We start from the raw sequence: 130,807 nt of genomic DNA, 5'->3' as shown, positions 1-130,807 counted from the left end.
TGCGTGCAATGGCAGATGTGCGGGACCGCTGGGAGGGGCTTTTGGTGGCGGTGGGGGTGAGGGCGGGCTGGGGGCGGCCTCACTGGACTGTGTCTGCCTGGTTGTGCCCTGTGGACAGGAGCGGGGAAGGAGGAGGAAGAGGCCAGTCTGGGGGGTGCCCCACGGAGGGGCCTGTGGGCAGCACGGGAAGTTCTCGGCCTGCACCGCCCTCGTGTCCTATGGATGCCACCAGTAAGCCTGACAAACAGACGGCTGTGCTGTGGCCGTGGCGGTGGCGGTGGCCGGGGGCCCGCACTGCTGGGCACGGGTTCTCGGCCCACAGGGAGTTGGGGGAAGGAGGATTCCGAGGAAGAACAGGAGTGAGAGGAAAGTGGGGAAATTGACCTCCCGTTCCACATGAGGGTCCTTCCCTGGTGCTGAGCCCCGGACGGCCAGCTCAATGCACCCCAGACCGGCGTCTCCATGCGCTTCCCAGGAGTGGCAGGGAGCAGCCTGTGCGGCGGGGGTGGGGCGGCAGGAGGGCAGATCTAACCAGCCCCTCGGATGACTGTTAATAGCAATATCCTGTGTGTTTTTATACCGCCCAGAAGGGACCAGATGCTTTCTCTCTTATTCCGTATCACATTGTTCACTCCACGCCTCAGGTGAATAAATGTGCGTCCGTGTCGGCATTCCTCGTGGCCGCGTGGTCCTCCGTCCCGTGGGTCTGCCGCACGCTGTCCACCAGTCCTTTACTCTTCGTGCCTGTAGGGCATTTCCGCCGTGTGCCGGAAACAGAGCGCTGAGAAGGCCTCTCTGTACAAGCACCTTAGCACCCCAGGCACAGAAGACACACGGGCAGCTCAGAACCCTGCCCCTGGGCACAAGAGGCCCCGTCAGAGCCCTGGAAGCCCGGAGCTGATCCCCCATGGTTCCTCCCACATCGGGGACGGGATGGAATTACAGGTTGAGCGCTGGCGTCAGACACTGAGCCAGGCCTCGAAGCCAGGGAAGTACACCTGGGGCCTGGCTGCTGCATTTAGATCGCTTTGCCCCCGAGGGGCACGCCTTTCCTCAGGCTCCCCTCCCTGGAGTGCCATCAGCTTTCGGCCACGCCTCCAGGGGAGAGCCTCAGGTCCTCGAGGCTGTTGGCCACAGCACCAGATCCAGCCGGAAACTAGTTTCTTTAAAGATAAACTTAAGTTATTTGAAAGGCAGCGTTAGAGAGGCAGAGAGAGAGAGGTCTTCCATCCACTGGTTCACTCCCCAAATGGCCACAATGGCTGGGGGCTGGGCCAGGCTGAAGCCAGGAGCCAGGAGCTTCTTCTGGGTGCAGGGGCCCCAGCACCTGGGCCATCCTCCACTGCTTCCCCAGGCGCGTTAGCAGGGAGCCAGATGGGAAGTGGAGCAGCTGGGGCTCCTATTGGAGGCTGGCTACGCCCAGCGCCGGCCAGCCGAGACTAGTTTGAAGTGCAGAGTCCCGGAGTCCACCTTGACCGAGCTGGGGCTCAGGCCGTGAGCTCTGGATCGACTGGAGTTCCCCCAGTGTCTTCCACCTCTGCAAGATCCGTCAGGTGACTGCAGGCGATGGAGCCCCTCACATGCAAGTCCCCTCTGAAGCCGCAGAGTGGTCTTCGGCCAGGCTTTGGGAACAGATCTCGGCCCTCCCGTGTCCTGAGTTCAGCGTTACCTAAGAGCATCCAAAACGCCTTGAAGACTCAGGACATCAACAAACAGGTGCGAGCATCCAAGGGGCCAACCTCCCATGGGCACAGCGACCCCGGGCACTGGCTCCTGAGGAGCTGGGAGAGGCTGTGGGATTGAGCCCCAAGGAGGGCCAGGTGGGTGTGGGGGGCTGGGGGCAGACTGCACAGGAGCAGACGCAAGCCAGGGTGGACCTGGCCGGGAGGGGCTGAAACGGACAGAAGAGGAAGGGGGACTCACGGCCTGGGCAAAGCTGAGTAAGGAAAGCAAAAGGCAGTGGAGCAGGGCCGTCAAGCTGCTGGCACCTGCCAGGGCCAATCAGGTTCGCTGTTAAACTGCAGGAATCTGCCGGGGCCAATCAGGTTCACTGTTAAACTGCTGGCACCTGCCGGGGCCAATCAGGTTCATTGTTAAACTGCAGGCACCTGCCGGGGCCAATCAGGTTCGCTGTTAAACTGCAGGAATCTGCCGGGGCCAATCAGGTTCGTGTTAAACTGCTGGCACCTGCCGGGGCCAATCACCGTCACTTGTGGCGACCACACCTCACCTGCACACAGCACCTGGGCAGGATCGGCTGTCACCCTCTGGCCTCTTCCTGGCTACAATTCACAGAGGCCTGGTGCCAGCTTCCCTCCCCTAGCAACCGGGCAGCCCTGGGCGCCTCAGCTGCCCTCTGCCTCTCGCCCTTCTCCACCCACCTGGGCATAGTCCTCAAGAGTACAGGGTTGGGCCCTGTGACCAAAGCTCACAGCCGCTCGCTCCCTCTCCCCCACGCAGAGTGTGGGCTGAGTTGTTCAGGAAGTGACCTCGGGACTAAGATTCATGCAGACCCACCCCGCACTCTGGCAACAGCCCAAGGGCAGGTGCCAGGGCTTGTCCCATGGGGCTTAGGGCGGTGGCAGGACCCAGGCAAGCTGCCTGACCCTGAGGCCAGCAGAGGGCAGGGCCCGGCTGCCAGAGAGCTGCCCTGGCTGTGGACAGACCCAGCCCAGGGCCGCCTGGCCCCGTTCTGGATGTTTCCTGTGGGACTCCTGGGCTGCGCTCCCTCCCTGCCTGCATACTGCAGCCTTGTAGGAGCCTGGCTCAGGGCACTGGGGAGACCCGGGGCAAGGTCAGCGTGTCCCCCGCCCCCACACCCCCACGGGGCGGCTGTGCCCTTGCTCCTGGCTGGCCAGTTGGGAAAGCAGCAGAGAATGCCTGTGCTTGGGCCCCTGCTGCCCGAGTGGATGTGGGAGACCGGGATGGAGTTCCTGGCTCCTGGCCTTTGTGGCTGGAGAGAATCAGCACGTGGAAGACTCTCTTCCTCTGTCCCTGTAGCTCTGCCTTTGAAATAAATAAATACATCTTAAAAAGGGTGGTGGGTGCCCAACCGTGTGGAAACACCTAATGCCACTGAACTACAGACTGAAAACTTCTTTTTTAAAGATTTATTTATTTGAACTCTGCAGAGTTGGAGAGGGAGAGACCAAGGTCTTCCATTCCCTGGTTCCTTCCCCAGATGGCCACCACAGCCAGAGCTGGGCCCTCCGAGACCAGGGCCAGAGGGCAGGAGCTTCCTGGTCTCCCACATGGGTGCAGGGGCACGAGCACTTGGGCCATCTTCCACTGCTTTTCCAGGCACATTAGCAGGGAGCTGGATCAGAAGTGGCGCAGCCAGGACTTGAACTGGTGCCCACATGGGATGCCGGCATTGCAGGCAGCAGCTTTACCCTCTATGCCAACACTGGCCCTTAAAACCCACTAAAATGTTAAATGTACATGTTTACCATGGACACACCCCTACAACAGTACTGCTATAATGGGTTTGTATTTTGGTGCAGTTATATCCACCGTGGGTGTCTCTGACCCCACAGGTGTGTTTCACAGGATAAATGCCAACTTCTCCCTCTGCCGGTCCTTCCATCCCACAGGTGTGGCTCCCAGGGTCCCTCCTGATCAGTCAGCACGCTAACATTCCCGTTCTCCCTGCACACTTTGCTTGCTGGTCTGGGAGATGACGCAGGGATTCTTTAACCTCCAAGCAGCACCTAGGACGAGGCAGTGCCGGGTCTCATTCCCACCTCCAAGCCCACCCCCCCCACCCCCCCGGAATTGTACTAACACTGATCTTGCCTTCTCCTTCTCAGGCCACCCTCCTCCCCACCCACCCTCAGCACTCCCTTCCCTGGGCCCCGCCCCTGAGATAAGCTGCCTGCTGCCTGGGGAACTGGCAGTAGAGATAACAGCTGAGGAGGCACCTTGGGCAGTTCTGCTTCTCCTGACTCCCCGGCAGTGAGGGAGGTCTGCCCTGGATTTGCCCACCCTGCCTCTGCCTGCTTAGCGCGTGCAGGACCCCGAACACCAGGCCCTCCAACACCCAGGGCAGCCTCACTCCCCCTGGGCACATGGGTTTCAGGGGAACATTGAAACCTCCCTTAGACTGTGAGGTTCCCAAGCCCCCGGTCCACCCCTCCGGGGCATCTCCCAAGCCACAGCGCATATCAGTCGAAGAGACTGAGACTTTCTGGAGTGAGAGAATGTTCTGGACTTGGTGGCAATGGCTGTACAACATCCTTTTCAAAAAGATTTATTTATTTATTTATCGGAAAGAGCATCAGAGAAGGGAAGAGACAGAGATGGAGGGACCTTCCATCTGCTGGTTCACTCTCCCAATGGCTACAACAGCCAGAGCTGGGCCAGGTTGAAGCCAAGAGCCAAAAGCTCCATCCAAGTCTCCCATATGAGTGGCAGAGGCTCAGGTGCTTGGGCCACCACCCTCTGCCTTCCCGGGTGCAGTAGCAGGCAGCTGGCCTGGAAGCAGAGCAGCCAGGACTGGAACCGGCACTCCGGTGTGGGCTGCTGGTGTTACAGCAGAGGCTTATCCTTCTGTGTCACAACAGGCCCACACACCCGTGTGACCGCACTGAAAACCATCTGCTCGCCCACGTTCCGAGGGTGAGCTTTACAGATGGTGATTCTGTCTCAGAAATAAAACGGGGCCGGCGCTGTGGTGCAGCAGGTAAAGCCACCGCCTACAGTGCTGGCATCCCATATGGACGCCAGTTCAAGTCCCAGCTGCTCCACTTCTGATCCAGCTCTCTGTTATGGCCTGGGAAAGCAGACCCCTGCACCTGCATAGGAGACCTGAAGAAGCTCCTGGCTTTGGATCAGCGTGGCTTCGGGTCGGCGCAGCTCCAGCCATTGCTGCCAATTGGGGAGTGAACCAGTGGATGGAAAACCTCTTTCTCTCTCTCTCTGCCTCTCCTCTCTGTGTGTAACCCTGACTTCAAATAAATAAATAAATCTTTAAAAAAAAAGAAACATGAGCAGCCAGAGGGGACCAGACAAGAGCCAGAGCTTGGTGTATTGGATGAGCAGGGCCTGCAGCTGCCCACAAGTGTGGGAGCAAACCAGCCGTGGGAAACACATGCAGCACCCACAGCCCAACACCCGGAGAGACACAGCCCCGTCCCAGTGTTTGAGGCCTGTGGGGTGGGTGACGACCTCGGCTGCAAACCTCATTAGGAGTGGGCATTGCGGTACAACAGGTTGGGCTGCTGCTTGTGACCCCTACATCCCATATCAGACAGCGATTCAGTCCCGGCTGCTCCACTTCCCATCCAGCTCCTTGCTGGTGCGCACACTGGAAAGCAGCAGATGTTGGCTCAAGTGCTTGGGCCCCTGCACCCACGTGGGAGAGCGAGATGGAGGTCCTGGCTCCCAGCTGCAGCCTGACCAGCCCCAGCTGTTGTAGTACTAGGGAGTGAACCAGTGGATAGAAGAACTCTCTTGGGGTTGGCATTGTGGCTCAGCAGGTTAAACTGCCACCCTTGACGCTGGCATCCCATATGAGCACTAGTTCAAGTCCCGGCTGCTCCGTTTCTGGCCCAGTTCCCTGCCAATGTGCCTGGGAAAGCTGCGGAAGTTGCCCCGAGTCCTTGGGCCCCTGCCACCCGGAACCCAAGCACTTCGGCCAGCACCGCAGCGCCCTAGGATCTGCGTTAGCCGGAAGCTGGAGTCAGCAGCCCGAGTCAGAGCAGAACTGGAACTTGAACCAGGCGCTTGCCAACCAGTGGTGCAGCTGTTAGGCCAAGCTCCCGCCCCCTTCACCTTTGGCTGATGACCCGCACATAATGTGTACATGCCCAGGAGTCCACGGGCGAGAACCTCCAACAAGCCTGGCTGGACTGGGGGCTCACCCAGGGAGTTAGCAAAAGGAAGAGGGCTGGCTTCAAGGGGTGATTAGCTGGGGACAAGTGACTGGGAAGACAGGGGCGTCGCCTTAGCGAAGTTTGTGCAAACTCATCTGTGCCAGCCTTCTGCCTGCAGCGATAAGAGCGGCTCGCTCTCTGGCGTGGGGGACACGGGCACTTTCTCCAGGGCAATTCTCGCTCTGCTTCTCGTGGGATAAGCAGGCGGCAGAAAACACTTCCTGCCTTTCTGGACCCACAGATGCCTTCAGCTCAAAATAACCCCCGTGCCGAGGGTGGCACATCCTGGTTCTCCACGGCTTAAGCTGTGTGCGTATGCGCACACGCACACACGCACACACGCACACACGGATGTCATATTTCCCCCGCATGTCATGGGCCAAGCCTGGCAGGTTGACACCTCACTGGCAAACCTGGGCCTCGCCTGGGGGTGGGGCAGGTTGATTTCAGCCACTACCCCAAGTAGGCCATGGGCAGTGAGGGGTGGCTGAGGGTGAGGCACCCTCACCCTGCCCTGCCTCCCTGTTCCTACAGAACTTGGGACACAACTCTACAGCCATAAAACAGGAGACCCCGGCCCACTCCTGAAGCACCTGTGGCCATACCCACAAAGGGTGACCTCAAAGCCGTGTCCAGGGCCAGACCCCAGGGCCTTAGGCAGGTGTGGAAGACTGGGAGGGTTGGAGGGCGGGAAGAGGGAGGAGACCAAGAGGTAGCTATGGCCTGCAGCTCCCAGGTCGCTCACAGCTGAGCTGCCCTCAGAGTCAGCGCAGGCCTGGGCTTGTCTTAGGGGCTATTTATAGCTCCTGCGCCTCTGTGGTTGGCAGCTGCCTGCAGTGCCGGCAGCCAGGTCCCTGCACACCATGACTCAATGCAACTCAGTCTCACATGGCATTTACACAGAACAGGCCCTCAGCCGGTGCCTTACCCACAGCCAATGCTCGCTAAAGGCACTTGTATGTTTCTTAAACATTTTATTGTGTGCAGACACACATGACAGAAATGTACCATCCTGACCAGGTTTAGGTGTCCAATTCCATAGGGTCAGGATGTGCACCCAGTCAGCCACCCACGGGGCTGTGCACCCAGTCAGCCACCCACGGGGCTGTGCGCCCAGTCAGCCACAGGGCTGTGCGCCCAGTCAGCCACCCACGGGGCTGTGCGCCCAGCCAGTCACCCACGGGGCTGTGCGCCCAGTCACCCACAGGACTGTGCATCCAGTCACCCATGGGGCTGTGTGCCCAGTCAGCCACCCACGGGGCTGTGCACCGAGTCCCCATGGCTCCTTTCCTCCCGCCAAATAGAAGCACAGTCCCCATTAAACAGTAGCTCCCCATGTTCCAACCCCCAACACCTGGCAACAGCTTTTCCACTTTCTTTATGAATCTGACTACTCTAGGTAACTCATACCATGGAAAGGCAGAGTTACTGAGAGGAAGAGGCAGAGAGAGAGAGAGGTCTTCCATTTGCTGGTTCACTACCCAGATGGCACAATAGCCAGAGCTGGGCCAGGCTGAAGCCAGGAGCCAGGAGCTTTCTCTGGGTCTCCCACTTGGGTGCAGGGGCCCAAGGACTTGGGCCATCTTCCACTGCTTTTCTGGGCCATAGCAGAGAGCTGGATCAGAAGTGGAACAGCTGGGACTTGAACCAGTGCCCATATGGGATGCTGGTGCTGCAGGCAGCAGCTTTACCTGCTACACCACAGCGCCAGCCCCAACCATGTCTGCTCTTAAAAAAAAAATTGATTTGCAGCTAGCACTGTGGCTTAGTGGTAAAGCCACCACCTGCAGCACCAGCATCCCATATGGGTGTCTGGCTGCTCCACTTCCGATCCAGCTCCTGCTAATGCACCTGGGAAAGCAGTGGAGGATGGCCCAAGTGCTTGTGCTCCTGCACCCCAAAACTCGCTGCTGTTGTCTGCAGATGATGTGAGCACAATAGTTTTTAAAAAATTACCATTGATTTGAAAGACAGTGTTAGAGAAGGAGAAACAGAGAGAGGTCTTCCACCTGCTGGTTCACTCCCCAAATGGCTGCAAAGGCCAGAGCTGGCCAGGCCAAAGCCAGGAGCCAGGAGCCTCCTTTGAGTCTCCCACATGAGTGGCAGGAGCCCAAGGACTTGGGCCATCTTCCTGTGCTTTCCATCTTCCACTGCTTTCCCAGGCACATTAGCAGGGAGCTGGGTTGGAAGTGAAGCAGCTGGGACTCGAACTGGTGCCCATATGGGATGCCAGCATCATAGACGGTGACTTTACCGGCTGTGCCACAGTCTGGCCCAGTCTGCTCGAGTCTGAGTGACTCCAGTTGTTAGCATAACATCTACAGGGCTCGTCTCTGTGGGAGCCTGGTCAGCATTTCCTTCCGTTTCCCAGCTGAATGAGATCCCGCCGTGTGGAAGGCGCACCGTGGATGTAACCCTTCTTCCTCCGTGGGCACCGGGGTAGTTCCACACCTTGGGTGTTGTGAATAGCACTGCTGTGGGCGTGGTGCACAGATGTCTCTTTGAGACCTTGCTTTCAAGGGGAAATCATTTCCATAAAGAAGTTTTTTAAAAGATTATTTTATTTATTTGGAAGCAGAGTTAGAGAGAGATATCTTCCATCTCTCTTTAAAAAAAAAAAATGCTCTTAAAAAATTGATTTGCAGCTCGTGTTGTGGCTTCGTGGGTAAAACCACCACCTGCAGCACCAGCATCCCATATGGGTGCCCGGCTGCTCCACTTCCAATCCAACACCCTGCTAATGCACCTGGAAAGGCAGTGGAGGACGGCCCAATGGCCGCAATGGCCAGGGCTGGCCAGGCCACAGGAAGGGGCCAGGAGCCAGGAGAACTCTCCGGGTGTGTTTTGGGGCACAGCGAGGACCCATCCTTCCTCCTCCCCCTGTCTTGGATTGAACTGTGTCCTCCCCAAGTCCTCAGGGTGAGGTCCTGGCTCTCTGGAGCTCAGAGAGATCGGGCCTTTCAAAAGAGGCAGTGAAGTCAGGAGCCCTGTGGGCGGGCCCCAGTGCAACGTGGCCGGCATCTTATAAGAAGGGAATCTGGCCACACACACGTCAGAGTGCGTGAGGACGGAGCGACCAGGCGGTCTTTTGCCGTAGAGGAGAGGACCTCCCCGGAAACCAGCCCTGGGCTGGGCTCAGCCGCCACTTGCAGCCCCGCACCCTGGATCCAGGGCCTCCGATGGAGTCTCACCTCCGCTTCTGATCTACCTCCCCGCTAACGCACACCCTGGCAGGCAGCAGATGGTGGCTCAAATACCGGAGTCCCGGCTACCCACAGTGAGACTCCAGCCGCGTTCCTGGCTTTGACCTGGCCCAGTCCTGGTTGTTGTGGTCATCTGGGGAGTCAACCAATGGATGGAACATTCCCTGTCTCTGTCACTGTGCCTTTCAAATAAGTAATCCCAGTGAAAGAAAGCCGGCCTGCTGACCCCGGGAGCTCCGCTCTGCAGCTTCCACCACAGCGGGGGCGAGGAGCTCATTCTCTTGCTTCCTCCCCCAGTTTGCCGGCCAGCCAGACTCACACACTGCCCTTGGCCTGTTCTTTGAGTTTACAAAGAACACCCGGGGCTGGACTCCTGTTGAGATTGGTTTGTTTCAAAGACAAGTTCATTAACAAAGTATCACATCTGCGTCTCCTGCCTCCTCCTACACACCTTGCTCTGCTTTCCACAGGGGTCCTGACACTTTTCTATCTTAGCCCCACCCTTTCCCAAGAAGCCCTTCCCCCAGCCTGAGCCCACCTTCCAGCTCACCCCTCCCTGCAATGATCCCACCTCAAACCCAGCTTTCTGGGCCATGTCTGCCCCCAAGGATTTCCTAAGCAGTGCTGGGGCTTTTTTTTTTTTTTTTTTTAGATTTATTTATTTGCGTGGTAGAGTTACAGACAGTGAGAGGGAGAGACAGAGAGAAAGGTCTTCCATCCACTGGTTCACTCCCCAAATGACTGCAACAGCTGGAGCTGCACCAATCTGAAGCCAGGAGCCAGGAGCTTCTTCCAGGTCTCCCACTTGGCTGGAAGGGCCCGAGCGCCTGGGCCATCTTCCACTGCTTTCCCAGGCCACAGCAGAGAGCTGGATTGGAAGAGGAGCAGCTGGGACTAGAAGCTGGTATCCATATGGGATGCTGCCGCCGCAGGTGGAGACTTAACCCACTGTGCCACAGTATGGCAGGGGAGTGGGGGAAGGATCTTCCATCCACTGGTTCACTCCCCAAATGACCACGACAGCCAGGTTTGAGCCACACCAAAACCAGGAGCCAGGAACTCCATCCAGGTTTCCCATGAGGGTGGCAGGGGCCCAAGCACCTGGGCCATTCTCTGCTGCTTTCCCAGGCACATTAGCACCGACTTGAGTCAGTGCTCCAACATGGGGGTCTCACCAGGGCTGTCATGGCACGGCACACAGACTGGGTGGCGTCAAAGACGCAAGCCAGTTTTCTCAGACTCTGGAGACCGGAGGTCGGAGATCAGTGGTCGCCGAGCTGGCTTCTTCTGAGGCCTCTCTGCTCAGCTGGTAGATGGCTGTGGTCGGCACACAACTCTCTCGCTGTGTGCGTACGCATTTTCTTCTTAGAAGGACCTCAGTCGTGCGGGGTTAGGGCCCACCCATAGGACCCTATTTTGACTTAATTCCCTCTTTAAAAACATCATCTCCAGGGCAGACACTGTGGCACAGCTGACTGGACCCCCGATGGGGCAGCCTGTATCCATGCCTAAGGCTGAGTGCTGTTCCACTTCGGATGCAGCTCCCTGCTGATGTGCTTGGAGGCAGGAGACGATGGCTCAAGTGCTTTGGTCCCTGCCTTCTACCTGGGAGACTGGGGTGGAGTTTCTGTCTCCTAGTATCAGCCAGGTCCAGCCCCAGCTGTTGCAGCAGCTGGAGGGTGAACCAACAAATAGGAGATTTTTCTCTCTGTCGCACCTTCTTTCTCTTTCACACTATCTTTCAAGTAAGCTAATTAATTTACAAAAAATCCACAAACGAAATGACCATGGGGCAGGCGCTGTGGTGCAGTGGGTTAAGATGCCATTGCTGCACCCCAGCCTGCGCTGTGGCACAGTGGGATAAAGCTTCAGTCTGTGGCTGCTGGCGTCCCATATGACCACCGGCTGGAGTCCCAGCTGCTCCACTTCCTATCCAGCTCCCTGCTAGTGCGCCTGGGAAAGCCCTGTGCCAAGCACCATTCCAGAATCAGGAGGGGAAAGGAGAAATGGCAGGAGGTAAGCCCCAGTCTAAGTACACCCTGGGCACTCACACCTCTCGGCCTGTCAGGTCCCTATCTCATTACACTTCGCCAGCTTGCTTATAGCCTATCTCCACCTCACATGTGAGATTCTTTCCTCACCGAGGGTGGGGGTACTAATGCTGCCAGCCTGCCCGGTCTCTGCCAGGGCTCTGGCCACAGCACCGACAGCAGGTCCTGGGGCCATCAGGCATGGCCCTGCCTCAGGGCTCCCACACCTGCTGCTTTCTGGGCTGTCTGAGCGCGCTGTTCACTTGGGCCTCTGTTCAATACCATCTTAGAAAGGCCTTTCTCCACCACCTTAGACTGGATGAATGACTTCACTGACCTCTTTAGCCCTGAGCCTGTGGCCCATTTAGTCATATATATATATATATATATATATGATTATTTATTTATTTATTTATTGCCTTTATTTGGAAGAGAGAGAGCGGTCTCCCATCCCCTGGTTCACCCCCCAGAGGCCCTCAACAGCTGGGGTTCAGGGCTGGGCCAGGCGGCGGGGGGAAGCTGGGAACTCGGTCCAGGTCCCCGCCGTGGGAGGCAGGGACCCTTACTTGATCCCACAGGAGCAGGGAGCTGGAATCCCAAGCAGAGCCCGCAGATACGAGATGCAGGCTTCCCAAGTGACGTCTTTGCCGGTATCTTCAACGCCTGCTCTGGCTTTTTCTTTTTAAAGCAACCCTGCCTTTTCCCCAAATAAGGCTGGGGAATTCTGAAATTGACTCTCAGCACCCACTTCTTGGTTTCCATGGAGATCAGGCTGCCAGCTCCCGCCTCTCTTTCCTGGAAAGTGTGGTTTATCTGTGGCAGAGGAGCGCTGGAGCAGGTTTGTGCTGCGAGCTGACGCACACACTGACACACAGGCGTTTCAGGCTCCCTCTCACGTGGCGGAGCAGCACACGCAAAGCGCATGCAGTTTGTGAGGAGTTAGACGGGATCAGAGGCAGTGAGGTCCCAGCTGGAATGAGAAAGGGGGAGAAGCCCATTAAGAGTAGACCACAGGCTTGCTTCTCCCTGCAAGCTGTCTTTAGAAAGACAAAGTGCTGATCCCACCCCTCTGAGGTTCTTGTTTTACCATGAGAATAGCAAGACAAAGTGACCAATCCCACCCTTGGGATGGGTTTTTTGTTTTATTGGAGCAGGTGACAGGATTGCAATTCTGGCCCCGTTCTGGATTTTGGCCCCATCCTCTTATTGATTGTTAGTTATTCCCCTCCCCCAGTGGTGCATCGATGACCCTGCACTGGTAAGTTTCCGGGGTTCTCTTCCCTTGGAACACCCCCTCCCGGCTGCTGCCGCCGGAGGCTTCTCAAGTAAATCTTGCTTTACTCAGTAACCTGTGGAAATTCTACAAGACTAGAGCCGAGATCGCCTACATCATTCCCTGTAACCGGTTCATCTGTAAAATTTTTTAAAAAGTTTTTATTTGTTTGAAAGGCAGAGTTACAAAGGGAGAGGAGAGAGAGGGAGAGACAGACGTAAACGTTACATTCACTGGTTCACTTCCCCAAAGGCCACATCAGGGCTGGATCCAGCAAAGCCAGGAGCCTGGAACTCCACCAAGGTCTCCACGTGGTTGGCAGGGGCCCCAGTACTTGAGCCAGCATTGCTGCTTTCCCAGGTGCATTAGCAGGGAGCAGGATCAGAAGTGGAGCAGCCAGAACTGGATCCAGGCACTCATAAGGCTTAACCCACTGCAGCACAAGACTGGCCCCTCATTTGTAGCTTTTACACCACACACAGACACACGTTATTGGAAGTGGCTGATCAGTGTGTTAGGGCTGATGGGAGAGTCCTGTCTTCCCACAAGAAAGACATGGGAGAGAGTAGCGGTGATGAGAATTTACCTGCTAGGCCAGGCAGGTACTCAGGCTGGAGTGGTTCTGCAGATGGGTATAGAACACACACACACACCCTGCCTCAGTTTCTCTTCCCCCTTCCCATTCTGGGACTTTGCTGGATGGAGGGCTTCCTGGGTGTGAATTCCTGAAATTCCTCCCAGAACTTCATCAGCACAGCCATTCCCCCCCACACCCCCTGAGGTGCTGGGGCAGATCCCCCTAAGCTGCCTCTGGGAAGGGGTGGGACCCACCTAACAACATTCAAGACTTTGGATGTGCAAATGTTGGTCTGTTTTTACAAGGCTGGCTTCCACCCTGTTCTCCGAAAGCTGAAAGCTGAGGCTGAAGTGGATACAGGTGTGTGTGTGTGTTTTTTTTTTCTTCTTCTAACATTTATACACCAGCGCCGCAGCTCACTAGTCTAATCCTCCGCCTGTGGCACCAGTACTCCGGTTGAGGCGCCGGTTCTGTCCTGGTTGCTCCTCTTCCAGTCCAGCTCTCTGCTGTGGCCCGGGAAGGCAGTGGAGACAGAGAGAGAAGTCTTTCAGCCATTGGTTCACTCCCCAGAAGCCTGCTACAGCCAGGGCCGGGTCAGGCCAAAGCCAGGAGCCAGGAGCTTCTTCTGGGTTTCCTTCGCAAGTGTAGGGGCCCAATCACTTGGGCCATTCTCCACCGCTTTCCCAAATGTATTAGCAGGGAGTTGGATTGGAAATGGAGCAGCCGGGATTTGAACCAGCGCCCACATGGAAAACCCACTGCACCACAGTTTGTGAACCACAATGTCTTGGTATTACAAAGGACCTCTGTTGGCTCCTCTCTAAAATCTAATTCACCTTTTTCCGGTCCCTAGGTAGCCCCAGCTCATTTTCATGCTTCAGGAGACTGATGCGGGAGTTGATGCCCCACATTCTGTAGCTGGGCCCCAAGTGTAAGACGGCAGCTTCGGCATTCTGTGGTCCCTCCCTGAGCGAGGGCTGCTTGGTCAGCAAAAACCCTGTGCAAGGGAAGTTCTACCTCAAAAGCTTCTCTTACTTTTTTTCTTTAAAACCAAAATTCCCAGCACTTTTGGGGGAGGAGTGGGTTGCCTGGAGCCAGGGTTAGGCCCCCACAAATCAAGCTTCATCCTCAAAAAGTTTTCCTTAATGTTAATGAATTTATTTTTAAGACACAGAGAGAGTGCCGGGGTGAGCGCCCATCACGCCCCAAAAGCCTCAATCCCCATCTTCCACTGCTGGCAGAAGATCCCCCTAGGCTGCCCCCGAGAGAGGGCTGGGACTCACCCAAGGTTCTCCAAGCAGGGCAAGACTTTGATGTGCAAATGCTGGTTTACTTCCTAGGTTTGCTTCTGCTTTTTTTTTTTCATTCAGCCACACAAAAAGTTCCCATTATAAAAAGATTTATTTATTTGAAAGTCAGAGTTAGAGAGAGAAACAGAGAGGTCTTCCATCCTCTGCTTCATGCCAGGAGCCAGGAGCCGGGAGGCTCTTCCTGGTCTCCCACGTGGGTGGCAGAGCCATTAGCATGGGGCTGGAGCAGTGGAGTTGAACTGCATTGGCATTGCAGGTGGTGGTTTTACCTACTATGCCACAATGCTAGCTGCCCAATTCCCATTTTCTTTGACCTCCTAATGTCTACCTTACTAACATAAAGAGAACATTCCCAAACAGCTAACAATTTAATATATGAAAAGCATATTTATATACTTAAAAATATTTGTTTATTTGAAAAGCAGAGTTACGGAGAAAGGGAGAAATCAAGACAGAGAGACTTTTCCATCCATTAGTTTACTCTCCAAACGCCCCCAAAGGGGACAATCCAGGAGTTCTCCAGGTGGGTCTCCCACGTGGGTGCAGGGGCCCAAGTGTGAGGAGTCAGACGGGCTGATCGGCAGTCAGGTTGGTCCCAGTGGAAATGAAGGGTGCAAAATGCTTTCTTCCCCCAAAAGTTATCTTTAGCAAGGTCAGAAGCGCCGGCCCACTCCTTGGGAGCTACCATTCTTATCCAGAGAATAGCAAGGGAGTGGTGACTCCACCCTCCCGAGCTGCCAGCTTAAGGTAAAACAAGTAGTATCCCACCCTATGGCTGGCCAGACAGGCGAAAAGATTACAAATCAGGTCTTTTGATGGGTTTGACCCCGCCTCGTACTGATTGAGTTTTTTTTTTTTTTTTCCCAAAAATTGCGCTTAAAAGCCCAGTACCACCAGCCCCTCGGGATTTTCCTCTCTCGGAGCCTCCAGAGTGGCCGGAGGCCTCTGACTTGCTTTTAAATACGACTTTGTCCCTGTGAGACAGGGAGCCGTGGTCGTGTCCGTTTCTCCTGTAACATTTGCGTGCCCTGACTCGGACAGCAACTCTGGCGATCCCAGCCAGCGTGGGGTCGTCTCGCTGGACGGGTGAGTACGGAGACTGCTCTCGCTTCTGTTTTTCGGAGAGATTCACTCCTCCTTAGCAACTCTCATTTTCTCAAAAACACCAAAAACCCTGAAAGTCAGGTAGGAGCGGTTAGTTCAGGGCTGGCGCTGTGGCTTAGTGGGCTAGGCTTTCGACTGTGGCACCAGCATCCCACATGGGCGCCAGTTCAGGTCCGGGCTGCTCCTGGTGGCGGGACCCCGACATCCAGAACGGTTTTGGGCCGGGAAATGCACTTTTCTGCAGGGAGCCAGTCCCCTGCCCTCTGGAGCCCTCGCGAGCTGTAAAGCCAGAGGCTCCTCTCCTTGCTTCTCAGCTCTGGGAATGTGGGTCCGGCCGACATAGCTTCCTTCCCCGGGGGCCGGCCCGACACAGCTTCCTTCCCCGGGGGTCCGCCCGACTGGGAGGAGGGCTTGGAGTAACTTTGAAGTTCAGGCCAGGGCCACTCTCTGGCCTTTTTCGGCTGTTGGGCCGAAAACTGCCTTTTGTGATTCCTTGCAGTTTAATCTGTCGGTGAGACGGGGCCCAGCGTGGAGCGAGGCTCTGGGCTCCGGGCTCCACACCCTGGTGAGTTTTTCCTTTCACCCCAGACCCTGACAAGCTCACCGTCTCTCTCCTCGGCAGGTCTTCCTCACCCACCCCCGCTTCCTGGCCGCTCCAGCGGGAGCTTTCCAGCTCGAATAAATCCCGCTCGCTCTCTGCCTCGTCCGCACGATAGTTCTTTTGTGTGAGACAAAGAGGCAAGGTCGTCTCTTCGCCCATAACCCTGTTACAGGAGGGTCCCTAAGAATATTTACCAAGTGAAAAAAATGCATGAATTGTCCTTTTGCGGAATTTTTACCCCAGCAAACCAAAAAATGGAGATGTCTTTTTGTTTATTCTCTTATACTGCAAACACTGACTGCGGTTTGGTATGGATGGGAAGCGAAGGCTCGGTAATTATAACAGCAGGGAACTCTTTCATTCATGACTCGTTACTGAGCACCTGCTATATGCCAGGCAGAAACAGAAAGCAGGTGTACCAAGAGGTAAGATAACTTGCTCATAAATAGATTGCCAGGAGAAGTGGCAGATAACCAAGGTAAACAAGGATGAGCTAACGCTTACAGGCCTTGTTCAGCTGAGTGCTACTCTCTTGGGTTTAGAGGTTAAATACTGGGGCAGAGTCACATCCCTGGTAGGAGGAAGAGAAGAGAACGTTTGTTAAGTGTCTACAATGTACCAGGCACCTCACTCAGTCCTCACAGCAACCTGGTAACTTAAAAACAGACGGATTCTCCAGAGATTGGAGCGTTTATTTGGGAATGGGATGGACCACGGGTTATGGGTGAAACAGTGGCAGAGAAAGACTACCTCGGTTCTTTGTCTCACCTCCATGTGGACACGGCAGAGAGAAAAGCAAGATTTAAGTAAGAAACCCGCCGAAGCACAAGGGGGGCTCCCTGAGAGGCTGGTGAAGTGCAGTTTTTAAGCACAATTTTGGGGAAAAAAGAGCAGCAGCTTACAATCAGTAATAAGGCGGGACAACCCATCTGGAGTCTGGGATTTGTAATCTTATCTGTCCATCTTGCTTGCTCAAGATAAGACTAAGCTGCTATTCTCATGGTAAAACTGGAAGCCCCAGAGGAGTGGGACAGGCACTTTTGTCTTGCTAAGGGCAGCTTTTGAGGGAGAAACATGTATTTTGCATCATCTCAGACTCCCTCTTCCTCACTAACACTGGGACCAACCTGTCTTGATTCCTCACGGGGGAACGTTCGCCATGCTAGGTGCACATTCAAGGAGGTTGAGGCAAGGTGGGAGTTAGAGAAACAAAGCTGAGGATTGCGTAGCATCCTTAGCTACGCGACGTGGTGCCGGTCAAGGCTGCCAGGGATTGCCGGTCCGGGCTCCTCTCTCCCAGAGGTGCTTTCAGTGTGGTGGCTCCGTGACAGGGCTTCCTGTGCTACTGTTACGGGTGGGGAGATGGCCTGGGTGTTCTGTGAGGAGTTAATGGGTAACAGGCAGTCAGGGTGTCCCTGGTAGAAATCTGGAATAGCGAGGTGCCTGCTCCCCCCGGAAGGTTATCTTCAGCAGATCAGAGTGTCCCACTTCCTTAGGAATCTCCAAATTTACAAATTGACCACGAGAATAGCAGGGGAGTGGGGATTTCTTCCCCTGCCATTATGGATGATTTTTTATCACTGGAGAATTGTACACCAGGTCTTTGAGTTTATCTCCACCTTGTTGATGGACAGTTTGGTCTCCAAGATTGTACTTAAAAACCGGAGTGCTGTGGGGCCTTTTGGGTTTCTGAGTCTCTTGGAGCCCCCTCCGTGCCGCTCTGGCTGTAGGTCTTTGATCTATGTAAACCTCTGCTGTCCACTGGGAAATTCTTCCGTGAGACAAAGAACCGAGGTGACAACTTCTCCACTTGGTCACGTGGAAGAATTCCCAGCAGACAGGGCAGAGAGAAGACCAAGATTTAAGACAAGCCTCCGCGGGGAGGCCTGGAGGGGCCTCTGAGAGGCACGAGCCGAAGGGGCTGGTGGCCTGGAAGTTCTACAAGTCTCGTGAATTTCCCGTGCAGACTTCGGAACACAGTGCACTGCCCGCCCACGCCCACGCCCCACTCCTGTGCTGTTCTCGTAAGACTGGAGATCCCAAGGAGCGGGGCAGGCACTTTTTTTTTTTTTTTTTTTGACAGGCAGAGTGGACAGTGAGAGAGAGAGACAGAGAGGAAGGTCTTCCTTTGCCGTTGGTTCACCCTCCAATAGTCACTCCGGCCAGCGCACCGCGCTGATCCGAAGCCAGGAGCCAGGTGCTTCTCCTGGTCTCCCATGGGGTGCAGGGCCAAGCACTTGGGCCATCCTCCACTGCACTCCTGGGCCACAGCAGAGAGCTGGCCTGGAAGAGGGGCAAAGGGACAGAATCCGGCGCCCCGACCGGGACTAGAACCCGGGGTGCCGGCGGAGGATTAGCCTGTTAAGCCGCAGCGCCGGCCGGGGCAGGCACGTCTGACCTTGCTAAAGGTAACTGGGGGGAGGCGAGCCTTTGCACCCCCAGTTTCCACGGGGCCAACGTGACAGCCTCTTAGCCCATCCGAGTCCCCACAGGCGTTCATGACGCCCCCCTTCAGGGAGCAGCGGCTCCACGTTGGCTGTCCCCGGCCCAAGGCGCGTGGCGGCCGCTGCCGTCTTCCTCATTGAGCCCCGGCCAGTGTCCGCTCGCCGCGCCCCCGGCCCCGCCGCACCTGGCCGGCCCCGCCCCTCCGCCCGCCCGCCAATCAGCGGCGCGGGGGCGGGCCGCGCACGCGCGCTGCGGCCCGCGGCGAGAGCGGCGAGGGCGCTCGGAGACGCGACGCGGGGCCGGCGGCGGCGGCGGCGGCGCCTCAGCCTCCGTCCCCTCCCGGCGCCTCGCCTCGCCGCCTCGGCCTCCCGCAGCCGGACCGGAACTATGTGATCCCGGAAGTTCCGGGGCCACTGCCGTGTGGGATAAACAGTAATGGCGGAGGCTGCGGCTCCCGGAACAACAGGCACCGCAGCGGGAGCAGGAGCGGCAGCCGCCTCCCCGAGCCCGCTCCTCACGGTCGCCGCCCCGGCCCCGGGGGCGGGAGGAGCGGGCGGCGGCTGGACCAAGCAGGTCACCTGCAGGTGAGGGGGCGTTGCGGGCCCCGCTCGCGGCTGCGTCAACCCCCGGCGGCCGGGCCGCGCGGCCTCGCTGCGGGCCCCCCCTGGCCGGGCCGCTCGGGGCGGTGGGGGCCCCGGCCCCGTTCCTAACGTCTCCCGGCCGCCGCCGCCCCTCCCGGCGTTTGTCGCCCTGCTTTTGTGCGTGTGGGGGCGGAGGCTGGCGTCCCGAGCTTTGTCTGGGGCGGGGGCAGGGCGCCGGGGTCGTCCCCGGGACCCCCGGGGGGTGGTGGGCTGCCATTGTGACCCTGGCCCGGGGGCCCCGCGGCACTGGTCGGGTTTGGGGTTCGGGCGGAGGTGATAGCGAGGTTGGGGGCGAGTGGCTGGCGGTGGCGCATGTGCGCTGGGAGGCTCTGGGGCGGGTGTTTGGGGTGCTCCGCAGGGCCTGCCGGTGGGTAGGCCGATTCCACCGGCCGGAAGAATTTCGGACGCTGCGCAGGAGGCGCTGGCGAGGTGGCGATACCGTTTGGACCCTCTCTGTCTCTCAGCGTGGTAACGGGGGGGATGCCGAGAGCCCGAGAGCCGTCCCAGGTGTCTGTACATCCTGATGGCAGCAGGAGCTGTAGCCCGGGGAGGGAGAGTCGTGAGGTTCCTGTTGGGTCTTTGTTCGGTTCTCTGCAGTGCCGCGTCCCGGGGTGGCCGGTCCGTGACTACGGGAGCTCTCAGCTTTTCGGCCCAGCCTCGGGACGGGCCCTGTGTGGCTGTGACCCCGCACACAGTGCATTGTTACTTTGCTCTCTGCCCTGCAGGTGCTGCTCCTTGCTGGTCCCCTTCCCTAGCTCGCACCACCGTCATGAGGAATCTTAGCCCCGTGGACAGACCCATCGTTCCTCTTTGCTTCCTTTAGGAACTTGGTGGGCCCTGGACCAGTGGGGGTTCTTTGACCGAGACCCAGTGCGTTTGCGGGTGATTTTTACCTAGGGGCACAGCGGGTTCCGAGCAGCCCGTGTGCAGCCTTCCCACCGTAAAGTACTGAATTGATGAGGCCATACCTGAAATGACTTCAATATGAACTTGCAAGGTTCCTCTGATCTCATTAAAAAGTGGAGTCAAATGGGGTGGGCGTGGTGTGGTGGTGGGATGTCTGGAATCAACAGCATCCCGGAGTCCTTGTCACCCTCCTTGGAGACCTGAGTGGAGTTCTTAGCCCTCCCTTTGGCCTGGCCCTGCCCTGGCTGTTGTGGGCATTTGGAGGCTAAAGCAGCAAATGAAAGATAATGTGTCCCTCTTTTGCTGTACCTTTTCAGAAGCAAAAGCAAGACTGGCCCCCCAAAAAATCCCCAAAACTAATAGATTTGCGAAGACAAAGGACGTAATTGAATGTGTAACTTTGAGTAAATCAACCTTGAGCACCAATTATGGGGGAGACAGTCCTAGATGTTAAAGGGATTTATAAGTAAATATTCCCAGCATGTTTGGTAGCCAGAGAGAATTCAAGGTAGTATGTTTGTGTTACATTGTTGGGAAACATCTGTATTTCCTATTGGTTTGTGTTTTCTTAATTTTACTCTGGAAATGTGTTTTATTTTGCAACCTAGGAGGAACCTAAGACTACCTTTCCTAGGGAGCTGTATTATGCTGCCACCACCAGGCTGCTTTCATATTTTTTATTAGGAGGATGCTGTGGCAAACTTGTTTGCTTGAGTGTGTAGGGTTGAAAACTGTTAATATTTAAAGTACAGTTATAATCTGCAAATTGTAAATTTCAGTTTAGGCAATGCTTTATTAGAGCTTTTGTAGTGGCAGAAGAGTTCTGGCACTTGAAGGAATACACAGTCAAGCATTTTTAAAAAAAATTTGAAGTGTTTAACAGCTTAAAAATAAAGAGAATCTTTCTAGGAATTTTTTTTTTTTTTGACAGGCAGAGTGGACAGTGAGAGAGACAGAGAGAAAGGTCTTTTTTGCTGTTGGTTCACCCCCTCCCCCCCCCCCCCCCATGGCCGCTGTGGCTGGCGTACCGTGCTGATCAGGAGCCAGGTGCTTCTCCTGGTCTCCCATGCGGATGCAGGGCCCAAGGACCTGGGCCATCCTCCACTGCACTTCCTGGCCACAGCAGAGAGCTGGACTGGAAGAGGGGCAGCCGGGACAAAATCCGGCGCCCCAACTGGGACTAGAACGTGCCGGCGCCGCAGGCGGAAGATTAGCCTGTTGAGCTGCGGCGCCAGCCAGGAATTCTTTTTTTAAGATTTGTTTTATTTATTTGAAAGAGAGAGGTAGAGACAGAGAGAGAGGTCTTCCATCCGTTGGTTCACTCCCCAGATGGCCGCAACAGCTGGAGCTGCGTCGATATGAAGCCAGGAGCCAGGAGCTTCTTCCAGGTCTCCCACGTGGGTGCAGGGGCCCATCTTCTGCTGCTTTCCCAGGCCACAGCAGAGAGCTGGATTGGAAGAGGAGCAGCCGGGACCAGAACCAGTGCCCATATGGGATGCTGGCGCTTCAGGCCAGGGCGTTAACCCGCTGCGCCACAGTGCTGGCCCCTCTGGGGATCTTTTACAAGTGCTGTGGTGTCTGGTGAAATGTATTTGCATGGGAAATGGAGCCATGTACATTGAGGGGGCCTGAGAAGTGTACAGTTGAGAGAGTTGACTCTGCAGGTGCTGTTTTAAGATTCACTGTCAGCTGGCTATTTCCTCTCACTTGTGTTATGCACAAGTACCCAAGTACCGCGGGAGCACAGCACAGCACAGCAGGAGGAAGGCGTTCTGGTGCAGTGGGCTGGGCACTGTGTTGATGCTGCATCCCGCATCCGAGAGCTGGGTTACGCCCAGTCGCTTCCCACTTCTGGTCCAGCTTCCTGCTCTAATAAGCCTGGGAGGCAGCAGATGGTGGCTCAAGTGCTAGGGCCCTGCCACCCACAGGAGACCCAGGCAGATCTCCTGGCTCCTGGTTGGGTGTGGCCTGACACCAGCTGCTGAGCACGTTCGGGGAATGAACCAGCAGATGGAAGATTCTGTCTCCCCTCTGTCACTCTGCTTCCAAATAAAATAAATCCTCAAAGGTAAACCGTGTTTTTTTTTTTTTTTTTTTTTTTTTTTATTTTTGACAGGCAGAGTGGACAGTGAGAGAGAGAGACAGAGAGAAAGGTCTTCCTTTTGCCGTTGGTTCACCCTCTAATGGCCGCCGCGGTAGCGCGCTGCGGCCGGCGCACCGCGCTGTTCCGATGGCAGGAGCCAGGTGCTTATCCTGGTCTCCCATGGGGTGCAGGGCCCAAACACTTGGGCCATCCTCCACTGCACTCCCTGGCCACAGCAGAGAGCTGGCCTGGAAGAGGGGCAACCGGGACAGGATCGGTGCCCCGACCGGGACTAGAACCCGGTGTGCCGGCGCCACAAGGCGGAGGATTAGCCTGTTGAGCCACGGCGCCGGCTTAAACCGTGTTTTTTTAATCCACCAGGAATATATAATCTTTGAGAAACAGGATACACACACTTACCAAGTTAAACATCAAAGAAATGTCACAGCAGAGGAAGTCATTGAGTCCCACAACAGGTAGAATTTGGCTTGGGGTGAAGGTGCCTGCATCCCCTATCCGACAGAGCACCTGAGTTCAGTAGCTGCTGATGTGGTGACAGCTCAGGGAGGTGAGCGCGAGTTCCTGGCTCTCCACTTCAGCTCGACCAGTGCTGGCCCCTGTGGGCATCTGGGTAGTGAACCAGCGGGTGCAAGCTCACTCTCTGCCGCTCAAATACGACTAAAATGTCGTTTTGATGCCACATTAGTCAATACGCTAGAATTTTAGAAATCCCCAGAGAGTGTTATGCTGCCTTGAGGTTCTGTGGGGTGGCGTGTGCTTCTCCTGCCCTCACAGCCCACTCCTGGGGTTTCTTATTCTGACTGGATGGCCATGTTCAGGTTCCCGGAGGTACGGCAGCCGAGGGGTCTGGGGGCCGTATTTGTCTTTACTGCTGGACAGTGTCTACGTGGGGTCAGAACCTCACACTGGAAGGAACTTTGTACGGCTCAGCCTTTCATCCAAGGCAAGCTCCTTGGGCCGGGACACTGAGCCGAACTGGGGTGGATTTCTTGGTGGTAGCACTTAAAAGACAAAAGTGCTTATTTCTATTGGTATTGTTTTGGGGAGAAATTCTTAGAAATTGGCCGCCATTTGTCTATTGTTGCACGATCATCCTAACCTGAGACCTATACAGATGGCTCAGAAGGAAGCCTTTGGGAAGATTTGCTAACTCTGGGTATACTCAGTGTGTCACTGAAGACACAAGGCAGAGAAACCAGACGACCCTGTGAAAGCGCGGAGTGCGTGCTGGGAGCCACGTGGGGCTGGTATATTCTACTGCAGCGGTGTGCTGGTTCCGTACCTCGGGAGGGTGTAGGACGGCGCGGAAGCTGACTGGTTGCTCAGTGCTTACTACTGAGCCAGATCTTGATGCCGCATCGCACGCATTCATTCCCTTCGGAAAGGTCATTCCTTTGTCTTCTGGCCACTTAGTGTCTTGTGACGTACCTAGGCTCCTGCCCACTTGGTTGGTTGCCTGAGTCTTTCCTTTTTTTTTTTTTTTTTTAAAGATTTACTTATTTATTTGAAAGGCAGAGTTGCAGACAGGCAGAGAAAGAGGTCTTCCATCTGCTGGTTCACTCCTGAAATGTCCATAACAGCTGGAGCTGGGACTGTCAGGAGCCAGGAGCTTCTTCCAGGTCTCTGTGGATGCAGAGGTCTGAGGTCTTGGACCACCTTCCGCTGCTTTCACAGGCAAATTAGCAGGGAGCTGGATCAGAAGTGGAGCAGCTGGGACTCAAACAGGCGCCCATATGGGATGCCGGCACTGCAGGCGGCGGCTTCACCCGCTGCACCACAGGGCCAGCCCCACAGGTAAATCTTTCAGTGCATTGTCAAAAACATGTTCAAGAAGTGGTCTGAGAGGACAGAGAGCTGTGGAAGGAAGTTGTGAAACAGCTGAAGGTGGGGACAGTGAAGACATGCAAGTTGGGTCACACATGCACAGCTAGTGAGTGACAAAGCTGTACTGGAGCAGAACCTTCCGATTTGAACCTTGTGCTTCTCACCGCTGCTCAGCCGTGAGTGATCTCTGCTGATTCAGCCTGATGGCAGTGCTGTGGTAGGTTCTGAACTCCTGGACTTGCGTGGAAGCAGCCCAGACAGGTCTCCAGGAAGGTGGGTGTTGTAAAATTTAAACCTGGCTCCAGTGCTCCCCTGTTGTGGATCCTTCAGTGGTGTTTACTGTGTGCAGTGTCACACCCCACACACCCCCGTGTTTGTTCTTAACTCTTCCTGTCATCACTCCAGGACCTTTGCACATGCTGACCCTCTGCCTGGAATGTTCTTCCCCTTGTTGTAGGTTAGCAGGGGTTTATTTCACCACCCCGTCTCCTGGCAAACATCAGTTTGTGGGGCCGGCACTGTGGCGCAGTAGGTTAAAGCCCTGGCCTGCAGCGCCAGCATCCCATGTGGGCACTGGTTCTGGTCCCAGCTGCTCCTCTTCCCATCCAGCTCTCTGCTATGGCCTGGAAAAGCAGTAGAAGATGGCTCAGGTCCTCAGGCCCCTGCACCCACGTGGGGGACCCAGAAGAAACACCTGCTCCTGGCTTCGGTCTGGCGCAGCTCCGGCCATTGCGGCCATCTGAGGAATGGACCAAAGTTTCCTTTGTAGCCCCCGTTACAGTTGTGGTAGGATGATTTTGGCTGCTGTCCTGCCTCCTGCTAGACACTCGGGCTCTTTGCAATCAGGAACCATGTCTGGTTCACTCCCTGTCGTATCCTTATTGCCTGCTGCACAGTGTTGGATAGTGAGAGCTCATTTTGCTGAATGATGGTTAGGATGACTTGGGTTGTAAAACTGATTGACATCTCTTGAGGTTCTGCCTCCATTTTCCTTTTTTGTAAGATGGGAGTGTAGGCCTTTTTAGCATTGTTTTGTATGGGATTAACTCAATCCATAATTTCTCACAGATATTTTTATATGAAAATATGCAAAAGGTAGAGCACTTCCCTGTGGTTTGAGCCAGCAAGAACAAACCTGTCATGCTGCACTGTCCTAGACCAGCTGGGCTGTGTTGGCTCCTTGTCACTTATCATTTGGATTATAAAGAACAGTTTTCCTCCATGCTGGATGTCAGAAGTAGTGTAGGTGCTGCAAATGTGTGAAAGAAGGGTCACGCTCTGGCTGTTCGGCCGTAAAGGGGGTTGAATATTTGGAGAAAACAAGGATTGAGATCAGCAACTATGGGATGGTGATTAGTGGAAGACTTTGACATAATTGAGCACCCTAGAACCTAAGTGCAACAAACGAATGAATAGAGCGCGTGGCAAACCAGGGTTTAAGTACAAATCTAAAGTTTCTGCTCTCTGGGTAGATATTTCATCGAGTCTTAAAATTGTGTCTCTCCGTACCCCTGATCCCTGATCTCACACTGACAGCCCAAACCACCCTGACCATTAAGTGGGTGGGCATCTTTGTGGAATGTGGGAGGTGTGGCTTCAGCTGAATAACCTGTCTGGGCTGTGGACACATTCCCGGATACTTTGAAGCAGGACTACAGTGTGACCATCCATCACAATGTAGTTATTTTTTTTTTTTTAAGAATGATTTATTTATTTGAAAGAGTTACACAGAGAGAGAAGGAGAGAAGGAGAGGCAGAGAGAGAGGTCTTCCATCCACTGGTTCACTCCCCAGTTGGCCACAACTGGCCAGAGCTGCACTGATCCGAAGCCAGGAGGCAGGAACTTCCGGGTCTTCCCATGCGAGTGCAGGGGCCCAAGCACTTGGGCCATCTTCTCCTGCTTTCCCAGGCCATAGCAGAGAGCTGGATTGGAAGTGGAGCAGCCGGGTCTTGAACTGGTGCCCATGTGGGATGCCAGCACTGCAGGCAGCGGCTTTACTCATTACGCCACAGCGTCAGCCCCCACAATGTAGTTATTGACTTGTTTAATTTTTTTTTTTTTTAACAGCCTTTTAATCCCTTCATTTATGCAGTCAAGAATTATCTGGTACAAGTTTAACACACATTTTATTCTTTCCCAAGCCAAACTATCTAACTTTATTAAACACTTTTCTTAATGTGGAGCTCAGACGGTTCCGAAGGGTGCAGGAAGTAGCACTGCAGTTGGCTCCGATCTGGGTGAGGGTAAGTTCAGCTGAGGAAAGGTGAAGTGGGCTCGCCATACTGAGGATGTGGCTTTGTGCTGTGTTTTGTTTCTTGTCAGACTGCCACCCTAGGGAACTTATAAATGTTCCCATCACATGGTTACATTTTTTTCATGTCATCTGCTGTTGCATAGAGGGTTCTTTTGGAGAGCATCTCCAGATAGAACCTTTCACATTTCAGATGCTTCAAGAGCCCTTAGCTAACTTTCCTCAGGTTTCTGGAGTGTTCCATTTGTGGGCAAGTGGAACATGTGACCCGCTGCTCTTTGTACATCCCCAGACAGCTGCCACATTTCCACCTCATTGCTTTGCCACCAAGACCTCGTCATTCCCTGAGTCCACATGGTTACATGGAGACATGCAGGTTGTTGGGCCCAGGTTGGTCTCAGGATTTGCCTTTCTGTCCGATTCCCCCAGTGGTGTTGATGGTGGGAGCCCACTGACGGTATTCCCATGCTTGGTTTCTGGAAACTGCCCGTTGCATACACACACAACCTTTAAGGCAGCTGGCAAGAGTGATTCCCTTTTTCTTTTACTTTGGCAGCTGGTTTTCCTTGTGGTTTTCCAGGAATTAAAATGATTTCTAAAAAACAAGAAGGCACCTTCTTCCTAGGACTGTTCAATGAGGACCGAGCTCAGTGTTGAACCGAAGGGCATGCCAGTCCATGGGCTGCTCACCTGCAGTCCCCGTGCGTCGTTTGCTGGAGAACACAGTCTGCTTCTACCTAATTTGTGTTCATTTCATGTTTGAATCCTGGGGATTGTGTTTGCTCTAAGTCCAGTTTTGTGGTCCTTTGTCTCGCAGGTATTTTCTGCATGGGGTTTGTAAGGAAGGAGATAACTGTCGCTACTCACATGACCTCTCTGACAGTCCGTATGGTGTAGTGTGCAAGTATTTTCAGCGAGGGTACTGTGTTTACGGAGACCGCTGCAGGTAAGAATTTCCTTATTTCATTTTTTTCAGGGGTGGAGGTTGGGAGAAAAAACCTTTGGAAAAAAATGTGCATTAGAAATGTTGATATGCTGGTAGAAACCTCTTGGAGGGAGCATATTACATTGTTGAAAAAATGAGTTTGTAGGCCCAGCACCTGCGCAGCAGGTAAAGCCACTGCCTGCTGTGCCTGTGTCCCATATGGGCCTGGGCTCAAGTCCCAGTTGCTCCACTTCTGATCCAGCTCCCTGCCTAGGAAGGCAGCAGAGGATAACCCAATTTCTTGGATCCCTGCACCCTCATGAGAAACCCAGAAGGAAGCTCTTAGCTCCTGCTTCAGATAGGCCTAGCTCTGGCCATTGAGGCCATTTGGGGAGTGAGCCAGCGATGGAGAACCTCTGTTTCTTTTTATAACTCTGCCTTTTAAATAAAAAAATTAAGAAACCCCAAATCTTTAAAAGAAAGAGCTTGTAATATAGTCCTGAATGTAATTGATACCCAAAGAGCAACTTTTTTAAACTGAGGCCTAGAACGAGGTTGAACTATGTTTGATTAGAGCATTGGCTTCGAGGCCAAGGGTTAGGTACATCTGACCAAACCGGACAACTGTGAATTAGAGCGAGCTGGACCTTAGACGTTTGGATTACTAGTTAAGAGGGTTGTCAGTCTGTCTAAACTGGGCTCAGGGAACCAATTGTAAGGTTCAGGGCAGCTTCAGGCATCCCTCTGTGTACCTCAGAACGGTAGAGCCAAGAGGGGTTAGTTACTAGGTAATCTCTGTCATGATTGAATTTGTGCCAGGTAGTGTCTAGAAATGAATAGAACCGCTCTATCTTACCAGTTATCTGTTGGTGTCAATAAATTGCTCCCAGATTTAGGAGGCTAAGCCAAGGAGCACTGATTATCTCAGTTTCTGGGAGTCTTGGGTCTGAGTGGCTTGGCCGGGTGGCTGAGGGCCCACGGGGGCTGAAGGGTCACTTTAGGCTGTTTCACTCTGGCTGTCCGGAGACCTTAGTTACTTGCACAGTCAAACATCCTGTGAGGGTGCTTTAGCTTTACCCGGAGCCAGCAACTCCAGCAAGGAGGCGAGGAGAAGCCATAATGCCTTTTGTGACCTAGTCACGGAAGTCACTGTCACTTCTGCTGAAGTCCAGACTAAGCCCAGCCTACATTCAGGAGGAGAGAGGCTAACTGGGCTCCACCTTTTAGAGGGAGACGTGTCAAAGGATACTTTAAACCTCCGCACTGGGTCAGACTTTGGCAGTGTCCTAACCAATTTTAGTGAAATTGTTGTAACTCTTGAGTTGAAAAGAATATGAAACTATTGATTGGTGCGATGTTAATGATAAGTCATTCTAAGTATGTTTGAAAATTTAGTAAGGATAGAGAGGAAAACCTTTCATGTAAGCTCGGAAATGGGCCCCGATACCTGAGTTTAGTAGCATTTTGTTCCTTGCTAATTCTTTGCAGTATTACTGTAAAGGGAAAAAAGTGACACTTAAAACAAAAAAAGACCAGCTATAGGGGCCAGTATAGGCTCAGCTCAGTACGTTAAGCCACCGCCTGCGGTTCCATACGAGCACCTATTTAAGTCCCAGCTGCTCTACTTCTATCTGGGGCCAGCTTCCTACTGATGTGCCTTGGAAAGCAACAGAAGATGGCCGAAGTGTTTGGGCCCTGCCACCCAATGAGGGAGACCCAGGTGGAGTTCTGTGCTCCATGCTTCAGCCTGGCTCTTGGTTGGTGGGCCATTTGGGGAGTGAATCAGTGGATAGAAGAAGATACCTCTCTCTCTGTCTCTGTATCTCCTCTTCACTAACTGTGCCTTTCAAATCAATTAGTATATAACGTTTTTAAAAATACTAGACATGTCTTCTGTAGTCAACAGTAAAGGGAGAAAAAGCTGTCAGAACTCCATCCCACATTGACTACCCTGGGTTCCAGTGGGTGATCTCCTACTTTGAGCTGATATGATAAAGTGATTAGGGAGAACTGTCCGTCTGACTACCTGAAAGCCTGAGAATTGTTTAGGACTGGGAGATAATAGGCGATTATTAAAGAGCTTGATTATAGACGAGCTAAATTAAATATTCTATTTCTTTTGAAAGGCAGAGTTACAGAGGTAGACAGACAAATGAATGGAGAGATCCATCCTCTGGTTCACTCCCCAAATTGTTTCAATAGTTGGAGCTGGGACAGGCTGAAGCCAGGAGCCAGGATCTCTCACGTGGGTGCAGGGGCCCAAGCGCTTGAGCCACCCTCCACTGCTTTCCCAGGCACATTACCAGGGAGTTGGATGAGAACCTGAGCAGCCGGGACTCTAGCCAGTACCCATGGGATGCCAGCACTGCAGGTGACGGTTACAGTGCCAGCCCCAGGAGGAATCTTTCGGAGGGGCTTGCTCCAGGACTGCTTGTTTTGGCCTAGCAAGTAAATGGCATCCTCTGTCAGGGGCTGAGTCCTGGCTCTGCTCCCAGTTCTAGCTTCCTGCTGATGTGCACCCTAGGAGTAGTCGGGTCCCTGCCACCCACATGGGAGACCTGGAGTAAGTTCCTAGCCCAGGAATTTGGAGATTAAACCAGCTGATGAGAGCCCTCTTTATATATCTAAAAAAAAAAACAAAACACACACACACATCCATAGACTTAGGGCTTAAGCCTACTTCTCTTATTTTGTAAGGATCCTTTTATGCAACTTGTCCAATGTCCAAGGAATAATTTAACAGCTCATAGAGGGAGGAGATAGTTAATAATGAAAGGTGACATCATAGTTGCACTGTTGAGAAGTGTTACTGCATCAGTATTTGGTCATGGTGGTGCTGTTATCTTGTGAGACCAGCCCTTTGCCCCACCTCCAGGAGTTCTGGCCAGGAGAACTCCCAGTCTTTGTTTCTGGACACCTCAGGGTAAGGGGTGATATTGCCATGGTTGACTTGTTTGCTTTGGAGATTTGACCATAGATCTACAGAAGGACTCCATAAATAAAAATGATTAAAGGCAAGTATTGGCCCATTGAAGTAATGGCGCTAGTGCGTTGTGAGCAAGCCAGAGGGAAATCTTTTTTCTTCTTCTTCTTTTTTTAAGATTTTATTTATTTGAAAAGCAGAGTTACAGAGAGGCAGAGGCAGAGATTTTCCATCTGCTGGTTCACTCCCCAGTGGCCGCGATGGGAGCTGGGCTGATCTGAAGCCAGGAGCTTCTTCCAAGTCTCCCATGCAGGTCATCTTCTTCTGCCTTCCCAGGCCACAGCAGAGAGCTGAATAGGAAGTGGAGCAGCCGGGTCTCGAACCGGCACCATGTGGTTTTACCTGCTATGCCGCATTGTTGGCCTCATCTTCTGTTTCTTAGATAGCAGTTTATACTATCAAGGTTTTGTTTTTTTTTTTAGCTTTATTTATTTATTTGAAAGGTAGTGTGACAGAGACAGATCTTCCATTTGCCGATTCACCTTTCAAATTTCTGCATCAGCTAGATCTGGGCCAGGCTGAAGCCAGGAGCCAGGAACTCAGTCCAGATCTCCCTTGTGGTGGGGATCCTAGCACCTCACCTACTGCATCCAGGGTGCCGATTATCAGGAAGCTACAGCTGGGAGCAGAGGCAGGGATTCAAATCAAGGCATTCCAAGCAGCCACTACTGTACCAAATGCCTGCCCTTGTTATTTTATTTGAAAGGCAGTTAGAGAGAGATCCTCAATCCGCTGGCTCTCTCCCCAAATGACCTCAACAGCCAGGGCTGGGTCAGGCTGAAGCCAGAGCCAGGAGATTCTCCAGGTCTCCCACATGGGTGCAGGGGCCCCGAGAGTTGGGACATTCTCCGCTGCTTTCCCAGATCATCAGCAGGGTGCTGAATCAGAAGTGAAGCAGCTGGTCTCAGATTAGCGCCCTTATAGGTTGCTAGCACTGCAGGGAGGGCTTAGCATGTTGTACCACAGCACTGACTCATATATACATAAATATATTTAATATTTATTCGACAGGTAGGATTAGAGAGAGATTGTCCCTCTGCTGGTTTACTCCCCACAATGACTGCAATAGCTGGAGCCTGGAGCTCCATCCAGGTCTCCCACATGGGTGCAGGGGCCCAGGCACTTGGGCCATCTTCTGCTGCCTTCCCAGGTGCATTCGTAGGGTGCTGGATTGGAAGTGGAGCAGCTGGGACTCTCAAGGCATTAATAGGGGTTGCTGGTGTCACTGGCTTGCCCTGTTTTGCCACAATGCCAGCCCCTGGTAGATGTTGGTTCCTTGATTTTACTGTAGAGCCAAAATGGACTCCTTCAAAACTTTGTAGTATTTTCAGTTTAATAATTAGAGAACCTGGGACATTCGAGTCCTGTCTGGTAAGTAATGTTTTGAATCATTAACCCTGGAGTCGTTAAGTGGATAGGCAAAGGAAAAGAGGAAGGGCACTAAAATGGGTCTGGTCTATGGGTTAGACACCTTATGAATCCTATCATCGAAACTGCGTTAAGGTGGCGCTGGCACTTTTAGATCAAGTCTGTCTTCATTCTGAAGCCCAGGTTTTCCTAATTTAAAGGCTGTGAAAATAGCATTTTCTGGACTTCTTGTTCAAGCCAGGGCTGGGCTATCTGAAAAGTGAGGCTCTGGGGAGATTTCCTGGTCCTTGCAGCTCTAACTTTTAGGGTGGTGTCACGCAGCAGAACTTTATGTAATGGAAATACTCTCTCTTGTCTTAAGGTCAAGGTTAAATACAGGTCTTGGGCATCTGGTGTAGTGATGAGGCTGCCTTTTCCCGGGACACATGCGCCTCATATCCTGTGCCTGAGTTTGTGCACCTGTGGCTTCCTGCTGGCGCAGACCCTGGAAGGCAGAGGGGATGACCCAAGTGACTGGGTGCCTGGGAGGGACCTGGGCGGTGGTTCTGGCCCTGGGCTTTGGTCCAACCAGGTTTGGGGAGTGAACAAGGAGATGGGAGCTCTCTGGCTGTCTATCCCTTTTTTTTTTTTTTTTAAGATTTATTTATTTGAAAGAGTTACACAGAGAGAGGAGAGGCAGAGAAAGAGAGGTCTTCCATTCGCTGGTTCACTCCCAAATTGGCCGCAACGGCTGAAGCTGTGCCGATACGGAGCCGGGAACTTCTTCCAGGTCTCCCATGTAGGTGCAGGGGCCCAAGGACTTGGGCCATCTTCTGCTTTTCCAGGCCATAGCAGAGAGCTGGATTGGAAGTGGAGCAGCTGGGACTCAAACCGGCACCCATATAGGATGCCAGCACTTCAGGCCAGGGTGTTAACCTGCTGCCCCACAGTGCTGGTCCCTGGCTCTCTGTCTTTATATAATTACACATCTGTGGCTAAGAGAACCGAATTTTAAATTTTAACTAAGTATAAAATAGCCAGGTGTGGCCAGTTGTTGTAATATCGGGCAGAGTAGCTTTAGAGTCACACTAAGGGAACTTCAATCCACATCTCTCTCAACATTTATTTATTTGAGAGGCAGAGAGAGAGTCTTCCATCTGCTGATTCACTCCCCTAATGGCCACACAGCTGGAACTGGACCAGATCTGGAGCCTTGGAGCCTCTTCCAGGTCTCCCATACAGGCACAGTTGCTTTCCTAGGCCCTAATGGTGAGCTGGATCGGAAGTGGAGCAGCTGGGGCTCAAACTAGCGCCCATATGGGGTGCAGACACTGCAGGGAACGGCTTTACCGGCTGTGTCACAGCGCCTGCCGGCCCCCACGTCTTCTCTTGCAAGGTTGCGCTCTTCGGTTCTGTGATGACAGGAACAGCACGTTCCTGGTAGTTCCTTCCCCTTCGGCTCTCCTGATTTCACTGTGCAAAGCAGAATTGCCTTGGTTTTGTGGCTGATAGCATGACCTTTGGAATCTTACTGCAGGGTCAGGTAGGTTGTTTGTGTAAGAGAAGGAAAAGGGACATTTAAGACTTACAGTAACACTAAATAAGGCCAGCTCAGTGTTTGCAGCAAGCTAAAGGCAGACTTCATCACCTTTACTGCTTTTCGATAAAACACACCTGGATCAGAAGACCCGTGAGCTGCTTCCTTGTGAGAGCAGCTAGGTGTGCACTGGTGCCACCAGGAAAGCTCAGCGACGGCGACCACGTGCATGCGTTATCTATCGCGCCTGAGCGAAACAGCGTGACAGGCTGGGAGCTGTGAGTTTTCTCAGGCAGCAGGTTCCTTCTGGAAGGAAGTAGAAGGCCTTTCTGTATTTGGAGATGGGGTTAACGATTTACGGAGGGAAAGGAGGGAGACAGCGTACAGGGCAAAGACTTGGGAAGGGAAGTTAATTTGAGAATGGATAAAGAAAATACATAGTGTATATTTTGTAGGTACTGCTTCTGACATTTAGTATTGGCAGCATGTTAATTCACATGTCGGTAAGATGTTCCACACATCTGACATTTTTAAATAAAGAATTAAGTTCTCATGAAAGGAGCCAGAGAGGCAGACAGACAGACATCCCATCCACTGGGTCACTCCCCCAGTTTCCCAAGAGCTTAGGAAGCTGGAGTGGGGCCACGGGCTGTGGGCTTCTCGAGTGGTGGCCTGGGCAGCGCCAGCCCCTCCCGTTTATTGAGTCTGAGGCCCAGTCTTGGTGGGTAACAGTCTGGCTGCACAGCCATTCTTGCAGTGCTACTTCAGGAGCTGCCGGGTGCCCGGGACTCCTGGTTGGAGTGGAATTTGAAGAGCAATGCACTTCGAGCAGGGGTGCTGGCTACGGGCTGTTTTGTCAGTGAACATTTATTGTAACCTGGGTGTGTACATGCCTTTAAGCCAGTGGTGGAGTTGTCGCTGTGACATTTTTGTATTTAATTCTGATCCCTAGTTCAAGGCCGTGCTACTCAGGTGTAGTCTCTGGATGCAGTACTATGAGCATCTCATGGGGTCCTGCAGATAGGCAGGGTCATGGGCTGCACTCTGCATTGGCAGGTTTCGATGTGTAAACTGCCAGGGACTGTCCCCACAGTGACTGCCTCCTCCTGTTTCCAAGGTACGAGCACAGCAAGCCACTGAAGCAGGAAGACACTACTGCTGCAGACCTAACTGCAGACCCCTCCCTCGCTGCTTCCTCCAGCCTCCCCTCAGCCGGACCACTTGCTGACATGAGTGCAGGCGAAGCGGAGTCGCGTGCACACCTGGCAGCACTAGGAGCGGGTTCAGAGGACTGGGCCAACGCCATCGAGTTTGTCCCTGGGCAGCCCTACTGTGGCCGTAGTAAGTATGCTGAAGAAGAAAGTAAATTTCAGTTGCACAAGAAGTACATAAAGAAGCTAATTTTGGAAAAATCAGCATTAGAAAATTCATTTCTTTCAAGAGTGAGGAAATCAGTTCGCTGGGCTGTTTGAGTTGGGTTGAAGCTCTCTGTGTTTTCTCTGCAGTTGGGTTCTCGGTTCCCTTGTAGTTGGTATCGTTATCCTTATCCATCTGGGCCTCCTCGCCTCTTGCACATTGCAGCTTCGTCTTCCTGCACTGAAGCACCCCCGCAGGGCTCAGGGACCCCGGCCGAACCCGAGAAAGAGCAGAGCACCGTGGAAACCAAGAAGCAGCTCTGCCCCTACGCCGCGGTGGGCGAGTGCCGCTACGGGGAGAACTGTGTGTATCTCCACGGGGATTCCTGTGACATGTGTGGGCTGCAGGTGCTGCACCCGGTGGACACCGCACAGCGCTCTCAGCACATAAAAGTAAGTGCCTGGTCAGTCCAGAAGTAAGCGCTTCCTGGGTTTGCGGAGTGCCAGGCTGTTAACTGCCGCTCTAGTTTCAGGTTAGCAGCCTCCCCTCCCCCAGGCTCCAGGCAGAACCTGATCTGTGTGGACCGGGACGCGGCAGGCCTTTTGGGACTGACTGTGGTTTTGCATACTGTTTGCAGTCCAAGCTTCTCCGTGGGCACGCCTCTTTTTCCATTTCTGTTTGGCTGTGCGGATGAGAGTGCTGTGAGCGTTTCTGCAGCCGGGAGCTGGATTGCAGGCGTGTGTGGGTGCTGTGCTCCCGGCAGGAGCTACCTTTCAGGTCCTAACTGCACTGCACCAGGGCGTCACTGAGCCCGTGCAGGGTCTTCTGACTTGAATCATCTCCACCTGCTGAGTGAGGCATCGAGAAGGCACGGGGTGAGCACCCGCTCACAGCTAGTTGTGGGTGGAGGCAGACGGGGTGAGCACCCCCTCACCACAGCTAGTTGTGGGTGGAGGCAGACGGGGTGAGCACCCCCTCACACAGCTAGTTGTGGGTGGAGGCAGACAGGGTGAGCACCCCCTCACCACAGCTAGTTGTGGGTGGAGGCAGACAGGGTGAGCACCCCCTCACACAGCTAGTTGTGGATGGAGGCAGACGGGGTGAGTCCCTGTAACTCAGCTGTGATGGCAATAGCAGTGCCTGCCTCCAGCCTTGGTAGCAGGTGGTGATGTGGGCTCTGGGTGGCTTCTGCTGCCCTTTTGAATTTTTGCTTTTCTTTTCTTTCTTTCTTTTTTTTTTTTATTTTTTTAAATTTTTTGACAGGCAGAGTGGACAGTGAGAGAGAGAAAGGTCTTCCTTTTGCCGTTGGTTCACCCCCTCCAATGGCCGCTGCGGCCGGTGCACTGCGCCAATCCGAAGCCAGGAGCCAGGTGCTTCTCCTGGTCTCCCTTGTGGGTGCAGGGCCCAAGCACCTGGGCCATCCTCCACTGCACTCCCGGGCCATAGCAGAGAGCTGGCCTGGAAGAGGGGCAACCGGGACAGAATCCGGCGCCCCAACCGGGACTAGAACCTGGGTGCCAGCGCAGCAGGCGGAGGATTAGCCTATTGAGCCGTGGCGCCGGCCCATTTTTGCTTTTCCATACTACTGTTTCTTGCAGAGTAAAGAAGTGTGATAGCCACACGAATACTTGTACGTGAGTGTCCTTGTGGGTGTTCCTTAGAAAAGTCCCCAGTGCCAGCAGCTCTGATGTAGGCCATCTGATGAGTAGGTACAGAGAATGGCATTCACATGACGAGTCCTAGCAATAAGGAAACAAAATACTGATGCTCCATTCCGACAGCACGCTGTAAACAGAGCTGTGTATTTCTGGCAAGTTGGGTTGCCCAAGTCTGGGGTTTCTGAGGTGACGAGAATATTCTGATAGTGACGTTGGTGATGCACACTCTGAAAACTGACCGTATGTTTTAAATGGGTGAGTTGTGTGGTATGCGGATTGTCTCAGTAAAGCTGTCATTGGACACAGCCGTGTAATTGTCACTGATGACGTGGGAGTCTGCACCTGGACTTGCTGGCAGGTCGTAACCCCAAGTACCTTCTCTGGCATGAAAAGCTGTCTACTGCGGGTGTAGCAGGGGTTGTGGGCTTGGGGAAGAGAAGGTTCTGAAGCCGCGTCCTCGTGGCTTGACTTTGCTCTTGTAAAGCCCCGTGACGTCCTGCACCCGGCTTCGGCTGTGAGCAAGGCTCACTGTGCGTCCGACCGTGCAGCGGCAATGCCAGTGCTGACGCCGCTCTGGTCTCTCTGCTCCCTGCAGTCCTGCATCGAGGCCCATGAGAAGGACATGGAGCTGTCGTTCGCGGTGCAGCGCAGCAAGGACATGGTGTGTGGCATCTGCATGGAGGTGGTCTACGAGAAAGCCAACCCCAGTGAGCGCCGCTTTGGGATCCTCTCCAGCTGCAGCCACACCTACTGTCTCAAGTGCATTCGCAAGTGGAGGAGTGCTAAGCAGTTTGAGAGCAAGATCGTAAAGTGAGACTCCTCCCCGTCTTTCTGTTGTGGGGAGAACCTAGAATCCGCCAGCTGCACCCAGACCGCGGCTCAGGGCACGCATTTATCTGGAGACTGGGGCAGTGAAGGGATTGGGATTTCTTCTTTGTATTTCAGCCAGCTTCTAGCTTAGGTGGTCTTTGTTAATCTGAATGAGGAAGCCCTGTGTATAGTCAGTAGACTTCGTGCTTCTCCTGAGGAGATTGTGTCTAGTGGATTAGCCAGCGTAGGCTCAGTGACACCTGGCTCTGAATGTATGCTTCTTGACGTTTTACATCTCCACTTTGCTATTCCATCCATTAAGCTAGCCGACACTCCTCCATCCTTTAAAGATTGTTCTCATAACTGAACAAAAACGACATAATCCAAACAGAGCAAAGTTACAAGAAATAAATTTATTTAAACGAAAGAAAAAGGAGTCTGTGTGAAATGTCTTTCTGTTTTTTACTGGCTAGCCGTGGAGTTGCATTTATAAAGGAGTTGTGCCAGTGTGGGGACCCCCTGCAGGGAGCCCAGTGCCTCTCAGGCCACACCAGGGTGTGGGCCCCTGAGGGGGTTTGCACTGCAGCCTGTTCATTGTTTCCCAGGTCCTGCCCAGAATGCCGGATCACATCTAACTTTGTCATTCCAAGTGAGTACTGGGTGGAGGAGAAAGAAGAGAAGCAGAAACTCATTCAGAAATACAAGGAGGCCATGAGGTATGAGCGCCCCAGCCGAGAGCTGGGCGGCGCCCGGCTCACGTTGGAAGGGCCAGTGCTGCGTTCCGTACTCCTACCTCCTTCTTGCCCTTGCTTTCCCTTCCCGGTATGGTTTGTTTTGTTACCCCGACAAGACCCAGTGTGCACCTTGGTGTGGCGCGTGCCGAGGGACCGTGTATGCCGATAGCTGAAGCCCCGGGAGTGGGGTGCTGCCTCACCCTCAGCCCGTGCCAGCGTTGTTCTCTGTTAATTCTCCTGTGTTGGCTTTCTAGAAGAGTTTGCCTCTGCTGGATCTGTGGTGCTAGCGCTGGTAACGGCCTCGACTGGGAACCGAGCGCCTGTCTCTAGTCAGCGTTTCGTGCATTAGCGCACACAGCTGTGGGGAGGGCTGTGAGCAGGCCTACGGTTCTAGCCCTAGGTGTTTAAAGAAACCCCGGATGATAGTCACATGCAGACCTGAAATCCACCGTGAATAAGGGTTGCGATATTTTCCTTTCCAGCAACAAGGCGTGCAGGTATTTTGATGAAGGACGTGGGAGCTGCCCATTTGGAGGGAACTGTTTTTACAAGCATGCGTACCCTGATGGCCGTAGAGAGGAGCCACAGAGGCAGAAAGTGGGAACATCAAGCAGATACCGGGTAACTGTCACTGTTTTTCTAAAGGAGGGGAAATACCACGCTGAGTCCCGCACGTGTTGGGGTCGGGGAAGGAGAAGATGGACGCTCAGGTCTGGGAGTGAGACCAGAGCACTAAAGGAGGAGACGGACCCCAGAGAACCGGGAGGGATAGGAGCAGAGGCAAGCGGTGCGGAAGCTCTAGCCTAAACCCGAGGGGAGGAGTTGGTAAAGTGGAAACCCCAAGTGAAGTCTGATGCGCCGTGCCCTCTGGTGTGCTGGACGTGTTTGCCTTTAACAGCACAGTAGAAGACTGGACAGTGCCATCCCTATCACGGCCTTGTTTCTTACAGGCCCAACGAAGGAACCACTTCTGGGAGCTCATTGAGGAAAGAGAGCACAGCAGCCCCTTTGACAGCGACGAGGAGGTGGTCACCTTTGAGCTGGGCGAGATGTTGCTCATGCTTCTGGCCGCAGGCGGGGACGACGAGCTGACAGACTCTGAAGACGAGTGGGACTTGTTTCATGACGAGCTGGAGGATTTTTACGACTTGGATCTATAGCCGCTCTGTGTGGCGTGGGGACTGTGCCCGAGCTGGTGTGGCAGTGCGTGTTGCTCTCCTAGGCAGGCCTCTCAACTCCAGGTGCTGTCGTGATCATTCTTACCCAGGGCCTGTCTTCCTCCACCCCTTACCTTTCCCCAAGGAGTGTGTTGTTTTCTCTGTTTCAAAAAGTTACAAAAATAAATCTTAAAGTTAGTTTTTTTTTTTTTTTTTGGTAACATGAATTTAACTATCAAACAGATAGCGTAGGTTTATTGCGTCATCTGTTCTCAACAGATTGTGTTTATGGACTTTCCACACTCTTTGAGGACTCCCAGGTTCAAACAAAAGCACTGGCTCTTCTTTGGGGGTCCCAGAATGGGGGTGACGGGTGAAGGGACCTGAGCTGGCGAGTCGCCTTGTGGAGGCGCAGGAGGCGGACCGGGTCCTGGTGACATCTGCACATCTGTTTCTATCTGTTCCTTTCCCCTCGTCTCCACCACGTGCACTTGGTCTGTGGTTCGGTCTCCTGTTGAGTTGCACACAAGTAATACTACTGAGAACCAGGACCAAGCGCAAGGGTGCTGGAGGCGTTTGTGATTCCACTGTTCAGCATGGTAGGAAGGTTGTGGAAGAACCGCATCTGAGAGTGGGAGTGACTCCAGGGGCTGATAGACTTGGGGAGGGAGGGAGTGTGTGTGTGTGTGTGTGTGCGTGCGAGTGAGTGTGAGAGAAGCTTCATCCCTGCATAGTCAGTATTCTTAGCCTTAGTGGGCGACCTTGGTGTAGTGGTTTCAGGTAGATCCTGCAGGACGCAGCATTCTGTGGTAGTGGTAATTAATAGCAGTGCTAGCTCTGTCTGTCCACGTACATAGAAATGGGGTTAGCCATAGAGATGAGACTACCTGGGAATCCTGTGTGTTAACACACTGGGTCTTGGAAACACAGTGGTATTTAATGTTTAATGACCTAGCCTTTCCAGTCCAGGCACTTTTTGGAAAAATCTTTGTCCTCATTTGAGGAGTTTTGTTGTTGGGTTTTGTGTTTGTTTTTGTGGGTCTTTGCCTCATTCCACCCCTGAGCTTTGCAAGTAGACAGATGTGATTCAGCTCTGTGTTCTGAGGTGTTTCTTGTAGTGGAGTAATAGGTTTGCAGTCAGAAGTCCTACTTTTCCACTGGGGCGGGGTGGGTGGTCATCCACGAGACAAACTGAAGTTCATTTGCTAGAAGAATTCCCCTGCGGGCAGTTTTACCTTTGCCTTTTGTTGCTCTGTCTCCTGCCGTGTCCATCCACTGCTTTGATTCCTTGGATCCCACCCGTTCTTTCACTTTAAGAAAAAAACAGTAATTGTTGCAGAGGTCTCTGTATTTTGCAGCTGCCCTTTTGTAAGAAGCACTTTTCCCAAATAAAACAATAAAAAAAGAGTTGGCTTTCTTCTTGCGTACTGGGCTCTTACTGACGAAGGATAATGTTTCTTTGTGGACTCTTTGATCCGGCCGCTCACGTGGTCCGGTTTGGGGGGGTATAGTTCACTGAGAAGGCAACCAACCTGCTGAGGAAAGTTTGGAAGGGGACTCTTGATTGTGGGATCCTCAAAGCCATCACAGAATTTGCAAGAGGCTCAGGCTGCCACCACCCTTTTCACAGCTTTTCCCAGGATCAGGTGTGAGTCACATACTTGGTTTTGATGGTTTTTTTCTTCATAATTGTTTTGTAAATGAAACGGGAACCCTCTGCCACTCCCATGGTGACCTTTTTGTGGCACTTTGCTTCCCGCATTTATTTCCTGAAGTTCCCACGTCCAGAAATGGTATGTCGATATGCTTAGTATGGTCTTGATGGCCATCGTAGAGCCACTCAGTGGTCTGTAAGCTTCTAGAAGGGTCTGCTGGAGGCAGTGCTGGGGAGCTCCGCAGGGGTGGGGTGGGGGGCAGGAAGGCTGGGGGGTGGGGCACAGGCCAGTTGGAAGTAGAAGTAGATGAGTGTGATGGGAGAGGGGGTGGGCGAGGCCAGGCGCTGGAGCGGAGCGGCTCCTTTGGTAACTTAAGGCAGCAGAAGCTTGTGGAGCCGGCCTGTTGCCAAGTTCCGGCCTCAGGTGTGGCTATTTTATCTGTTGCAGGACAGGTTGGGGTACAGACTTGGATAGGCGACTCCCATTTGTGCAGGACAGCAGTTGCAGCCTCTTTCCTGCCACTGTGCACAGTAAGTGGTCGCGTCGCTGAGTGTGGACACACTTTAGTTCTTACTAAAGCAGCTTAGATGAACGGTGACGTGCGTGCTGCCAGGCGTCGGGCCGTGTTCACGGCAGTGTTTGGCTGTCATCATCGGTGCTGTTGTGCTGTCTGCTGTATCGTTTCCTGTTAGACGGGGTGGAGAAAGGGGGCTGTTGTTCCGTCAGATGTGGCCCTGGGAGAACACAGCTGGCCGTGATGGGCGTGGAGCTGCAGGGAGAACTAGGATGGGGGCGGAAAGCCTCGGGGATGTCAGACCCTTCTGTTGCCACAATGTAAAAGGCCTGGTCTGCCTGAACTGAACTGTCACGTTCGGAGAAAAATTGAAGATGTGCAACACTTAAAAAAAAATCAGTTAATTGAATCATTTTCGGATGCCCAAATTAAAAATATAAAGAGATCAACTGAATAATGATGAACACTCCTAACTAACCTTCAAGCACTTGGAGACGACGCCCAAGGGCATGTGTTTAAATAGCCCCCACTGCTCACCAGCACTAAACACCTGGTTTACTACACCAGGTCTTACCACAGAGGACCTGGACAAATACAAGTGGTTCTGGTCCAAGCCTGGTGCTTTAAAAAAATAAAAAAGCCTGTTCCCCTCTGCTGTGGCTTCCGGGTTTGCACCTGCTCCACCCTTCGCCCGACGGTGAGCAGGATCTGAAGTGTCAGCCTTCCCTAAAGAAGAGCTTCTTGGCTTCTGCTTAGGCAGACATGGGTGCACCGCTCTTGCCATGTGTTGCGGTGGAGTTGGTGGACAAGGTGTCCGATGAAATGCCCACAGGTGTGGAGTCCCTGCGGTGTGTGGGCGCTGTGCCGGCCCTGGGGGGTGCTGCAGGTGTGCTGGGTGGCAGAAACTCGCCACTGCCAAGACCTCTCCTGTGTAGCTGACCGTGATTGCTTGCCACACGCCTTCTCTGCCCCTCTTCAGGTTCCCAGAGCTGGTGGGAGCCAAGGGTCAAATCGGCAGAGCAACAACATTGGGGGGACCCCCACCCCCAAATTAGATCTTAGCTGCACAAGAAGTAAATCAAGACGGGAAGTTTTCTGTTTTGCTTTCAGTGTAGGCCCAGCGTGGAATATCCTCAGCTAACTTTTTCATGAAATTAAAGATATTTATGATTAATCTTGATCATTATAATCTGATTCAGGGCAGGTCTGGCCTAGTTTCTATGGTCAAAGAAAGCTAATTTAAAAAAAGATTTTGGGTTTTTTAAATTTGGTTAAAAAACGGAGTGACTGAGGGAGACGGGTCTCCTTCCACTGGTTCACTGCCCGTATGGCTGCAATGGCTGGAGGGTGGGGGGCCAGGCGGAAGCCAGGAGCCTGGAACTTGATCCAGAGTGATGGGGCCCAAGCACTGGGGTCGCCTTCTGCTGCTTCCACACGTGCTTTAGCAGGGAGCTGGATCAGAAGTGGGGCAGCCGGGACTTGAACCAGGCCTCCAGTATCCCACGTGGTGCTTTAACCCACTGCACCACAACGCTGGCTCCCACAAGCTCATGTGGGCTGAGATCTGATGGGACCAAAGGCCCTCTCTGAGGCCAGCAAGGCGCAGATACCACAGCTGCCCTGGGCACCGCCGTCCGCGATGCTTTATTCCTGTTAGAAACGCACATTCGTGCAAGCCAGGAACATTCGAGCGGTGTCTTGGGTTGGCCAAATGCGTCTGACGTTCTCACAGACTCTTAGTACTTAAGCAGACTGGGACACACCCAGCTGCTGGTGACCTGCGGCCTCTGGCCTGAGGCTTCTCAGAATGTCAAGTGCAGGTGACCAGCTGGCTGCCAGGCCATGGATCTTGTTAGTGTGGATGCCGAGCCGCGGGGATGGGTGGAGGCTCGTGCGGCCAAGGCCAGCGTGAGGTTGCTGCCAGTGTCCCTGCACCACGGGGCGTTTGCACTGTGGCTCTTTGGTCGCTTGGTTGGTGGTTTTGTAAATTTCCTTTTAAAACCTGGTTTCCTAGGCCAAAATCTGTAAGAGCAAATCCCACAGGGCAAACACATGTAACTTGAGGTTTGATTCAAGTTTTGAAATTTCCAACTAAAATGAGTATATGGAAGTACAAACTTTTTTTTCCCCCTAAAGATTTATTTATTTATTTATTTGAAAGAGAGAGAGAGAGTGAGCTTTGATCTGGTTCACTCCCCAGATGGCCACAACATCTGGAGCTGGGCTGATCCGAAGCCAGGAGCCAGGAGCTTCCTCCGGGTCTCCCACACAGCTGCAGGGGCCCAAGCACTTAGGCCATTTTTCCCTGCTTTCCCAGGCAGATCAGCAGGGAGCTGGATCGAAGTGGAACAGTCGGGACTCGAACTGGTTGCCAGATGGGATGCTGGTGCTGCAGGTGGCAGCTTCACGCACTACACCCCAGCGCCAGCCCCGGAAGTGCAGCCTGCTAAGGAGTAAGGGGATACATCAAGGATAATAGAAGAAGCACAGTCGTGTTAGCTTGATAGTGTCGGGCAAGTTAGTGGCAGTTATCCATCAGGCATGCAACTTGGAAGTCCAGTCCTTCTCTAAACTAGAGTCTTGAAAAATTGTAGTATTAAAAACTATTCCAATACCCGTACTTGTTAGCATGGGTATGGTGCAAGTTGTTGGATGTGAGGGGACACATGGAATTTCAAAAGTATTCAATGAGGACCCCGTGGCTGGCCCATAGGGTTTAATACCAGCATCAAACAGCTCATCCTGAGGTGTGTATATACACACTCAACCTATTGTTCCCCTTCTATTTTTTTTTTTTTTTAAAGATTTACTTATTTATTTGAAAGGCTGCATGGCTGGAGCTGTGCCAATCTGAAGCCAGGAACCAGCCAGGAGTTTCTTCTGGGTCTCCCATGTGGGTGCAGGGGCCCAAGGACTTGAGCCATCTTCTGCTTTCGCAGGCCATAGCAGAGAGCTCTGCATGAAGTTCCAGATAGTTAGGAAGTGGAGCAGACAGGACTGGAACTGCCGCCCATACGGGATGCCAGGACTTCAGTCGGCAGCTTTACCCGCTATGCCACAGCACCAGCCCCTCCCTCTCTATTTTAAAAAGTTTCTGACTTACAGAAAGTTTGCAAGAATAATATATTAGGGCACCAGCACTGTGGCACAGCCCATTAAAGCCCCTGCCTGCCGCGCCTGCATCCCCTATGGGGCACTACTTCGAGTCCTGGCTGCTCCACTTCCCATCCAGCTCCCTGCTAATGTGCCTGGGAAAGCAACGGAAGATGGTCCGAATCTCTGGGCCCCAGTACCCACTTGGGGTACCGGGAGGAAGCTCCTGGCTTCAGATCAGCTCAGCTTCAGCTGTTGTGGCCATCTGGGGAGTGAACCAGCAGATGGAAGAGCTCTCTCTCTCTGTATCTCTCTCTCTTTTGTAACTCTGTCTTTCAAATAAATAAAAATAAATATTTAAAAAATATATACACTTCTGGAAGCGTCATTTGTCTCATTTTACTACATTTTGCTCTTTGATTTGTATCTTGTCTCCTCCTCATCTATTTGAGAGTAGTGACGGACATGACAGTTTATGCCCACATATTTCAGGTGAAACATCTTCTCCTATGTAGCCACGATGCAGCTATCGGAATTTAACATTGACAAGTTGGTATTCATCTAGAGATCTAAAGTACAGCAACATGAGGTAGCAGAATTGTGCATGTTTGAGTTTTATGCTAAAAGAGTAGATTTTAGCTGCTTTTGCCATAAAAACAATATGAGTAGCATGGGGTGGGCACTGTGGTGCAGTGGGTTAAGCTACACAAGGACCCGGGCCTCTGCTGCCCACATGTGAGTCTCGGGATGCTGGCGTGCCACATGGCGGCTTAACCCGCCGTGCCACAGGGATGGCCCCATCCTGGAGGCAGTTTGTCCATTTTAACCATTTCTAAGGAGACACTGCAGTTGTTAATGGAGGGGGGTGGGACAGAGGTTCTTGTCTTCACACAAGAGAGAATTCAGGCACGGACAGAGTAGCGGTCAGCAAGGTTAACGGAGTAGGGCCTCCGTCAGAACGGATGGGCACCTCTCCAGTCGGAATCAGAGAGGCCATTCCGACTGGGGTAAGCAAGGCCGCGGTTTCCTGGAGACAAGGCAGGTGGGCATCTCGGGAGAGACTCGGCACGCAGTCTGTGTTCACACTGGGGCCTATGGGGGAATGGGGTCCAGGTCTTCCTGCCACTTCCCCTTCCTCTCCTCCTGGACAAAGGGTTTGCTGGGTGTGGAATAGGAGAGGTTTTATTGCCCAGTGTTATCAGACTGGGTAGCCCCCTGGCTCAGCAGAGAGGGTTCGTGTAAAATTCTGGGCAGCTTCCTAGGTGTGCTTCCAAAGTGTTACAAGCCGTGGGGCTTCACTTTCCTGAGGACCCTATCACAGGGCACAGGCTGGTTTCTAACCTTCCTAACACGGTGCTGGGCCACCGTCACCATGGTACGGTTCTTAACTGGTGGAATTACAGAGAGATCTTCGACTGCTGTGCCCTTCCCAAATGGCTACAGTAGCTAGGGCTGGGCTAGCATCCTGGGACTCCTTCCAGGTCTCCCACTTGGGTAGCCCAAGTGTTTGGGCCATCTTCCACTGCTTTCTCAGGTGCATTAGCAGGGACCGGATGGGAAGTGGAGCAGCCAGGACTCGAACTGGTGCCCATATGGAATGCTGGAGTCACAGGCAGCAGCCTTACCTGCTATGCCAGAACGTGGGCCCCATATTTAATTTATGTTAAAATCGTGCTTTAATTTAAAAATAATCCATATTTGGAATTAGAAAGAATCATGTCTCGGCAGGCAATTACTACACAAAACCTGGCTGGAAACTGGATGTCTAGTTTCTGTGCTTCAGAAAATAGCGGGTTTGGGATTTCTTCAAATGCTGTACATTTTATTTCTTTATGTATTTGATAGAGTTAGAGAGACAGCTCCCATCCACTCATTCACTCCCCATGTGGCTACAAAGGCTGGGGCTGGGCCGGGCTGGAGCCAGGAGCCAGGAGCTTCATCCGGGTCTCACGTGGGTGCAGGGGCTGAAGCGCTTGAGCATCACCTGCTGCCTCCCATGGTGCACGTTAGCAGGGAGCTTTACTGGAAGTGGATCAGAGCTGAAACGCAGGCACTCTGGTGTGGGACGCGGGTCTCAGCTGGTGTCCTGATCCATGCCCACGCCTGGGACGGAGTTCTGTTTCTTTTTTTGTTTGTTTGTTTTGTTTTTTTGACAGGCAGAGTGGACAGTGAGAGAGAGACAGAGAGAAAGGTCTTCCTTTGCCGTTGGTTCACCCTCCAATGGCCGCCGCGGTAGGCGCGCTGCGGCCGGCGCACCGCGCTGATCCGATGACAGGAGCCAGGTGCTTCTCCTGGTCTCCCATGGGGTGCAGGGCCCAAGCACTTGGGCCATCCTCCACTGCACTCCCTGGCCACAGCAGAGAGCTGGCCTGGAAGAGGGGCAACCGGGACAGGATCGGTGCCCCGACCGGGACTAGAACCCGGTGTGCCGGCGCCGCAAGGCGGAGGATTAGCCTAGTGAGCCGTGGCGCCGGCCCGGAGTTCTGTTTCTAAACTGGGTGATGGGGCCAGCATTGGCGCACAGCAGCTTAAGCCTCCACCTGCAATGGCGGCATCGCAGATGGGTGCCGGTTTGAGACCCTGCTGCTTGACTGCCAGCCCAGCTCCCTGCCAGTGTGCCTGGGAATGCGGTGGGAGATGGCCCATCCATGTGGGAGACCCGGATGGAGTTCCTGGCTCCTGGCTTCGGCATGCCCAGTCCTGGGCCATTGTGGCCATCTGGGGAATGAACCAGCGGATGGAAGACCTCTCTTTCTCTCTGACTCTGCCTTTCAAATAAATATCTTTGAAATGAGTAAATAAACAGGAATCCTAAATAATACCTACTTCAAAAGACACTTGCCAGGATTCACTGAGTTAGTATGAAGTGCGTGTTTGCCAGCGCTGTCACCCTTGCAATGCTGTCACAATTACTACTAGTGCACCGTATAGTAGCAGAGTGGGGACAAGACCCAGGAACAATGCGACAGTAACTGTAAGAATTTTCTCCCACACAAGAGTGCATTTGACACCCGAAGACCAATTAAAGTGAGTTGTTTTATAATTATTTTAGCCTTCCACATTTTGGAACTTAGTTCATGCAGCTCACGTGGGACAGATGATCCAATCTGAGTGGTGTGAGAAAAATGCCAGACTTTACTGAACACAGCTCACCCGGTCAGTCTGTCAGCGGTCGTTTGGGCCCTGGCCAGGAGACATGGAGGCCAGTTCCAGAAACGCCTGCCATCTCGGCGCGGTGGGCCGGCCGTCAGCACGCTCCAGCCCACGGCAGCCGCTGCCATCGGGCGGGGGCTTTGTGGCTCTTCCAAGGACGTGGGAGGCTTTCTGCTGTGGCACCAGAATTTCAGCGGAAGCCCAGGCTGTGTTCAGGTGACCTGGTTCTCACACGTTGGCAGGACAATTTCAATTCCAGATAATCCCCCTCCTCCCAGTACGTAATCCCCAAAACTGTTGAGGTCTTCAGGGTCGTGGTTGCGACTGAGAGGCAGAGAAATAAAGATTGGTGTGAGTCTTCAGTATTCTTTTTTTTTTTTTTTTTTTAAAGATTTATTTATTTGAAAGAGTTACAGAGAGAGAGACACAGAGAGAGGTCTTCCATCCGATGGTTCACTCCCCAGATGGCAGCAATGGCCAGAGCTGCTCCTATCCAAAGCCAGGAGCCAGGAGCTTCTTCCGGGTCTCTCATGCGGGTGTAGGGGCCCAAGCACTTGGGCCATCTTCTACTGCTTTCCCAGGCCATAGCAGAGAGCTGGATCGGAAGTGGAGCAGCCGGGTCTCCAACCGGCGGCGCCCATATGGGATGCTGGCGCTTTAGGCCAGGGCATTAACCCGCTGCATCACAGCGCTGGCCTCTTCAGTATTCTTTTTCTCAAATTTTTGTGTTCCTTATTTTAAGTTGTGTATTTTATTTTTTAAAAATTAAAAATGTATTTGAAAAAGAGAGAGAGGTCTTCTGTTCACCGGTTCATTCTGAAGTTGGCAGCAAGGAGTTCCAGCTGGGTCTCCCACGGGGGTTGGCAGGGGCCCAAACACTTGAGCTGCTGCCTCCCAGGGTGTGTAGCAGCAAGAAGCTGGAGTGAGCAGTGGAGCCAGGACTTGAACCAAGCACTCGGTAGAGATGCGGCGTCTCCAACAGCATCTTCACTGCCTCACCAGTGCCCCCCATGAGATTTTATTTTTTAAAGATTTATTTATTGAGGCCAGCGCCGTGGCTCAACAGGCTAATCCTCCACCTTGCGGCGCCAGTACCCCGGGTTCTAGTCCCGGTTGGGGTGCTGGATTCTGTCCTGGTTGCCCCTCTTCCAGGCCAGCTCTCTGCTATGGCCAGGGAGTGCAGTGGAGGATGGCCCAAGTGCTTGGGCCCTGCACCCCATGGGAGACCAGGATAAGCAACTGGTTCCTGCCTTCGGATCAGCGCGGTGCGCCAGCCGCGGCGGCCATTGGAGGGTGAACCAACGGCAAAAGGAAGACCTTTCTCTCTGTCTCTCTCTCTCACTGTCCACTCTGCCTGTCAAAAAGTAAAAAAAAAAAAAAAAAAAAAAAAAAAAATTATTGAGGCGAGTGTTGTGGTATTTATTTGAAAGGTGGAGTTACAGAGAGAGATCTTCCATCTGCTGGTTCACCCCTAAATGGCTGCCACATGGAAATTCCATCCAGGTCTCCCGCACGCGTGGCGGGGACCCAAGCACTTGGGCCATTCATTCCCAGGCAACTGGATCGGAAGTGGAGCGTCCAGGGCTTGAACCATTGCTCGTATGGATGCTGCTTGACCTGCTGCACCACAGCGCAGGCCGCCTGCCTGTAACTCTTTAAACACAGGCGAGTCGCTCAGGTTGTTGAGAAATCTGAAGTTCTTCGGGCTCGGGTGGGAGAGGGGCCTGCAGGTTTCAACTGTCTGCTCTCAGAGGCCAAAGGCGTTGCTCTCCTGTCCCCTAGGGGGCGACAGGCTTTCCTGCAGGAGCAAATAAGCCCGGATGCTCCCAGCCCCAAGACAGCCAGTGCAGCACCTGACCTTCGGTGTTGTAGTTACGGTTTCATTTGTAGCCCCTACAGATTGCTTTTTGCGTCTTCTCTGTGGAATCACAACCATTTACAATTATCTTAGCCTGTGTTTTCAGATCTTTAATGTCAGAGGATTACCCGACCTGCAGAATTCTGCAGCGGAAGTCTTGGCACCTCGGGAGCGTGCTAACGTGGGCCGTCTGTTTAACCTTCACTCCTTCCTCTGGCTTTCTCCTGTGATGGCCTTGAAGAAGAGGAGGCGCTTACGTTCAGTAGGTGCTCAGATACGAAACGTCGGCGCCTCTGGAGTTGGCTGCCAGGATTTGCCGAGGCGCGTCGGCTCATCAATGCGGAAGAGCGCTGGGACCAGGGCAGCGGCAGCTCGTTCGCCCGGAAGAGACGGGTGCGGACAGATGGCAGCTGTGGCTGCCGGAGCCGGGGGTGACGCGTTGTAAGCCTCTCCACGTCAGCCCGAGACTGCATCTCATTGCAAAGCACGGGATGTCCTTTGTCCTTGTTCTTTTTTTAAAGTATTAACTTGTGTCTTCTCCCTGCGTGCATTCCCCGAGGCATGCTTGGTGCTCAGCAGCACTGCCATCACCATGTGCCCCAGGGCTGGAGCTGCCAGGACCTGTGGCTTGCTCACTGGGTACGGGGGTGGGCCCCTGCAGGCACACCGCCAAGCCTCTGGACTGGTGACACGCTAGGGAGGTTGCTGTCCAAGGTGGAGAGAGTTTGGTGGAGCGAGGCACCCGCGGATGAGGCTGAGGGGACGCACAGCACCGTAGTGCAGATCAGAAGCCAGGGGCTGGCAGCTGGCCTCGAAGCTCTGGCTGCCTGTGTGAGTGAGGAGGAGGCAGAGGTCCCTGCCGGCCAGGGCGGAACCTGCAGGGAATGAGGTCAGCAGCAGGTGTTCGGGTGTTCGGCCTGGCGCTTCAGGTGCCTGTGACGAGGGGCTGGTGTTGGGGCATGGTGCGCTAAGCTGCTGCCTGGGGTGCTGGCATCCCGTGAGTGCTGGCTTGAGTCCCGGTGGCTCCACTTCCCACCTGCTCCCTGGTAATGTGTCCAGGGTTGCAGCAAAGGGTGGCCCAAGTGCTTGGGCCTCTACCACCCACAAGGAAGACCCATGTGGAGTTCGAGGCTTCTGGCTTTGACCTGGCCATTGAGGCCATCTGGGGAGTGAATGGAGGCGTTCTGTCTCTCCCTCTGTTTCCCCCTCTCTCTCTGTAACTCTGCCTTTCAGATAAATAAACCTTTTTAAAAACACGCCTGTGCCCCACACTGGCGTTCCTAGGTCTGATGCCCGGCCCTGGCTCCTGATTCTGGCTTCTCGCCGTGGTGGTCCCTGGGAGGCAGCCCTGATGGCGCTAGTAATTGGGTTCCTGGTTTCACAGGAGACCCAAGATTGCATTCCTGGCTCCTGGCTCCCCCTCCAGCTCTCAAGGGCATTTTGGGAGTGAACCAGTGGATTGGAGCTGTCTCTCTCTCTCTCTCTCTCTCTCGCTCTCTCTCTCTCATTTCATCAAATGGAACTGCTGCTTGCCTAGAGGACCTGCTGAGGTGGTTAGTGTCAGGTGCGGGGCTCTGCCATCCCAAAGCCAGTCCTAGAACTGTCTCTTCTGCCCTGTGCCAGTTGACACCCATCCCCTATTACCTGTCTCCAGGACCCAGTGTGAGGGATACCAGGGGAAAGTCCCGCCCCCGGCGGACAGCTGTCCAAGTGGGTGATCTCAGAGGCCCGCCTGACGCCTTTCTCCTCCAGTGCACCGAGTCCTGCGGAATCCCAGCGTCAGTGCTACATGTCTGCAGGTGCTGGTGTTTGGTTCCCATTAAATACAAATGCCCAGGATCAGCCCAGCTCTGCCCATCGTGGCCATCTGGGGAGTGAACCAGCAGGTGGGAGACCTCTCTCTCCCTCTGCTTCTGCCTCTTTGTCACTCTGCCTTTCAAATAAATAAATAAATCTTTAAAATAAAAACAAATAAATAAATGTTTAAAAATCGGCTTGTCCACTGAAAACTATAAACTGTGACTGAAAAATACCTAAAGAAGACATAAATCAATGGAAAGACATCCCATAGCCATGGACTGGAAGATGTAATACTGATAAGATGTCAAGAATACCCAGTGAGCTACAGATTTAATGCAGTCATAATCAAGATTTTTTTTTTTTTTGCAGAAATAGAAAAACCCTACAATTCATTGTTGCTGGAAGACCAGAGAACCCTGACCAGCAAGAGCAATCACGAGGGAGAGCACGAAGCTGATGGACTCACACATATTTACTTCCTATTTTTTAAACATTTATTTATTTACTTGAAAGGGAGAGTTACAGAGAAGCAGAGGCAGAGAGAGAGAGGGAGGGAGGGAGAGGAGAGAGGATCTTCCATCTGCTGGTTCACTTCCCAAATGGCCACAATGGTTGGGGCTGGGCCGGGCCAAAGCCAGGACTCAGGAGCCACTTCTGGGTCTCCCATGTGGGTGCAGTGGTCCAAGCACTTGGGCCATCTTCTGCTGCTTTCCCAGGTGCATTAGCAGGGAGCTGGATTGAAAGTGGAGCAGCTGGGTCTCGAATCAGTGCCCATGTGGGACGCCGGTGTTGCAGGATATGGGGTGTGGGGGGTTGGGGGGTGGGGGAACTTTATCGGCTACGCCACAATGCAGGCTCCCGGCCTGGGATTTTCCATTGCTAGGGGGTGGAGAAGCAGGAAAGCAGCTCGCTGACCCCAGAGGCTGGGGTCCCAGCTGCTTCCCCTAACCACAGAGGGGTGGCCACAAAGGGGAACCTGGCAGGCCGTTCACTTAGGCTGGGGCCTGGTCCTGACCATGTGTCCTGGGATTGGCTGCTCTGTTTTTTTGGGAGCAGAGCTAATTGACAAGCGAGGATTCCCTAAAAGGGACCTTGAATCAGAAAGTGAAAGCGCTCCCCTGCAGGTGCTGAGCTCGGGATGGACCCTCAAGGCCGGGGTGCCGATTCTGGCTCCGCCGAAGGGCTCCTGAGGCACCAGGACTTGTGTATGGAGCACAGAGAGGAGACTGGAGAGTGGATTCCTCTCTGACCCGCGGGAGGGCTGGGGTGGTGGCGCCTGGTGCCCCCCTGTCGCGGTCTGGGCCTTGAGACGTTCGCCCGAGCAGCAGGGCGGCAGCAGGGGAGAGCAGGGACTGAGCGTCCCCCGTTGCGGGACGGGACACCTGAGAGAGCCGGAGGGCTCACAAGGGGCTCGCCCACCCCCAGGAGGCCTGGTGTGACCGCTGACCGGACAGGGAGCTCAGTGGCTGACTGGTGCCACGCTCCCAGGAGTCCCCGCTGCCAGGTGAGCAACATCCACGCCCGGGGCGGTAGTCTGGGATCACCCCGGCCCCAGGGCCACCTCGGGGGGAGCCCAGTAACGGTCTCACAGTCATTCCTGTGGCAACCATTTAATTCAAATGGGTGATGTTCCAGAAGGCATCTGCAGGAGCCTGCCACATCCCAGCCCAGCCAGGACCAAGGGGCATCCAAGTCACCTCCCTCACAGGGTCCCTGGTATTTGCGTCAGCAGGCTTTGCTCCCGCCGCTGAAGCCCTGAGGGGGGGACATGGGGCAGCAATGGTGACGGCACTGGGGTTTCTCACTGCCAGCTTCCCCAGCCCTCCTGCCCAAGCTTCGTCAACTGCTCCAGACGTCCCCCAGCGTGCCTCCTCTGCAAGGGAGAAGCAGAATCCAGCCGAGAGCAGTGGAGGAGCTGGGAGACAGAGCAGGGAGAGGGGAGGCCAGCCCCACCCTCCCACCCCCTGCCCGGCGCCCAGGTTCCAGCAGTGTCCGCTTTGGTTAGACTTGGCGCCTGTGGCCTGGGCTGGCAGTTCAGGCAAAAGTGCTGCTCATCCGGGAAGGAGCAATCAGGAGATGAGGGAGGCTCTGGGCTCCGTGCCAGAGACGGCCTGGGCACGTGTTCAGCAGGTGCAGTGGGTCTTTTCACTGGGCCCCTGTGCTGCCACGAGAACCGGGCTGGAGTCCAGGGGCAGGCCGTTCAGGGCGCTCTCCCCATACAGGTGCAGGCTGTTGCGGGCGATCAGCTCCTTGGCCATCAGCACGAAGACTTCGTCTATGTTCCTGGACTCCTTGGCAGACGTCTCCAGTACGGCGAGGAGGCCGTGTTTCTCGGCCAGCGTGCAGGCCTCCTCAAACAGCACGTGCCGCTCTTCCCACTGGTCCGACTTGTTTCCTGCAGGGGACAGACAAGCACGCGCCACTGAGCACCTGCGCTTGTTCTCCTCAAAATCAATTTGAAGAGAACCTTTCTCGTTCAGCTATCAGCACGCACGCAGGCACTCGCAAAGGGTAACTGAGGGCGGAAATGCCAAGACCGATGCTCGGGGTGGAGTCTCTGCGGCCCGTCCTGCAGGAACCTGAAGAACAGCTAGGACTAGGCCAGAGGACAGTGTGGTACCGGGGACACGTGGAGCCCTGTCACTCACGCCGTGCCTCTCGGTGTCTTCCCTCCTCGTCCTGGCAGCCTAGCTCTTTCCAAACCGCACAGTGCTGGGTGCTGTGAGCTGAGCCTGGGGCTCCCCGAGGGGGATGAGATCTCCTATCTGCTGGTTCACTCCCCAAGTGGCCACAAGGGGTGGAGCTGGGCCGATCTGAAGCCAGGAGCCAGGAGCTTCTTCCAGGTCTCCCATGCTCGTGCAGGGACCCAAGTACTTGGGCCATCTTCCACTGCTTTCCCAGGCCACAGCTGGATCAGAAATGGAGTGGCCAGGTCTCGAACCGGTGCCGATATGGGATGCCGGCACTGCAGGCAACAGCTTTTACCCACTATGCCACAGCACTGGTCCCTTCTTTTAGATTTTAAAAAGTATTGACCAGGGCTGGCGCTGTGGCATAGTGGGTTAATGCCCTGGCCTGAAGTACCGGCATCCCATATAGGCGCCGGTTCTAGTCCTGGCTGCTCCTCTTCCAACCCAGCTCTCTGCTATGGCCTGGGAAAGCAGTGGAAGATGGCCCAAGTCCTTGGGCCCCTGCACCTGCGTGGGAGACCAGGAAGAAACTCCTGGCTGCTGGCTCCTGGCTTCGGATCGGCGCAGCTCCAGTTGTTGCGGCCATCTGGGGAGTGAACCATCAGATGGAAGACCTCTCTCTTTCTCTGCCTCTTCCTCTCCTCTGTGTAGCTCTGACTTTCAAATAAATAAATCTTTTTTTAAAAAAAGTATTGACCTTCATTTTCTTTGAAGGAGAGAGAGATCGACCCTCCATCTGATGATTCACTCCCCAGATGGCCACAATAGCCAGCGCTGGTCCAGGCTGAAGCCAGGAGCCTGGAACTCAGTCTGGGTGTCCCAAGTTCTTGAGCCGTCACTGCTGCCTCGCAGGGTTCTCATTAGCACCAAGCTGGAGCCAGAGGCAGAGCCAGGACACTGACCCAGGCAGTGTGTCCACCAGTGTCTTAACCGCGGCTCGAATGCAGGAGCTTCCTCGTCAGCTGTGCTGCCTGGGTTTGAGTCCTGCCTCAGCTCCGGGTCCAGCTGCCTGCTCATGCGCCTCCGGAGGCAGCAGGTGATGGCTGAAGCAGCTGGGTTCCTGCCACCCCTGGGAGGGACCCACACTGAGCTCCAGGCTCCTGGCTTCTCTCTAGCCCATCCCGGGCTGTTGCAGGCAACTGGGGAATGAACCAGCAGGTGGAAGTTTGGAAGAGCTCTCCTCATATGTCTCTATTTCTGTCTCTTTTCCTTTCAAATAATAAATAAACAAAGAAATGCTAACTGGAACCTAAAATTAAGTGTGGTGCAGCAGCTTAAGGTGCACTTGGGAGCCCTGCGCTGGAGTGCCTGGGATTGAGTCCTGCTTCTGCTTCTGACGCAGCTCCCTGCTAATGAACCTGGGAGGCAGCAGGTGATGGCCCGGGTACTTGGGTTCCTGCCACTCACATGGGAAAACCCAGCTGGAGTTCCTGGCTCCTGCTTGGTTCTAGCACTGGTTCTTGTGGGTGTCTGCGGGGGGAGGTGAATCAGTGGATAAAAATCCCTCTCTGTTTCTTTAAATAAAACTTTAAAAAGCCCATCACTAACACAACGGAGGCATACCTTGCAGTGTGTTCATGCAAAGGAACATTGCACAAATCCTGTAAAAGAATAAGGGTGGGTGTTGTGGCACTGCTTGGGGCACCTGCACCCCACAGCGAGTGTCTGGGTCTGAGCCCTGCCTCTGCTTCCAATCCAGCTTCCTGTTACTGTGCCTGGAAGGCAGCAGATGATGGCTTTAGTACTGGGGGACTTGGATGGAGTTCCTGGTTCTGGGATTTGGCCCAGCCCAGCACTGGCTACTGCAGGCATTTGGGAGAATGACCCTCCAGGTGGAAGCTGGCTCGCTCGCTTTCTCTCTCTCTCTCTCTCTCTCTCTCTCTCTCTCACTGTGCATGTCACTCTGCCTTGAAAATGAATTTTTAAAAAGGAAAGAATTATAGTTACTGCAACAATATGAAAAAAACACCAAAACTTAACACTGAGGGAAAGCAGCTTAGACAGAAGACATTTTCTGATTCCATTTATAGGAAGTTCAACAGCAACAGCAAAACAGACCTGGGGATGGGGGTTAGGAGGTGAAATGGTCAGGAAACCATAAAGGTCATGCTGTGCTGGCCTGCAGGGGAGGGAGGCTGGGGAGGGGGCTGGCGCCAACACTGTTCTCATTCCCGACCCAGGCTTAGGTGTTTCTCCTTAGGATGCATCACCACGCACGTTTCTATGTAAAAATAGAAGAGTGAAAAGTACTTCCCCAGTTGCCGTCAGCAGCCTGCTCAGAGACGAAGCTGGGCTTGGGTCATAATCATTCCCTAAGAAGTTTAAGTCCAAGAGTGTTTTCAGCGGGCATTACCACGCTGGACCCCTGGAAACTGTAATCGCTAAGGGGTCTTTGTAGATGTGACTGAGCTAAGGATCCCGACGTGCGGAGATTGTCCTGGATTAGCTGGGTGGGTGCCACACACAGTCTCACGCCTCCTTCCAAGAGGGAGGAGGAGGGAGTGTCACCCCCCACCCCCAGGAGGCAGACACTGCATGGTGCAGCCACAGCAGCAATAAGGGGTGAGGGGCAGATGCCCAGAGCCTGCGGGGGAGACAGGGCCCCACGGGAGTCCGGGCGCGGCCTGCTGGTACTGAGCTCAGGGCCCCACGGGAGTCCGGGCGCGGCCTGCTGGTACTGAGCTCAGGGCCCCACGGGAGTCCGGGCGCGGCCTGCTGGTACTGAGCTCAGGGCCCCACGGGAGTCTGGGCGCGGCCTGCTGGTACTGTGTCCGTCCGTCCGTCCAGGCCGCAGCCTTTGGAACCGTGAGAGCACATTCCTGGGTCCTAAGTCCCCTGGCTTGTGACAGCAGCCTCGGGACGTGCGTACCTTCACCAGGACTCTGCAAGTTCACAGCCAGTGAGGCCAAAGCTCAGGGCCAAGCTCAGCTTCCAGAAGGGAGGTAGGAGGACTCCTTGGTGGAGGAGAAGCGTGCAGGGAGCAGGCACCTGCGGAGCCAGCACTCGGACCTGTTGTCTGCGTCCCTCGCTGACCGCACATTCCCACTTTTATGACCTGCTCCTGGTGCCTGTCCCGTCTGCCACACCCGGATGGGCGGTGCTGACCGTCCATTGCTCCGCCCCTCACCAGCCGGTGCCCGCACCCGGCAGCATGAGCCCGGCACTTGGAGGAAGGGAAAGAAACAGAAGGTCTGCTCAGTGCCCTTTGCTGGCTCCCACATCCGGACACGCAGAAGGCTGTGTTACCAGTTCTCGTTACAACACTGAGGATCAGCTGAGTGGCACAGGCAGAGCTGTACGATACCTTCTGGCAATCCCAACTCCATAAAACTCCGAGATCCCTGAGTTCTCTGGTCGTTCATTTGACAGGAAAATCTGTCCTGAACTGACCGTTTAAAGTTTTTAATTCAGGGGCCAGTGCTGTGGTGTAGTAGGCTAAGCCTCTGCCTGTGGCACCGGCATCCTAATTGGGCGCCGGTTCAAGTCCTGGCTATTCCACTTCCGATCCAGCTCTCTGCTATGGTCTGGGAAAGCAGTGGAGGATAGCCCAAGTCCTTGGGTCCCTGCACCTGTGTGGGAGACCTGGAAGAAGCTCCTGGCCCCTGGCTTTGGATCAGCACAGCTCTGGCTGTTGGGTCATTTGGGGAGTGAGTGAATCAGTGGATGGAAGATCTCTTTCTCTTTCTCTAACTCTGCCTTTCAAACAAATAAATCTTTTTTTTAAAGATTTATCTTATTTATTTGAAAGACAGAGAGGTAGAGACAGAGGAAGAGAGAGGGGGAGAGGTCTTCATCTGCTGGTTCACTCCCAAATGGCCACAATGGCTGAAGCTGAGCTGGTCCAAAGCCCGGAGTCAGGAGCTTCTTCCGGGTCTCCCAGGTGGATACAGGGGCCCAAGGACTTGAGCCATCTTCCACTGCTTTCCCAGGCCATTAGCAGGGAGCTGGAACAGAAGTGGAGCATCCGGGACTCGAACCAGTGCCTTATGGAATGCTGGTGCTGCAGGCCAGGGCTTTAACCCCCTGCTCCACAGCGCTGCCCACAAATAAATTTTTTTTTTTTTTTGAAGCTATTTGGTGGCTAATGCAGTGGCATAGTGGTGAAGCCGCTGCCTATAGTGCTGGCATCCCATATGGGCGCTGGTTCGAGTCCTGGCTGCTCCACTTGTGATCCAGCTCTCTGCTGTGGCTTGGGAAAGCAGTGGAAGATGGCCCAAGTCCTTGGGCCCCTGCACCCACGTGAGAGACCCAGAAGAAGCTCCTGGCTTCAGATTGCTGCGGCTCCAGCCCTTGTGGCCAACTGGGGAGTGAACCAGCAGATGGAAGACCTTTCTGTCTCTTTCTGCCTCTGCCTCTCTGTAGCTCTGCCTTTCAAATCAATGGTAGATCTTGAGAAGAAAAACAAAAGCTATTTGGCTATAGAGTGTTGGCTCCAACCCTGCTGTATCTTCACAGAATGCATCTTTCTGAAATCTGACAAATGCTGAACACTGAATATTTGGCCCCGGGGGTGCTGTTGCGAGACCACAGACCTATAATATAAAGCGAATTGAAGTGGAAGGTTCAGTTGAAATCCTCAGGGGATGAACATTGGATGCCAAAGAGAGTTAGGAGACAGAACTCCCAGCACAAGCTACAAAAGGGAGTTGGCTCCTAAACCCCTCACCCTGATGCAGGGTGTGAGTTAGGAGGTCAGAACAGAACAGGTGAGGGAAGGATAAGCCAGCCCTCCCAGGAAGACCCTGCCAGCAGTGACCAGGAGCCTGTGGGGGCCACAGTGGACCACCAAGGACTTTGCACAGGAGCTGGGCTTCCTGCCGATGGCCGGACAACAGCAGCACCACGCAAGGCTCTCTGAGCTCTGTGCCGACTGGAGTCAGCCGTGTAGTGAGGGCGTGGTGCTGCAGGTGCACGCCTGAGACAGGAAGAGCCACGCGTGTGAAGAGCGGTGGAGGCAGCACCGGGAAACGGGACCGCAGGAACAGGACTTTAACCTTCCTGGATTCCGGGCAGCAGGCCCCCACGCAGAGAGCACGGCTGTGACGGCCCCCAGGACCCACGCGCCTCGAACGGGAAGACGGGGAGCGGCTCCAGATCGCCTCCGAGCCGAGCGAAAGCTGCAGCCCAAGGAGCCCTGGAAATCCCGCCCCATCTGTTTCCCCAGAGTAGTTCAGGCGGCGCTGGCAGGGGAGAGGCTCTGGGGAGGAGCCACCTCCTGTGTCCCCTGGGGACACATGTGACCTGGATGGGAGGGGAGAGCCACTTCCAACTGCTTCATTCCTGTCTGTGAGCCTCCTCTGCCGGTCTCCTTCTGACCCCAGAGGCCCCGGGCTGCCCCTGCCTGTGCACTCTGGGCCCCGCTGTGTACCACTGCAGAGTGTGCTCGGCTTTCAAGGCAGCATCACGTCCACTTTACTGAGTTCTGTTTTTTTAATTCTACATATTTATTTGAAAGGCAGAGAGACAGACAGAGAGGGAGAGATCTTCCAGGCACTGGTTTACTCCCCAAATCACAATGGCCAGGCTGAGGCCGGGAGCCTGAACTCCATCCAGGTCTCCCACCTGGGTGCGGGACCCTCTTCCGCTAGCAGGGAGGTGATTTGGAAGGGGAGCAGCCGGGATGCCGGCTTCACAAGCAGTGGTTTACTCCCCTGCGTCAGCCCCTCCCCAAGGGCTTTACTGGTGTCGGTAGTCATTCAGGGGTGTAACCAGGCACCGCCCTCTGAATGGCTCCCTGGGGACTTGGGGCCACCTGACGGGTCACCACAGACTCCAGCCATGCTCTCTGCGGTCTACACACGTGGTTGGCTGGGGCGTTCTTCACCCAGCCATGTGAGTGCATCCTCTCTCCCCCACTGAGGACTTCTACTTGAAATCCGTACTGACATTGATGTCACCCCATTGTCACCCTCAGGTGGGCCCAGTGGGAATTTCTGGGCAAGGTGCTTTCTGGGGTCTCATCCAGCATCCACTGCCATCCAAGATTCTGCATCCACTGCCTTGGAAAATGCAAGCCAAGCTGGGCACCGGCAGAGGTGACCTGTGACTGGCCCTCTACCACATTTCCCACATTTCCCTCTGATGCTCCAAACTCTTGTCTGTTTCCCCATCGTTTCCTCCAAGTCCCCCCACCTTAGCCTTAACAATGGGGCTACTTGGAGCTCAGCCCTGATGCAGTGTCTCGAATGCAGGTGCATCAGGTCCTAGTCTCCCAGCCTCCCGCCCTTAGCTTAAGTTTCCTTGCCCTGCGGCTCAATAGGCTAATCCTCTGCCTGAGGTGCCGGCACCCTGGGGTTCTAGTCCCGGTCGGGGTGCCGGATTCTGTCCTGGTCACTCCTCTTCCTGTCCAGCTCTCTGCTATGGCCCGGGAAGGCAGTGGAGGATGGCCCAAGTCCTTGGGCCCTGCACCCGCATGGGAGACCAGGAGAGGCACCTGGCTCCTGGCTTCGGATCAGCGTGGTACGCTGGCCACAGTGCACTGGCCGCAGCAGCCATTGAGGGGTGAACCAACGGAAAAGGAAAACCTTTCTCTGTCTCTCTCACTGTCCACTCTGTCTATCCAAAAAAAAAAAAAAAAAAAAAGAAAGAAAAGAAAAGAAAATCAGCTTCTTTCTAAAATCAATTCACCGAATGGAGGGAGTAGTGCGGCTGGCCCTACAAGGTCATTCATCCCTATAGATAATCTCTTGATGTTTAGCCTTTTTTTTTCCTTTTTAATTTAAGATTAATTCAACAGGTAGGGAGATGGAGAGGAGAGAGAGTGGAGGTGGGGCGAGACCTCTCAGCCACAGATGCACTCCCCAAATGGGCTCAATGACCAGGGCTGGGCCAGGCTGAAGCCAGGAGCCTGGAGCTCCAGCTGGGGCTCCCACCTGGGCTGTCCTCTGCTGCCTTCCCAGGCACAGTAGTCCGTACAGACGGGTGCTCTGATGTGGGACGCTGGATTGCAGGAGGCAGCGTGGCTCACTGTGCCACAGCACTGGCGCCTAGTGCTATCTTGAGGAGTTTGTTTTCTCAGAACCCCAGTCCCTGAGCAAGAAGTATCTATCACCTGATGAATTGCAATCAACTCTGCCATCGTAAAAATTTCCAAATGAACCCGATTGCTGACCAATCAGAGTAGGGCCACGGGCACAGCAGACCAACCAGGGACCTGCACAGGAGCTGAACACACACCTCTCAGCCCCAACTTCTGTCTACAAGAACCGTCACCCCTAACCCCCAGAGGAGCCCGAGAATTAAGCAGTAGCCGCCCAGCTCCTGTCTCTGTGCTTTGCAACAAACCTGATCTCTTGCCCCACCCAATGTCAGCGATTGGCTTCTCGTGCCTCAGGCAAGTGGACTCAGGTTTTGGGAGCGCTACAACATAATTCTCTATATTTTTATAGACAGCCTGCTTAACTATGCTTCCTTAAGACAGCCACTTAACTATGGTAGCACCATGCTGGCCTGACTCCCGCTGCCCTCCATGGGAACTGGCTGGCATTTCTGCAGACCAGCCAACTGCTCCTAAGCCATACAGCTTTCTGGAGGGCTTGGGGGGCAGGCAGATGGGAATCACATTCACGCGGCCTCCTTGCTGGACGGCAGCAAAGCCCTTCTCCTCCCGGGAGACTGGCAGCTCAGAGCGTGGTGAGGAGCCGCCGCAGTGCACCTGCTGCCTGGCCAAGGGAAATGAAATGCTTCGGAAACACCCTACCGATCAGCATGATGACCAGGTTAGCCGCTCCGTACTTTTCTATCTCGTGGATCCAGTGAGGGACCGACTCGAAGGTGGCCCGCCGCGTGAGGTCGTAGGCGATGATGGCCGCGTGCGCGCTGCGGTAGTAGCTCTGCGTGATGGTGCGGAAGCGCTCCTGGCCGGCCGTGTCCCACACCTGCATCTGAGAGGGACGGGGGCACCGCATCAGGAGTCTTAAAGCTATAGTTCTCTGGGACTCCCTTCTAGGTGGTCAGACTCAGGAGGCCTGGGGCGGAGGGCTCCCTGGGTGTGCTTTTAGGTTTGTGACCCGCCACCTAAGGGACACTTCCCTCAGAGACAGGGACCCATTTTTTCCCCTGGAGTCTTGTGTTCTTTTGACCTGTCAGCTCAGTCATCCGTGCACGCCATCTGCGGGGTTCGTCTACTGAGCCTGGAGTGAAAGGCCCGTGGGGCTGCTCCTCACAGTAGCATCTCCCCAGTGAGTGCCCCAGCAGGGGCGCCAGGTGACACATGCTCTCACGCTGCCGAGGCACCGGTATCCTCCTGCTCTCACACTGTCGATTCCCTTTCATTGTGCACTTATTTTATTTGCTCAAGAGGCAGAGAGAGAGAGAGAGAGAGAGAGAGAGAGAGAGAGAGAGAGATTCCGTCGTTTGGTTCACTTCCCAGGTGCCTGCAGGAGGCAGCCACCAGGCACCCTGAAACACCGTGGGTGTTAGGAACCCAGGCTTGTCAGTCGGCACGGCGCCTCCCAGGACCAGGGCTGCGGCTCAAACCCGGGCTCTCTGACGTGGGACCAACAGTTTGCCCCTGAGTATTTTTAGGGGAAAGATGGCAAAGGTACACAAAACGAGAGAGGTCAGAGAAATGAATCCTCATATACCTAGATTCGATACTCGGCAAGACTTCACAACTTCTGGTTCAACCAGCCCATTTGGTTGATTTCTTTGAGGTATTATTTTAAAGCAAATTCCAGACTTCACGTCATTTCATTTGTACTTACATCAACACACATCCCTATGAAAATGGACATTTTCTTAGGTAGCCATAGTGCCACTGTCACTGCTGATGAACTTTTCATGAGCTCGTGGCATCATGTGATAAGCAGACCATGTTTGAAATCTCCCACCTATCCCCAGCATGTCTTTGTACAGTTTGTATTTCATCTGAATTGCAAACTAGATCCACTTACTACATTTTCACCAATATATTTTAATATTTTCTAGCCAAAGAATAAAAGATAGCATTTCACTATTATTTAATTTAAACTTTTAAAATTGAGGGCAAGAACGGGCATTTACAGAAATCTGTGGGCTGGTTCTTAGAAACTTTGTGACATCACAGCTTTTCCAGTGTATAACTGGCCCGCTTTTTGTATTTGTTGATCCCCTGCTGGGTTGTTGATCAGGATCTTGTCACGTTAGGTCAGTGCCGTATTTGCAAATACGGGCGCCCTCCCGTGTCTGTGGGAGCGTGGCTCCAGGACCTTCGTGGAAACCAAAGTCTGGGGCTTTTGCTTACATAAGTGCTCAAGGCCTCATGGAAAGTGGTGCAGTATTTGCGTGGAGTCTATGCATCCTCCCACATTCTTCACATCAGCTCTAGCTCACGTGTAATACCTAACACAGCATAAACACTACCCAGACACACCGACTCTGCTGCTTCAGGAATAATGGCAGGAAAACAAAACCTGCCCATATCCAGGACAGATGCAATTGTCCCCTGAATATCTTCTATTTTTGATAGAAAATAGAGCGGGAACCCGCAGATAGGGCGGGCCAACCAGGCCTATGCGTGGTTTGCCATCCTCTCTGGCTGTATTGTTGGTAGTTATTTTTGACCTTTAGATGTACTTAGTAATGTGTCCCTTTGCGGGTTTGTGTCTCACTGAAAACACTGACTCCCCGGCTCCCCAGTGGTGAGCGTGGGTTTCGGTGCTGGGCACTCCAGCCCGCCCCCGCTGACCTTCACTCTCTTGCCGTCCACCTCAAGGGAGCGCACGGTGAAGTCCACCCCGATGGTGTTCTGCCGCGACTCCGTGTAGACCCCGGATTTGAAGTGCTGCACCACGCACGTCTTCCCCACGTTCGAGTCCCCGATGAGAATGATCTTGAACAAGTAGTCGACGTCCTCCTCAGCCATCCTGGCTGAGCCGGAGAGCAGCATGGCGCTCGCACCTGGAATAGACCTGGAGCGGAAGGGAGTCAGCACCCACCAGGCGCCCGAGGCTGGAGGGCCAGGGCTAACACAGGGGTGGTCTCCAGGGGTGGGGACAGCACTGGAGGGGTTCCCTCAGAACAGGTGGCACTGCCAGCCGCGGGTGGGCCCAGGAGGCAGCCAGCAGTGGGCGGGCAGGGCTGGCCACGGTCCGTACAGTGTCCAGGGGCAGAGGGCCGGTCGGAGGGCGGCCAGGCCCGTGTGCATTCCCCACCCCTTCATCGGCCCCTGTTTTATTTGCTTTTCTAAAGTCACAGAACAGGGCATCGCACACAGGGAAATCCACAGGTGGGAGAGGGGCGAGGTGGGACCCCGGGCTCTGCCGCAGACCAGGGTCCCAGACCACATTCAGACTTTTGGAGCTGGCCCTCCCCCAGCGCCCCCCCCCCGCCCCCCAGGTCCCCAGGGTGTCCACTCAGCCTGCAGGCGGCCGGTCGGGACCGAGCCCCCGCACCCCGCCTTCCGGGTTCACCTGCTGCGGGCCGTCCCGCTCCTCACCTCCGCGGGCGAGCAGGCGGCGACCCTCGCTCTCCCGGTCAGCCCTCGGCGCCCCTTCTTCCTCTGGCCTCGGCGCGGTGGGAACTGTCGCTCGGGCCCGGAGCCGGAGAAAGTGAAAGAGAGGCAGCTCGATCCCTCCCACCTGCCCGGAGCGGAGGCGCCGGGACGCCGCCCCAGGCGAGGCCCGCGGAGACGAGCGCCGACCGAGCCCCTCCGCGCGTGGCCCTCGTGCGCCCGAGCTGTCCGGACGGCAGCCTGGAGGAGGCCGCACCCCCGCATCCTCAGAATGGCTTGGGTCTGTGGCTTCCTCTTTCTGAGCGGCCGAGACAGGTGATCCGAGGAGCGGGCACCACAGTCCTAAAGGAACTTTGAGGTCCTCGGGGGACAAAAGGACGGAAAAAACCTGCCTCCCTCCCGCTCCGGGTCTCGTGAAGACTAACCCCGCTCGAGGATCACCCAGCGTTCCGCGGTCCCTGGTGCTGGCCGTGGGCGCACGGCCGCGGGGACATTCTGCCCCGGGCGCCCGAGCGTGGACCGCCTCTCCGTGTGCATCGGGGGACTGGATTTTCTCCCCGAGGGGGCTGCAGTGTGGACACAGCGAGGCGGCACTGCCGTGGGCAGGCGCAAGGCAGAAACAGAGCGGCTTGCCTGATAGAGTAGTTCAGTGGGTATAGCGCTTTCGCACTGCGGCTGGGCCCTAGGCACCGGTCACAGAACCGGTGTCAGTGGGCGGCAACCAGTGTTTGTAGTCGCAGTGAACATTGTTTTGGAAAAGGTTCGAGTGGGTTGTAAGAGGCGTGTGTGCAGGGGTGACGTAAAAGGGGCTTACCACTTGGGTTGGGGTCCAGAAGTGTGAAACGTAGGACGACTGTCCAAGATTGCTCCTGTGATTCCTTCAGGTTGCATTAAAATGTGGTTTATTGTGCCCCAATTCCATTTACATATCAGCGTTCTAACTCAGCGCTGGCAGATGGAACTAGGAAACAAGGCATTGCCAACAGCTGCTGCTGTGGGCTGTTGCTTCGAGAGCTGCTACAGTCGCGTGCCTTGGAATAGAACGTAGGTCATGTCCCACCGCAAACGGCAGGGTATCAGCCTGTGAGGTGTGATTGTCAGTGAAGCTGCAAGTCCAAATGTTTTCTTTCTTGCAATAGTTACTGTAACAACAACAACAACAACAACAAAAATCAGCTGACTCGGGTCTAGCTCTTGCAGAGCAAAGGGAGGTAGAAATAGATGCTAAAATGTCCAGATGGCTTCGAGAGTCAAGGAGACAGGGTCTGCCTCTCTCCACCCAACCCTTCCCACCCAGGTACAAAGAGCATCCTTGGGCTGTGGGAAGAAGACATTCTCTAGCTGGGGGGTGGTGACACAGGTTATATACTTGCTACACATACACACACACACGTACACACACAGAGAATCACAGATCTATACACACATCCATATGAGTGCACACACACATATTTCACTATATATTCTTGCGATTTTAAGGTATAAAATTCAATGGCGTGAAATACGTTGTTCTCCAGAACTGTTTCGTCTTCCCAAGTAAAGTATTTGCCCGTTAAACAATAGGTCTGCATTTTCCCTCCCCTCAGCCCCTGGAAATTACCACCCTACTTTCCGTCTCTATGAGTTCGGCTGTTGCAAGTACCTCCTATAAGTGGAATCATGCAATATTTGTCCCCTTGTGTCTGGCTCACTTCTCTTAGCATACTGCTCTCCAAGTCCATCCATGTTGTAGCATGTATCCGACTTCCAGTCCCTTTCAAGGCTGGATAATGTCCCGCACCGTATTTTAAAACATAACAGTGACGTGTCCGGCTGATTTATTTTTGCTCACCCTGACATCATGTTTCTCCAGCCACACCCTTGGAGGGCTGCAGACAGCACCGTGCTGTGCTGTGTAGGAGCAAGCGCTCAGCTCACGAAAAACCAAACCTGAATTCTCCCCCTGAGAGTAAGGGAAGACCAGTCTCCTGCCCGCCCCCCTTTCTTTCAAAATTTGCTTTTCAAATGTGTGCGGCCATTTACAAGGGCTGACTAAGCTTCTCCGTGGAGCCACTACCCAGAAACATGCCAGGACCTGGGGGGCAAGTCTTCCTGAAGCGCCCCCGCCTCTCACTTCCTGCGGGAGCCTGACAGTCTTGCTTGGTGGACACCTTGCTCCCCCTGAGAGAAAGGACCTCTCGCGGCAAAGACAGGAGAAGCTTTTTCTCCTTTGGACAAAGCCAGTTCAGGCGGTGGCCCCAATGATCGCGATAAGTTAGGAGGAACCAAGAAGTGCTGTCCAGCCTCCTTCAAGGACACACAGGTGAGGTGGCTTCCACGCGGCTCTGTGAGCAGGGGAGGTTCCTTCCCATCTCGCGATCTCCAGGGTGCTTTTCGTGTGTCCCATGCCAGTCTAACCTTATTCAGTAATTAACCTGTTTCCTTCCTCTGCTACCTGTGTTGAGAGCTTTTCTGCATTAGATTTTTCTAAAACTTGTATTTTCTCAGCGGCTGAGAGCGAGCCGGGAGGGCAGAGCACCATTGTTCAGACACACGTTGTAAGCTCTTTAATTTTGGGTTGGGCCGCCAGGATCTTGCCATTCATTGGCTCATTTGGGTGGGCAGGTCGGGTGGGGTGAAGAACCGTGGATACCAGCAGACCACGAGCCCTGCCGGCACGGGCAGCTGTGTTTAATTAATTTAAACAAAAACCAACCACAGTCAGGTCAGTCGCGCTCTGCAGGTAGCACTTGTAACATTCCATAAAAACAAAGAACGGAACAAAACAGCAACGATGTATATGCACCAGGTCTCTCCAAAGCATATCGCTTCCTCCCCCCCCTCGCTGCGTGTCTCAGCCAACATTCCCGGCTGGTGTCTCCCGTGGCATCGCGCTCACGGGCGCTTGGGCCGCAGGAAGCGCCCCGCCTCCACGGCGCAGCCCGCAGGTGTAGCCGCACCGGCGGACTACAACTCCCAGCATGCGCCGCGCCGGCCGGGTCACGTGGGCGCCCGGAAACCCTGGCCGCCTCGGCGCGGGTGAGGTGGCGGCCTGGGCGGCGGGGCAGCGGAGCGGAGAGAGTGCAGCCGAGCGGACGGGCGGGGCGCGGCGAGTACTGCGGCTCGCGGTGCGCTGGGGGCCGGGGCCTGGCGGGGGCGCGGAGGGCCCGAGGGGCTGCGATGCGCGGCTGGAGGCGGAGGCACCGGTGGGTGTGGCGCCACGAGCGGAGCCGGGCAGCCGCTCGCCCCCTGCCGCCGCCCGGCCCGGGCCTGGCCTCGTCCCGCCGCCGCCCCTGCCGCGGGGGCCCGGGGGCGCGGGAGGAGCGGGGAGGGCGCCGGCCTCTGTGCGCCCCTCCCGCCCGGCCCGGGCCTGGCCTCGTCCCGCAGCCGCCCCTGCCGCGGGGGCCCGGGGGCCCGGGGGGCGCGGGAGGAGCGGGGAGGGCGCCGGCCTCTGCGCGCCCCTCCCGCCCGGCCCGGGCCTGGCCTCGTCCCGCAGCCGCCCCTGCCGCGGGGGCCCGGGGGCCCGGGGGCCCGGGGGCGCGGGAGGAGCGGGGAGGGCGCCGGCCTCTGCGCGCCCCTCTCGCCCGGCCCGGGCCCGGACCCTGGCCGGGCGGGCGGGGGCCCTGGGGGGGTGCCCGGGTCTCCGCGCGGGAGCGGGTTTCGGTGACGCGGGGCCGGGGGTTGCATCGAACGACTCCGCCGTCTTCCCCGCCCTCGCGCTCAGTGGCCCGGGGTGATGACCGTGTGTCCGCGGGGCTCTGTGTCCCCTGGGGCGCAGCCTGGAGCTGCCTCTGCTGGGGCTCCCGGGAGAGCGGCTCCCGCGCTGGGCGCCTTGGTCCGCCGCCGCACTCCGCCTTGGCGCAGGTAGCTGCCAGCCGCTGGTCGAAGGCGGGTCTGGGGCGCCCTGGTGCGCCGGCGGCTCCTCTCCCGCCCGGCAGACGTCCGAGTCACCTCGGGCGTCCCAGCAGGGAGTCGAGGCTGGAGACCCGGCTTCCCACCTGAGCTCTGTTGCCTCTTAGGAGTCTGCCCCGGGCTTTGTCCTCCAAGGACACCATTCTGTTGTTAATGTTCGACTGCCAGCCTCTGCCCGAGAAAAAGACCCCGAAACAGTGCTTTGCTGGAAGTCCGTGCCAGGGTCAAGGGCGTTGTGTGGCCGCGGTGACGGTGACCATCAGCTTCATCGCAGAACCTTTGTCTGGAGGAAGGAGGTTTTTTTAATCTGGATAACTAGTTGTCTTTGGAACAGGCACAGAAAAGCCAGGAAGAAGGGCTTGGGGCACTGAGGAGTGAGCTCTTTACAGATAAGTGGTAGGGGCTGTGGTAAGGAGACAATTTACGGGAGAGCAATGACAAGCAGAGCTGAGTTTGGTATCAAAGGGTGCAGGCAAACGGCTTCAGATTACATAGTGCGGGATAGAAAGATACTGTGTCAGTGCTGAGCGCTGGATGTTGACCACAGAACCGTAAAACCAGACACTCAGCCATCCGGTTAGTACTTTCCCACCAGTCTCGTCATACTTTGAGCATAGGTAGTCTTTTAACTTCGCCAGTGTGAAACCTGTATTTGAGGAGTGAGGCAATTGTCTGTCTAAAGTCCCTCTTGCTGGAGTGTGTGGGAGAAACACCATTACTAATAAGACGGGCTTTCCCTCGACCCTGGATACACACCTGTGAGTTTAAGAAGTACTAGTTCTAATCCCTGTTTAACCCAGCTTGCGATGTTTTCTGGTTCAACCTTATCTTTTACACAGCAGAACACGGGATCTAGAGTCAGGTCTGGGTTTGAATGTACACCCGTATCTTTGAGAGATTACTTCCTAATCTGTGTTTTCTTACCTGTAAACATTGGGAGAACTACATGTGATAAGCACTCTGTTTGGCCATTGGCCAAACTGCTGCTTAAGTCCTTACTGATAGCTCCTAACTTACTGATAGCTGGACTAAGTCCTGAGGCTAGAGCTGGAGCCATAGGACCGAAAAAGCCATTGCTTTCCTGGAGGTTATAGCTGCTCAGTGGACATGTGAACAGCTGAGCCACGAGCTTGTATTGGGAGAAATGCCAGGAAGGAAAGGCAGGCAGAATGAGAAAAGTAGTGACCTAGGGAGAGGTCCATTCAGAGAGAGTGATGGGGCAGGCGGTGACGTTGGAGTGATGAGCCAAGAAAAGGAAGGAGCAAGCCATTTACAGAGAACCAAGAGGCGAGCGTTTCTGGCAGTGGGACAGCCAACACGAAGACCCAGAGTGTGAGAGAGTGCGTTCGTGTGGGGAGGCGGTAGGAGGGTGGAGGAGCCTTGGTGGTGAGGTGGGAGAGGCAGGTGGGCAGGGCAAAGAGGAGGTGTGCTAGTTCTTGCTGTGTGGTCTGGCAGAGGACGACCCGTCTGCCCGGTGGGGGGCAGGGGAAGAGGTGCAGATGGGCTCATGTGGAGGAGTGCACTCTCAGGAACAGGGCGCCTCCAGGTGCTGGTAGGGGTGGACCCCAGCATCTGCTGCTTGAGGAAAAGATGTAGAGCAGGGTGTGCTGTGTGCGCACGTGGAAGTGTGTGTGTAGATGCGGGCTCTGCCTGGGTGTGTGCAGAGGTCCCGACTCTGTGAGCAGGGGACACGCTGATAGAACAGGGGAGCGACAGTTCCCCTTCCACTTTCTTGTGGGTTTTGAATTTTCTGCCTTATGCAAAAAAGAGGGGCTTCCGACAGTTTGTAGAGAGGTGGAATGAAAGGATACTGTGAATTTTCCGTGACTCTTTGAAGCCCTCTTGTATTACCCCTGGAAATTAATAGAAGAATTAAAATAGAACCCAGACTCTCCAACGTGGTCTTCTGCTCAGGTAGCTCCATCTTCTGGAGCCTTCTCCCAGCCTGGCTGTCAGCTCTGCTTGTCCCTAACCCTCCACCCACCATCCTCCCTGCAGGGTTCTAGGTTAGACCAGCTTTGGAGGCCACGGTAAAGGGTTCTTTTGATCTGCCTCTGGGAAGCCCTCAAGAGTTCTGAGCAGAAGTTGGGGTATGTCTGAGCTGTATTCCGGCTGGTGTGGGGAAGGACTTGAGCTGGGTGGAAATTGCCTGCTGCGGGAGGCAGGAGGGAGATACGGGGCTCCCTGTGCGGGTTCAAGTGGACGGATGCAGTAATGGCTGGGGTGCGGAGGCTGCCAGGCAGGAGAAACAAAGGCTGGGGCCCAGTTACCTTGGTGGGCCAGGAGGGATGCTGAGGTGGGGTCACCAGGGAGAGGGCTAGATGGGGAGGGAGGCATGAAGAAATCTGTTTCGGATTCACAGTGTCTTCCCGTGGGCAGCGGGGCCTGGCGTGGAGCCCAGGCTGGAGTCGCCGGCCCCCAGGGCTTGTCCTGAGTGGCGGAGGAGAGGGAAGCTGTGGAAGTTGAACTCGGAAGTGTGAAATTGCCGGGTGGCTTGAGAAAGCCCGGTGATTAGGAAAGTGTGGTAGGCTTGCTGGGCAGTGTTGTATATCCTTTGAGGTCTGTGGTTTTGAATCTGAAAAGTGAAATCATCCTGCTTGTGGGATTTTTTTTCCCCCTCTGGCAAAACTAAGTGCCGGGCAGGGAGGAGGACAGAGGCAAGGAAGCCGAAAAGGCGCTTTGGGGAGGTGAGTGAGGACGAGTGGCGCGCCTGCGAGGTGAAGTGACTGTTGGCCCGGGAGTTCAAAGTGACTGACCGGAAGGAAGGGAGGTAGGTTGTTTGAAGCCCAGCTCTGGGCCTGGTGTCGACAGGAGCAGGTCTGGACTCTGGAGTGGGTTTTGTGGGTGACTGGGAACAGGTGGGTGGCGGAGAGAAGTCAGAATTGAAAGACAGACTGGGGAGTGACCTTATCCGGCCGGTTCCCGGCCTGAGCCCGAGGCGGGGGTGGAGAGGGAGGTGAATGGGGCCACGCTAGTGGAAGCAGGTGCCGAGGAGGTCTTGGCATTTGTGAGGGAGCAGCGGGCGGTAGAGCCCCGTGGCATGAGTTTCAAAGAAGCTGGAGTCTTCCGGGGGAGATGGTTGGACGGCGCTGTGGGGGAGCGAGGAGACGCTGCCTCCTGCGTACTTGAGGCTACCGGTTGTGGGAGGAAAGGTTGCTTCTGCTTGAGAGGCCTCAGCAGGAGATGAGTGTAGGGTACGGCCAGGGATCTGTTAGGCTTGGGTTCATGGACCATTGCTCTGGTTTTCCACTGGGTGGGGTTGGTGGGAAGACTTGGGCAGCTTGGATGTACCGTACAGTTTTCCCATGGGCAGCATTGTCCCCCCAAATTTTATTTATCTATTTTCACAGAGTCAGAGAAAGATCTTTCACTGCTGGCTTACTCCTCAGGTGCACATAACAGCCAGAGCTGGGCCAGGCTGAAGCCGGGAGCCTGGAACCCAACCTGGGGCTCTGATGTGGGTGGCCGAGGACTTGAACTGTCCTCTGCCGCCTCCCAGGAATTGGAAGCAGACCTGGGACATAAATGTAGGTAGCCCGTGTGGGGTAGGTAGTCCGTGTGGGGTGTGAGCATCCAGGTGGCATTTTGTCCCAGGTGCCCCTGTGCTAGGGGCTTTACGTGATACCTCTGTTCCTAGTCACCTCTTGCCTTTCACTGCAGAGGCTCTCCTCAAAGCGTTCCCAGTGCAACACAGGTTTCAAATCTCCCTGTGTTTGGGTCGAGATGGACTCCAAATTCCTCTGTAGAAAATGCTATTTTAGAATTCATAGGTTAGAGAAGTGTTATGTTCCAAATGTATTGTCTAGGGCAGGATGGTTTTCCACTTGGATATATTACAACGTGAAGTCATCTTTATGTCAGTTGCATCAGTGTTATGGGAGAAACCATTTTTAACTATTAGTCTTCAAAAACTGAAAACAGCTTCAGTACAAAATCACACCAAGTTGATGATTGTGAACTTGCTTTGAAAAGTAGAACTGTGTTGGCCGGTGCCACGGCTCACTTGGCTAATCCTCCGCCTGTGCCGCCAGCATTCTGGGTTCTAGTCCCAGTTGTGGCACTGGATTCTGTCCTGGTTGCCCCTCTTCCAGGCCAGCTCTCTGCTGTGGCCCGGGAGTGCAGTGGAGGATGGCCCAAGTGCTTGGGCCCTGCACCCCATGGGAGACCAGGAGAAGCACCTGGCTCCTGGCTTCGGATCAGCACAGCGTGCTGGATGTAGCGGCCATTTTGGGGGGTGAACCAATGGAAAGGAAAACCTCTCTCTCTCACTCACTCACTCTCTCTCACTGTCTGTAACTCTACCTGTCAAAAATAAATAAATAAATAAATAAAAGTAGAACTGTGGTACAGCGGGTTAAAGCCCTAGCCTCAAGTGCCAGCATCCCATATGGGCGCCAGTTCTAGTCCTGGCTGCTCCTTTTCTGATCCAGCTCTCTGCTATGGCCTGGGAAAGCAGTAGAAGATGGCCCAAGTGCTTGGGCCCCTGCACCTGCATGGGAGACTTAGAAGAAGCTCCTGGCTCCTGGCTTTGGACCTGCTCAGCTCCAGCCATTGTGGCCATTTGGGAAGTGAACCAGTGGATGGAAGATATCTCCGTGTGTCTCTACCTCTCTCTGTAATTCTTTGAAGTAATAAATAAATAAATAAATAAAAATAATAAAAAGGATAGTAGAATATGGTTCAGTGGTCCTGGATCTTATTTGATGAAAATGGGATGCCGGCGTCATAGGCAGCAGCTTCACCTACTACACCACAAAGCCAGCTCCTGGGCTAGCTGTTTTCTAAACTGGCATTTCTTTCTTTTTTTTTTTTTTTTTTTGACAGGCAGAGTGGACAGTGAGAGAGAGACAGAGAGAAAGGTCTTCCTTTTGCCGTTGGTTCACCCTCCAATGGCCGCCGCGGTAGCGTGCTGCAGCCGGCGCACTGCGCTGATCCGATGGCAGGAGCCAGGTGCTTATCCTGGTCTCCCATGGGGTGCAGGGCCCAAGGACTTGGGCCATCCTCCACTGGACTCCCTGGCCACAGCAGAGAGCTGGCCTGGAAGAGGGGCAACCGGGACAGGATTGGTGCCCCGACCAGGACTAGAACCCAGTGTGCCGGCGCCGCAAGGCGGAGGATTAGCCTAGTGAGCCGCGGCGCCGGCTAAATTGGCATTTCTAAGCAAGTAAAGCAGTTTTAGCTTTTCTTGAAATTTCTTCTTACTTGATGTTTTCCCTGGACTCTTGCTATCTCCTGCCTCAAAGGGGTGGGCAGTTGGCATAGCAGTTAAGAGGTCATTTGGAGTGTCTACATTCCACATTTATTTATTTATTTGAAAGAGTTACAGAGAGAGAAGGAGAGACAGAGACACAGAGAGAGAGAGAGACAGAGAGAGAGAGACAAAGAGAGAGAGAGATCTTCCATTCGCTGCTTCACTTCCCAAATGTTTGGGGCTGGGCCAGGCTGAAGCCGGGAGCCAGGCGCTTCATCCCGGTCTCCCATGTGGGTGGCTGCTGCTGTCCTCGGCTGCTTTCCCAGGCACATTAGCAGGGAGCTGGATTGGAAGTGGAGCAGCTGGAACTTGAACTGGTGCCCGTATGGGATGCCGGCACTGCAGGTGGCAGCTTAACCTGCTGTGCCATAGCATCAGCCCAGGATTTTCTTTTTAACAAGGATTTTTCTTTTCAAGTAGTTCTTGTGGGAGATTGGAGAGATGTCGGGTAAAGGACACAGAATTTCTCTTCGATAATCAGAATAAGTTCAGTGTGGTGACTAGTTACTAACAATGTGTTACATTTAAAATCATTTAAAAATGTTTGTTTGACAGGCAGACACACGCACACAGACACACTTGCACACATGGAAAGCTCTCCCATCCATGAGTTCATTGCCCAAATGGCTGCAGTGGCGAGGACTGAGCCAGGCAGAAGCCAGGAGCCAGGAACTCAATTCAGGTGTCCCACACGGGTAGCAGGAACCCACTTACCTGAGCCATCGCTGCTGCCTCTCAGGGTGTGCAATAACTGAAAGCTGGAACTGGGAGTGAAGCTGGATTTTATTTTTAAAGACACAGTTATGGGGTTGGCGCTGTGGTATAGTTGGTAAAGCTGCTGCCTATAATACCGGCATCCCATATTGGTGCCGGTTCAAGTCCCAGTGGCTCCATTTCCGAACTAGCTCTCTGCTATGACCTGGGAAAGCAGTAGAAAATGGCCCAAGTCCTTGGGTCCCTGCACCCATGTGGGAGACCCAGAGGAAGCTCCTGGCTTCAGATTGGTACAGTTTTAGCTGTTGCAGCCAATTGGGGAGTGAACATTAAAAAAAAAAAAGTTATGGTGGGGGTGGGGAGTGGGAAGAGGGGAGAGAGAGAAAGAAAGATATCAATGTGTTCCATCCCCTAGTTCACTCCCCAGATGATTACAGCTGCTGTGATTGGGCCAAGCCAGGAGCCAGGAACTCCGTCCTGGTCTCCCATATGGGTGGCAAGGGCCCAAGCATTTGGGTCATCTTTCACTGCCTTCCCAGGCTCATTAGCAAGGGAGCTGGATTGGAAGCAGAACAGCCGAGTCTCGAACCTGTGCTCCAGTATGGGATGTGAGGTGAGTGGGATAGGTGGCAACCTATCCCACTGCACCTCTGCCAGCCCTGTGGAATTGGATATAGAATCTAGGCACTCTGATGTAGACATGGGCGTCCCAACCCGCAGCTTAACTACTGTGCTAAATGCACACCACTGTCTTGCATTTGGAAATGCTGAGAGTAGATTTTAAGTGCTTTCACCATGGAAAATAGTATGTGAGGCCAGCGCCACGGCTCAATAGGCTAATCCTACGCCTGTGGCGCTGGCACACCGGGTTCTAGTCCTGGTCGGGGCGCTGGATTCTGTCCCGGTTGCCCCTCTTCCAGGCCAGCTCTCTGCTGTGGCCCGGGAGTACAGTGGAGGATGGCCCAAGTGGTTGGGCCCTACACCCCATGGGAGACCAGGAGAAGCACCTGGCTCCTGGCTTCGGATCAGCGCGATGCGCCGGCCGCAGCGTGCCAGCCATGGCAGCCATTGGAGGGTGAACCAACGGTAAAGGAAGACCTTTCTCTCTGTCTCTCTCTCTCACTGTCTACTCTGCCTGTCAAAAAAAAAAAAAAAAAAAAGAAAATAGTATGTGATCTAATGCATATGTCAGTTAGCTGTTGAGGCATTCCCCAGTGTTTGTGTTTCCAAATGTGTCCATGTTGGCCCTGAGTCAAGAGCAGCAGTTGGCTGAAGCTGTTGCTTTCAGGCAGGAGCCTGAAGAAATGTTTTCTCTGTGGTCTGTTGACCATTTCAGAACTTTGGAAACGTAATGGGCAATCCATTGGGAAGAAACATCAACATAAAAAAAACTACCAAACTGCATTTTTATGTAAAAAATCTCATAATTAAAAAAGCTAGTTGTGGCTATTAACTATTAATGACTGTGTAATCAGTATTCATTGACTGTGAAGATACTAAATGACAAGTTACTGTGAATTCAGAAACACTGAAATTTGGTTTGATTATAACAACATTTACATACACTTGAAATGTTAGGCATTTGCTCAGTATTTATTCCTTGTAAGATTTATTTTATTTGCAAGGCAGGGATAGAGAGAACTTCCATCCACTGGTTCACTTCCCAAATAGCTGCAGTGGCCAGGGCTGGAACCAGGAACCTGGAAAGAGAATGAAAAAGTACTGTTAAGAGTAGAAGGAGCGGCCGGCACTGTGGTGTAGCAGGTAAAACTGCCGCCTGCAGTGCCGGCATCTCATATGGGCACTGGTTTGAGTCCCGGCTGCTCCACTTCCGATCCAGCTCTGTGCTATGGCTCGGGAGGGCAGGGGAGGATGGCCCAAGTGCTTGGGCCCCTACACCTGCTTGGGAGACCTAGAAGAAGCTCCTGGCTCCTGGCTTCGGATTGGCACAGCTCCGACCATTGCAGCCATCTGGGGAGTGAACCAGCAGATGGAAGACCTCTCTCTCTCTCTCTCTCTCTCTCTCTCTCTCTCTTTCTCTCTCTCTGTCTCTCCTTCTCTCTCTGTGTAACTCTGACTTTCAAATAAATAAATATATATATATATTTTAAAGTAGAAGGAAAATGTTTGACTCAAGGACAAGAAGTGAACAAGATAAGGCGATGAGTCTGTACAACCTTGGGTGAACACAGAGGCTGTTTGGGGAATAGTGGGTGGCCTCTGTTCTTCCAATGTTCTAATCAGATTGTGTGGGAATATGGCCCTGGCCAGGCCAGGTCACAGACAACTTTAAGAACATCTGCCTCTGGCCGTTTGGCAAGCGCTGCTAAGGTTAAGGTCAGGTAAGGGATTACATAAGGAAACGATATGAAAGTAAGAAGAAAAACAAATGAAGGTGAAACTGATTGCTTCCCGAGTGCTACATGCATTGCCCAGGATGCTTTATTCCGGTGTTGCTGTTGTAAGTTTTTAACAGATGGGGGTCTGTAAATAAATCTTATCTTTCTGCTTTCATGGATATGTCGATGTTTATTCATGAATCGAGCCTCTAATACTGAAGTCTGTGCATAGCTCTTGGCCATATCACTATCTGGTCAACACAGAGCCTCATCCGGATCTCCCATGTCAGGGCCCAAGCACTCGGACTGTCCGCTGCTTCTATCCCAGGCATTTTAGCAGAGAGCTGGATTGGAGAGGAGCAGCCAGCACTTGGATCAGTGTTCATTTGGGATGTGGGCATTGCAGGTAGCAGCTTAACCCACTGTGCTTAGCGCTGACCCCGTGTTCAGTGTGTTTGTAGAGTAGGGGAAGAAGTGGTCTTCAGGAAGTAGCATGTGTTTGATAACTCAGAGGTGGCAGACTCCTGGGCTCTCAGGGTCCTGGAGCTCACAGACAACTGGAAATCACTTCTGTGATGTTTGGGATATAGGTGCAAGGTATTACTATTAGTTTAATTCTGTAGGTCCAGATGTCACTGCAGTGTTAGTTTTGAATGGCATTCTGACATCGTCGGCGAATGTTTAAACTGGTTCCCTGGTGTACTCACCTCTGAGCCTTTTCTCCCTGTTCTGGTAGTTCAGGGAAACATGGTTGATCTAGAAATAACCTAGGTGGTCTCAGATGTCTGCTAGTTACTTAAAACTGTCAGCCCTGAATTACGCACCTGTTATTGCCAACCATGTCATCTCATCTCTCATGTCTACTGGAGCATATATTTTTGGAATTATTATTTTGGCTGATAAATGACTTCCTTTGTTGTCCCATTCTCTTTCCTGAAATACGTAGTCCAGTGTTTTGCGCTATGAATGCATTCATTTAGAAAAGGTATAGCTTATAAATAATAGTTGTTCTGTTTGGGTTTCATGTTTAATTTTGGGGAGAGAGAAATTTAGTAGTGATACTAATAGCTCTCGCTTTCATACCTTCCTGGAATTACAGACAGAAAGGTGTATTTTGTGAACGGAATTCTGCAGGCTCACTCTGCTCATAGTTTTGTAAGCGTTTTTCGGGATGATCTTTAAGTGAACATTCACTAATTCGGGATTGATCCTGAGAGATAAGGGCAGTTATCTTAATGTCTCACATGCGTCCTCTCTTTCAGCCCCCAGCTCTCAGAGGAGACAGGCCAGGCCGTTTCTCAGTTCCCGTCTGTGCTTCACGGAGGCTTGAGCAGGACGCGCTGGTAATGCAGCAGCTGCAGTGTCTGTATCACGTTACCCACTGTGACTGTCCCTGTTATCCGGAAGTTGCAAGGACGGCCTTTGTGCTGGGTCCCCCAGCCTTTATGATTGCGGAGCTAAGCTGTGACGGTGAAGACACGTCGTACGCAGTCACTTGGGAGCAGGGCCCGTGCTCTCTGTAGTATCAGGAGCACCTGAGTGTGCTTTCTACCCTGACTACCGTGCTGTCTTTGTCCTGCAAGAATTTACATTTCCCCTCTAGCATGCAGATGAATTTGAGGACTTTTCTAATCATGTTGGTACTTCCCTCGTTGATGATAAAAATAATGGGCCGGCGCCGTGGCTCACTTGGCTAATCCTCTGCCTGTGGCGCCAGCACCCCGGGTTCTAGTCCCGGTTACCCCTCTTCCAGTCCAGCTCTCTGCTGTGGCCTGGGAAGGCAGTGGAGGATGGCCCAAGTGCTTGGGCCCTGCACCTGCATGGGAGACCAGGAGGATCCTTCGGATCGGTGCGGCGCTGGCCATTTTGGGGGTGAACCAACAGAAAGGAAGACCTTTCTCTCTGTCTCTCTCTCTCTCTCACTGTCTAACTCTGCCTGTCAAAAACAAAAAACAAAAAAACAAAAAAAACATGTTGGGGCCGGCGCTGTGGCGTAGTGGGTAAAGGTGCCAGTTCGAGTCCTGGCTGCTCCTCCTCCTACCCTGCTCTCTGCTGATGTGCCTGGGAAAGCAGCAGAGGAGGGCCCAAGTCTTTGGGCCCCTGCACTCAGCTTTCACCCGACTTCTTCTGAGTTGTCTGTTCATTTGCTTTGCACCTTTTCTGTAAGACTTAGTCAAGTTCTTACCAGTTGGTATGAGAATTCTTTTTATTAGCTTTACAGTTTTCTGTTGAGGATTCTTGTTTAGGATTAGCTAATAGCTGTAAAACCTAATTATCAATCCAGTGTTCTGCTGTCAGCTAGCCTGGTTATGTACTGACTGGCCATCTAATTAATTTGGTTTTGGAATAATCTGCCTGTTTTGAATATGTTAATAATTTGTGTCTTTTCAGAAAGAGGAAACTATGTGAATCCTTCACACTCAGGCGTGAGGCTCTGGCGAGGGCTGGTTGGGAGGACCATGGCCTGGCCGGATGTGCTTCGGAGAGGAGCTGTGTTCTCGCGGTTCAGCCACCACCATGTTGCTGTGTTCCTGCTCACCTTCTTCAGGCAAGCTGGTCACTGAAACTCCGCCCTTGTCCTGTTTGCCCTTTCTCCTGAGACACTGTATGACAGATGTCCAGTGCCCTGATTGGAGCAGGCTTGGTAACTCCAACACAGGGCTGTTCCACTCTCCACGGGCTGGGCTGGGCTGGGGCTAGCATTGTGGCGCAGCCGCCTTGGCATCTCATACTGCAGTGCTGGTCTGAGAGCTGGCTGCTCTTCTTCCAGTCAGCGTCCCGCTGATACCCCTGGGCAAGCGGCAGATGGCAGCCGAAGCCCTTGGACCCCTGCTGCCCACACAGAAGACTTGGATAGAATTCCTGGCCCCCGACTTGAGCCTGGCCCAACCCTGGCTGTTGTGGGATTTGGGGAATGAACTAGAGATGGCTGCGCTCTCTCCCTCTGTTTCTGTCACTCTGCGTGGCAAATAAGTAAACCTTAAAAAAAATGTAAAGTGGGCTGGGGTCAGTCACATACCCATTTTCTTGTTCCAGATAAGTTTTGAGTGATATGGACTCAAAATGAAGATGACTGATTATTTTTTCCTTTGCGTAGCAGAGAGTCTGAATTGATCATTCTGCTGACGTGGTACCTTTCCCCCTCTTTTTTTTTTTTTTTTTTGGACAGGCAGAGTGGACAGTAAGAGAGAGAGACAGAGAGAAAGGTCTTCCTTTGCCGTTGGTTCACCCTCCAATGGCTGCCGCGGCTGGCGTGCTGTGGCCGGCGCACCGCACTGATCTGATGGCAGGAGCCAGGTGCTTCTCCTGGTCTCCCATGGGGTGCAGGGCCCAAGCACTTGGGCCATCCTCCACTGCCTTCCCGGGCCACAGCAGAGAGCTGGCCTGGAAGAGGGGCAACCGGGACAGAATCCAGTGCCCCGACCGGGACTAGAACCCGGTGTGCCGGCGCCACAAGGCGGAGGATTAGCCTAGTGAGCCACAGCGCCGGTTCTTTTTTTTTAAGAGGATTCTAAAATTGAGTCAAACGAATGGGCATCTGTCTGCTTCTTCTGAATGCTGTTTTCTTTGCTATTCATCCTGCTGCATTCTCTCTCTTTCTTTGCAGTTATTCGTTGCTCCATGCTTCAAGAAAGACGTTCAGCAATGTCAAAGTCAGCATCTCTAAGCAGTGGACTCCAAGTGCTTTCAACACGTCAGCTGCACTGCCTGTGGAGGTGAGCAGAGCGGAGCCCACACTGCTCGGCACTCTGCCGTGTGCATTCCCAGCCATGTGACCGTGTCGGGGCCTGCCCTGACTCGGCCGCTCACCTGTCCGGCACACCGACTGTTCACCACTTTGAAGTCATGCGGTCCTAGCAAGGCATTGCTTGTTGTCATTAATATGCTCTCTCACCTTTCTCTGTCCAAAACGTGCCTTTCTTTTTGTGTCAGGGTAAAATGCCACATTTTCAATCAAGTTTTTTCTGGCTTGTACTGATTTTTCCTTTCCCTGAACTCTTGCACATAGTGTATTACAGTGTTTAGAGTCTCGATAGTTGAATATTTTCTACATGTCCCATTTATTTGTATATTGCCTAAGAGCTTTGGAGTCAGGGCTGTCTCCTGAGTTCCTCTGTTCATCGTGGACCGCGGGCTGCTCTGACGGCTGGGTGGGACAGAGATACTGACTTTGTACTGCTGTTCTGTTCATCGTGGACCGCGGGCTGCTCTGACGGCTGGGTGGGTCAGAGATACTGACTTTGCACTGCCTGTTCTGTTCATCCTGGACCACGGGCTGCTCTGATGGCCGGGTGGGACAGAGATGTTGACTTTGTACTGCTGTTCTGTCCATCGTGGACCACGGGCTGCTCTGACGGCTGGGTGGGTTAGAGATACTGACTTTGCACTGCCTGTTCTGTTCATCGTGGACCACGGGCTGCTCTGACGGCTGGGTGGGTTAGAGATACTGACTTTGTACTGCTGTTCTGTTCATCGTGGACCGCGGGCTGCTCTGACGGCTGGGTGGGTTAGAGATACTGACTTTGTACTGCTGTTCTGTTCATCGTGGACCACGGGCTGCTCTGACGGCTGGGTGGGTTAGAGATACTGACTTTGCACTGCCTGTTCTGTTCATCGTGGACCACGGGCTGCTCTGACGGCTGGGTGGGTTAGAGATACTGACTTTGCACTGCCTGTTCTGTTCATCGTGGACCACGGGCTGCTCTGACGGCTGGGTGGGACAGATACTGACTTTGTACTGCTGTTCTGTCCATCGTGGACCACGGGCTGCTCTGACGGCTGGGTGGGTCAGAGATACTGACTTTGCACTGCCTGTTCTGTTCATCGTGGACCACGGGCTGCTCTGACGGCTGGGTGGGTTAGAGATACTGACTTTGTACTGCTGTTCTGTTCATCGTGGACCACGGGCTGCTCTGACGGCTGGGTGGGTTAGAGATACTGACTTTGCACTGCCTGTTCTGTTCATCGTGGACCACGGGCTGCTCTGACGGCTGGGTGGGTCAGAGATACTGACTTTGTACTGCTGTTCTGTTCATCGTGGACCACGGGCTGCTCTGACGGCTGGGTGGGTCAGAGATACTGACTTTGTACTGCTGTTCTGTTCATCATGGACCGCGGGCTGCTCTGACGGCTGGGTGGGTCAGAGATACTGACTTTGTACTGCTGTTCTGTTCATCGTGGACCGCGGGCTGCTCTGACGGCTGGGTGGGTCAGATACTGACTTTGTACTGCTGTTCTGTTCATCGTGGACCGCGGGCTGCTCTGACGGCTGGGTGGGTCAGAGATACTGACTTTGCACTGCCTGTTCTGTTCATCGTGGACCGCGGGCTGCTCTGACGGCTGGGTGGGTCAGAGATACTGACTTTGTACTGCTGTTCTGTTCATCGTGGACCGCGGGCTGCTCTGACGGCTGGGTGGGTCAGATACTGACTTTGTACTGCTGTTCTGTTCATCGTGGACCGCGGGCTGCTCTGACGGCTGGGTGGGTCAGAGATACTGACTTTGCACTGCCTGTTCTGTTCATCGTGGACCGCGGGCTGCTCTGACGGCTGGGTGGGTCAGATACTGACTTTGTACTGCTGTTCTGGTCATCGTGGACCGCGGGCTGCTCTGACGGCTGGGTGGGTCAGATACTGACTTTGTACTGCTGTTCTGGTCATCGTGGACCGCGGGCTGCTCTGACGGCTGGGTGGGTCAGATACTGACTTTGCACTGCTGTTCTGTCCATCGTGGACCGCGGGCTGCTCTGACGGCTGGGTGGGTCAGAGATACTGACTCTGCACTGCCTGTTCTCAGTGCGCTCCTCCACCCCACTCAGTCTCCATCGCTTTTCTTGATTTCTGCTCGTGAAGACTTTCAGATATCCTGTTAATGTTCTTCGCTTGTTCTATTTCTTAAAAATTGGGGTGGACATGTGGAAAAGCAGGATACCCACATCCCATGCCGGAGTGCTGGTTCAGATCCTGGCCACACCCCTTCCAGTCCAGCTTCTTGTCAGCGCGTACCCTGGAGAGACAGCAGGCCATAGGTCAGATCCTTGAGTGTCTGCGACCTTGTGGGAGATCCAGGTGGAGTTCCCGGCTCCAGGCTTTGGATCCGGCCCAGCAGAGGCTGTTGTGGACGTTTAGGGAGTGAGCAGCAGGTGGAAGGTCTCTTTCTCTTTCCCTCTGCCTCTTTCGTCCTGCTTTTCAAATGAATCTTAAAAATTATTTCTCCTATTTGAACCAATTCAAAGTTGACAAAGGTTTGAAGGTTAAATGAATAGCCCCCCAGAATGTAAATATTATTCTGGAAATTACTTACTAAAACTTCTTTATATGAAATATGTGGGATGGTTAAGGAGAGAGGTCTCCCATCTGCCAGTTCACTCCCTAAGTTTTGTGCTCACAGGAGCTGAGCCTGGGCCAAGCTGAAGCCAGGAGCTGGCAGTTCTGTCTGAGTCTCCCACTTGGGTGGCAGGAGCCCAACCACTTGAACCAGCACCCTCTGCCCCCAGGATGCACTTCGGCAGAAAGCTGGGTCTTGAGTTCCGGTGCACTCTGGTTGATACAGGGTGCAGGCGCCCCAGTCGGCGTCTTAACTGCTACGCCAAATGCCTGTCCCTTGGTTACTTTTTCTTAAAGACTTATTTTATTTAGTTAAAAGGTAGAATGATAGAGGTGGAGACAGGGAGAAAGAGATCTTCCATCCCCTGGTTCACTCCTCCAGTGATTGCCGCAGCCGGGGCTGAGCCACGCCGGAGCCAGATTGAAGCCAGGAATCCAGAACTCCATCTGGCTTTCCGACGTGGGTGGCGGGGATCCATGTACATGGACCATCTTCTGTTGCTTTCCTAGGCTCAGGAGCAGGGGCTGGAAAGAACTGGAGCTCTGATACGGGATGATGAAACAAGAGGGCTTCAGCTGCCACACCACAGCCCCAGCCCCCTCCGTCACTTCTCCGTGCCTGTCTTACTAAACATTGTTAGGAACTGGGGTTCAAGGAGAAACATTTCTGCCGGCACCACGGCTCACTAGGCTAATTCTCCGCCTTGCAGCGCTGGCACACCGGGTTCTAGTCCCGGTTGGGGCACCGGATTCTGTCCCGGTTGCCCCTCATTCAGGCCAGCTCTCTGCTGTGGCCAGGGAGTGAGTGGAGGATGGCCCAAGTGCTTGGGCCCTGCACCCGCATGGGAGACCAGGAGAAACACCTGGCTCCTGGCTTCCGATCAGCGCGGTGCGCCGGCTGCAGCATGGCGGCCATTGGAGGGTGAACCAACGGCAAAGGAAGACATTTCTCTCTGTCTCTCTCTCTTACTGTCCACTCTGCCTGTAAAAAAAAAAAAAAAAAAAAAAGAAGGAACATTTCTCCATGGACCTCACTGTCGTTTTTCTGGAATTTATGTCACCAGGGTCTCTCCAGGGGAAGGGTATGCAGAGTGGGGGCTAGACCTCAGCCTGGATCTGGATCTGGGAGACTGTTACCCTAGACCTCAGCCTGGGTCTGGATCTGGGTTACTGTTACCCTATTTTGGAGGTGCAGGTGCAGGCTCCCAGGTGAGGTGTGCAGGTGCAGGCTCCCAGGGGAGGTGTGGAGGTGCAGGTGCAGGCTCCCAGATGAGGTGTGGAGGTGCAGGCTCCCAGGGGAGGTGTGCAGGTGCAGGCTCCCAGGTGAGGTGTGGAGGAGCAGGCGCACAGGTGAGGTGTGGAGGTGCAGGCTCCCAGGTGAGGTGTGCAGGTGCAGGCTCCCAGGTGAGGTGTGGAGGTGCAGGCTCCCAGGTGAGGTGTGCAGGTGCAGGCTCCCAGGGGAGGTGTGCAGGTGCAGGCTCCCAGATGAGGTGTGGAGGTGCAGTCGCACAGGTGAGGTGTGGAGGTGCAGGCACACAGGTGAGGTGTGCAGGTGCAGACGCACAGGTGAGGTGTGGAGGTGCAGGCTCCCAGGTGAGGTGTGGAGGTGCAGGCACACAGGTGAGGTGTGGAGGTGCAGGCTCCCAGGTGAGGTGTGGAGGTGCAGGCTCCCAGGTGAGGTGTGGAGGTGCAGGCACACAGGTGAGGTGTGGAGGTGCAGGCTCCCAGGGGAGGTGTGGAGGAGCAGGCGCACAGGTGAGGTGTGGAGGAGCAGGCTCCCAGGTGAGGTGTGCAGGTGCAGGCTCCCAGATGAGGTGTGGAGGTGCAGTCGCACAGGTGAGGTGTGGAGGTGCAGGCACACAGGTGAGGTGTGCAGGTGCAGACGCACAGGTGAGGTGTGCAGGTGCAGGCGCACAGGTGAGGTGTGGAGGTGCAGGTGCAGGCTCCCAGGTGAGGTGTGTAGGTGCAGGCTCCCAGGGGAGGTGTGCAGGTGCAGGCTCCCAGGGGAGGTGTGGAGGTGCAGGCTCCCAGATGAGGTGTGGAGGTGCAGTCGCACAGGTGAGGTGTGGAGGTGCAGGCACACAGGTGAGGTGTGGAGGTGCAGGCTCCCAGGTGAGGTGTGCAGGTGCAGGCACACAGGTGAGGTGTGGAGGTGCAGGCTCCCAGGTGAGGTGTGGAGGAGCAGGCTCCCAGGTGAGGTGTGCAGGTGCAGGCTCCCAGGTGAGGTGTGCAGGTGCAGGCTCCCAGGTGAGGTGTGGAGGAGCAGGCGCACAGGTGAGGTGTGCAGGTGCAGGCTCCCAGTTGAGGTGTGGAGGTGCAGGCTCCCAGGGGAGGTGTGCAGGTGCAGGCTCCCAGGGGAGGTGTGCAGGTGCAGGCTCCCAGGGGAGGTGTGGAGGAGCAGGCGCACAGGGGAGGTGTGGAGGTGCAGGCACACAGGTGAGGTGTGCAGGTGCAGGCTCCCAGGGGAGGTGTGCAGGTGCAGGCTCCCAGGGGAGGTGTGCAGGTGCAGGCTCCCAGGGGAGGTGTGCAGGTGCAGGTGCAGGCTCCCAGGGGAGGTGTGCAGGTGCAGGCTCCCAGGTGAGGTGTGGAGGTGCAGGCTCCCAGGTGAGGTGTGCAGGTGCAGGCTCCCAGGTGAGGTGTGGAGGTGCAGGTGCAGGCTCCCAGGGGAGGTGTGCAGGTGCAGGCTCCCAGGGGAGGTGTGCAGGTGCAGGTGCAGGCTCCCAGGGTGCGCTTTGCTCTCCTGGTAGCAAGTTGTGAGAACACGCTTGGGAGGTCGTATCCAGGGAAGCTGTTCTGTGACTCGGTGTTCCGGTTTACTGAGGCTGGTCACGTGGGCAGAGTTGGCATGCACCGCGGTTACAGGCTCCCCAGTGGAGAGCAGGGCGCAGCCTGAACCACACTGTGTTTATGAACAGCTTCTGCACCGTGAGATACTCAGATCAGGGCACTGAGTCCAGAAGCCAGCCAGGAACCAGCCTTGCAAGCAGGCCCCAGTGATGCGAGCTGTCTCAGCCTGCCGGCTTTAACTCTTTTATGACAGTAGCTCAGCCCTGTGATTAGCACCTTCGGAATGTGCATGGACTTGTCTGCCTAGGGATGTATTTATTTATGGAGCTTGGGTGCTGTTAAGGTGGGTTTCATCATTCTGGCTTTGCAGAACTGCTGAGTGAGAGGTTTGGTGCAGTGGTCCCGTGGACTCGAGCTCTGACCTCCTGTGAGGGGCTGTGCATTTCCTGGTACTCTGCCCCTGGTGCAGAGCCGAGCTGACTTCCCGTTCTTTACCCACTTTGAGTCAGGTGTTCATTCCTTCCCGAGGCCTGCTGCTGGGGAGCGAGTAGTTGGAGGTGTGTGTGCCTCCCACAAAACCTGTGCTGTGGGAACTGAAACTTAACTCTAGCTTACTTTAGAGAACTTCTTATTGTCCAAAGTGGCAGGGATGCATAAAACCGGAAGTATGTGTAAAATTAGTGCAGGGTAGGCATTGTGGTGCAGCAGGTTAAGCGGCCGTCGGGATGCCTGGATCCCGCACCGCCCTGCCAGTTCTGGTCCCAGCTGCTCTGCTTCTGATCCAGCTTCCTGCTAATGCGTCCTGAGAGGAGGTCGTGGATTGTGGTCTAAGTGCTTGGGCCTGTATCACTCCTGCAGGAGACCAGGATGGAGTTCCTGGCTCCTGGCTCCAGCCTGGCTATTGTGGACATTTGAGAAGCAAACCAGCAGATGAAGATCTCTGTGTTGCTCTGCCTTTCAAGTGGATGAAAATAATAAATAAGCATTTAAAAAATAATAAAATTAATCCGAACTAAGAAGATCTTCCTTTTTATACTTGTTATTAAACTTTTAAAATATATTTGTTTATGGCCGGCGCTGCGGCTCCCTAGGCTAATCCTCCGCCTGCGGCGCCGGCACCTCTGATCCTAGTCCCTGTTGGGGCACCGGATTCTGTGCCGGTTGCTCCTCTTCCAGTCCAGCTCTCTGCTGTGGCCCGGGAGTACAGTGGAGGATGGCCCAGGTCCTTGGGCCCTGCACACGCATGGGAGACCGGGAGGAAGCACCTGGCTCCTGGCTTCGGATTGGCGTAGCTTTTCCGTTGGGGTGAACCAATGGAAAAAGGAAGGCCTTTCTCTCTGTCTCTATCTCTCTCACTGTCTAACTCTGCCTGTCAAATATTTGTTTATTTGAAAGACAGAGTGACAGAGAGAGAGTGAGAGACAGATCTTTCACCCACTGGTTCACTCTCCTGATAGCTACAACGACTAGGACTGGGCCAGGCTGAAGCCCCGGGGCCAGGAGCTCCATCCTGTTCTCCCATTTGGATGGCAGGGGCCTGAGCACTTGGGCCATCTTCCGCTGCCTTCCCAGGTGCATTAACAGGGAGCTGGATCAGAAGAGGAGTGGCCAGGACACCAGCTGGTACCCATGTGGGACGCCGGAGCTGCAGGCAGTGGCTTAACCTGCTGAGCCACAGCACCGGCTGCACTTGGAGCCTGTTCTGACCCCAGAGCCTGCTGATCTGAGCTATGTTATCGGAGTGGACTTTGCTCCCCGGGCTTTGCTCTGTTTTCTGATTCTTTCTGTTAGTCCCTACTTGGTCTTCTTAGTGTTCGGTTTTCCACCTGCTAAGTAAGAGTCAAAACTGTTTTAGCTAAGTCCTGGCAGTGACACCAAGCAGCTGTTGGGAATATGTCACTTCTTGGGAAAGCCTCATCTGTGGAGAGTAAATTTAAAAAACCTTAACTTTGAGTCACTGCTCAGAGTGCCTGTCTCTGGCTCACCTTGGCGTATGTGCCCACAGGTGCACACTTCAACGTGGGTCCTGTGAGCTTGGAGAGGGCACAGGTTAAAGGTGTGGTCAGAGGCAGAGGGCTGGACGGGAAGCGGCGCGTGGGCCTCTGCTGCTGTCTCGTCTGGGGCGGCAGCAGTGTGAGGTGGGGTGAGAGCGGCGGGTCGATGCCCCAAGCCACTCGGCGTGAGCCCCAGTACTTCAGGACCACGCCCCTCTGAGGGCCTCAGAATCGGGGGACTTATTTTCTGCTGAAGTTAATTTGTTGCTGGTTGTGATTTTTCTCTTTACTATTCTAAAATCATAATTTGTCCCTCTTGCCATAATCAGGGAGTAGAATGTTTTCGCCCCCCTCCATCCTCCTGTGCCCCTTTGCAGTCACCATTCCTGCTACCCCAGCTCCCTGCAGCCACTGATCCGTGGGAAAGAAAACCCACTTTCTTTTAGGTGGAGATACACACAGTCTCTGGGTACTGGGTTGTGCCCAACAGAAAGATGGCAGTCACAATTTGTTTCCTCTGAATGTGCCTTTTTATATTTACCGCCCATTTTTCACTTAGTCACTAGCATTTGGGTGTTTTGACTTAAAAGCAATAAATTCACTGGTTAATGAGTTTTCTAAATGCACTTGAAGTAAAAACTGGACTTTAGCATCATGGGTCTTTTGGAAGTGCAGCTTTTCACACACTGAGCTGTGTGATCCCGACCACAGAGTTGTCTGTGGTTTCTTACCCACGTCTCCAGTTTGCCCCCTGCAAGGGCGCGGGGCTCTGTGAGGCTGGGTGGAGGCGGTGGGGCGGGGCTCCGTGAGGCTGGGCGGAGGCGGTGGGGCGGGGCTCCATGAGGCTGGGCAGAGGCGGTGGGGCTGGGCGGAGCAGGTTGGGGCGCTGTGCTGGCCAGACTGACCTGCTGTCCCCTGGTGTTGCTGCAGGTCTGGGACAGCAACCGTTTGTTTCCTAGCGCAGAGGAAGCCACGCTTTTCCTCGGGACCCTGGACACGATCTTCCTCTTCTCCTATGCTGTGGTAAGTCGTAGGGGTACTCCCGGGGTTCTCGGGGGGACGTGTGACAGGAAGCGGCTCTAAGGCCGGAAGGGTGTGGGGGATTTTGGATTTGCTGACTGGGAGGGGCAGTGTTCCTGAGGCTGCCGTTCCGTGCTCTTCCCGTTGGTTCCCATCAGCTTTGTTGAGCACCGTCATGTGTCAGTGGGGACTTAACAGGAACAGGACGTCATCCCTGCCTTCGCGGGGTGGGGTGAGGGAGCACAGTGACAGGGTGCCTTCAGGAGACGAATGCCTTACAGAGTGGCTTTCCAGGCGCCGAGGGCTGTGTGACAAGGCGGGGGGGAAGTCCCAGCTGTCACTGTTAGCGGTGCAGCTGGAGGGACCTCTGAGAAGGAGGTATTTGGGTGAAGTGGGTGAGCGAGGTCACAGTGACTGCAGCAGAGCGGCAGGGTGAGGTCAGCAAGGCCCCAGGACTCAGGCCTCAGAGCCTTGGTGCCCCCAGAGCCTTGGCGCCCCCAGAGCCTTGGTGCCCCAGAGCCTTGGCGCCCCCAGAGTCTTGGCGCCCCAGAGCCTTGGCCCCCACAGAGCCTTGGCGCCCCCAGAACCTTGGTGCCCCAGAGCCTTGGTGCCCCCAGAGCCTTGGTGCCCCCAGAACCTTGGTGCCTCAGAGCCTTGGCGCCCCAGAGCCTTGGCCCCCACAGAGCCTTGGTGCCAAAGAGTCTTGGCGCCCCAGAGCCTTGGTGCCCACAGAGCCTTGGCGCCCCCAGAGCCTTGGCGCCCCAGAGCCTTGGTGCCCCCAGAGCCTTGGCCCCCACAGAGCTTTGGTGCCCTCAGAGCCTTGGTGCCCCAGAGCCTTGGCGCCCCCAGAGCCTTGGCGCCCCAGAGCCTTGGCTCCCCAGAGCCTTGGCGCCCCAGAGCCTTGGTGCCCCCAGAGCCTTGGCACCCCAGAGCCTTGGCCCCCACATAGCCTTGGTGCCCCAGAGCCTTGGTGCCCCAGAGCCTTGGCGCCCTCAGAGCCTTGGCACCCCCAGAGCCTTGGCGCCCCCCCGAGCACTGGTGCCCCCGAGCACTGGCGCCCCCCCAGCACTGGCGCCCCCGAGCACTGGCAGCAGGGCAGCCCCAGGACTGGCTCGTGTCTGCACGGCACAGCTGTGCCCCGGGGCAGGGCACAGGACAGAGCAGAAACCCGGAGATGAGCTGCACGCTCTGAAGTGTTTGTTTTAGGTCCTCTTTAAAGACATTTAAAAATGACGTAGCATTGTATTTATGGGGAACGGTGTGCTGTCTTGATCTATGTATACATCATAGAAAGACTGAGTCAAGCCAGGTAACGTGTCTGCTGCCTTGCCAGCTCACCAGTTTTTCTGGTGGGGGTGTTACACAGAGGTGAAGGTGATTGGATCCAGGGTGGCAGTACTGGAGGTGCGGGCAGGTGGCTCTGAGTGGTGTGGGCAGGTGGCTCTGAGTGGTGGGGGCAGGTGGCTTTGAGCGGTGTGGGGAGGTGGCTCTGAGCGGTGGGGGCAGGTGGCTCTGAGCGGTGGGGGGAGGTGGCTCTGAGCGGTGGGGGCAGTGGCTCTGAGCGGTGTGGGCAGGTGGCTCTGAGCGGTGGGGGGCGGTAGCTCTGAGTGGTGTGGGGAGGTGGCTCTGGGCGGTGGGGGCAGGTGGCTCTGAGCGGTGGGGGCAGGTGGCTCTGAGCGGTGTGGGGAGGTGGCTCTGGGCGGTGGGGGGAGGTGGCTCTGGGCGGTGGGGGCAGGTGGCTCTGAGAGGTGGGGGCAGGTGGCTCTGAGCGGTGGGGGGAGGTGGCTCTGAGTGGTGTGGGGAGGTGGCTTTGAGCAGTGGGGGCGGTAGCTCTGAGCGGTGGGGGGAGGTGGCTCTGGGCGGTGGGGGGAGGTAGCTCTGAGCGGTAGTATTTGTTTCCTGTCAGATGTGCAGTAGAAGAGACAGGGCTGCGTGAAGGGCATCCCAGGTGCAGCCGTCACGGCAAAGTGGGAGGCTCTGACACAAGTTTTGAGGAACTCACCTTTGGTTACATTTGAGGGGCCTGTTATGGCCCAAATGAGGAAGAACAGACGCTTGGTTCTTTTTTTTTTTTTTTAGTTAATTTATTTATTTGAGAGGCAGAGTTAATCAAATGGCTGCAACGGCCAAGCTTCCTCCTGGTCTCCCACGTGGGTGCAGGCGCCCAAGCACGTGGGTCATCTTCCACTGCTTTCCCAGGCCATGGCAGGGAGCTGGATCCTAAGAGGAGCAGCTGGGACAGGAAGCAGCGCCCATATGGGATGTTGGTGTCACAGGCTGAGGCTTAGCCTCGTTGGCCGCAGCGCCAGCCACTATTGCCCGTCTTTAAAATGTGTCCACTCTGGGGCTGGGGCTGGGCTTCAAGAGTTGAGCTGCCAGCTGTGACACCGGCATCCCATGTGGGTGCCAGTTTGTGTCTGGGCTGCTCCACCTCAGCTCCCTGCTGACGGCCTGGGAAAAGCAGTGGAAGATGGCCCAAGTGCTTGGGTCACTGCCACCCATGTGGGAGACCTGGACGAAGCTCCTGGCTTCTGGCTTCGGTCTGGCTCCACTTGGGGAGTGAACCAGTGGATAGAAGTTCTCTCTCTGTTTTTCCTTCTCTGCAACTCTGACTTTCAAATAAATAAATAAATCTTTAAAAATAGTGTCTGCTTATTACAAGCATTTTAATTATCGATGTCCAGGCAGTGTGCAATACTGTGTGGAAGTTCCAAAGTAATCTCTGAATATTTATTTATTATTGGACTATCTTCTCTTTGAAGAGGAGACCTGTGGGAACAGTCGGAGCAGATCTTATTTATGTAGCCCTATCTTCTCCATGAGCGTTTCCTGGACAAAATCCTGTGGTGCAGTTTGGAGCACGCCGGTGATGGGGTGCCTCCTTCTCTTTGTTCCTTTCATGGAGATTTTTTTCTCTCTCTCTCTCTTTTTTTTTTTTTTTTGAGTTTCTATATGTTTACTACAGATGCAATTATAATTTTAAAAAAGGTTTTTAGGTATTTGAAATGCAGTGATAGCTCCCATCTGCTGGTTCGCTTCCTAAACGCCAGCAGCAGTGACAGCCAGGCCAGGCTACAGCCGGGAGCGTGGGACTCAGTCTGGGTGTCCGCGTGGGTGGCGGAAGCCCAGCTGCCTGCGCCGTCACCTGCTGCCTCCCATGGTGTGCGTGAGCAGGGACGCTGTTCCTGGGCGTGTAGCCAGGACTGACACCCAGGCACCCAGATACAGGATGTAGCTTTCCCAAGTGGCGTCTCAACCGCGGTGCCAAACGCCCAGCCCTCATAGTTTCTTTTAAAAAAAGACTTATTTATTCGAATGAGTTCTGATAGAGATAGATCTTCCACTGGCTGGTTCACTCCCCAGATGGCTGCAGTGGCTGGGCCTGTGCCAAGCTGAAGCCAGGAGCCAGGAGCTTTGTCGTCTCCCATGCGGGTGCAGGGGCCCAGGCACTTGGGCCATCTTCCACTGCTTTCCCAGGCCGTTAGCAGGGAGCAGGATGGGAAGAGGAGCATCTGGGACTGAATCTGTGCCCTGATGGATGCCGACCTTGCAGGCGGCAGCTCTACCCACTGCACCACAGTGCTGGCCCCGCCTCGGCAGTTTTTTGAAGAGGCAGTGTACACTGAAAAGACCACTCTGCATTCTGTCATGGTTGGCTAGCCGGGTTAGACTCTTTGGCCTTTTTAAATGTTTATTTATTTATTTGAGAGGCAGACTTACAGAGGGAGAGACGGAGAGAGCGGTTCCTTCCATCCTTCGGTTCACTCCCCAATGGCAGCTACACCTAGAGCTGGGCCAGGTTGAAGCCAGGAGCCAGGCGCTTCATCCAAATCTCCCACATGGGCGCAGGGGCCCAAGCACTTGGGCCATCGTCCCCTGCTTTCCCTGGTGCATTAGCAGGGAGCTGGATCGGAGGTGGGGCAGCCGGGACTTGCACCTGTGCTGACGTGGGATGCAGGTTCTGCAGGCCGCAGCAAACCCACTGTGCCCCGATGCTGGGACCTGAGAAGTCTGTTCCCTTTATTATTCATAGCAAAAGACTGTGTGTGTGAGTGACAGCAGGGGGCACCGAGTCTGCTTTAATGCTTAGCTACACCTCTTTGAGGAAGTGAGATGAGGGAGAGACATTTATTGCCACCTGCATTGTCTGGATGTTCTCTATACTGAGACCGTTAATTTGTTAGAACTACTTGGTCCTGTCTGAACTTAGAGTTTACGTGAAGACCTTTATTATTGTCTGTATTTATGGGAGAAACTTAAAGTCTTGCTGTCTCTTTCCTGCCAAGACCTCAGCGTTTTAATTCCTGCCACACTGTGGGAGGAGAGCAAAAGGTAGGACGTTCTGTACCTGTATTCGATCTATTAGTGGCTCTGCCTTTCCTCCGGCCACTTGTGCTGTCATGAAGCCCGGGGTCAGAGTAAACGGGCAGCCCGTGTGCCCTGGAGGCTTCTGTCCCACCTCTTACAAGGTTGGAGCTGAAGCTGCAGGACACAGTTGCACATCCTAACTCCTATGCAAACAGCTGAGAGAAGTCCCTCTGGGAAGCTAAGTGGTGTGTATTCTTTTTTTTTTTTTTTAGAGATTTATTTGAAAGTCAGAGTTACACAGAGAGGAGAGGCAGAGAGAGGTCTTCCATTTGCTGGTTTATTCCTCAGTTGGCTGCAACTGCCGGAGCTGTGCTGATCCGAAGCCTGGAGCCAGGAGCTTCTTCCAGGTCTCCCATGTGGGTGCAGGGGCCCAAGGACTTGGGCCATCTTCTCCTGCTATCCCAGGCTGTAGCAGAGAGCTGGATTGGAAGTAGAGCAGTTGGGACTTGAACAGGCGCCCATGTGGGATGCTGGCACTGCAGGTGGTGGCTTTACCCACTATGCCACTGTGCTGGCCCCGACGTGTTTATTCTTAGAAAGTGATTATATTTGTGGCTGGCAGTATAGCAAAAGGGTCAAGCTGCTGTTTGCAGTGCTGGCATCCCATATGGGCACCGGTTCTAGTCCCAGCTGCTCCACTACTGATCCAGCTCCGTGCTATGGCCTAGGAAAGCAGTAGAAGATGGCCCAGTGCTTGGGCTCCTGGACCATTTGGAGACCTGGAAGAGGCTCCTGGCTTCGGGTTGGCCCAGCTCTGGCTGTTGCAGCCTTTTGGGGAATGAACCTGTGGACGGAAGACTTCTCTTTCTGCCTCTGCCTCTCTGTAACTCTGCCTTTCGAATAAATAAATCTTTTTTTTTTTTTTTTTTTGACAGGCAGAGTGGATAGTGAGAGAGACAGAGAGAAAGGTCTTCCTTTTTGCCGTTGGTTCACCCTCCAATGGCCGCTGCGGCCGGCGCATCGTGCTGATCCGAAGCCAGGAGCCAGGTGCTTCTGGTCTCCCATGCGGGTGCAGGGCCCATGGACTTGGGCCATCCTCCACTGCACTCCCGGGCCATAGCAGAGAGCTGGCCTGGAAGAGGGGCAACTGGGATAGAATCTGATGCCCCAGCCGGGACTAGAACCCGGTGTGCTGGCGCCTCAAGGCGGAGGATTAGCCTGTTAAGCCATGGCGCTGGCTCGAATAAATAAATCTTAAAAAAAAAAAATTCCAACAGCAATTAAATAAAGTGATTATATTTGTGTGCTTGTTTTATTAGTTTTTTCTTCAGTAATAACTGCCATTCCCTTTGACTTTTTTTTTTTTAAAGATTTATTTATTTATTTGAAAGAGTTACAGAGAGGCAGAGGCAGAGAGAAAGAAAGAGAGAGAGAGAGCCCAAGAGAGAAAGGTCTTCGATTCGCTGGTTCACTCCCAAATGGCCACAATGCCTGGAGCTTCTTCTGGGTCTCCCATGTGGGTGCAGGAGCCCAAGAATTTGGGCCATCTTCTGCTGTTTTCTCAGGCCATAGCAGAGAGCTGATAAGAAGTGGCGCAGCTGGACTTGAACCGACGCCCATATGGGATGCTGGCACTGCAGGAGGTGGCTTTACCCTGCTACAACACAGTGACGGCCCCTGACTTTTCTTTCTTTCTTTCTTTCTTTTTTTTTTTTTTAAAGAGATTTATTTATTTGAAAGGCAGAGAGAGGGAGAGACAGAGAGAGAGAGAGAGAGAGAGAACATCCATCCACTGGTTCACTCCTCAAATGGCCACAATGGCCAAGGCTGGGTCAGACCAAAGCCAGGAGCCAGGAGCTTCTTCTGGGTCTCCCACAGCGGTGCAGGGTCCTGAGCACTCGGGCCATCCTCTGCTGCTTTCCCAGTTGCATTAGCTGGGAGCTGGATCGGAAAGTGGAGCAGCTGACTCTTGAACCTGCACCCTTATGGGATGCTGGTGCTGCCGGCAGTGGCTTAACCTGCTGCACCACAGCGCTGACCCAGAGTTATTCTTGTTTGTTTTCTCCCTCGGGGAATCAGGTAAAACCAGAGTTTGCTCTGAATTACGGTGCTGGGTACGGTATAGGATGCAGAAGCTCCTGGTCATTTCCTGAAACAGCTGTGGAACTGCTAGCCTGTCAAGGCACGTGAGATTTAATTCTAAGTCCTCAGCATTTTGTTGGCGTCATTTGCTTAGCAATGCTTGTTACTTTTTCCAGACTGTGATGTTTTTGAGAACTGTAAGTAAAATGTTCTATTTTTAGGGTCTTTTCATCAGTGGCATCGTTGGGGATCGGCTGAACCTGCGATGGGTTCTGTCTTTTGGCATGTGCTCTTCTGCGTTAGTGGTAAGTTGCATTACAAGTGTTATTATTTTGGTTAGGTATTTTATAGTCCAAGTAACCCCCGTACTCTTCTCTGTAGGCTAGAACAGTAATATTGGTACTCAGTGTCCAGTCCCTGGCGTGAGTCTTTTAAAGACGATTCAGGCCCTTTCTTGGGCTCTCAGGCACCAGCAGGATCTGGGAGACAGTCTGCTTAGGCAGCGTCAGGGCTCTTTGCCTGGGCGCAGCCTCCTTGCAGCCAGACCAGCCCTCCCCCTCACCTGCTGCAGTCACACCCGACTGCTTTCCTCGCCCAGCTCACCCTGCTGCTCTCTGCCTTTTGCTTTTGTTCCGCTCTGAGTGGCCCTCTTCAGCCTCTGTGTCCACGTCAGGTCCTGGGCCAGCTGGCACCGCTTCCACAATGCCTGGCTCTGCCAGCCCCTCTCCTGCTCTCCTGGAAGAATCACTGTTGCTCTTCTGTGCTCCCAAGCCGGGGTCCCCTCGCAGCCTGGGGTCCCTTACACGGTCTGCGTTTAGCCTGGCCGTTTCTCTTCCAGTCTGGCCCTCCCTCGGACTGGGTGGCATGTGATTCATGATCGCGGATTTTCTAGATGGTGCAGCCGCGGTTCCACCCACCTTCTGTGAATTCCCTGTGCTTCAGCCTCTGCCTTCGAGAAGGTGGATTGCCATATCACCTTCTCCCAGGCTCGGCGTGGGCCGCTAGGAGCTCCTGGACGTCGGGCTTTTGGAACAGTGCCTAGAACCTTAATTGCTATGTGGGCAAGATCCAGGTCTGTTTCACCTTGATTTGCTTACTGGCTCCTAGCAAGAGGTTGTTTTGATGGACAGAGCACACGGGTTATCAGTGTCTCACTGTCTGCCGTGTGATGCAGGGAGCAGGGCTGCCCTTACCATGTTAGAGAGGGAAGCACTTTGTTCACAGCTGCTTGCTTATTTCTAAGTGTCCATACACTTTTACGTTTTTTTCAAGTATTAAAGAAAGTTGCAGTGTGTGCGTCAGCCCAGCCTTCCAGTGAGCAGTTCTGTGCTGGAGCGAACAAGTGTCGTGGTCGTCGCCTCCCCTCCCCTGCAGCCCTTGGCAGCCGCCACCCAGTTTTTCTGTCTTTAGACTTCCACTTGTAGCTAGAACCACACAGCCATATGTGCTCTTTTGTTTTTTCCAAACCCACGGTAAGTATTTCTGAAATCGACTTCGACTGCACATGAAGGACCAGCCGCTGGTTGGAGGTGCTGAATGGGCGAGCAGGCCACGAGCCGCGTGGGCTCCCCTCACCCGGAGGCAGTGCATGCTGGCTGCAGTCCCGGCAGCTCCACTCACTGGACTCTGACCCAGCTCAGAGCCCGGCACTGCCCTGAGGCCATTCCTGCACAGCCCTCTGGGGATTGCCATTCCCCTCGCATGCACGGGTCAGAGAGAGGTCCAGGCAAGAGAGAGGTGAAATGAAGTACAGTACGAGGCATTGGCTTTTTTTTTTTTTTTAAAGATTTATTTATTTGAAAGGCAGGTACAGAGAGGCGGAGGCAGGGAGAGAGAGAGAGAGAGGTCTTCCATTTGCCAGTTCACTCCCCAGATGGCCGCTCTGGCTGGAGCTGTGCTGATGTGAAGCCAGGAGCCAGGAGCTTCTTCCAGGTCTCCCACATGGGTGCAGGGGCCCAAGCACTTGGGGCATCTTCTACTGCTTTCCCAAGCCACAGCAGAGAGCTGGATCAGAAGTGGAGCAGCGGGGACGCACACTGGTGCCCATATGGGATGCTGGCACTGCCGGCAGCAGCCTCACCCGCTACACCACGGCACCGGCCCCAAAGGTGTTGGCTTGTACAGTTGAAGAGGCAAGCAGGAGGGTGACGGTGCCGTGGCTTCCTGTCACCCGGGCCTCCGCGTCTGGTCAGCCGTGCTGCCTCTGCGCGGGAGCGTTGTCAGTCGCTGCTGGCCCCGGCTGTGTGCTAATTCCTCACTTGGTGTTGCTGTGCAAGTCACCTGTCCCTCTCTCCCCTCTCCCCGAAGGTGTTTGTCTTCGGCACGGTCACCGAGTGGCTGCGTTTCTACAACAGATGGCTGTACTGCGGCCTGTGGATCGTGAACGGCCTGCTGCAGAGCACGGGGTGGCCCTGCGTGGTTGCTGTCATGGGCAACTGGTTTGGGAAAGCTGGGTACGCCACTCCTTCCCCCCCGGACCGTTTACGTGCTTTTCACATTGGATCATTCAGGCTTGTTGCAAAGCCAGCTAATTTTGTGTTCTAGACGGTGCGCGCATCTTCCCTCTGGTTTAGAAGGTCAGAGCGGTTTGGGGAGCGTAGGTTTCGTGTTGGAGCACACAGGGACGGGGCTGACCTCAGGGATGGTGTGGGCCAGCGAGACGCAGTGGCCGTGGGCCGTCCCCAGGTCTGCTCGCAGTGCTGCTGAAGTGCCTCCCCCATCAGAACACACAGGCCCCGTCCCACCCTGCCCGTGGCTCCCTCTGTGTTTGCTCTCGCTCCCAACCCCGCCTCCCCTTTTTTTGAGACCCAGTGACTAAGTTTAACCTTTTTCTATTGGAGATAAGGAAACTGAAGCCAGGAGTTACCTGTGAGACGTAGCCTAGGTCACGTGACAGGGACTCAGATGAACTCAGTGAAATTGAACATTCTCCCCCAAGCCTTCAAGTACTCGTTAGACTATTTATGTTGGACTTTACCTGTGTGGTGTGACTTTAAAAATTACCTTCAGTTTGTGAGGAAGGAGATGAGTTGAGGGAATGAAGACTGCTTTATTGTCTGCATCGCTCGACGCAGGGATTTTACCATTTTTCCTGGGCTAATGGTTTTGTGTTGTCAGATGCATTTTTATCTCCGGGAAGGCTCAACATGCTTTGTGTGTTCTGTTCTTTCATTTAGGGACCAGTGCAGGCAACAGGTACTGTCCGCCCACTGTGGTGTTGGCGCATGCTCTGCCTGTGGCCTCCCCGCTTGCACAGTGCGAGGCACGTGCTTGTCCGTGATCTGTAGCACTGTGAACTCCACTGTAAAGTGTCTGTGGCTCGGCTGGGCATCACTGACGCCTCGGATTCTGTTTCAGCCTGCTGGTGACTTCGGTGGCATTTTAACTCTTGCACCTGGTTTAACAGAATTGCTTTGTAAAAGGCATTTCTATGTGACTTTTTTTTTTAAAGATTTATTTTATTTATTTGAAAGAGTTAGAGAGAGAGGTAGGAACAGAGAGAGAGACAGAGAGGTCTTCCATCCACTGGTTCACTCCCCAGATAGCTGCAGCGGCTGGAGCTGCACTGATCTGAAGCCAGGAGCCAGGAGCTTCTTCCAGGTCTCCCACGTGGGTGCAGGGGCCCAAGCACTTGGGCCATCTTCTACTGCTTTCCCAGGCCATAGCAGAGAGCTGGATTGGAAGAGGAGCAGCCGGGACTAGAACCGGCGCCCATATGGGATGCTGGCGCTTCAGGCTAGGGCTTTAACTAAACCACTGTGCCACAGCGCCAACCTCTCCCTGTGACATTTTAATGTTCTTTTGGAGTAGGTAGTGCTGCCTGCTCATGTACTGTTTTTTAAAATATTGTATTTATTTGAGAGTTAGAGTTATAGACAGCGAGCGGGAAAGACAGAGAGAAAGGTCTTCCATCTGCTGGTTCACTCCCAAATGGCTGCAACAGCCAGAGCTGGACCGACCTGTAAGCCAGGAGCCAGGAGCTTCTTCCTGGTCTCCTACATGGGTGCAGGGACCCAGGCATTTGGGCCTCCTTCCACTGCTTTCCAAGGCCGTTAGCAGAGAGCTGGATTGGAAGAGGAGCAGCATCCCATATGGGATGCCAGTGCCGCAGATGGAGGCTTATCCTACGATGCTGCAGCGCCGCCCTCCATGTACTGTGTTTTTTTTTTTTTTTTAAAGATTGATTGATTTGTTTGAAAGGCAGAGGCCAAGAGAAAGAGGTCTTCCATCCGCTGGTTCACTCCCCAAATGGCTGCAACAGCCAGAGCTGCGCCGATCCAAAGTCAGGAGCTTCTTCTGGGTCTCCCACGTGAGTGTAGGGGCCCGAGGACTTGGGTTGTCTTCTTCTGCTTTCCCAGGCCATAGCAGAGAGCTGGATCGGAAGAGGAGCAGCTGGGACTCAAACCAGCACCCATATGGGATGCCAATGCTGCAGGCCGCGGCTTTACCTGCTGCGCCACAGCGCTGGCACACATGTACTGTTTTTTATTAGAGATTTGTATTAGGGATTTTATTAGAGATTTTTATTTTAAGGTAACATTTTTCTATTCGTGATTTTAAAAGTTATACTCAGGATACTTGTTTACTCTAAGCAAACCAGAAAATAAGAATGAACAAAGGGAAGCAACGTTTAGCCTGTCAAATGCCTGCATCTCATGGAGTGCCGGAGTTCAGTTCCTGGCTCCGGCTTCTGACTTGTGATTCTGGCTTCCTTAGGAGAGGGTTGTCTTGGCTTCAGTCACTGGGTTCCTGGTATCCATGTGGTATGCTTGGATTGAGCTCCTGGTTCCCAGCTTTGGCCTGGCCATCCCTTCCCATGTGGGGATTTGGTGAGTGAACCAGTGAATAGGGGAATATAATTTATGACACAAGTAAGTCTTTGGCAGTAGTGACTGGGCAGTGTGACCACTTATTACTGGACCAATCACAAAGAAAGCCATTGCAATTTAATTTTGAAAGAAAAGCAGTTTTTTTAAAAAAACTTTTTAGTAAACTTTATTGTACAGAACAAAAGAGTTACAGTTTTATAGTTATTTTCACACTCAGAGCATGAGTAAAAACTAGTAACTTATAAAAATATTTAGGACTCTGACAATTAGACAATGTACATTTACGTCTTATCTTCTAAAGATTTATTAGGGAGAGGTTTACCTGAAAAAAGTCCCCCCAGTAAACCCACAGTCTTTGGCTCTGCTGACCATTAAGAAAGTCCACAGAGTCAGCTTTCTGCCAGCCAGGAGATCTGTTTTCTTTGGTCTGCTGTCCTGTGTTCGCCGGCTTCCACAGTGTTTGCTGAAATTAACACCTGCTGAACGTCTTCGCCTTAACCCATGTTGTTCCATTCATTCCAAACACAATCTGCGGTGGGTGGAGTTTTCCACTTCCAGTGTGGTCTCACAGACTTGGGCTAACAGCCCAAAGTCACGTCCAGAAGCAGCCCGTCTGGTCCAGTTCCACCCGTCCCCAGCTGTCAGTGCAGGCCCTCTCTGGAGGAAAGCAGTGTATGACCCGGACCCGGATGGTCCCCGGGATCTCCCACAGCTAACATCACAGTCTCTGCCAGCCACTTCCTTCTGATGGGCCCGCCAGGACCCTCCTCATAGGCTAGCGTGTTTGGCAGTGCTGGGCGTCGTAGAACTGGGGAGGACCTAGACTCAGGTCGTTTGTCTTCCACGTGGGGAACGGAGTGATGTCCCGCGAACTTGGCTCGACGTGGCTGCTACTTCCGTTCACTCATGCTGTTGCTCCTGTACGTCAGGGTTGTGTTTTGTTTTGTTTGTAAATTTTGTTTATTTATTTGGGAAGCAGAAATAGAGCTTCTGTCCACTGGCTCACTCCCCAAATGCCTGTAATGACCAAGGCTGGACCGGGGCCGAAGCCGGGCGTCAGGAGCCAGGAGCGCAGGTCTCCCGTGTGGGCAGCAGGGACTTGCTGCCTCCCGGAGTCTGCGCTCTCAGGCAGCTGGAGTCAGGTGCTGAACCCATGCTCTGCCTAACCAGTCTTCTCACCGCTGGGCTAAGCACCGCCCCTGAGGCATGATTTTAAAGCAGATGCTGACTGTGCGTAGCTTCCGCGTGCATAGCATCCAGAACTTGTTCTTTGAAGAGTGTAGCTCCCTGCAGGCGAGGACACGGAGTGTTACCTTGTGACTTGTGTGTGGTTACACAGCTGGGAGTGGCAGAGCCCAGTGTTGTTTCCTTGTTCCGGTCTCACATTCCTTACGTATCAGTGAGGTTAGAAAAGTGTTGAAAGAGTAGGAATGTGGACTTAGCACAGTGTGTTATTGCATGTATCGAATAGAATAAAACATGAATGTGACCTTTAAAAAGTTAACCTTTGAAAACTGTTTTCCTTTGACAACCCTACTGCTGTTCCCAACGTCAAGCTAGCCATTTCCCTGAGACGACTGTAACAGGTTCTGTCCACTAGACTCCTCCTCTGCCCAGCCATTTAAAAAAAATTTTTTTAAGATTATTTATTTGAGAGGCAGAGTTACAGAGAGAGAGGGAGGGACAGAGAGAGAAGTCTTCCATCGTCTGGTTCACCCCCCCAATGGCCATAACGGCTAGAGCTGGGCCCACCCAAAGCCAGGAGCCAGGAGCTTCTTTCAGATCTCCCACACGCATACGGGGGCCCGAGGACTTGGGGCATCTTCCACTGCTTTCCCAGGGCATAGCAGAAAGCGGATCAGAAGAGGGGCAGCTGGGACTCGAACTGGTGCCCGTGTGGGATGCTGGTGCTGCAGGCGGAGGCTTAACATACCATGCCATAGTGCTGCACCTTACCCATTTTTTTTTAAAAAATGACTTTACTAAGGTACACAATAAGCTGCACACGTTTGAAATGTGCTATTTGGTTAGGCTTGGCTTGTGTACCCCTGAAAAACCACCACCCAGTGAAGGTGATGAACACATCCAACACGCCCAAGAGTTCCTTCGTGCTCCTGGGTGACGGACTCTTCCACTGACTGCTCTCTGTCACTGAATTTGAACTAAAAAATTATTTAGATGGGGCCGGCGCCGTGGCTCAACAGGCTAATCCTCCGCCTTGCGGCGCCGGCACACCGGGTTCTAGTCCCGGTCGGGGCACCGATCCTATCCCGGTTGCCCCTCTTCCAGGCCAGCTCTCTGCTGTGGCCAGGGAGTGCAGTGGAGGATGGCCCAAGTCCTTGGGTCCTGCACCCGCATGGGAGACCAGGATAAGCACCTGGCTCCTGCCATCGGAACAGCGCGGTGCGCCGGCCGCAGCGCGCTACCGCGGCGGCCATTGGAGGGTGAAACAACGGCAAAAGGAAGACCTTTCTCTCTGTCTCTCTCTCACTGTCCACTCTGCCTGTCAAAAAAAAAAAAAAAAATTAGCTACGGCTAAAAAAAAAAAAAAAAAAAAAATTATTTAGATGGAGCCATACAGTGTGTATTCTTTGTCCTTTTTGTTTGTTTGTTTGGAAAAGATCTATTTGACAGGCAGAGTTAGAGAGAGAGAGGTGGAGGGAGAAGGAGGAGAGATCTTCCAGCTGGACCTGCCATGTGGGTGACGGGCCGTCGTCCACTGCTTTCCCAGGCTCATTATTAGCAGGGAGCTGGATTGCAAGTGGAGCAGCTGGACTAGAACGGGTGCTCCTATGGGATGCCGGCGTTACAGGCAGCAGGTTAACCTGCCAGCCACTATGCCAGCCTCTGTCTGCCAGTGTTTTTCAGCATAATTAAAGACTCGCGCACATTGTATGTGTTGCTAGGTCATTCCTTTTGGTGACTGTATGTGTGCCCCAAGCACAGTGTGTTGTCTGTCTGTCCACCTCTTGGCGCACATTTGGGTCGTTCTCAGTTTCTGGCTATCACGAGTGAGGCTGCTGTGAGCATGTGGGCTCCAGTTCTTGTACAGACCTGTGCTTTCACTTCTCCTGGATAAATAGCTAGGAGCAGAGTGGCAGGTCATGTGCTAGGTGTTTACCTTTTTAAGAAACCAGCAGTTTCTTCCGAAGTGGTTGCACCATTTCACATTCCTCGCAGCGGTGTGTAAGAGTCCTGGTTGCTCTGCATCCTTGCTGACACTGGAATCAGAAGCCGAGCCGAGACCCACGCCCAGCACGATGTGTGATAGGGGTGTGTGTGTCCCAAGGGGCGTCTTAGTCTGTGCCAGAATCGCTGCGTCGTGTGTGTGTGTGTGTGTGTGTCTAGTGATCTGTTTATTTACTTGAAAGTCAAGGTTACAGTGATAGAGGGAAGGACAGACAGAGATCTTCATCTGCTGACTCACTCCCCAGGTGGCTGCAATGGCCAGGGCTGAGCCAGACCGAAGCCAGGAGCTTCATCCAGCTCCCCCATGTGGGTGCAGGGGCCCAAACACTTGGACCATCCTCTTCTGCTTTCCCAGGCCATTAGCAGGGAGCTGGATCAGAAGTAGAGCAGCCAGGACTCCAACTGTTATCCATATGGGATGCTGGTTTCACAGTCTAACCTGTGCCACAACACCTGCCCCTTTTGTGATCATTTTTTTTTAATCATAAGATTTTTTTTAGTGTATGTAAAGTATCTTGAAATCTTGCTGCCTTTTAAAAAAATATTTATTTTGCCTGCGCCGTGGCTTAACAGGCTAATCCTCCGCCTTGCGGCGCCGGTACACTGGGTTCTAGTCCTGGTTGGGGCGCCGGATTCTATCCTGGTTACCCCTCTTCCAGGCCAGCTCTCTGCTATGGCCTGGGAGTGCAGTGGAGGATGGCCCAAGTCCTTGGGCCCTGCACCCGCATGGGAGACCAGGAGAAGCACCTGGCTCCTGCCTTCGGATCAGCGCGGTGCGCCGGCCACAGTGGCCATTGGAGGGTGAACCAACGGCAAAAGGAAGACCTTTCTCTCTGTCTCTCTCTCACTATCCACTCTGCCTGTCCAAAAAAAAAAATAAAAAACAGTTTTATTTTGAGATGATTGTAGACTCTTGCTCTTAAGCATTCTGTCATTTGTTTTTGTTTAGTTTTAATGTTTGTTTTCACCTGTGTGTGTGTGTGTGTGTGTGTGAGAGAGAGAGAGAGCTTCCGTCTGCCGTTCACGCTCAGATGCCCACAGCAGCCAGGGACGGGAACCCCAGCTGGTCTCCCACAAGCACGTGGGCGTCTTCTGTCTTTCCAGGCACATTAGCAGAAGCAGGGTCAGAAGCAGAGTAGCTGGGACTCAGATGTGATCCGGGTATTCTAAACTGTAGTTTAACTGTGCCACAGTGCCTCTCCTGTTTTCTTATCACTGAGTTCTGAGAGTTCCTTAGATAGCAGAGACGAGTCTGATCACATAGATGACGTGCAGATATTTTCTCCAAGTTTTTGGCTTATCTTTAAGTTTTCTTAACTGTCTGTTGATGAACTCTTAAGTTGAACTTTAAGAAAATCTTAGACCTGATGTTGTGTCTTTTTGATGTATTTAGAAAAACTTTAAAATAGAATGTTGATTCTTTTTAACGTGAACCTTCACTGTTTTAGCCGTGTTCTGTTTTTGAACTGTGCGGAACCTTCCTTCTGATTTGTCTTCTCTTGTCTTCCACCTCTCTCCACCTTAGACGAGGGGTTGTTTTTGGTCTCTGGAGTGCCTGTGCGTCAGTGGGCAATATTTTGGGAGCATGCCTCGCTTCTTCTGTTCTGCAGTATGGTTATGAGGTAGGTATTTTTTTCCCCAGCTTTTCTGTGTGTGTGTTAACTAAATAAAACTGTGGCTATTTAAAACCAGCTGTAGTTCTGTCTCGGTAGGACAAATCTTGTCTTAAAAGTGAACAAACTCATGATAAATTCAAACGCATAAGAAATCATTCGTAGCTGAAGACTTTCTTTTTTAAAGATTTATTATTTATTTGAAAGAGTTACACACAGAGAGAAGGAAGAGACAGAGAGAGAGAAAGAGGGAGAGAGGTCTTCCATCCGCTGGTTCAGTCCCCAATTGGCTGTGACAGATGGAGCTGTGCTGATCTGAAGCCAGGAGCCAGGAGTTCTTCCGGGTCTTCCATGTGGGTGCAGCGGCCCAAGGACTTGGGCCATATTCTGCTGCTTTTCCAGGCCATAGCAGAGAGCTGGATCAGAAGTGGAGCAGCCGGGAATCAAACTGGTGCCCATATGGGATGCCGGCACTGCAGGTGGCAGCTTTACCTGCTGTGCCACAGCGCCGACCCCGCCAAGCACTGTTAAGAGAGCCTGAAGACATATAACAGTTGAGAAAAAATATTGGCAACTCATGTTACAGATAAAGGGTTAATAATATGACGGGCACCTGCAAATTGCTAAGAAAGAGACCAACAACACACACAAAGGAAAGTGAAGAATTTGAGTGCTTCATGGAAAGGAGCTAGATGGCTTGTGAACGTATGGAAACACACTCCGCTCCGCTCAGTAGCTCACTCACTGACGCCCTCTGTGTGTCCCCAGGAGCTAGAGAATACAGCACTGGCCAAGAGAGACAAAAATCTCTGTCCTTTTGGAGTGGTAGAGAAATGCAAAGTAAAGCTCCCCCGTAAAGATCCCAGAGTTTGCCAGCATGCTGTGTGTCTGAGGCTGGGGAGAAAGACCCGCAGCCCCTCAGAGCTCTCACCTGTGGTGATGTCTGCCAGACGGCCACTGCTCTGGCTGAGCGTGTCCAGCCACTGGGACTTAGCCACGCAGAGGGTTGTGCTGGAAGCTTGCACAGAGTGCTGTGTCTGCAAGGTTTTTCATCTCAGCATTGTTAGTAACGGCCAAAGACTGAAAACCAATGTCTGCCGATAGCGACCTGGTTAAACCCCAATACAGAGGCGCACTCTGCGGCTGCAAAGGAGAATTAGGACCTTCCTTGGTACTGAGTAGAGATCTGTGCCCTGGGCGGATCTCACGGTGTGTTAACGAAGAACGCAAGGATGCAGGCTAGCGTGTATTGAATAACGCCGTTTGTGTGAGCAGGAAGATGGGTCAATCTTTTTCTTGCACGTTTCTAAAGCAGTCTCTGACAGTAGAAATGAAATGGCAGCCATGGTTACGTGTTGGCACTTGGGTGTAGGGCAGTGAGAGGGAGAGTTTTTGCTGTATGTCTACTGCTTTTTTTTTTTTTTAATTTTTTTGACAGGCAGAGTGGACAGTGAGAGCGAGAGACAGAGAGAAAGGTCTTCCTTTTGCTGTTGGTTCACCCTCCAATGGCCGCCGTGCTGCAGCCGGCGCACCGCGCTGATCCGAAGGCAGGAGCCAGGTGCTTCTCCTGGTCTCTCATGGGGTGCAGGGCCCAAGCACTTGGGCCATCCTCCACTGCCTTCCCGGGCCAGAGCAGAGAGCTGGCCTGGAAGAAAGGCAACTGGGACAGAATCCAGTGCCCCGACCGGGACTAGAACCTGTTGAATCATGTGATCCTATTGGTTATTCAAAAAACCTAAATAGTTGTTAGTTTTTAAAAAGTAGATGGTCTACTTAGCGTCAAGAAGCCCTCATGGTCACTTCCAGCCCAGCCTTCCTAGCTTTATGCCGGGATTGGTTAGATAAGAATTTGGTTAGATATTTGGTTAGATAGGAATTTCAGTTCACCCTTCATGCTGCTTCCAGATTTGACTTCTGAGAATATCACTTTAATTTTGGCTGCTTATTTGTTTAAAAATTCAGACAGCCTGTTCCAGACTCCATTCTTAAATAAAATCCATCTGTGTAGCTTGAGAATTCAGCAGTGTAGAACGGTGGTTAAGAGTCTTTAATTATTTTTTAAAGATTTATTTATTTGAAAGGCAGAGTTACAGAGAGAGAGAGAGGTCTTCCATTTGCAGGTTCACTCCTGAGGGCTGCAATGGCTGGAGCTGGGCTGGTCTGAAACCAGGAACTTCATTTGGGTCTCCCATGTGTGTGCAGGGGCCCAAGCACTTACTTGGGCCATCTTCTACTGCTTTCCCAGGCACATTAACAGGGGGCTGGATTGGAAGTAGAGCAGCCAAGACTCAAACTGGCATTCGTAATGGATGCTGGCATCACAGATGGCAGTTTTATCCACTGTGCCACAGTGCTGGCTCTGAGAGTCTGTAATCTTTTATTGGGAGTATTCCTTAGCATCCCCTAAGCCTTCTACCTCAGTCACTCAACAAGCTTTTTGTCTCAATGCCCACTGTGCACCTTGGCTTGTGTAACACCTGGGAATATGGGCAACTGCTATGATTTTTTAACTCCTCTCTAAATCGTTATCTAGCTATGCCAGCCTCTAGGTGTTCTGAATTCCTATATGGATGGTCTTCAAAAAATTCATGGAAAATATGTATCATGAAACATCTGTGCATGGATTTAAAAAAAATTTTTTTTTTAAAAAGGTTTACTTATTTTGAAAGTGTTACAAAGAGAGGGAGAGACAGAGACAGAGGGAGATATCTTCCATCTGTGGTTTACTCCCCAGATGGCCACAATGGCCAGGGCTGGGCTGGGCCGAAGCCAGGAGCCTCATCCAGATGTCGGGACAGGGGCCCAGATACTTGGCCTATCTTCTGCTGCTTGTCCCAGGCCATTAGCAGGGAGCTGGGTCAGAAGTGGAGCAGCTGGGACATGAACTCTGGTGCCCATATGGGATGCTAATATTGCAGGCAGTGGCTTTACCCATTTTGCCACAATGCCAACCCCCAAAAAGATTTTGCACCAAAATACACTCCTCCTGTAACCCCAGTTTCCACAGATTTGATGAAGTGCTCTGTGCGTGCTTCTCAATGGGACTGGGCCTTCTCGTTTACTCCGCTACACTGTTGCCTTATGATACCATTCCGCACGTTGTTCATAACTTCAGCTGGATATTGTATTTTGCAGGGCAGATACTGTGTCTTTTGTGGGAGGCTGCGTGGTACAAAGACAGATTAGGGAGCCAGTCTTGATCTCACAATTGTAATACATGCTACTTTTTTTTAAAAAGGAAAAATATATTTTTAGTTTTGTTTGAAAGGCAGAAAGAGAGACAAAGATCTTCCATTTACTTGTTCACACTTCAAATGTGTGCAATAGCTGGGGCTGGTCCAGACTGAAGCCAAAGGCTTGTAACTCCATCCAGGTTTGCCCTATGGGTGCCAGGGACCCAAGTCTTTGAACCATCATCTGTTATAGGAAACTGGGGTCGAAGAGGAGACAGGACGCTCCAAGGTGGCATGCAGGCGTCCCAAGCGGTGTCTTGACCTCTGTGCCACATGCTTGCGCTGGTGGTGCTACTTATCCAGTGGCCTTAATGATCCTCTCCAGCCTCAGAGAGGCCCCAGGAAAAGTGAAATGAGAAATGTTTCCTTCCAGTCTCCTTCCTGCTCACCTCTCTGGCACCTCCACACATGCACTTCTAATAAATACGTCCATGGGGCCGGTGCTGTGGTGGCCTGCAGTGCCGGCATCCCATAAGGGCACCAGTTGTTGTCCTGGTTGCTCCACTTCTGACCCAGCTCCCTGCTAATTTGCCTGGGAAAGCAGTAGAAGATGGCCCGAGTGCTTAGGCCCCTGCACCCACGTGGGAGACCCAGAAGAAGCTCCAGGCTCCTGGCTTCAAATAAGCCCAGCTCCAGCGTTGCATCCATTGGAGAGGTGAACCAGCGGATGGAAGATCTCTCTCTCTCTCTCCCTCTGACTCTGCCTTTCAAATAATAAATAATAAATCTTTCAGAAAGTTAATGGAAAATGGAAGTCAGTGGTGATCGTTAGAATAAATAAGTAGATAAGCCCATGGTGACGACGCCCAGCTGTGACTCCCTCTCTTCCAGTATGCCTTCCTGGTAACGGCGTCTGTGCAGTTTGCTGGTGGGGTGGTCATCTTCTTCGGACTCTTGGTGTCGCCAGAAGAAATCGGTGAGGAGAAACTGTCTCTCTTCTTCCCTGTGTGCCACTGTTAGGGGTGAAGGGCGATCTGAGGCCGGAAACCCGAATCTCTCTCCTGGGAAAACCGTGGGCTCCTCTCAGTGAGGTCAGAGCAGTATTCCTGCTGTGTGTCCTGTCGAGCTGCAGGCAGCCCCGGAGCAGCTGCGTGTGTCTCTGGGGAGTCTGTACTCCTTTTATCGGCATAGGAAGAACTTAGCATTTGCAATTTTTTTTTAAAAAAAAGATTTATATATTTGAAAGAGTTAGAGAGAAGGAGAGACAGAGAGATCTTCCTTCTGCTGGTTCACTCCCCAAATGGCCACAATGGCCAGGGGCTGGGTTGGTCTGAGGTCAGGACCCAGGAGCTTCCTCTGGGTCTCCCACATGGATGCAAGGACCCAAGGACTTGGGTCATCCTCCACTGCTTTCCCAGGTGCAGAGAGCTGGATCAGCAGTGGAGTATCTGAGGCTTGACGTGCCCGCATGGGATGCCAGCTCTGTAGACAGCTGCTTAACCCGCTGTGCCAGCCCCTGCAAGCGTTTTTTTTTTTTTTTTTTTTTTTTATTTAAGGTATACAGATTTCGTGTATGTCATATATATAGGTTCAGGAGCATAGTGACACTGTCTACCTTACCCTGCCTCCTCCTGCTGCAGGTGGTTTTTCTAGAACTGAGGCATTTGCTAGGAATTAGCATGGATGAATCTCCAATTTCACTTCTTCAGACAGATTTCTTCTCTTCATAAAAATGATTAGTCGATGTTTTTGCCTGTGGTTAAATAAAGAATGTGTACAAGTGAAACTGTAGAAGCAAAGTGCGCAGTTCCTCTGTCTTTGCATGCAGCCAGTCCTCTGTTTTCTGCATATCCACACTTGTGGACCCTGCCTCTGCACTTCCACACCTGTGGGCCCTGCCTCTGCACCTCCACACCTGTGGACCCTGCCTCTGCAGCTCCACACCTGTGGACCCTGCCTCTGCACCTCCACACCTGTGGACCCTGCCTCTGCAGCTCCACACCTGTGGACCCTGCCTCTGCACCTCCACACCTGTGGACCCTGCCTCTGCACCTCCACACCTGTGGACCCTGCCTCTGCACCTCCACACCTGTGGACCCTGCCTCTGCACCTCCACACCTGTGGACCCTGCCTCTGCACCTCCACACCTGTGGACCCTGCCGCTGCACCTCCACACCTGTGGACCCTGCCGCTGCACCTCCACACCTGTGGACCCTGCCGCTGCACCTCCACACCTGTGGACCCTGCCGCTGCTCCTCCACACCTGTGGACCCTGCCTCTGCACCTCCACACCTGTGGACCCTGCCTCTGCACCTCCACACCTGTGGACCCTGCCTCTGCACCTCCACACCTGTGGACCCTGCCTCTGCACCTCCACACCTGTGGACCCTGCCGCTGCACCTCCACACCTGTGGACCCTGCCTCTGCAGCTCCACACCTGTGGACCCTGCCGCTGCACCTCCACACCTGTGGACCCTGCCTCTGCAGCTCCACACCTGTGGACCCTGCCTCTGCAGCTCCACACCTGTGGACCCTGCCGCTGCACCTCCACACCTGTGGACCCTGCCTCTGCAGCTCCACACCTGTGGGCCCTGCCTCTGCACCTCCACACCTGTGGGCCCTGCCTCTGCACCTCCACACCTGTGGGCCCTGCCACTGCACCTCCACACCTGTGGACCCTGCCTCTGCAGCTCCACACCTGTGGACCCTGCCTCTGCACCTCCACACCTGTGGACCCTGCCGCTGCTCCTCCACACCTGTGGGCCCTGCCGCTGCACCTCCACACCTGTGGGCCCTGCCGCTGCACCTCCACACCTGTGGACCCTGCCGCTGCACCTCCACACCTGTGGACCCTGCCGCTGCACCTCCACACCTGTGGACCCTGCCGCTGCACCTCCACACCTGTGGACCCTGCCGCTGCTCCTCCACACCTGTGGACCCTGCCGCTGCTCCTCCACACCTGTGGACCCTGCCTCTGCACCTCCACACCTGTGGACCCTGCCTCTGCACCTCCACACCTGTGGACCCTGCCGCTGCACCTCCACACCTGTGGACCCTGCCGCTGCACCTCCACACCTGTGGACCCTGCCGCTGCACCTCCACACCTGTGGACCCTGCCTCTGCAGCTCCACACCTGTGGACCCTGCCTCTGCACCTCCACACCTGTGGACCCTGCCGCTGCTCCTCCACACCTGTGGGCCCTGCCTCTGCACCTCCACACCTGTGGGCCCTGCCGCTGCACCTCCACACCTGTGGACCCTGCCGCTGCACCTCCACACCTGTGGACCCTGCCTCTGCACCTCCACACCTGTGGACCCTGCCTCTGCAGCTCCACACCTGTGGGCCCTGCCTCTGCACCTCCACACCTGTGGACCCTGCCTCTGCACTTAACCAGCTGCAGTTGGAAAAGCCTAGAAAAATAAACCAGAGTAGTACTGAACATATACAGACTTGTTATTCCCAAACAAGACAATGTAGCGACCTCGCATAGAATGGGTGAGGTATTAGGTGTCGTAAGTAATCTGGAGACGACTTAGAGATGCCCGAGTTAGATGCAGGTGCTGCAGCATTTTACGGAAGGGACCTGAGCACCACGGACTTTGGTATCCCGTGGACATCGAGGGGCAGCTGTGTTATTAAGCAGGCTGTGTGACTGTGACACCCTGGTTGGACTTGACTCCTGAGCCGTGGTTGCCTCCCCTGTAAAACGGGACTGTCATGGTGTGTGGGAGCCCTTGGCACAGTGCCAGGCAGTGGGATGTTTGCTCTAGTGGTTGCTGTCTCTTGTTCTAGGTCTCCCAGGGATTGAGGCAGAAAAGAGTTTTGAAGAAGACTCACATAGGCCATTAATTAATGGTGCTGAAAATGAAGACGAATACGATCCTAATTACTCAATCCAAGAAGACGCTACTGTCCCCCAAGTCAGGGCGATAAGCTTTTGTCAGGCTTGTCGCCTTCCTGGGGTAATACCGGTAAGGCTTGGTCAGATCTGCCTACTGCCCCAGCGAGAGGCCTCAGCCCCGGGTGTTCCTCGGCCTGGGATGGGCTCCTTCGAGCAGTCAGCCGCTCTCGATACTTGATTTTAGGAATATTTGCTCAGAGGAGAGTGGGTCCTGTCTCCCAGCTGATCTGTCTGATGCAGAACTGGCAGGCTGTTCCTGAAGAGCCGGAGAATAAACGTTTTTGGCTCCGGGGGAGCTGTGCAGTCTTTCACTCAGCTCTTTAGAGCGCAGGAAGCCATGGACAATACGTGACGGAGCCATGGCTGGTTTTGACCCCTGAGCCCTGCTTTGGTCTAGCATGGGCTAGGAAGAGAAAACCGTCTTTTTTTTTTTTTTAAATTTAAGAGAGGGAGACAGAGACATACAGAGAAAAACCGATCTTATCTACTGGTTCGCTTCTGGGGCTGGGCCAAGCCAGGCCAGACTGAAGCTGGTAGCCAGGAACTCCATCCCACGTGAGTTTCAGAAGCCCAGTAACCTGGGCTGCCACCGGCTGCCTTCCGGGCGGTGCTTTAGCGGGAGGCTGGACCTGGGGCAGAGCTGGGTCTTGAGTGCAGGCGTGCCGTGAGGATATCCGGGCAGCGTGTTAGCCGCTGTGCCACATGCCCGCCCCAGTGGTGTTGAGCCTATGTATTTTGTGGCCTTTTGTGTTATTACAGAACTGACTAAGGACCAAGAACGGTTTTGAGTGGTTCATTAAATGTCTTATTAGCCGACATTCTGGTTGTCAGGAAACACTGTTTTTTTTCTCCACTCTTAAAAGGGGCCTGGACAGAACACTGCAGTGTCCTTGGTCCTACGTTCCAGGCCGCCCAGCAGACGTTCTAACGTCTAAGCTGAGTCCTGTGTCCTGCAGCTTTGCGGTCACGAGGCTTCGGGCGCTCCCGCGCTGCAGGGGAAGTGGAGGCCCAGGCTGCTTGCGGCTCACCCCTGACTTTTGTGAGGCCTGGGTGGGGCACCCGGCCCTCTGCACTGTTTGCCTCCTGTGGGACGGAGGCGACCCCGGCCCCCATGGGGTTCACAAGGGCGGGTTATGGTGTTGAGAGCAAGTCTTGTTTTTCCACTTTTTAGTGGTGCACTTTGGATTAAAAGCCACAGGCCACCTTATTTCTCACGTTCCAGCGCCCTCCCTCCTGTGTCCCCAAGCTAAGAGAACTAACATTTGAACAGATGCTGGAGTGTGAATTACAATGTATGCACTTCTGAACATTCTTGGAAAAATGAAAAAATTTGAAATTTTTTGCACCAAAGTCAACATCTTTTAATTTCACTTGCCGTGAAGTTTGTGAAATGCCTTGTGAGTGCAGTTTCCCACAATTCTTCCGTTCGGATGCTGTGATGGAGGGAAATGCAAGTTCCTTAAGGCCTCCCCTTGTGCAAGGGTCGTCACCTGCTGGCAGTGGGTTCCTTTCTGGGACGGACGCAGATCTGGTGACTAAATATGGAACTCTTGCTGTTCCTTTGTACTTCATGAGCTGCTGTTCTCGGCCATGGCACGGGTGTAAAGGAAATCTACTTAACTTCATTCCTTTGTCTTTGTAGCAGCCTGTCTGGAAAATGCACTCACCATTGGGATTTGACTCTCTGGGGGGTGGAAGCAGTTTTAGAACAAGTGATACCTAGGGAATAAGTGGCAGCTCCGGGAAAAAGAATATACTAGCCAGACAGCCTTTGAAGTCAGCCCCTCGTCCCTCCTCCTCTTCCCTTTGATGCTAAATGTCAGGATTTCCTGGTAATAACGTGTTGAATATAGGAGTCTTCGCCCCACAACCATCCGAAGGCAGCTGCAGCTTTTGCCTCCCTCAAAGGAGAGCCAGCCGCAGGTCGATGACAGCGTGTTCCTTTACGTTTGGCTCATCAGAGATGTTTGTTCTCTTCTTTCCACTGGATGTGGGACTGGGTTGGGCTTTGGGTTAACTCCAGTGTGAAAGCAGTTTTAACACTGAGGCTATTTTTAGACCCTGAAACGATGGTTGAGTCACCTTGCTCTCCAACTTCCTCAGTGTTAATTTACAGGAAGTAGGATAACCTTTAACCTCTGCAGTAAGCACTGCATGTTTGCCTGTGGTTAGCGCCAGTTAGTTGCACGGGTACCATTTATCTTCTAGTCAAGAAATACGAGCCTGTGTCCTGCCTTTAGGTCCCAAACACTGGTTTGCTTCTGCTGGGAGAACAGCCCAAGGGGTGGTCATGAAACAGCCGTGCGCAGGTTCTAGTTCAAAGCCTGCTGCACCTGGGAAGCTGCTGGGATAAAGGGAAGAGGGAGGGCAGGTGCCGTCGGGCAAATGGGGATTTGTGAAGGTGTTCACTGCGAGAGCCGGGTGCTGCTCATGCCCAGCCCCTTTACCGTCGTGTTGAAAGCTGAGGTCGTGCTGTGTGCCTGACACTCGACTGTTTTCCTTCTAGTATTCCCTGGCCTACGCCTGCCTCAAGTTGGTGAATTACTCCTTCTTCTTCTGGTTGCCCTTTTATCTGAGCAACAACTTTGGCTGGAAGGAGGCCGAAGCGGACCAGCTGTCCATTTGGTACGACGTGGGAGGAATCGTAGGTACGCGTCTCTCCCTGTAGCAGAGTTAGTTCGCTAGACGTCTCACCAGGCTATGAAGCCTGGCTTCAGTTAGCAACCATTTTCCCTAAAGTGCCCTACCAGGAAATAGCCCGACTCTTAAAAAAAAGGTGAAAAGAGGTCCCTGGAGAGGAAGACCCAGCCGGGCAGCGCTGTGGTCACAGAGGTCTTCTCAGTGCTTTGTCTCGGGACACACACGGGACCTTCCCTAGACGTCCACTGCCATCTCCCTGCAGCTGGCTGTGTCAGATTGGAGTTACGAGGCCAGTGTGTTCCTGTTCTGCCTCCCGCCTCCCCGTCTCCCCGTCTCCCCAGCCAAATAAGGAAAAGAACACCCAGGGTGTCAGTAGCAGTAACAGCTGGGGTTAATTTTTGTGTTATGCAACTGCTTCCTTATAAAAAACAGATTTTAATAGTGACTTTGTGCTATAACCAGAAATATGAGCAAGGCACTAAGAAAGACGGGCACACACAATGCCTGCTACCTTTCTGTTGACATAGGATTGTGGTGAGCACATCAAAGCTCGTGACGCATTCCTTGGTGATGTCCGGCTGCCGTGTGTGCACTTGGTTGCCCTGGTTCTTAGACCCAGAGTCCAGAGCACAATGGCCTCCTTCGGACCTGTCCTTGCCTCTGTGTCCCCCGAGGTTGGAACTTCATAGGTGCCCGTTGTCTGATGGAGATGTGCCACATGCCCCCTAGCCCCTAGAGCTCAGAGCGGCCCTGTGTCCAGTGTGACAGTGGTGCTCGCAGCAGCCACATCACCTCTTTCATTTTTAAATATGTATTTATTTATTTGAAAGGCAGAGTGACAGAGAGAAGACACACACAAACCTGTCTGCTGGTTCACTCCTCAATGGCTGCAACTCCCAGGTCTGGGCCAGGCTAAAGCCAGGAGCCCAGAACTCCGTCAGGTCTCCCACGTGGGTGGAAGGGGCCCCACTACGTGAGCCGTCCTCTGCTGCCTTCCCAGAGGCATTAGAGGGAGCTGGACAGGGAGCGGAGCAGCTGGGACTGGAAGGAGCGTTCCCATACGGGATGCCGGCACCGCGGGCAGCTGCTTACCTGTACCACAGCGCGGGCCCCACATCACCTGTGTTCACATTCTGGCCTGCCTGTCAGTTCTTACCGAACCATAACTGCTGATTTATTCTCAGTGAACATTTACCGGCCACTGTTAGCAGCCTGTGAGACACAGTCCTTATTCATCATTTGAGTTCAAATGCAGAAACATCGGGAAAAGCATTCACAACGTGTTTTTGTAGGGGAAACAGGGATAATAGATGCTTTTGATTTTTCCTTGTTTCTTATTTTGATGTCTGATTAGTGGTGTTCTGTGCCTGTCATCCATCATGGTGATTTAACAGTCAGTTCATCAGGGGCGACACTTTGGCACAGTGTGTTAAGCCATGGCCTGAGTGCTAACATCCCATATGGGTTCAAGCCCCGGATGCTCCAGTTCCGATCCAGCTCCCTGCTAATGGCCTGGGAAAAGCAGCAGAGGATGGTCCAGTGCCTGGGCCTCTGCACCCATGTGAAAAGCCTGGAAGAAACTCCTGCTCCTGGCTTCAGCCTGGCTCAGCCTTGGCTGTTGCAGCCATTTGGGGGGTGAACCAGTGGATGGAAGACCTCTCTCTTCTCTCTTTCTCTCTTCTCTCTGTAACTCTGCCTTTCAAAGTAAAGAATTAAATCTTTAAACAAACAAAACGAAACATTTCATCTTCGTAAAGTAAATTGTGGTAGAAACTTCTGGAGAGTCAGCCATTTTTTGGCTAGACCTAAGGGTAGAAGGGAGGGGTGGGGGCCCTGCTCAGCTGACGCTGATGGAGCCGTGCTGCTTGTTCTTGAAGGTGGGACTCTGCAAGGCTTCATCTCTGACATACTGCAGAAGAGAGCCCCCGTTTTAGCTCTGAGCCTGCTCCTGGCCATCGGGTCCCTCGTGGGGTACAGTCGTGAGTATCCCTTTGCAGCCACTGTCTTCCTGAGCTCCTGGGAGCAAGCATTCGTCTGGAGTCAGCGGTGCGGGAGCCCCGGGGGCAGCTTCAGGCTGCTGTGCCACCCTGGCGCTGTCCTGGGGATGCCTGGGAGCGCCGTCGTCACATGGCTTTATTTGTGTGGGGAGGACATTGGCATCTCTTGTGCTTTGCTCACTTGTTTAAAAGCTTGCTTGGGAGTGTACGTGCTTTGTTTGGGGGGTGGCCCCCGAGGGACAGCATTGTAGCCAATAAAACAATAAACGGGGAGGCGAGTTCAGGAGCGGGAAGGTGCTCACTAGCTTGGTATGTGTCCCTTCAGAAGCGGCGGCCACGGGGAGAGGGGTTCTCCAGCTTGCAGACGTCTTCATTAGCCTGAGCCTGAGCGCCAGTGAGAGGCAGACGCTGCTGGCGAAGGCCGGAAGGCTGGTGTCAGCTGGTAGTCCCTGGGAGCGGCGTGTGCCGTCCCGGAGACTCGGCTGCTCGTGTTTGGTGGGGACCTGTGAAGCCATCTCCAGTCACCACGCCTGTCTGTTTCCTCACAGGTTCTCCAAACAATAAGTCCATCAACGCGCTTCTCATGACCGTCACAGGTACGGCAGGGGCTGTGCTGCTCTGTCTCTTTCTCTGGAAATTCAAAGGAAAACGGAACTTTCACCCTCGGCTTGAGGAGTGCTAGGACCTTAGTGACAGAGAACCCCACGGTGAGGGAAAGGTGCCTCTTTTTCTAGGCTGTCACCCCGTTCTGCGACCACCCCAGCCCTGCAGTGGCAGGAGCATCCTTGTCATCAGATTTGTAAACTTTCCCGTGGCTGCCCCAGCTGCTGGAGTTACTTAGGGATGTGCGTTAGGAGGGTACCGCCTGAGGAACCCATTTACCTGCCCCCCCCCTTTTTTTTTAAGATTTTATTTATTTATTTGAGAGGTAGAGTTATAGACAGAGAGAGGGAGAGACAGAGAGAAAGGTCTTCCATCCTCTGGTTCACTCCCCAGATGGCCACAACGGCCGGAGCTGGGCCGATCCGAAGCCAGGAGCTTCTTCCAGTTCTTACGGGTCTCCCACGTGAGTACAGGGGCCCAAATGCTTAAGCCATCTTCCACTACTTTGCCAACCCAGAGCAGAGAGCTGGATCGAAAAAGGAGCAGCTGGGACCCGGCCCGGTGGCCATATGGGATGCTGGCGCCGCAGACGGAGGCGTAGACTACGACGCCACGGTGTGGGCCCCTTCCCCGCTTTCAGAATGTCTGGTGTGGCTGGCTTTCCCTCCGTGCTGGGGCTGGTCTGCATTTCCTCACTTGAGCACTTAGCAGCAGGTTGCAGGATTACTTTTCAAAAGATGTATTTTTAAGTTTTCTTGCATTTTACTTTTTTTTTTTTTTTAAGATTTATTTATTTGAAAGATGGAGTGACAGAGAATGAGGGAAAGACAAAGAACAAGGTCTTCCATCTGCTGGTTCACTCCCTAAATGCTCACAGTGTCTGGGGCTGGACCAGGCCGAAGCCAGGAGCCTGGCACTGCGTCTGGGTCTCCCCTGTGGGTGGCCAAGTGCTTGACTCGCCGCGCACTGCCTTCCTGGACACGTTAGCAGGAGTGTAGGTTGGAAGTGGAGCAGCCCGATCTTGAACTGGCACTCTGGGGTGTGGCTCCCCATGCTGTAGCCTGACCTGCGGGCCTTGTGGCAACAGCTGCCCTCAATGACTGAGGCCCCTGGAGTGATGGCGACAGTGTGGCCAGGTTGTTGGGGGCCAGCCCATGTGAGAACAGTGGCACAATCACTGTGGACCTGTACTGTCCAGCTCTTTCCTCCCTCTCTCTGTTTCAGTATGGTCGGTGCTTGTCTGATGTAGCTCCACTGTGGTAGAATTTGATGAGCTAGTGCGATTATTATTAATGAATGCAAACAGCACATGATTAAAAAGGCTGTGTGTTTAAGCTTTAGATCTTTGGGTTTGATAAAATATACTGAGCGTCACATAAGTGAAGGAGGGGCTTCAGAGATGTGGGTGCTGCCGGACTGAGATGAAGCCATCTGGAGTTTCTGTCCCCCTCCCCGTTTCTCTCCAACGTATTAATTAAAATATTGGGGTGCTGTTTTCACTTACCCAGCAGAATGTGGTGTTGATTAGAGTCTGTTCTGTTCTGACTGCAGGGTTTTTTATTGGCGGCCCCTCTAACATGATCAGCTCGGCCATTTCTGCGGATCTGGGCCGCCAGGAGCTGATCCAAGGCAGCAGCGAGGCCTTGGCGACCGTCACGGGGATCGTGGATGGCACTGGGAGCGTGGGAGCTGCCGTGGGCCAGGTGAGACGCCGGGAGAGGGGCTGGGCTTTGAGCGCCGTCTTCCTTCAAAGGCTGAAGAATTCGCTTGTGCCTGCTCAGCCGCAGTAGGTGGCACTCTGACGCTGTGCAATGTGTTCTGGAAGCCGTCTGGGTTTCGTCTCCTCTGAGGTTCAGCTGCTGTGACCTAATATGGAAGGGCCCTCTACCTTTCTTAGTTCCGTCTTTGCACTTACGGATTCTTCCTGTTTGCAAATAAGCCAAGACCTCGCACGACGCATCCTTGTGTGGTGCCCGGCTGAACGTGGCCCTCCGAGGGCGGTGTGAGACACCTATCCCCACCTGCGCGCAGACCCACCTTTTTGCTCGGCTAGACACGTGTATGTACACACGCCTTTGACGTGTGTCGCCACCAGATGTGGCCATGGGCTCTGCAGCTGCCCAGAGTCACTGTCTCGTTTTCCTGCGTGTCCAGAAATCTGTTTTGGGTGTCATTCATATGAGTCTGGCTTCATCAGAGTAGCTGGGGTTCTCATTAATGTGTGGAGCACCAAGCTCCTTGGCAGCACTTGTTGAGTTAGAGCCTGGGCGTCTCTGTCTGCAGCAGGCCTTTCTGGTGTTTTCTTCTGCACTCCAACTGGACCTTTGAGATCCTCTGACCCAGGGTTGGCCTAGTCTGCGTACTCGGAACTTTTCACAGTGACCTTTGTCGCTTAAACTCAGACCTTCTCAGCTGGCTTCTCTCTCCTGGGGCAGTCGTGGGTCCCGCTTCCAGGAGGTGCTGCATAGTCGTGGAGTTTTGTAGAACTGTGGATCTGAGATTCATCTGCATGGCTGAGACAGCTGAACTTCTTTCTTTCTTTCTTTTTTTTTTTTTTTTTACAGGCAGAGTGGACAGTGAGAGAGAGAGAGAGAGACAGAGAGAAAGGTCTGCCTTTTGCCGTTGGTTCACCCTCCAATGGCCGCCGCGGCCGGTGCACTGTAGCTGGTGCACCGCGCTAATCTGAAGGCAGGAGCCAGGTGCTTCTCCTGGTCTCCCATGGGGTGCAGGGCCCAAGCACTTGGGCCATCCTCCACTGCACTCCCGGGCCAGAGCAGAGAGCTGGCCTGGAAGAGGGGCAACCGGGATAGAATCCGGCGCCCCGACCGGGACTAGAACCCGGTGTGCTGGCGCCGCAAGGCGGAGGATTAGCCTGTTGAGCCACGGTGCTGGCCGGCTGAACTTCTGATAGTAGATGAGCTGTTTACTGGGAAGGAGAATTCAGGCAGGACCCAGGAATGCCCCTTTGGTGGGCGGGTGGCTGGGGGAATGGGGTGGCATCTGGAAGACGTTGATAAGTTCACTGGCGCAGAGGTCAGGAGAAGGAGCTCCAAGTTCTGACATCAAGGAGGCCGGTGCCCTTGAAGGCTGCTGTTTGACTTGCTCAGTGTGGGCGGCTGCTGTGGCTAATGAGAGGGTAGAGTAAACCGTCCTGATGCTGTCACCACCTGTCACACGGTGTGTACTTCCTTGTTGGTGCCCGTCTTTGCCGTGGTGATGTAAGCTATGTGAGAATGGCATTTTGTGCCTGTTGCCCTAGTGCCTACAATGGCACCTGGCACACAGTGGACACTCACGTATTTGTTGAATGATAGAAGAATGAGTGATTGCTGTGCTTGATATGCTTGGCATATTTGGTTATATGACTAAGGTGCAAAAATTAAAAATACTTAAATACTTTTTTTATTTTATATATATATATATATTTTTTTATTTTGATTTTTGACAGGCAGAGTGGACAGTGAGAGAGACACAGAGAGAAAGGTCTTCCTTTTGCCGTTGGTTCACCCTCCAATGGCCGCCGCGGTAGCGCGCTGCGGCCGGCGCACCGCGCTGTTCCGATGGCAGGAGCTAGGTGCTTCTCCTGGTCTCCCATGGGGTGCAGGGCCCAAGCACTTGGGCCATCCTCCACTGCACTCCCTGGCCACAGCAGAGAGCTGGCCTGGAAGAGGGGCAACCGGGACAGGATCGGTGCCCCGACCGGGACTAGAACCCGGTGTGCCGGCGCCGCAAGGCGGAGGATTAGCCTGTTGAGCCACGGCGCCGGCCATTATTTTATATTTTTTTTGACAGGCAGAGTTAGACAATGAGAGAGAGAGACAGAGAGAGAAAAGTCTTCCTTTTCCATTGGTTCACCCCCTAAATGGCTGCCACGGCCGGCGGGCTGCGCCGATTCGAAGCCAGGAGCCAGGTGCTTCTCCTGGTCTCCCATGCGGGTGCAGGGCCCAAGCACCTGGGCCATCCTCCACTGCCCTCCCGGGCCACAGCAGAGAGCTGGACTGGAAGAGGAGCAACCGGGATAGAACCCAGGACCCCGACCGGGGCTAGAACGCAGTATGCTGGCGCCGCAGGCGGAGGATTAGCCTATTGAGCCACGGCGCCGGCCTTAAATACTTAGAGTAGGACAATTTCATACTTGATCTGCTCTCGAGGGGAATTGAAAAAATTCTCTTGGTCACTGGATCAGATGTCTTCATGTCTGGGGAAAGGATGCTTGTAGTGAGCATCCCTTCCTTCCTTCCTACTGTCCTTCCTACCATCCTTCCTTCCGTCCTTCCTTCTGTCCTTCCTTCCGTCCTACCTTCCATCCTTCCTACCGTCCTTCCTACCGTCCTTCCTACCGTCCTTCCTACCGTCCTTCCTACCGTCCTTCCTTCCGTCCTTCCTTCCGTCCTTCCTACCGTCCTTCCTTCCGTCCTTCCTTCCGTCCTTCCTTCCGTCCTTCCTACCGTCCTTCCTTCCGTCCTTCCTTCCGTCCTTCCTACCGTCCTTCCTTCCGTCCTTCCTTCCGTCCTTCCTTCCATCCTTCCTACCGTCCTTCCTTCCGTCCTTCCTTCCGTCCTACCTTCCATCCTTCCTACCGTCCTTCCTTCCGTCCTTCCTACCGTCCTTCCTACCGTCCTTCCTTCCGTCCTTCCTACCGTCCTTCCTTCCGTCCTTCCTACCGTCCTTCCTTCCGTCCTTCCTTCCGTCCTTCCTTCCGTCCTTCCTACCGTCCTTCCTTCCGTCCTTCCTACCGTCCTTCCTACCGTCCTTCCTTCCTCTTGAAAGGCAGAGTTACAGAGAGGCAGAGAGAGAGAGAGAGGCAGAGATCTTCCATCTGCTGGTTCACTCCCCAGATGGCCGCAATGGCCAAAGCTGGGTTCATCCGAAACCAAGAGCCAGGAGCTTCTTCCAGGTCTCCCACATGGGTGCAGGGGCCCAAGGACTTGGGCCATCTTCTACTGCTTTCCCAGGCCATAGCAGAGAGCTGGATTGGAAGTGGAGTGGCCAGGACTCAAACCGGTGTCCATATGGGATGCCGGCCCTGCAGGAGGTGGCTTTACCTGCTATGCCACAGCACCGGCCTCTGAGCATCCTTTTGTTATGTAAACCATATATTTTAACTTATCCTTCCCTTCTGGTATTTTCTTTATTAATTAAATGGCTACATTATAATTGGCATTTTAGGGAATTCAGTTTTATTTAAAATGTCTCACCTGCCAATATTCAGATCCCCGTGAACTTGGCTCAGCCGTAGACTGCCCTTCGTGGTTGGGTAGCATATCAAGAGTAAATCGTTTTCCGCTTTCTCATTCCTCCTCCATGTTGTGTTTGGAAGATTTCACCTTGCGCTGGGGATGAAATCCCAAACTCCGTGACTTCAGATCAAAGCTCTTAACAGCTTTGTCCTCAGCTGCTCCCCTAACTCAGTACCAGCTGTGTGGCCCCCACCTCCCCTTACTTCCCAGGAGAGAAGTCGGCCTTCCTTCCTGCGGTTGCCGCAGCGGCTGGTGTACACAGCCGGTTCAGCGCTTGCCACGCGGGTCACCTGTGCGGCCTTGCCCGCGGTCCTGGTTCCAGCCTGTGTCCCTGAGGACCGGGTCTGCTTCCTTCACCCTGTGCTCAGTGATGAGCGTGGTTTTATTTAACTCCTACCAGTGCTCAGTAAGATAAATGGCAGTATCTACCCGGGAAAAATGAGGACAAATATTCACTTTTAAACCTGAACAAGAATGTTCATAGATGCATTTTTTAAAAAGATTTATTTGGAAGGCAGAGATACATGGAGAGAAGGAGAGAGAGGTCTTCCATCTGCTGGTTCACTCCCCAAATGGCTGCAACAGCTGGGGCTGGGCCATGCTGAAGCCAGGAGCCAGGAGCCAGGAGCCAGGAGCCAGGAGCTGCATCTGGGTCTTCTACATGAGTGCAGGGGCCCAAGTACTTGGGCCAACTCCTGCTGCTTTCCCATATGGGATGCCAGCAGAGACTTAACCTTCTGTGCCACAGCACCAGCCCCTATAGATGCATTTTTAAAAAATGTTTTATTTACTTGAAAGGCAGAGTGAATTATATAGAGAGGAAGAGATCTTACATCCCACTGGCTCATTTTCCAAATGTCCGTAACATCTGGGGCTGGGCCAGGTCGCAACCTGGAGCCTGGGCCTCCATCTGGGCCTCCTGTATGGATGGGAGGAACCCAAGTATCTGGGCCAACTTCCACTGCTTTCCCAAGGCCACATTAGCAGGAAGCTGGACGTGGAACAGCTGGGACTCCAACCGTTGCTTCCACATGGGATGCTGGCATGGCAGGCAGCGGCTTAACCAGCTGGGCCTCAAATGCTGTCCACGGTGCGTTTTTCAAAACAGCTAAAAAATAGGCACCACCAGTATCCATCAACGAATGGCTGGGTGAATGTTGTGTCGCCGTCCAGTGGACCATTACTGAACAATTAAGAGGGGTGCTACGTCATGGATGAAGCTCAAAACACGCAGAATGGAAGAAGCCGGTCACAGCAGAGCAGAGTGTTTGTGATCTCATTCCTAGGAGATGTGTGGACGAGGCAAACCTGTGAGGAAAGAAACTGGGTTAGTAGCTGCCCAGGGCTCGTGGAGCTAACTGCTGCAGAGTTTCTTTTGGGGGTGATGCTGATGTGAGATGAGCTTACGGAGTGTCTGCACAGCCTTCGAGCTGCACACTTTCAATGGGTGGATTTTATTTTATGCATGTTATTAGCAATAAAACTGCTTAAGGAAACATTGAGTGGCAGTCAGAGTTGGGGGGCCGCTGGGCTTCTGTTAATAGGAGGGGAGACATTTGGTTTTGTTTGTTTTGCATGATGCAATCTAAACTAAATCACTCGATTATTCTTTATTTTTTCCAGCTTTTGAATTTCAGTCGTAAAGTGATCAAGAACTTAGGTTATCCTTTCATATCTAAGGCCAATTGATTCTATTGACAAGGGTGCCAAGACCATTCCCTGGGGGAAAATCTATTTAACAAACAGTACTGGGAGAACTGTGTATCCATCTACAAAGGTGGAACCTTACTTTACATCACACACACAACACTGACTCACAGTAGGCCCGAGGCCTAACTTTGAGAGCTAAAACTATGAACCTCTCGGAAGAAAGTGTAGGGACGACACTGGCACACAGATGGCCAGCAGCACCTGAGAAGACTCTCAGTACTGGCAGTCATTAGGAAAATGAAAACCCGGAACACTGGAGGTAGGACTTCACTCCTTCTGGGGTGGCTGGAGTTCAACAACAGAAAGAGAGGGAATGACGAGTACGGTGAGGGTGTGAGGGCCAGGAGCCTGCGTTGCTGGTGGCGCTGGAAGATGGTGCAGCTGCCGCGGGGCACATCGGTGCTTCCTCCAAAAAGGTTACCCCACCGTGTGTCCCGGCAGCACCTCGCCAGGTGCATCCCCACCTCCAGCAGGTGTTTGCTCGTGTCATTGCGGCGTTGTCCGTGGACACAGCCTGTGGTGTGCGACTCTGCGCCAGGACGCGCATCACAGCTGTGATCCGCGCTGTGACGTGGGTGGCTGGATGCACCGTGACGTCACTGTCAAGGGAAGCGAGCCAGTCACTACAGGACAAGCACGGTGTGATCCCACCTACGTGAACTGTCCAGATGGGTGGATCAATAGAGCCAGAAAGCGTATTGGAGGGAGAGGGATGGGAGGGAGGGACTGCTAGCAGCCACAGCGTTTCTGTTTGGGGGATGAAGCGGTTTTTGAAGTGGAGAGTGACGATGAGTGTGCAACACTGTAAGTGCAGTTGGCGCGGCTGGCCTGCTCTTTACAACGGCAGCTCCAATGTTAGACACATTTTCCCGTAATACCAGAAAATGGGCTGAATGCTGGTAGATCCTTTTCAGTAACTGAGGGTAAAGTAAGAGATGCGCTGTGGGATTCCTAGTGCAGCAATGCTGTGTGCAGGAGCAGAATTGCAGGGTGAGGGGCACACCTAGGAGACACGCCAGTTTGGAGGGCGTCGGTACCCTAACTGTGCCTTTCCCTGGAGGGAGGATGCGTGAGGATGGCCTGGGAGCATGCGTGTCTGGAAATATAAAAATGAATAAAAATGGGCCTTCTGACCTCGGAGCTTCTGTCACGCACTTTTGTGTTTGGACTCTGCAGCTTGTAAGACGAGGCCATTGACAGGGTTTGAATGGGAACAGCTACGGGGCAGAGCTTTGAACCGCGAGACGCTGCGCAGGCCCAGCTCGGTTCTGAAGCAGCCACGTTCAGTCTGCCCGGTAGCCGTGTCGTTCTGAGATTCATAGAGCATTCTATGGTAACGCCTTTTTCTCCCTTTTAGTATTTAGTGTCTTTGATCCAGGACAACCTGGGATGGATGTGGGTTTTCTACTTTTTCATTCTTATGGTAAGTTTGTGTTTTCCATTTTTTCAAACTAGTCCTTTTTGGTACTAACTTAGTTCAGTGCATTTACTTCAGTCACTTCTTAAAATGAGCAGAGTTGCCGATTGCTTTTAGAGCCTTCTGTGAGAAGTAAGACTTCGCTAGTCGATCAGCCGCGTTGCTTTCTCGGGCAGGCGAAGAGCCCCCGTGTGCCCTTGACCTGGTTCTGATGCGCGTTGCTGTTCATAATTCCAGAGAAGCAGCAGCTTGCTTAGAGGACCCCCAGCCGCTGCTCTGTGCTCTTCAGGGTGCTGTCTTACTAGGGGATTCCTAGGGAAGTTTCCGTGTAGGCTTAGCAACGTGCAGTTCATAAAAGAAGCACCGCTGGGCGTGTGGGTAAAGCCCTGGCCTGCAGTGCCGGCATCCCATGTGGGTGCTGGTTCTAGCCCCAGCTGCTCCACTTCCAATCCAGCTCCCTGCTGTGGCCTGGGAAAGCAGTAGAAGATGGCCTAGGTACTTTGGATCGGCGCACCTCCAGCTGTTGCAGCCAACTGGGGAGTGAAGCATCGGATGGAAGACCTCTCTCTCTCTCTCTCTCTGTGTGTAACTCTTTCAAATAAAATAAATAAATCTTTAAAAAAAAAAAAAAAGATATCACAGTGCATTACAAATATGTCTAGTCTACAGCCATACCACCCTGAACGCACCCGATCTCGTCTGATCTCGGAAGCTGGTTAGTACTTGGATGGGAGACAAATATGTCTAAAAAAATGTTACTCTGGGAATTGGACTCAGCACATTTAAAAGTAAATAAATCAATAAAAGATTTATTTGAAAGGCAGAATTACAGAGAGAGAGGGAGAGACAGAGAGAATCTTCCACCTGCTAGTTCACTCCCCAGATGGCCACAATGGTCGGAGCTGTGCTGATCCGAAGCCAGGAGCCAGGAGCTTCCTCTGGGTCTCCCATGTGGGTGCAGGGGCCCAAGGACTTGGGCCATCTTCTACTGCTTTCCCAGGCCACAGCAGAGAGCTGGATTGGAAGTGGAGCAGCCGGGTCTTGAGCCAGCGCCCATATGGGATGCCGGCGCTTCAGGCCAGGGCGTTAACCCACTGCACCACAGCGCCAGCCCCTCAGATAAGTCTTTTATAAAGAAGGCATTGCTGGGGCCAGCACTGTGGTGTAGTGGTAAAGCCACTGTCTGCAGTGCTGGCATCCCATGTGGGCACTGGTTTGAGACCTGGCTGCTCCACTTCCCATCCAGCTCTCTGCTGTGGCCTGGGAAGGCAGTAGAAGATGGCCTAGGTACTTTGGCTCCTCTGCCCGTGTGGGAGACCTGGAGGAAGCTCCCGGCTTTGGATTGGCCCAGCTCTGGCTGTTGTGGCCATCTGGGGAGTGAACCGGCGGATGGAAGATACTTCCACCCCCTTTCTAACTCTGCCTTTCAAATGAGTAAATAAATCTTAAATTTTTTTTTTAAAAAAGCACTGCTGTCTATACTGGACCCTGCAGTGTGTAGCTCCTCCAAGGATGATATATTCCCGAGGAAATGCTTGTTATGCCTTAGATGTTCTTGGCTGGGATTTTGTACTTCCCGGGAAGTAGTCAACACAGAATCAGGGCCTTGTGTTTTGAAAGAGTGGCTTTAAAATGTTTTATCCTTGTCGCCTTATTGGTGGGTGGTGGTCAAGGCAGGTGTCCTGGAGGGAGTCAGGTGAGGCCTGCTCCCCAGGGCTGCGTGCAGTGTGCTGGCCACAGCCTCCGCGTTGGAGGCAGCCCCGATCGCTGCACGTCCGGCCGGTTGTCCAGGGAGCCCCGGGACGGTCAGCTCCAGGCACGCTCTGGGCCTCTCTGCTACATGCCTTCTGACTTCTAAAGTCGGGCCGTGTGACTGTTCATGTTGGACACCCATGCAGAGAAGAGGGGAATGTCTTCTGATTAGTTTGTTGGTGTGATGGTAGTGCTAATTCCAGTAGAAAACTGGATCTGTTGTGAGAAACACTGCTTTTAATCTGAGCTTTAGGATCAGTTTTCTGTTCACCTGTGTCAAATCATTGAACTGTTTGCTTCAGGTTTTTTTTTTTTTTTTTTTTTTTTTTAAGATTTAATTATTTGAGAGGCAGAGTTACACAGAGAGAGAGAGGGAGCAAAGAGAGAGAGAGAGAGGTCTTCCATCTGCTGGTTCACTCCTGAAATAGCCACAGTGGCTGGGGCTGGGCCAGGCTGAAGCCAGGAGTGCATCCAGGTCTCCCATGTGAGTGGCAGGGGCCCAAGTGCTTGGGCCACCGTTAGCTGCTTTCCCAGGCCGTTAGGATTGGAAGTGGAGCAGCCGGAACTCAGACCAGTGCTCATAAGGGATGCCAGTGCCGCAGGTGGCAGCTTAACCTGCTGTGCCACGCCCCAGCCCCCAGGTCTTCCTTTGTGACATGAATGTGATGTGACATGAAGTGTTTTGTGACATCAGCTGTGACTTTCAAGATCATTTTTGTTGGTTGAGGATTAAGTTATCCTTGTGTGACGTCAGAGTGGGTGCGATTGTTGAAGCCCTGGTGCTGTCGCGGGAGTGGGTGTGCGGCCGCACTCTCAGTGGCTTCTCTCTCCACAGACGAGCTGCACCGTTGTGTTCATCTCCCCGCTGATCGTGAGGGAAGTAGCCTCTCTCGTGCAGAGGAGACAAGCGCACATGTTGAGTGAGTGACTGGGGCCACCAGGGCCAAGGAGCCGCGGAGACACTGAGGACCGAGGGGCTGTCTGGGCGCGGCGCAGTGGCCGCGGACCCTGCCTTCGCCAGCACTGCCAGCCCATGGAATCGGAGCCTCCTGCAGGCGGGCTGCTGGGCCACAGGAGGCCTTGGTGACGATCCTCGATGTTGTTTCGTGAGGGCACTCAGTGGCCTGTGAACCTGCCAGTGTCTTGCCAGGATTATCCCTGGAACCTCAGCTGCAGGCCGCGGACTTGGGCCCGAGTTCTCCAGCCCCGAGCCTCGAGGGAGCAGGAGGCAGAGCCGTGCGTGGCTCGTCCTGATGGGGAGAAAGGATCTTGCGTGCGCAGAGTGGCCACTCCTGATGAAGCGCTCAAGCCGCGGCCCGCGGTGAGCCTGCCGTGGACCAGAGCCCCCTTGTCGGCTGTGATGGGGACGCTCGCACTGCCTGGGTAACAGCCCCCAGGTGTCAGCTCTCGGCGCAGAACTGGCTCCACACGGCCCTCGGCTCCTCCTCTTCTGCCTCCGTTCAGCACGAGCTCTGGTTCCTGAAGCGAGGACCACGGGCGGCAGTTCCTGTGCCCGTGCGTCCCGGGGCGGGCTCCCCGCACGGCGCTCAGCCCCGCGGACCCTGCAGGCGCCAGGCCCTCAGGGAAGCTCGTGAGCTCCGTCCTGTTACAGAGCGCTGAGCCGGGTCACAGCCTGGGTCCTGAAGGAACCTCAGAGAAGCAGCAGCGAGAAGAGCCCAAGGTGTTCGCCTGGGGGCGCCGGCTGTGGCGCTGTGCGCGGGCCGTCTGCGCCCGGGCAGCTGCAGAGGCCGGGTCTTCGAGGCTGGGGGTCCTGGATGTGTGTTTTCAATTATGAAAGTGAACCAGAAGGAAAACGTGCAATTTCAAGGGCTGTCTCAGTCTGCGTTGGTCCGGGAGTGTTGTTCAGCCTCTCTATACTCTGACAGGTGGCCTGCGACGGCCTGGATGCTATTGAATCATGCAGACTCCAGTCACTATTGATTATTTACTGACGAAAGGGAAGATACGAAACACAGAGGGAAATAAACCGACTTTTATAACAGGTCTGTCTGTTGGGTTCTTTAAGTCCGTGCCTTGGGTCTCCTGACGCTGGCGTGGGGCCCACCGCCTACCAGGCTGGGTAGCTCCCCACCCTTGCTACCGGGAGCTGCGTTTCTGTCGTGGTGTGTGCATCGAGCCTTTTCCTTGGAGAAGGACACACTCGGTTTGGATGAATTGTCCGGACGTAGTTTAAGAACACTGGGTGAACTCTGTGTTTTATTGAACCTCTTGCTGACGTTTGGCTCGGAGAGTTTCCTGTGCCCACACCATCAGTCACGTCCAGGGCCACATCTTTGGGTCTTGACGCCCACCAGTGGCTGTTTTTGTTTGTTTAAGGATTTATTTATTTTTATTTGAAAGGTAGAATAACAGGAGAGAGGTCTTCCATCTGCTGGTTCACTCCCCAAGTGCCTGCAACACCTGGGACTGGGCCAGGCTGAAGCCAGGATGGAGTTCCATCTGCTCCCTCTCAGGCTCATCAACAGGGAGCCGGATCAGAAGCAGGGCAACCGGGACTTGAACCAGTGCTCCGATGGCACGCCAGTGTTGTAAGCTGGCTTAACCCGCCACGCCGCAACACCCACTGCCGCTTAACCTTGGGTGAACGAGAGACCCCCTGAGCTCTCCAGGGGCTGAGGGCCCCCAAGCTGTATCTGAAGGGAAATTAGAAATACTATAAATGTGCAGCATTGCACAAATGTTATAGTCCCCTGAGGATAGATTTCCTTATTCTAGTTCTGCAGTCTACAAAAATTAAACACCTGAGAGTTAACTTCTTTTTTTTTTCTCTTGTAGAAAAGAGCAGAGTAAAGGTTAATTTGAAAAGTATCTTCTGTTAATTTAAAAGAAACTTTAAAAAATTATTTATTTGAAGGCCGGCGCCGTGGCTCACTAGGCTGATCTCAGCTACTCCCTGTGTCTCTGTCAGTGTCTCTCCCTCTCGCTCAGTCACTCTGCCTTTGGAATAATTAAACCTTTAAAAAAATGCAGCCCCATTCGCTGCTCTGTGCTCTGTGTTTGTCCCACTGCAGTGTCTGTGGCGTCAGCAGGTGGTTCCGGTTGCACTCAGCAGGTGCGTCGCCCAGGCTCACGTAGCCTAGTGAGTGACAGAACCAGGCCAGCATCAGCACCCAGGTCTTTTGGCTGGACTCCAGTGTTTCTCCTGTGATGCCAGTGGCCGCCTCCTTTCTGACTCTTATCCCAGGTTCACGTCCAAGGCACACGAAGCTCAAGAGCCAAGGCCTGGAGGCTAAGCAGAAGCGTCGGGCACGGTGAGTGTGTGTGACACCTCCCTGTGGCCCCTGCACCTGCTGCTGTGCCCGGCCCTGCAGGGCTGGCTGGGCCACACTGGCGGCGGCCTGGCCCAGGATCCACCTGTCTGCACCCCAGTTCTGCTCCCTGTGTGCTGCTTTAAGGAGCAGCTCTGAGGAGACCCCCAGCACCCCGTAAGCTTTTGCGTTGTCGTTTGGTGTGACGGTTCGCTCTGCCACGTTCGCCAGGCCTGGCTCTCTGCCGGGGCCCCTGCTCGGTGACCCTGCTTCTGGTCAGCGTCTCGTTCACTTGGCGTGAGCGTCTCGCTTCTAAAACGCCGGCAGCTCCTCCTCTCGCCTGTCCCTCTGTTAGACAAAAAGCAGAATTGTTTGAAGCTGTTTTCAACCCTGTTAATCCCCGTGACTTAGAGACAAGCAGGTAAGGGCCCCCGGCTGGCAGGGATGTGTGGACTTCGTGGGCTACTTGTGTCTGGGTGAGGACTGCAAGGGCCTTCGCCTGTGTCGCGGCGGCTTCGGGGCGGGGCGGGGTCCGTGCGCATGTGTGCATTTGTTGAGCGCACCCTAGACCTTGAGCGCCTGACAGCGTCGATGTTGAGCTCTGCTGGAGAATGCCCACAGCATGGGCAGTGTTTCGCAGAGCAGAGCGAGCGGCCACTGGCCGGCCAGGAGGCCTGGGCTGGGAGCGCCTGCCCCATGGCCGCTGTGGCGTGACGCGGGTGTGATGGCCGTGGCTGCTGCCGGCTGGGTCCGCACAGGAATGGGTCTGTGGGCAGCCCATGGAGAGCACGCAGTGCTGCCGAGCCCTGGGCCTGTGGTTCATTGGCTTTGGAGGAGCAAGCCTGTGCCTGACTGCACAAGCATCCCTGTGAAGTTGGAACAAGATCCCACGTGTGCCCCTCCTGCCTCCCCAGCCC

General features: G+C 53.8%; 3 protein-coding genes and 1 non-coding gene across 9 annotated transcripts; 3 read left to right on the top strand and 1 right to left on the bottom strand.

Annotated features, from left to right (window-relative positions):
- The first annotated feature begins 18,730 nt into the window (after positions 1-18,730).
- On the top strand, positions 18,731-40,067 carry MKRN1 (makorin ring finger protein 1). The gene is made up of 8 exons (XM_062185878.1): positions 18,731-19,000; positions 26,961-27,089; positions 34,053-34,276; positions 34,517-34,743; positions 36,545-36,759; positions 37,365-37,475; positions 37,976-38,114; positions 38,444-40,067. The coding sequence occupies exons 1-8, from the start codon at positions 18,852-18,854 to the stop codon at positions 38,651-38,653; spliced, it is 1,404 nt and encodes a 467-aa protein (XP_062041862.1). The 5' UTR covers positions 18,731-18,851; the 3' UTR covers positions 38,654-40,067.
- A 12,645-nt stretch (positions 40,068-52,712) lies between these two features.
- Positions 52,713-63,918, bottom strand: RAB19 (RAB19, member RAS oncogene family). 2 transcript variants are annotated; one of them, XM_062185268.1, is made up of 4 exons: positions 63,831-63,918; positions 63,081-63,303; positions 61,113-61,296; positions 52,713-53,118 (listed from the first exon to the last, which is right to left on the bottom strand). In XM_062185268.1, the coding sequence occupies exons 2-4, from the start codon at positions 63,279-63,281 to the stop codon at positions 52,847-52,849; spliced, it is 657 nt and encodes a 218-aa protein (XP_062041252.1). In that variant the 5' UTR covers positions 63,282-63,303; positions 63,831-63,918; the 3' UTR covers positions 52,713-52,846. The 2 variants fall into 2 exon arrangements, with proteins under 2 accessions (XP_062041252.1, XP_062041644.1); XM_062185660.1 differs by having other exon boundaries at positions 61,113-61,290.
- Positions 63,919-66,840: 2,922 nt separating this feature from the next.
- On the top strand, positions 66,841-128,667 carry SLC37A3 (solute carrier family 37 member 3). Of its 5 annotated transcripts, none has more exons than XM_062183236.1 (16): positions 66,841-66,863; positions 77,303-77,383; positions 78,432-78,588; positions 79,648-79,756; positions 88,078-88,170; positions 94,779-94,862; positions 96,865-97,010; positions 104,101-104,197; positions 108,253-108,337; positions 111,154-111,332; positions 113,769-113,910; positions 115,780-115,881; positions 116,448-116,495; positions 118,054-118,205; positions 124,810-124,875; positions 127,457-128,667. In XM_062183236.1, the coding sequence occupies exons 3-16, from the start codon at positions 78,500-78,502 to the stop codon at positions 127,547-127,549; spliced, it is 1,485 nt and encodes a 494-aa protein (XP_062039220.1). In that variant the 5' UTR covers positions 66,841-66,863; positions 77,303-77,383; positions 78,432-78,499; the 3' UTR covers positions 127,550-128,667. The 5 variants fall into 5 exon arrangements, with proteins under 5 accessions (XP_062039220.1, XP_062040594.1, XP_062039986.1 ...); XM_062181973.1 differs by lacking the exon at positions 66,841-66,863 and adding an exon at positions 66,876-66,952; XM_062182764.1 differs by lacking the exon at positions 66,841-66,863 and adding an exon at positions 70,979-71,263.
- LOC133768655 (small nucleolar RNA SNORA2/SNORA34 family) lies at positions 74,943-75,080 on the top strand. The gene has a single exon (XR_009867043.1). It is a non-coding gene; the product is annotated as a small nucleolar RNA SNORA2/SNORA34 family (small nucleolar RNA).
- Positions 128,668-130,807: the final 2,140 nt, after the last annotated feature.

This window comes from Lepus europaeus, chromosome 1 (assembly GCF_033115175.1).
Source record: "Lepus europaeus isolate LE1 chromosome 1, mLepTim1.pri, whole genome shotgun sequence".
Taxonomy (NCBI): Eukaryota; Metazoa; Chordata; class Mammalia; order Lagomorpha; family Leporidae; genus Lepus; species Lepus europaeus.
This window is presented reverse-complemented; position numbering and strand designations above follow the sequence as displayed.

What these genes read in the sequence shown, in the direction of transcription:
- MKRN1 (XM_062185878.1), top strand. Translation starts at nt 18,852, where the DNA reads ATGGCGGAGGCTGCGGCTCCCGGAACAACAGGCACCGCAGCGGGAGCA. An exon ending in TTTGAGAGCAAGATCGTAAA is followed by an intron (nt 36,760 to 37,364) that starts GTGAGACTCCTC and finishes ATTGTTTCCCAG; the next exon opens with GTCCTGCCCAGAATGCCGGA. An exon ending in GAACATCAAGCAGATACCGG is followed by an intron (nt 38,115 to 38,443) that starts GTAACTGTCACT and finishes TGTTTCTTACAG; the next exon opens with GCCCAACGAAGGAACCACTT.
- RAB19 (XM_062185268.1), bottom strand. Translation starts at nt 63,281, where the DNA reads ATGCTGCTCTCCGGCTCAGCCAGGATGGCTGAGGAGGACGTCGACTAC. An exon ending in TGGACGGCAAGAGAGTGAAG is followed by an intron (nt 61,297 to 63,080) that starts GTCAGCGGGGGC and finishes CGTCCCTCTCAG; the next exon opens with ATGCAGGTGTGGGACACGGC. An exon ending in CCTGGTCATCATGCTGATCG is followed by an intron (nt 53,119 to 61,112) that starts GTAGGGTGTTTC and finishes TGTCCCCTGCAG; the next exon opens with GAAACAAGTCGGACCAGTGG.
- SLC37A3 (XM_062183236.1), top strand. Translation starts at nt 78,500, where the DNA reads ATGGCCTGGCCGGATGTGCTTCGGAGAGGAGCTGTGTTCTCGCGGTTC. An exon ending in GCCTTCCTGGGGTAATACCG is followed by an intron (nt 111,333 to 113,768) that starts GTAAGGCTTGGT and finishes TTTTCCTTCTAG; the next exon opens with TATTCCCTGGCCTACGCCTG. An exon ending in GCTTCTCATGACCGTCACAG is followed by an intron (nt 116,496 to 118,053) that starts GTACGGCAGGGG and finishes TTCTGACTGCAG; the next exon opens with GGTTTTTTATTGGCGGCCCC.